At 38.9% G+C, this 144179-nt stretch overlaps 1 protein-coding gene and 1 long non-coding RNA gene across 5 annotated transcripts; one reads left to right on the top strand and one right to left on the bottom strand.

Annotated features, from left to right (window-relative positions):
* The first annotated feature begins 94768 nt into the window (after positions 1 to 94768).
* On the top strand, positions 94769 to 143662 carry SLC5A7 (solute carrier family 5 member 7). 4 transcript variants are annotated; one of them, XM_053971802.1, is made up of 10 exons: positions 94781 to 94848; positions 117031 to 117120; positions 119583 to 119802; positions 127002 to 127115; positions 130399 to 130554; positions 133194 to 133342; positions 135129 to 135272; positions 137090 to 137243; positions 138403 to 138620; positions 139305 to 143662. In XM_053971802.1, the coding sequence occupies exons 3-10, from the start codon at positions 119628 to 119630 to the stop codon at positions 139926 to 139928; spliced, it is 1734 nt and encodes a 577-aa protein (XP_053827777.1). In that variant the 5' UTR covers positions 94781 to 94848; positions 117031 to 117120; positions 119583 to 119627; the 3' UTR covers positions 139929 to 143662. The 4 variants fall into 4 exon arrangements, with proteins under 4 accessions (XP_053827779.1, XP_053827777.1, XP_053827778.1 ...); XM_053971803.1 differs by having other exon boundaries at positions 94784 to 94848; positions 117044 to 117120; XM_053971804.1 differs by lacking the exon at positions 117031 to 117120 and having other exon boundaries at positions 94769 to 94848.
* LOC128804217 (uncharacterized) lies at positions 127203 to 128577 on the bottom strand. The gene is made up of 3 exons (XR_008435974.1): positions 128445 to 128577; positions 127901 to 128126; positions 127203 to 127248 (listed from the first exon to the last, which is right to left on the bottom strand). It is a non-coding gene; the product is annotated as an uncharacterized LOC128804217 (long non-coding RNA).
* Positions 143663 to 144179: the final 517 nt, after the last annotated feature.

Genomic DNA, 144179 nt, shown 5'->3' with positions numbered 1-144179 from the left:
TTAAAAAACCGCAAACAACTAGGATCTTCCAAGTTATTTCATTTGTTGAGAAAAATTTAAATGTGACAATGTCATCTCTGAGACTTCTCTTATTCTATGGAGACAGCACTTTCCATCTCATTCAGTTAATACCATCATATGCTTTATATTCATCAAAGTATTCCAGTGGGCTGGAAACATGTAGTGGATGGCTTGGTAAACCTTGTGTCCTTCACCCCATGCTTGTTGGGATGTTAAATCTCCTTCATATCCCCAGTGCATCAACCATTAGTTTGGAGGTATATTTTAAAGCTTTATTCACAGAGGCTTAAATACTGATCAAAAATTGTCTGAAATCATCAAGGTCTCTGCTGGTTCCTCAGTCACTTCAGAAGATATTCTTGTCAGCATGGTCTGACTCATCAGTCTATTCTCAGTGATGGTTTATTAGAAGAAAATAATGAAAGACCCCATGGATCTGGCAAGTCAAGATTTTATAGCCAGTGTGTGTTCTGCATGTACCACTCACTCACAGAAACTGGGCAGAAAATACCTTCCTTTTTTCTAGGCAAAATTAATTTCTCTGTCATAATTCTGCTTCTTTTTTCAGTCTCCAGGCTGGCATCTGGTGGCTTAGATTACCAGAAGGACCTTGAGGCAGAAGGTCAGCCAGGGGCACTGCTGGAGACTTCAGCAGCACAACACAGCTGCAAAATCCCCTTTGCTGGCAAACCATCAGCTGGCTAGAGCTGCGCAAAGAATGAGCTGTGTGCCAAGGGGCGGCGGTGAAAGGATGGACAGGAGTCGTGCTGGTTATTCGCTTAGCACATCTTTTATGATGAGCTTAGAAGGGTCTTGTGCTTCACTAAGTCACCCTATCCTATACAGTCTAACAGAAGCTGCTGAGAGCTGAGTGAACCTTACCTACCCTTTCATCTCCACAAGCAGCCTCCAGTGAGTAGCATTTGGAGTCATGCCCTGGATGAGGCCAGACTCATTTCTCAAAAAATTGTGTTTATCTTACAGTTTGATCAATTTTCCAGTTAGGTAAAATCCACCCAATATAGAGTGTTATAACATTAAAATAAGTAAAGTAAAAGTAGTAAAAGAAGTAAAAGAAATTAAATCACCTTATAAAATTATTAATTTCTTGGACTGAGCACATTAATAACAAATATGTAGCCAGCATTGCTCTGTACCAGACCTTGGTTGTCAGAGGGGGTTAGCACAATCAGCTTTAACAGAAGGACCCGCAGTGCAGAGGTGAAATTAGCATCCCAGTGTTGAGAGAGGGATCCAAGAGCAGGAGGGGCAAAGTAGAACAAGATCCCACAATCCAGACTTGGGATAACTACAGTTGCAACATGTAAGAAAAGGTGGTGAGATCTGACTGAACAACTTTGCTATTATCTAGTTTCTAACATATGTCAATTTCTTTTCCTAAAACAGAAAAACATTCACCAGTAATGGTAAACAGAGATTTTTGAAATAGAAATAGAAAACAAATAGATTTTTTAGAGACCAGATTTTTTTCCTCAAATTTCTTATACAGAGTTTTGTGGATTACAAACAATAAACAAGGCCCTTTGCCTTCATACCAGTCAAGCCCTGGAAAGAAAAAGGTAAGCCATTACAGAATCATCTATCAAAAATGAAAGCACATAGTAAAGATGTGTTTTCCTGAGAAAAGTGTGTACTTTTAAATGAAAATGCGCTTTTGAAAGGGCAATTTATCAATAAAAAAACCACTCTAAACTACCTTTGTGCTTTTATGCAGAAGAAAGACCATAAGCACTTTGTAAAGCCTGGGTGAGGTACTTGTGGATACAATGAAGTATACAGTGGAGATGCTGTTGTTTTCTTGCTAATTTTCTGAATCTCAGGCAATGTTCCCTGCTTATGACAGGATGTTTTTTGTATTTTTTATTCATTATGTTTCCCAGAGAAGAGGTACCACTTTGTATGAGATTCTCTATATCATTCTGCTGTTGATAACAAATTTGGTATGACTTGTGTAGGTTTTTGTATATTGCAGCACATATGATCCAAATTTGATTGTAAAGGAATTTTTTTCTTTTCAGATATCTGCTGCCAAACCTTACAGATTTCTGCATGCACTCTTCCACTGTTAGCAGCCATTACAACAAAGGAGTGACACAAAATATCCAGACACATTGTCATACTGTATGTGAGGACAAGGCATATCAGTGCATATTCTGACAACAGTTATGGGCTAGAAATATATTCTAGGAAAATATTAAACAGCCCTATTACTCTATGTCTCTTGGCTGATGTGAAATCAGACATGGGCTATGGATCTTTCTATTACACCAGCTGTTTATGTCAAGCTTGGGGCGGTCACAGCAATTAGCGTGAGTAATATGCATCATCTTCCCAACTCACCATCGACTCTGGCAAGCTCTCACACAAACGACATGAAAGACACAGTCTGCCTGGTCTTCGAGGCTATAAAAGCCTGGTCTTCCTGTTTAACTCAAATGAATCATAAGTTCCCAGGAAATTCCTTCAATTCTATTCTATGGAAAGCAGTTTTGCTATCATAGAATAGCCTTTGGAAGGGACATTTAAAGGTCATCTAGTCCAACTACCCTGCCATGGACATCTTCAATTTAATCAGGTCAGAGCCTCATCCAAACTGACCTTGAATGTTTTCAGGGTTGGGACATCTGTCATCTCTCTGGGCAACTTGTTACCTGTTTGTAAATTTTTTTTCTTTTATATAGTGTGAATAGATCGTTCTTCAGTTTAAAACAACTACCCCTTGTCCTATCACAACAGACCATTCTAAACTGCCCATGTCTTTCTTATAAGACCCCTTTAAGTACTAAAAGGCCACAGAGAGAACTTTTTAGTGGGTTATCCAGGCTGAATAATCCTATCTCTCTGTCTTTTCTCATAGGAAAAGTTCCTTCTGATCATTGGACCGACTCCCCTGGATCCACTCCAACAGTCTGTGTCATTCTTGTGTTGAGGACCCCAGAGATGGATGCAGCACCACAGGTGGGGTCTCCTGAGGGTGGGTAGAGGAAGAGAATCACTTCCCTTGCCCTGCTGCCCACGCTGCTTTGGATGAAGCCCAGGATACCTTTGCCTTTCTGGGCTGCAAGTGCACACTGTTGGCTCATGTCCAGACTCTCATTCACCAGTACCCCCAAGTCCTGCTTGACAGGGCTGCTCTTGCTCTGTTCATTCCCCAGCCTGTATTGACACAAAGGGTGCCCCAACCCAGGCACAGAGGACCTTGCAGTTGGCCTTGCAGGACATCATGTGGTTCACATGGACCCACTTGATACAAGAGAAACAAGGCAAAGATGGGTAGAGAAACAATAAAAGAAGATCTAATCAGAGAATGGTTTAATATCAAAGGTAAAACAACAAGTAAAAAAATTTTAGAAGCATAGGCTGGTCACGTGTCTAACTATTCTCCTGAGGTCAAGGTCATTTTTTCTGGAGCCATCACAGTAAATCTGGGATTTGTTTTTGGCAAGGCAGAATTCTTTTGCAGGAAGAATTGGAAACACAAAGATAAGTGTTAAGTACAGTAAGTGATCTAAGGCTAAGAAAGTAATGGACCCCCTTAATGAATCAGGAAGTTTTTATTTCTTTGTTTAAAGAAAATTTCAATTCACCCATATTCTGTATGTCAAGGAATATTCTGCCTGACATACACAGAGCTGAAGAGATCCTGTGTACTGCTATAAATGGAAAGATAAACATCATCTTCTCAAAGGCACAGTGAACAGCTGTGTATTGAGAATATCCATTAAATAGATATCTAAAACAGAATTAATTTTTGTTCATTATAAATTCATAATAGGCAAGTCTGTGCATTTCATGCTGACTCTAGTTTTATGCTGTAAGAGCTTTTTAAATATGCTACATTGCCTCAGCACTTCATTTTACTGCCAACTGATTGTGTTTCTCGGATGGTTCTATAATTCCTCAAAAAATCTTCCCATGACAACAAAACAAATAGGTTTTATGGAGTTATTTTTTCCCCAAAGTAAGTTTAAAAAAATCTTTTGAAGGAAGCTAGCTTTTGAAAGATTTTGTATGTGTGTTTGTTCCCCACTGGTTCATTCTACCTTTCCAGGGAGGAAAAAAATCCATCAAAAATTTTCTTCTCAGCATAGACCAATCAGCCAAAAGGTTTTGTCCTTAAAGTACATAACTATTCACATAACATGGTTTTAATGCACAAAGTCTTGCATTTGTGAAGATATCCATGTATCACTTTAGAAAGCTCCAATAGCATTATTTTAATACTGGTTTGTTTTGAGTTTTAGAGTCCCTGTTGACTGCCTACATTTCCTGTGGAGGACCTTCAGGGATATTCCTGTTCACACATTAGGATGAACATTTCAGCCTTGAAATGTCCTCTGGGGTGATTCAACAAACATGTTTAAGAGTAACCCATGCTTGAAAAATGTTGCAGAAGCCATTAAATAGCCCAAACTGCAGTACATTCTATCCCTAGCACGTTGCTCCTTTCCCAGTTCTTGTTCACTCATGTTTGCCACATCTCTTCCATAAGTTCTCTGTTTATCTGGGATATCTCACAATATAAGTGTACCAGTGATCTTGTCTGCTGTCTATCCTGGGCAACAGCCACTATTTCTGATCCTCACTGGGAAACAATTCTCTATCTACGGTGTCACCTTGTCTCCTGCTGTACCCCAGGGAAGGACATTAGCTCCTGAACTCACACCACCTGTATGAGGTGAGGGATCCTAATTCCCCCTTCATTATTTTCTTCCCCTGCTTGTAAATAGTTCTCTTGGACCCTCTGGCATGACCAAACCCTGGAAGGGTTCTCAATGGGAAATTGAGGGCATTCCAGTGGTCTGGGGCCCATCAGGCAGACCAAGTCCATGTGAGTGGGTCCAGATTTCCCAGCCCTTGCTTTAGCTGCCAAGAAGACACAGACAAGTCTAGTGGGGACTGTGGAAAATTCTGGTGAGCCAGGGTGTGGTTTTGGTCCAAGTAATTATTTTTATTCCGTAAACCCACACATTCCGTTTGATGCAATGCATTGCCTTACACAAAGCTGCAGGGTGGTCATCAGAGGATGTGGGTTACACAGCTGTCAGGCTGGAAGGAAAACACCTGCAGCTGCTCCAGGCACATCTAAGGATGCCATGCCACAGGTACACCCCCATGCCCAGCAGCAGCAGGGGCCTCACCACAGCAGGGTCTCTGTTACTGCAGGATTCACAGAGTCAGTCTTTGGGGAACCTTAGGCTTGTGTGGACACAGGCCCTTGGATTCTGCTCAACATGCCCTGCAATAAGGAGAAGACTGCAATTATGTTTCCAGGACCAGAGAAAGTGGCACAGTGTTTATGGCACAGGTCCTAGTGAAAGGTATGCAGCACCTCCCTGCACTGAGACACCTGCCAGTGTTCACACCCTCCTGGGAGCACAGCACGTAAGACCTTACAGATCTGTTCAGTTCCGGTGTCCAGATCCCTGGTCCCAAGCCCAGCTGCAGCTAGGATGTAGAGTTAGAAGATTCAGTAAAGGGGGTTAGAGCTGTAAGGTCAAACCCCAACTCAGTGGGAACAATTTTATAGTTCAGTCACTCAGTCAGCTCTTCCTATGTTTTTTTCTTTTTTTTTTTTTTTTTCCTTGCATGCTCATTGCAGGTATGAGTCTAAAGTCTTCTATAGAAAAATTCAGTTTGGAAATAGGTGCAGGAAGATTTAGGCAGGCATAAATACACACAGCCTAGCTAACAATTTTTCTTCTGAGCCTCATTGCGGGAAACAAAAGATAATTAAAGGTAGTTAGAGGCTGAAAAATACTGCTTCAGAAAGCAATGTGTAATGCCGGCTCAGACGGTTCAGTGATTGAACTGCCTTTGTAAAGATACAGTTTGCCCTCAGGCCTCAATCTTCTGGGCTGAACATATTTGTCAACAGCCTACCAGCACTTTCGAGGTGGCATTTGGCACTACTCAGAATTGGGTATTAGAGCCATGTTTGTGGCAATGATATATTGTATTTATGAAGTTAAATTACTCTTCCAGTGAACTTACAATGGTATTGTACTGGGCAAACTCTGCCACATACATAGTTCCCTGACTTCAGCATATTAGCAATCCTCTGTGTACATTGGATTGGTACAAGCTGGATAGGCTTGTCTGACCACAGAAATTAATTTTCAAAGGTATTTTAGTTTACATGTGGGAAACAGAATCTGGATTCACAAACTCTAAAATTCCATGCATTTAGAAATAAAAGAGAGGGAGAGAGGACTGTATTTCTGAATGTTTTCTGCTGTCTAGACCATGAATGAAAGACACCAAAATGCTTTGGGAAGTGCTTTATTTTCAACCTTCTGACCTATTTTATTGCCCAGGTAACCTTCCACCGAACTAATAAGCTGGACTTGAGAATTTTGTGGAAGATGTCTTAGTTAATTTGTTTAGATTCAATCTATCCCCAAAATAGTCTAAGCATTTTTCATGAGATTCCTATAATCCTCCATATTTTAATAACCATTAATAATCATTAATCATTTTAATTATCCCCTTTGACAGTGGGGAAAGTTGCCATGATGCTTGGATATGTCTGTATAATCAGATCTTTATAATCTTTCAGCAAGGAGATTTTTTCAGTCTTGCAGAAGGTGTGTGTGGTGAAACAAATAAGTCTGTCTCCAGAATATACAAGACAGTTCCCCATGAAAGATGAGTAGCAGGAAAACATGAAGGAGGCAATGGAGATCCATAAAGCACTTCCTAGAATAATTACTAGTAATTCTTGATTACACTGCCAGGAAGTTCAAGGTGAAGTGAAGGGTCTCTGTTGCAAAACTGAAGAAGCAAGGGAGAGCAAGCAGATTTATGCACTTTCAGTCAGCTAAATTAATTAAAGGAATTAAATGCAAATGTGGATATTTTTTCTCTCCCTTTATTTTTAGTATTGAATAGAAATCAAACTGGCAGTTACATCTTGTTATTCTGCTTCTTTCTTTTTGTCTGCTGCATGTTTTGTAAATGATATTGAACAAGGTGAATAAATATGGTGACCACCAAGTCAGCATCACTCCCTTGTTTCCACCTTATGTTCTCTTTGAATGAGTTTTTCCTCCAGACCACTGTCTTTTCATCTTAAAGTGAGAGCACATACATGAGTAAGAGCAAGGAATATAAAAAAGGCACCTTAATGTGGCCAATGATCAGTATTCGACTATCAAACATGGCCTCCAAAAATGTCAGTGAGGTGTAAACACATCAATAAAAGAGAAAGTTCCCATCTGCCTGTCCTCCAGTCCCCTGACTCTGCAAAAGGAGGAAGGTGGTTACTGCAGCTGTGAGGATTTCACAAAGAGATTATTCCTTCCCATCTGACTTTATATGTTTGTTTATTTAAGTCAGACTTCTTTCAAATGTTCCACAGCATCAGGGAAGAGAGGTAAGGTGGACAATAAATTAAACCTTCATCTTAAGCAAGTTTGAATGGTATCTGTGTAGTTTAAAGAAGGGAAATCAGGGTGAGAATGCACTGCACAATTAAACTTCTCCAGGAGTTATCATCTGAAGTGACTCACCTGTTTATTCCACTTCTATACACAGATGCAATAAGCTGTAAAATGCACTCCGTTGTGTCAGGAAAATATTGTCAGATTCCTGATTTAAATGTATGTGGCTTCTGCATAGCTCTGAGAAAGATCCATTCCCCTCTCTATATGTAGCAGATAAAAGAGGGTGAAAATTACATGCTAGCATGGTATTGGGAGGACATATAAAAGGAAAATAATCTAATGGAAAGTGAATAATACAGACTCTTAATTTAGAGTACACTTTATTAAATTCACTGGTGAGAGACCAAACTCCCCTCTCTCTCTGGTTTATGATTTATTGCACTCTTATTCCTGATCCAATAATATCTATCAGCCTGGATCAGATTCTGACTTCAGCAATTCAGGTGAAAATTTAAAGCTGTCTGAAGCACTTCTGCAAATAGTAATGGATTTCTTGTGGATGTATAGGGGTGTAAATTGAATACAGTTCTGGTCAATATCTATACCAGACATCCACCTGTTCTAGGATCTCAAACTACAAGTTCTGGTCTAGAAGCCATCCTATTTCATTATTAGCATTGTTTAAACTGTATTAGGACCCAAAATATTCTTGGTATTTTTCAGACCAGCAGAAGATATAGTGCTTCTCCTGCAGAATGTACAGTGTAAAGTAAAAATGACAAAGGGTGATGGAGACATAACACATAATCCAAGGGATGCCTGTAGTAAGGAGAGTTTTATCAGAAATGTATTGTCCTATTTCAATTATAATTTTAAAGCTTGTTTTCCTAAGGAACTGGAGCAAGGTGATTATTCATTAACATAGTGGTCAGTTTTGCAGAAAAATTGTTGAGAGTTCTTTTGTCTTAATTCTTACCTTGCTCTCCATGAGGGACTCCAGTTAGGCAGTGTACCCTCTGTAGTTTCACTAGCATCTTTAAGGGTTGAGTTCATGTTGCAACCTTTATATTATTTAATTAAAAAGTCAATCAACCATGAGACATACACTCACTGAAGAACAGGCTTCATTAATTCTGACACTGATATTTATAAACCTTGAATGACAGGGCTCCTTATCAACCAAATCAGATGTGCCTTTTTTTCCCAGATATATATGCAATAGGAAAATCAGGTGGGGAAGACCTGTCCCAGGAACTAGAATGTGGCTGAAAGTGAAGCAGACAGCAGTGAATGTCATCCAGATATGTACAAACATGAACAAAGCACAGGAGAGCAATGAGTCATTCTGGAGCAGTAGCAGAAACAGAATATTAGTTAAGCATTTGGGGTGGACTTTGTCCTCGGCACCTTATATTGAATTCTCCTTTTGTATACAAGTGGTAACTGTTACCTTAAGAAGACTTGAATGAAATATTAACCAATTAAAAACTGTGTTCTACAGAGAGATGCAGTTTATGGATGGCTTTCATTCCAAGAAAATTTTAACATTGGAAAATGATCTGATAGATTGGGAGTGGAACACAGATATGCAAAGTGCTTCTTGAGAAATGATCAAAAACACTATTCAACTTTAATCTAGCCTGGTGCATATTCTGGCCAAAAATCCCCTCAAACCTTAGTACCTTAATGGCTGAGATCTGGAAATACATGTTCTCAGAGCATGAAGGGATATATGCTGGAACTTCTACCAGAAGTATTTGCTCAGCATCAGAACAGAATTATTCAAATGTACTTTATGTTTACTGTGTGGAGACTCCTTGAGCGCTTTCCTCCTCAGGGATGCAAAAATCTGTCTATGTTGCAGTGAAATACATGATGGATGGTTTTGTAAACACCCAAGCTGGCTTTACCAAATGCAGTCAAATATTGATATTAGCTTTCCAAATACTTTCCTTCAGTCCCAAGCTGACTTACAGCCCACACTAATCCACAAATTGCAGAAGTCCTCACTGCACTGCCAACTTTTCTATTATGAGCTAGACATTAATATGCTTAAGTTATGCTGAGGTCACATCTTTGGCTGCAGCAAAACTTGCTGTAAAACAGTAATGACATATAATCAAGAAAGCCCCTTTCTTTGACACAGAACTGTCCAGCTTGGTGGACCCTGCCAGTTCTCAGGATGTTTGGAATGAAGTCCAGCAATTTCATGTCCTGATCTTTAAGGCCTGACTATCACAAGGAAATTTGTACAAGGAAAGCTATTTATAATGCTACGACAAGGCAAAACTTTCATTCTGCAAAATGAGAGAGCAAACTGCCTCAGTGCATGTCTGTTCTGCACAAAAAGCAGTCAGGATTGGAAGGGGGAGCTGTTGAGACAGGGTTTTTCATCACAGTGCTTAAACCCATAGTTTTGATTTTGGCTAATCAGATACAAAAGTGTTTTTGAAATTAAGGCTCCAATCTGTTAGATTCAGGAGCGGGGATGTAAAGCTGATTTACCCTGCTCCAGAATAACTCATTGCTCTCCCATGCTTTGTTCATGTTTGTATATGTCTGGGTGGCATTCACTGCTTCACTTTCAGCCACATAATAGTTCCTGGGACAGGTCTTCCCCATCTGATTTTCCTATTGCATATATATCAGGGAAACAAAGGCACGTCTGATTTGGTTGGTAAGAGCCCTGTCATTCAAAGTTTTTCCTCATGCTCCTTGGAACCTGGCTATTTCTAGCCATGTTGAGTGGAATGCAGGGATCAAGTCACCTGGAAATAACGAGAAGGGAATAAAGTTATCACAATACTGTAGAAGGCAAAGTTGCAGCAATTGGGAGTATAGCCTTTCTTCTTGGTTTCTCTAAGGAAACCACCTTGCTTTCTCCTGGCATTTCAAGCACTAGAATACACTACAGAGATGGAAGGGGAACCCTGAATCCTTGAGCTAATGTCTGAACAGTGCTCTTAAGGTAGCTTTCTTCCTCACACTGCCTTACATGCATAATTAAGGTTCAGAGCAGAGCAAGAGTTTGCACTGGTCCACTTTGCAAGTACAGGAGTTGAGAGAGAGGTGCGGAGGCATGGACTAAAGCAAGGTTACACCAGCTCTAGCAGAGCTTTATTTGTTCTCAAGACCTACTGAGCAATTCCTTAGGAAAGATTAGTTGAGGCCCTCCAGATAAGAGGTTTTAATAAAAAGAAGAATAGGTGGAATGAATATTTTGTAAGAAGGAACAGATTTATTTTTGGCTGTCCTGTATTTGTGGGCTGTTTGAATAATATGGGAATGTGCAGGAGGGGGCTGGTATGATGAGCAAAGGGTGCTAGCATAGGAGAATTCAGGTATTTTCAGAAGACCATCTGTACCCAAGAACCACTCTAAAAATTGTAAACATTAATAATTACTTTCTACACTTCAAAGAACTGTGGTAAGTTAAAGATAGCTGAATTACAGTTGCCTCTCTAGCCATTTTCCCACTCACACTTCTCACAAGACAGAGGTAGAAAATACAATAAAAAAGCAAAAAAAAAAACATGGGTTGAGGTAAGGACAAGGATATCACTCACCAATTGCCATCATGAGAAAACAGACTTGATTTGGGGAAATTACTTTAATTTATTGCTAACAGGGTAGGACAGAGAGAGATAAAGCAAAACCAAAACTAGGCACGCTTTTCTCACCCCGCCAATTCTTCCGACCCTCAAATTCACTGCTGAGTCTTTTCTCTCATCCCCTTAGCAGACCACAGGAATCAGTAACTGTGGTTACGGTCAGTTCAGAACACTTTGTGTCTGCCAGTCTTTCCTTCTCACACTCTTCCCTTGCTCCCACATGGAGTCCCTCCCACAGGATACCTCTTCCCACAGGATCCCAGCATTCTCCTCTGTGGGTCCTTCCCACAGGATGCAGTTCTCAAAGAACTGCTCCAGCATGGGTCCTTTTCAACAGGGGGGGTCCTTCAGTAAGTGGCCCTGAATCCCCATGTGTCACAGGTCCTGTCTGAAAACCTGCTCCTACACAGAGTTCTCTCCGTGGGCTGCAGCTCCAGCATGGCCTCTCTGCAGGCTTCAGCTTTCTTCAAGGCATCTCCACCTCCTCTGCCATGAGGTCCTGCACAGTCACTGATGAGCTCTGCTTTGGGCAGTGTCTGTCTCAGAGCTGTCTGGAACTGATGCTGAGTGACATGGAGCAGTTCCTGGTGTCATTTCACTGAAACCACCTCTGCAGGCCACCCACCACCAAAACCTTTTCAATGCAAAAGGACAGCACATCTTGTCCCTCTGAAACAATTTAATGGGTTTAAGCTCTAATTGTGATGGTGCAAATGTTTTCAGCAGCTAAAGAAAGAGGATTCTGCTGCACTGTCCTTACAAGTGGGCAAGTCAAAGAGGAAAAGCTCAGCCTGCAGCAGTTGAGAAGAGGTAGAGAGGGTCTTTGACCTTGACTCAAAAAGATGCTTCCGTGATGGGATTGGAGTGTTGGCTGACAGGCAGCTTGAAGAGGGCTAGTGTCCATGCTGAAAGGGACTCCATCTGTCATGGGAGACAAAGCAGCAAACCCCTTTCACCTTTGGTACCTGAGAGAAAATCTCTGAGTGATCTGTCAGGAGCCTGGAGGTGGTCCCAGTCAATGCTGCCATGTGTGCATCCTCCTGACCAGAGTGGGGGTGCAGTGTGTTTTAAACATACATACACACCAATATGATATATATCCATACACTTGTGCATGCTTTTATATAAATACACACACATATATATATATATATATATATATATATATATGTGTATACCCTTGCATCCTGAGACAGAAATATTTATACCCTCTTATGCCAATCCATGTCCCAAAACACCTGTGCTGGCAAACTGGCACCTTTCCTGTTGCTGAAGGTAACTGGATTACTGCTCATTGGAAAGGCTGATATAAAAGGTAGTGAGAAGAGATGAATAGGAGAAAATATTTGTTTTCTGCCCTCAACAGCAATGTGGATGACACCTGTAATGTCATCCATTGTCTCATAAAAACAGACAGCATCAAAGAACACCTGATATATATAGCCAGACTTGTTGGGCTCACCTCTGAACATTCAGTGCAACTTAAGAAAAAAATTAGAAGCTGAAGTCTCAACAATAGGACCCACTGATTTGCAGGATGAGTCACTCAGCAGAAAGCAGTTACCAGCTGATTTTAAGTGGGTGTTTGCTGCTTCTTTGAATGACCAAATATATGAAAGCATTTTATACAAGAGTGCAATCCACACATAAAGAAATACTTTGATTTCTCTTTTGTTTGTTTCATAGCAGCAGAGAATACTAAATATCTCTACCCTATCAACAGTAGCAAATACAGAAAGAATTGTGTCTTAGTGAAGCAGTAGTGTTATAAAGAAATAACAGAAAACTCATATCTCACTGTTTGCACTATATAACTTTTATATTTCAGAAACTGAACTTTACTGAATAAAATGAAATTAAATAGATTGCTTTGAACGGTACAACTCTCTTAAAGTGAAGTTTTTGAAGTTAAAATATATGGGGGTTCTTAAATTTTTGTTAGTTAAAATGCATGGGTGCATGTAACATGTCAGCACATCATTAAAGCCACAATGAGATCCATGAAAGAGAAAGTTTGGAAACGCAAATTGCCCTCTTGGTTTCAGGTGGAAAAATGCCTTCCATGGCCTAAGGTACTGCACAAGCAGAATTCCTGGTTTCAAGAAAAGTCCTGTATACCCAACGATTTTATTTAAATCCATCTATAAAATATTGTAGCTGTCACTCAAAGGAAACAACCAATCAAAATGGTCCAGTGACTACACTTTAAAGGCATCTATTTCCTCATGCAAGTGGAGTGAATGCATTCAACTCAATACTTTCCACTGATAGCAATGGCAGATTGAAAGATAAAGATATTTTATCAGGAAAGGGCCAATTTTAATTAAAATCTCACTGACAAATTAAGGGACAAGGTTTGTATTTATGTTAAGAGTGTATGGATAAACAGCATTCAAGGAATGGCTAGTATCTGTGGAGTGGCAACAAATGTTTTTGAAAAAATCAGAGGATGGAAAAGAATACAGGCAACTGACTGAAGAGCCAATTTTTCTGTATGTAGTCTGAAGCAATGAATGGGGTTTAGACTTGGTACACTGATATATGGTGCTTATTAGTTCTCTCCATTCCAAGTTCCAGACTTCAGTCTCATGGTTACCTGGATAATTTGTTTGATGGACTGAGTTGCTAAAATATCTACCTGCAACAGATTTCTTTAAATGTTACAGGGAAGGAGGAGAAAATTGATATTAAATCTGTTACTTTTGTTAAGGTTAAGTCTTGACTGTAAAATCTCCTTAGAGAAAGCTATAATTTTTTTCAGTCTTTTCATAAACGATGAGTTTTAAAATGTGATTATGTCAAATTTTGCTATCTGTTTTGTACCAAAGGAATTAATTTACTGAATACTGAATCTCTCAGGGTTCTATGAATGTCTCTTTTCAAAATATCTTTGTATATGCATAGATCTGTTCAAGTCATAAAATTAAATATTTGTAATAAAAAGGTTTTGCAAAGCATATTCTATGAATTATTTCAGGCCTAAGATTCAGTAAAATAAATGCAAAATCCCAAGGAAATAATTTTTTCTCTATTCCATCTTAGGGTATTCCAACCTGACTGCTGGGGATAGGTGGTGGGAAGATAAGTTATAAAAGAAAATCAGTTTCAAGGCCAAGTCACCATCAGAATATATGCCTTAATTCTCCAAAATATGAAAGAGGGCACGATTTACAGGTTTAATGTTATTTCATATCTAGAAAATATTCAGAGGCATGAAATACAAACAAGCAGTAAACTTACATCTCTCTAGAGGCTCTGGTCTCATAGTTCCAGCTATGCATTAAAAAAACTCAACTTGACCAGTACAGAAAACACTGGTTTTCTGCCAAACCAAACTGGCAGCCCACCTTCCACTGCCTGCTGCCCATTCGCTCTGGCTGACTTCGAGAATGTCACTCAATAAAATCCTGGTAATGTGATATAACAGAGCCAATACTAACATCCATTTTTAATAAATGTATAACTCCTTGTCATAGTAGAAAAGTGGCATTTCTTCTCCTGTGCTCCTCCTTCCAATGGACAATGAAAATACACCTATGCTTCATAATTAGCCAGCACATCAACTCTTTAACGTTTGAAAAACTTTGCTTTTAGCAGCAAGTAGAAGTGGGAATAAGTTGTTTTACCTTGGTGTGTAGGTTATACCAACTGCTGCATTTCAGCTTGCATTTATATTTTTCTCAAATCCCAGTGAAATCCCTTTGGTGTTGTGTTGCTTCATTTAATATCATCCATAACTGACTCTACAAGGGCTTTTTTTTTTTTTTTTTCAATAAAATAACTCGTTCTACTCTTCTCAATCACTTCTAACATAGGACTTGCTCTGGGTAGCTGAAGCTGCTACATTGAGACTGTTTAAAGACTTCTTAGCAGTATGGTAGGACTTCCCTTTGGGAAGGGGCTTTAATGATCCAATCTTTTGTGGACCCTTCCGAGTCTATCTGCTATTACACAGAGAATACTTTATGCCACTATAGCATGAGGAAAGCAAAGGCACTTGGATTTATATTTCATATTTTAAAAGTATTGGTGTATCTGAAAACTTCTGTCTTTTATCTAACTATATCAAGTTGTCAAAAAACAAAGACATTACTCCCTTTCTTCATAATGATAAAGCCTGAGTTTTATCAGAGTACCAAAAAACCCAGCTTTTTCTTGCAGGAATATTATTTTTTTTTGGCTGTGATTTCACATAAGCAGGTCTGAAGGTCAAATACCACCAGAAGAACATTTCTGACTGTTGAGAACGACCTTCTGCTGTCCTTGGACAACATCTGATTTCCTATTTAAAACACAAAGTAGCTGGTCACTACATGCTTTCCTGAAATTCTCACTACCGATGATATAGGTAAAGCTAAAGCATGGTGGCTGTTGTGGCTTAGGAATGGTGTCCTCCAATTTGGCACTCCCACCAGAGTGTGGGAAACCACAAGCTGCTACCCTCCCTCACTCTAGTGGGAGACAAAATAAACTGGTCTTAATAGACTTTGTAAATAAATTTACACCACAGAATTGAAAGAATCTGTGGAATAGCCATATAGAAATTGTGGCATTTTCCACCATGGAAAGCCTCGATATTTGGAGTCTTTTTGGATGTTTAGAAGCATTTTCCTAAGATAAAACTGTAAAGAGGGATATAGAAATTGCTTTCAAATTTATGAAAATGAATTAATAATATAGGGTTCCTTTCAGGTTTCGTACACAATCACAGCAAGAATATGGTTATGTATTCCAAAGGATGGGTTAAATCTTTAAAAAGCATGACTCTAATAAATGTCTTAGGACTCTAGACAATGAGTAGAATGGATTGCACTTAGCAGAAAATTTTATTGTTGGAAGACTCATACTTGTGCTAAACTTTCAGGAGGGTGTCAGGCGTACTAAGCCTATTGATTGAGCAAATATACATATGCTACGCATCAACACCAACAGGAAAGTAGAGATGGATTCCCAGAGAAGTCATTCGGTTGTTTTCAAAAGCTATTGTAGCTCAGAGCAAGTAGTAGCCTCAGGTTTGTTGTCTGTTGGCTACAAGAGATTAGTGCAGAAGATACATTACTGCCTACCCCACAGAGGTGCTACGCAATAACACTGTGAATGTATTCAGTTATGCTACGACTTTACCCCTAAAAATGCAATCCTCGTTTCACAGGTTAGCTTCCAACACGTGCAATACTTTGTTTCATACTCTTCAGTGGGGAAAAATTGAACCTTTCTTTTTTTGTGACTGGCTAAAACAGAAACCTGTGTTGACAATAACAAGGGATGTTCAGATGCACTACCCCACTTTAATTCAGTTTAAAATACATGGGAGATGACTGAAATAAACAGATTTACACTATATATATATTTCATATAGGTGAGTACCTGCTGTAATAGGAGAAAGTAAATGCCACTATTAATATCTTGGTGACGATTTGAGCTGAGAGTTCATTACAAGGCTCTAGTATGAAAGCAAATTTTTCTAGCTTTTCTGCAGAAGGGACTTTGGGATATCTACCTCATGCATAATTCATTGGAAAGCAACTAAAGTCACATGTATGAAGGAACATGGTCACTATTGCTGTCTTATGCAATAAAGGATCATCCAGTGAAGAGCCATCACTTATGACAATATTATTCAGATTTTTATTGCTACTGACATCTCTTTAGCTAACCCATTAGCCCCTCTAGCATAGGCTACAGCAATAGATAAAAGGAATTATTTTAATTACACAAGTGTACTTATCAAATGTTTATGTAAGTGGGCTACTTCAATCCCATGCTCCATGACAAACATCTGATTTAGACTATTACTCTTCTTCTCTTTTCCTAGGTTTTCTTCAATTCACCATGCCCATGGATCTGGTCCAGGAAGCCATAGAGTAGTGGGGACTGTGAGAAAAGCCTGAAAATTCTCCTGCCTTCTGACTCTTTGGAAGCAAACTTGTGAAGACCAATGCAAGTAACATCAAAGAATTAACTTGCCACAGCAAGGCAAATTTGATTTGAAGCATATCACCATTTTTCACACCTCATGAGAAAGGAAGCACTATTCTAACTCTAATAATCTTTAAAGTATATAGCCAAATGGAATGGAAATCTGTGGAAACTCCTTGGGGTGCCAGTTGACTCTTGTATCATCATTGAGCACTTCCCAGTCTTGAGCTAGAACTATTCTTGGCACTATCCTTGCTGTTGTGCAGCACAGGCCAGGTCAAAGTAGGACTAATTCTAAATTGAACTGTTTCCTTTGGAGGAATATCATCCAAGATGAGCCTACAAGAAACTGCACATGAAGAAATAAAGCTTACAGGAAATTCTGCATGACCTTTCTTTCTCTCCCTAGTTGATTTCCTTATGGACTCATTCACAGTCCAGCCAAGACTCATCTGCAAATTATCTAGACCATATATTTTTCTTAGCCCTATATCATTTTGGAAGGCTCCTTTGGAAATTTTCTGCCTTGATGTCTAAAAGTCTTTTAATCTCCAGCCTCTGCATATTCGTGGTCAATTCATGTCTATCTTTTCCTGAGTCTTTCAATGCCAAATGTTCAGGTGCTGTGCTTCAGTTTGTAGTACTTTCTCCCTAGTTTCAACAATATCTACTACCACAATCTCTGCTGACTTTAGTCAGCTTCCTAAGACAGTGTCTCCCCTCAGGATAAGCACTTCTGCAGCAAAGTGGGAGTAACCTCCTTCAACCTTTGCCTTGGAAGTGCCATGATAGGGCATTTTAAGACAGCGCAGGCAGTCAGCTGGGGTTCAAAAGAGGTGGTGCTTTCACTGCACCTCTTCTCAACGCCCCTACTTTGTTATGGACTGAGTGAAAGCATTAGACAACCCTGCCTTAGGTTCATATTTTTGCAGCATCTTAAATTCAGGTGACCCGCACCTAAATCACCCTTGCTCACAAGTTCTAAAAAATGGTAAATCAGGTCTAATATAAAATGAGTTATTTATTGGATAGACAGAAGATTAACAAACAAAAGGCCTTAAACAGAGTTACTTACTACACAGGTTAAAAAAAAAAAGAACTACTAGTAGATTTACATCTACTAGTAGATTTACATAAAACAGTGCACAACATAAAGGTACCTACATTATAGCTAGCAAAGACACAGTATAGATTAGCAGTCAATGTATCTTACCACCAAATTGATGATGGGGTACAGAGATTCCTTTCACTCAGCCCCTGGGAGAGAAACTCAAAGGCCAGCATCCCAAACCTTGAGAAGAGATCCCCTCACACATTTCCAGGGAATGTGCAGAAGACTTCTGCTTTGTAAAAGTTTTGTGTATCTTTAACAGTTTGTCAAGTGAAGTGTCTGTCAGTCAGAAATTCAAGGCTTATCTCCCTTCAATCTGTTCTCAAGGCAAGGTGTTTATTGTCAGCTGGGAATGCAACCTCCATGGCACCAGAGGTAACTCCCTACTGGACAGATGTCCAGCTTGGGTTATCTCACCAATTAGCAGATTCATGGGAGGGGGACGATGTCCTGAGCTATCACACCAGCTGATAGACAGAACAGATAAGCCTTCCTGTAGCAGGGAACATCCTGCTATATGCTTCCCTCTACAGAAGATGACTTTGCTGATCTGAAAGCATGGTTAGACTACTTATAAGCCAAGCTGATACATCTGTTCAAAAATATTTGTGCTACTGTTGTCAGTGTAGTCTAGGCATTGTTTCATAATGGCTTCCATTTTCCTGTCCTCATTCTGGCTGCCCCATCTCCCAAATTCATTGGCCTTGCAGCTCTGCTTGCCACTGTGGCATGTGCTATCTAGGGTAAACCAAGAACAGTCCTAACTTTTTTCCATGTATGTGTATTGCATTATTGTCCATTTCTTTTCTGTCTCCCTATCTGACACTTGAATAATTTCATGTTTCTTGCTTTAAGATTAAAAGTTAAACCTGGCTTGTCTCCACCATGGCAAATTGTTACTGTATCAATATATTACCTGATTTCAGCTTTCTTTGGCCATGTTCAGACTGACCTGAAGTTTGTTCAGGGATGCTGGTCCTGCAGTGACTCAGATGCAGTATTTCCTAAAACTTGCCTTGTCATAGTAATCAGAGTGCATTTGGAAGAAGAAGGGATGGGGTTTGGGATACATCAGAAGCATATACACAGACAAAGGAACTTGGAAGTGCTCCCAGTCAAGTAATGCAGTCATAGCCTGAGCTGATCTAGCCCTTTTCACTCCTTCCAAGCTCTCAGCTTCTTTCTAATACCTCTCTTGGGAAGGAGGGAGAGATTACTAAAGCAAGGAAGTCTGCAACTTGCTTGTCATGCACATTGCTGACTGGCTGTTGTAACTTTGATCCAAATAAATCCCAAATAACTTCTATTCTAGCATTCTAGTCCCTGGTTTCTGAGGTCATTTGAATTTCCTAATCAGTATTCCCAGTTTACTGAAGTTTGCTCTCTTTAGAAGAAACATTGTCTCTTAATCCAAGATTATCCTCCACGACTCTCTATGACATTTTCACAACTCTTGAAAACCACATCTAACGTAACATTATCTCAACATTTCCAGCAACTGTTTGGTGAATAAACATATCAGATGTTGTATTCAGGAATGTATAGCATTTGGTCACATGTACACACCTGTCTGGGACACAAAGGTCTTTTGTGCCACTTCTAGTTCCAGTATGGACCAGAGATGCAAAGGCTCTGTCTTTGCTTCCCTTGCAAAATGCCAGTGCTGGTGTTCAGGAGTTCTGCTATTCTAAGTGAATGTTCTAGGTGAATTCTAGATGATGCTGCAGCAGCCTCAGCTGACTCTGATGATGGCTATGACTAATATGAGTTGGCCTAACTAATCAAGGATAGCTTGTCTGGCAATCAGTTATGTGTGTGAACACAGAAGCCAAGCCAGTCCTCACAAGAATGAATTTTATTCAAAGATTGAGTAAAATAAAGAAATAATCTCAGAAATCTCCTATGAAACAAAGGTAGGCATCTATTTAAAAAGAAAGGACAAGCTAAATCAAATCTTTTTCTGAGATTTTTTCTTCTTCCAGTGGGCCAGCTAGTGTGTCCTAGCTGTTACTTGTGGCCTGACTGATTGATGTACCCTTCTGCAAATTAGCTTCCATCTGAAAAAATAGTAGCTTTCTCATACTTCGTATTATCACCATGCTTGCATTGGACCAAAATTGAGTAGATTATATTCCACTATTAGACCAGTTCCTTGATGAGAATACTGTCCCTGTTGCCCTGAAAACTGAAGCAAACAAAAAGATTCACCTGTTTTCAGGAGTTCTGGCTGTCTGAGGATGACCCCATGACAGGTCAGGGTTGAGTTCCCGTGAGGTCTGGATGGCATCAGGTCTCTTTCCACAGCCCTCTGGTGAGTTTACTGTTTGGGAAGGACAGAAATTGATGGTTCTTAGCATGGAATAAGAGTTTGCTTTCTTCACTAGGATAATGTTTCTTACAAAAGAAGTTACTTTATGCTGAAGGAAGAGATTAAGGGCTACTATAGTAAACACATTAGATTGGGCATTTTGCTGTTGGTCTCAGGATGATAAAGAGAGGAATTTGCTCTCTGCAAGCCTAAGGGAGGCAAGACAAATTAAGGAAAGGATGGAGAGATTGTGGACAAGGCAGAAACTCCATGCTGTTTGCAGAACATGTATTGCATTGCACTTAACTGTTCTTTCCTTTCCCAGTGGGTGCTGTCACTTATTCAATCCCCCAAGTTTGCCTAAGGCTAGGTGGGATCCAGTGGAGCACCTGGTCTACCTTCAGCCACATGACTCACTAGCAGCATGTGGAATGTGCAGCAGGCCATGGTTATGATGCTGCTCTTCACTCTGCCAACAAGCTGATCTCACAGACAGTGACTTGAGCTACCCAAACACAGCGCTGATGAACTCCTGGCAAGGATCCCTGGATCAGACACCATCTGTTACTGCACACAATTTTGCCTCTGAGTTTAGTGTCATCACACCCCCCACATCAATCTTATGTACAAGAATAAGGTGATATGTTGTAATAAGATGAAGATTCCAGATTTCTAGAATAAATTTGCCACAACTTTTGGCAAGGCTTTGGCCCTTCACAATTGCAACAATTGTGGCCTTCTACTCCCCTTCCTCGTCCCTGAGAGGAGAGTCAGACTATCTCTCCTACAAACAACCTAAGAGACCAGAGCAGGATGCTCTTCCTAAATTATATCGAGTGTTGTGGAACACATTCAGCGAGGCACAGCACATGATGTTGGGCACTTCATAGGCACTGCAACACAGTGGACTCAACAGAGTTTAACCAGTAGGCACAGTGGTCTGGCCAGCCTCTTGAGAATCTTGTTTACCCAGTACTGGACCAGGTAAGGACCCTGGGATGCTCCACAGTCAATGTTAACTCACTGCAGTGGCCTTATTCGTTCAGAGCCTCACAGGAGAACAGCATGGCTCAGGATGGAGTTGCTAGGTGACTCAGCAGGACTTCCCCAATCATCCATAACCTTGTGACATTTCCACTATCCTGCAAAAGATATTAATTTAAGGGCTGTGGCAAGTGGGATGAGGTAGTTAGTCATCCAGTCTTTTGCTCCTTCTTCTTGCTTATGGTTCTGAGACTTTCCGTTTCTCTCTTGCCAAATGTATGTCAAACAAATTGTATGATCCTGCCATGGTGAAATGAGGCTGCTCTCCTTAAGTGTTTAAAAGGTGAACAGGAGCTTCTGGGATGCACATTGTTAACAGCTTGTTGTATCCAAGTTACAGAATAGCTTGCTTGAATTCTCACTAATCTGTTATGCTTAAAGTCTTTTTATGGGCAAAATGAACACATTATACAGACAAAGACAATAGTTCATTGTTATTCTAATTAGTTTTAATAGTCCAGTTAAAAAATTATTAGTACCGTTATGATGATACTGACACAAATACTTCAAAGTGCATAGCATTAAATGATATATACAAAAACTTTTAAATAGCAAAATTTCTTTGGTACCCATCACTGCCCCAAAGTCCTGAGATTGCTTGCTGCTGGGAATTTCTGAACAAGTCCTTCTCCAGTTGGACTGCAACCCTGATCACTTCTTCCCATCCTTGGAAAATTTGGGGTAATTTTTGCATGTTTGCCAAGAAACTTCAATCCCTTCTCTTTCTTCACTGATCTGCAAGTCCATGTTATGAGTAAATCTCTCAATACCACAATTTACAATGTCAGATAGAAGTAATTTCTAAAACAATTTCACCCAGCTCTCAGGGTTGCACTCCTCTGGTGACTAGTAAGTACTAGTGAGTACTGATGAGCTACTTATAGCCCTGGGAACACATTCTTTGCCTAGGTTTTCAAGGTTGTCTTCTAATTTCCCAAGACTATAATCCTCCAAGCTGTATTTCTTTCTGGGCTTAAAAACCATTCTGCATGAAAGAACTATTTGTTATCACTATTAATAGATGATATTATAAGTATACATATAGCATAAAGTATTATATCAAAGCTAAGCAAAAGCCAAATCAAGGTACGTGTCTTAAGAATTGCTGGCGTTAGCTGAAATAAGTTTCCAGGAAAGCCAAACAAAGTCCAGACAAAGCATGAGAAGTGATAGGACCATTGTTATTAGTTAACAGGAAGCCTGCACTCTGTTCCAGGCAGCAGATTGCTATATTTTCTGGGTTAATTTACTTTGATAGACCTTCCCAGCATATCTCCAGAGCAGTCAGCTGTAGAGGATGGTCCTACAACACAGATGAGAAATGCGTGCGTCACTGTGGGAGAGTTGCCTAACAAAATCTGTGCAGGCTTCTAGTTTGAAGGACTAAGCACTAACACACAGCTTAAGATATAGTTTAATTCCCACCTCAGTCACGACTTCTTACGAATGTTCTCAAATAGTGCTTAATATGGGCATTGTCTCAGTCTCTTGGTGATAAATAGAGAGTAGGGTTTGTCTCAATCACTAACAGTGAGAAACTAAGGGCGCAGGCAGAAGGATATGAATTCTTACTGAGCTAAATACATTCATATGCCCTTTTTAAACCTCACAGCCTACATAGGAATTAAATATTTCTGTCCTCACCTGAAAATTCTATTTTTAATTTTTGTTTTTCTTTCTGAGCTAGCAGTTGGACTAATTTTTTTCCACTGTCAACTGCCTCTGACTGGAGCAAAAGTGGTATTTTGATAAGGATATGTACGCATCATTTGGACAGGGATTCTTACTGATGTAGTGTTTTTTTCCATCTCCATCCTCATGCATACTAAAGACAGGGATGCACAGAAACAAGAAGATCCAGCACAGTAGTCCTATTCTCTGCCATATGGTCAGAGGGACAGGGTTGGGTGCCAAGCTCCACTCTGGATGAGCAAACATCCTAAAGATGGCAGAGATGTCACCTCTCTTGCTGAAGATGAGAAAATGGTGTCCTGGGAACATAATCTGTGTGTTTTTAACACAAAAAGATGGCTCTAATTTATATTGAGCATCCACTAAATTAGCAGCCTGTAATTAAAAAAAATCCCAGCCTGTATTCCTAGAGAGAGTCCTCACTATTAAGTATTAAATGAATGCCTTGAACTACAGAGTATTTTCAATTTACATGTCTATACTAGTTTTTAATACTATTGTGGTGAGAGAGGAAATGAAGGCTTCATAATTAATGGGCACACCACTCTTTAGCTTGCTCTTATGTGTGTGAATTACCTTCGGGCTTCAGGGTCTCATTCTGCTTCTGCTTGGTGAATTTTGCAATTGACCTCAAAACAAGAAGTCTTCAGTCCTTATTTCATCTGCTATGTTAAAATACATTCCAAAGACACAGTTTGCTCCAGTACAAATAAATTGTTATCTTGAGTAAGAGGGGAAAAATGATGGATAAATATGGATGGCTGTATTGGTAGTCTCAGTGGAAAGAGGTTAAGGAGTGAGAAGCTGGATGTCACTCCTTGCACAGGAAAAACATCAGTGCAGGCAATTGGAGAGTAGAAGTGTGTCTCAGCAGGAGGTAAGAACGCATAAGCTTTCTTTGCAGAGAAAGAAAATAAAAAAACATGAAGTACCATCTACACATAAGCCATCTTCTGGACCTTCTCAAAAGAAGCTGAAATAAAAAGCCCATCTCACTGATACTGATCTAGCTCCTGTCATAACAGCCTTGAAGGAGATCCATGTGAGAAGAACACCAGTCCCCTGCAGAGATGTGTTGCTGGGATGAGGGACAGAGATGGAGCCAATGATGAAGGTGGAGCACTGCTTTGCAGTGTCCTCTTCAGTGAATTCCTAGCTCAGCAGTATATCTGTGGGAACACACACCTTCTGTGATCCATTGCCTGCACAGTAAGTGCTCCTTTACTGTACTGCAAAGCATTTTAGAAGAGTGCACCTTAATTCTATTGTTGGTTTCAAGCTGAAGTGACTCTTCTGATCTAACCCATCATAATTCAAATGGAAATTTCAGTGTGGAGAGGAAATTTCTGTCTTCTTTTACATATGTGTTTCCCACATAGGGAAATCTTGAAAGGAATTTCCATCTTCTTTCACTTGTGTGTTTCCTGTGTAAGGAAGTCAGAACAGCCTTCAGAAATAAATCCATTCCCTCAGTCTCAGAAGTCAAATGAGCTCATACTTGGGCCCTCTCCTCTTCTTTCCATCTCTTCCCAATAGGTTAAGGTTTTTTACAAAATGTATAACACTTTAGGCTCTTTAAACAAGTAGGATATTTACCAGTTCCTCCAGCAAGACCATTAGGGCAATAATTAAACACCTCTGAAAATGTCACTGGTACTTTCTTATTTACTATCCTGATAATTGCCTTTCCCCATCATGATCACCTCCTCCAAAATTTCTACTGATAATTACACTAATTTCTGATTTCCCTGATGTACCCATAAGCAGGAGATATGTCATGAGATATCAAAACTAATGTTCATGTTCATTAACAGGAAACTGAGAATTGGTGAAATCTGTAACAGCCACCCACCTACCAGTCATGGTGACTGAGTCTCAATTACTCTGTAGCCTGCAGAAAGAGCTATGCAGCATGATACTGGGGAGCTGATGGGAATGCCATTTTGGTAGTTCTTCTGCATTTATTATCGTAGTCTTATTTTCCTCAAAATCTGGAGCTGTCAAAAATCCATTTTCAAAACATTTCCTGATAATAATTTTGGAAAAGTTACTGTGTAAAAATTAAAAAAGAAAATGTCTTGACATTTTTATTTTGGAAAGTTTACAGATTACAAAATTCCAAATGTTAATGTTATCACATTGAGCTATTTTGACTTGTACATTTTTATATAATTTTCTGGTGTCCTTGATTTTGCATTTTTCATGCATTTTACAGTTCACATTTCAAACTCTGACCTGGAAAACATTGTAGCTAAAAAAAAGCTGCCAAAACATTGTTTTAATCTTTGAGAGCAACAGTTATTTAGGAATAGTCTGACACCCTACATGGGATTAATTTCAGGTGTTATATGGCTAAGTTATATGAAAAATCCCCTCAAAGTCAAGTTAGAGCACTGTTGAAGAGTATTTTGTCTACTTTGTTTTAGACCTGAAACTTAGGACAAGAAGAAAAGCACTCCATCAGGGCCTCATTCAGTAAATGATATTGGTATTCTTAGTCATCTGAGAGATACAAGGGTATCTAAGACATCCTTAGGGAGATCTGTTTCCACCTGGGCAGGTGGGACAGCCTGATCATCTCAGATAGTGTGGGGCTACAGAGTGAATCCAAGTCTGATACTTTTTTCTTTTTTTTTTTCCTTTTTTTTTTAAATAGAAAATAAGATTTGAAAAAATTATTCAGTTATCATAGATATCCAGAGTGGATATCTATCATAGAGTGGATTCAGCTGACTAAATCTAGATGTCTACTGCCATGTGGGACATTTTAGGGATCCCACTTGACTTTCGGTAGTCTTTCCACTGTGGCCTGAACTACCTGTGTGTCTTTTGTTACGTCTGCTTGGCATGAAGTGCCTAAATCTAAGCACCAAGATCCTGCCCTTTAGGTGGCATTCATTTCCAGATAAATGCACATCAATTTTAGTTTCTGTCTGTGCACCAAACATCCAAGATTCCAAAGGCTTCAATGCTGGCAACAGACCCTGGAGAGACATCCTACTGTCTAAATTTAACAGTTATGGTCACTTGGGATCATAGTGTCATAGAATCAGTAAGGCTGGAAAAGACCTTCAGGATCATCAAGTCCTCTGGAACCTCCCAGCTACAGACACGGCTACTTCACAACAGCCCAGCTTGGCCCTGGGTATTGTGTCCTCACAGCCTGATCTGTGCAGATGGTTCAGGCACACCAGGGGCTTCAGATGGCACCAGACATCCCAGGGAGGAGTGTCTGCAGTTCTGCAGGGTGCACACTGACATTGCTGACATACATGTAGGTATTCAAATGTGGTGCTGATGCCCATCCCTACAGTAGGTGAAATGAAAAACAGACCTATGTCAAGCTACTCACTACTAACCAGATAAGATCTTTAGATCTAGGGAAAAAAAAAAAAAGCAAACAAACAAAACCAAGGGATGTTAATTACAGATCTCTTCAACAGTAATTAAAAAAAAATTAAATTCAGCAATTTAGATAATGTAGAAACAGTAGAAAAAAGACCTTGAATTAAGGGAAACCAGAACAATTTTAAAATGTTATTTTTACTGTGAGAGAAACCTTGAAAATGGTTTCATTTTTGAAATGAGAAATGCAAAAACACGCATGCAGCTCAGCAACTGAAAAGTCTGTGGATTTCAGGCTGGTCTGCTCTGGGGGACCTGCCTTTTACCTTCACAACTGCACACCCCTTCTGAAAGCCACAGCACAGTGATGTCATTCTTAACCTGTTTTCACTGGAGACACCTTCATAAAAATCTGCACTATTCAAGTCTGAAAAAAGACTTCTCAACTATTTTAACTCAGCCAGAGGCATCAGATCTTGCTTAGATTTTGCTGAATCTAGCAGACTCTGGGCTGATACACTGTAATTTTGGAGACACTCATCTTTCAAACCATTTTTTTCAAAGGCTGCAATCTTGATTTTTTTTTTTTTTTTTTTTTTTTTTTTTTTTTTTTTTTTTTTATGCTACAGCTTCTAATAAATAAGCTGGCTGATTTTCTCTATAATGTTTTTGGGGCTATGGTTTGCTAGAAAAATGTGTGTGTGAAATTTTGGATAGATTGCTTGAGTTTGGAGAAAACTAGAAGAGGAGAAAATTGATCTTAGTTCCACCAACGTTACTAGGAAGGAACTCCTGTCTCTGCACCAAGCACAAGAAATGGTGATTTTGAGATGCTGAAAAAACTGCTGAAGGGGAAGCTAACAAAATGTGGGATTTGGAACATTTACTCATTCTAAACCTGCTGGAAAGAAAAAGTAAGGAAAGGACCTGCTTTATATGCAACCGGTTGGAAACAACACTCCCCAGTAAGGGAAGAGCTTATGGATCAGGCAATGTATATTCAGAGAATTGTCGTTACCCAGAAAAAATACAAGCAGCTTTTTAATTTTATATATCTCGTAACTGGACCTCTTAGGAAGCTTTGGTACAGAATGAGAACAACTGCAGGAAAAATTAATGGAAAAATGAAGAATTGTTAGTTCCCATTAACCTGCTCACTGCCAGTATGTGGTTCATACTAAAGACTTGATGATTGATGACTTTGGCCTCCAGGAAAATAACAAGTCAAAGAACTTTGATTATCTTCAGATTATTTCAGAAGGTAAAAAAAATAAAAGAAAAAGAAGCTCATTTACCATTTTACATTCCTAATGTCTAATCTATTTTTTACATTTCTTAGCCCTGTTTACCTTCTTTAGGCTTCTACTTCTTTCACACAGTTGCCACTTATTACCTTTCTTTCCTTCTCTTCCTTGGTTTTTCATTGCTTCATTAAATGAGATGCCTCAAATGTTCCTACATCCTTCAGTCTCATAACCTGTGTTTCTGCTTCCTAAAACGTGCTGGCATCCTTCTCCTCTTAAAATGCATGAGTTGAAGATCCTGGCTTAAAGACACTGTTTGAGAATATAGAGCCAGACATATCATGTGCAGTGTACCAAGCACCAAGCATACACAGCATCAATTTGCACAAGTACTTTCAGCTGCCATCACACATTTCAAATTCATGCAGGCTGTTTTGTCATCTTTCTGTACCTTTCAGCATTGTTGCCTCTCATTTTTTTCTTCTTTTCATCCTGAACATATGTTAGATTAGTAAGGGTATTGAATAAATTGAATCTAGCTTTTAAATCTCTCTAAATCCCTTTTATTCGCTCTCTATATTTATGGTACTAAGCTGGTGCTTGATTGGGCTACTGTAATATAAATATATGTGCAATATGACCTGCAGGCTTTCAATAATGTGCTGTTTGCTTTCTCATTAATGAGGTGCCCAGGTTAAGAGAAAAATCTCCAATCTCAGTAATGTACAAATAAAGTGCTCCTGAAACTTATTCTGGCATTCAAAACTCTTTTGCAGGCTGTTGATACAGAAGGTATCTTCTGTCCAGGGTAATCTTAGCATTTTTTCCAGATAAGACCTTGTGAAATGGGATGGTTAGTGCTTAAGTAAATCTACAAATATCTGTTGAATTGCTTAATTTTAGCACTTCTAGAAAAGTAAATCTTCTGGCCAGTAGAAATTTGTGTATTGTCTAGCATGGGGGTAACTGGAGCCTTATTTTGATTATTCACTGACTTCTCAAAATATTTTATTCCACAATTTGCTGAAAGAAAAGCAAGAAAAGTGACTAAAAAAGGAGGATCCATTCATGAAATAATAGTGGAAAAATCCAGGCCTGTGAGCTGGGTTTTTTACATGATTATTATTTTCCCTGTCCTTTATTCTTAGAAGTTTTATTGGTTTTTTTTTTTTTTTTTCAAAGAGCATTTCCAAAGGTCATTCCTTCCTAGTCTGAAGGCTGCAGTAGTAATTTTTTTAAATTAACTTCTCAAGTAATTTACTTTTATCTTAGTTTTACCCCAGCTGTTTATATCTCTCAGCTTATAGTTTACTTGAGACAAAATTATGAATCTACCTAAGCCAAAGTGAAATACACCATTCTTTAACTGGAAAAGAGGTCCTTGCCTTTTAGCTTCAGTTTCTGTAAATTTGTTTTATGTTGTTAGTGAAAGTAATAGACATTACTTAGAGGGGAGCACATAGAGCCAGTCCCCACAGCTCAGCTGGCACAAAGTAACTTGCCTACCTGCAGTAATTCAATCATGTTCAATTATGGGGCCACATCATCAATTTTATTGCTGTAACTTTCAAGAGTAGGCGAAGCCTACAGCTTATATAACTCTGGGAGGTGATCGCCCTAAGATATGATCAAGACCAGCTGGATTGTATGCATTCAGATTTCCAAATGTATTTGAGTAAGTTTTCTCTGTACCTAATATTTCAACCTTTTTTGATGTATATTTTTACTGATGACAGGCTTGGTACCACTGTAAGTTATCTCAGTCACTTCTGAAACATTATTAATTTCATATTTTCCTTATTTATGACTAGACCTAGTTTCTTCCCTCTGGTAAGCTTCCAAAAGCCATTATACTGCTTTCATATCTCTGGCACATATTGACTCATTTTGCTGCTTTGCTCCCAAATATCAGTTTTCACTGCAAACCTACAAAGTTTAGCAGCAATCCACTGGAAAGTTGATAATATTTTCAGGAGAAGTAAGAGCCTGTTTTCAGTGGTTCAGCTCCCACAAGGTGTCATATTATCAAAACATAAACAATAGTTACAATTAGTAGTACAAATCTAGATTCTTCCCTGGGGTCAGGAGCATTGTGAGTGTGGTCTGCTAAGCTCTGATGAAACTTTTCATTTCCTGATTTCTATGCAAAAGTAAGCAACGGTGTTGATTTTTTTCATGGATTGATACAATATCTCAAGTTGACCCATAAGGATCGTTGTGTCCAACTTCACGTTCATCACAGGACTAAGTTTTTATATTTTAGGAGTGTTCAATTACCAGTCTTCAAAGAAAGCCTCTAAGGGCACGTCTACATGAAGAACAGGGCAAAACTACTTCTCTCATACCTGAAATAGTTGTTCCTGCAAAACTATTCATTTTTATAAGGGTTATAGGTTCTCAGTCACATTCTTTTACATGTGTTGGTGATGACCATCGACTTATGTGACACAGTGCAGATGTTGAAGGGTTTCAATTCATGCTGGCTATCCAGAAGCAGTGGAAAGACTTTAAAATTTCTTTTAAACTTCCTCTGAATATACTATGGAGTTTCTCTCCCACAGATACACATAATTTGGATACTTCTAACTTTCTCTTGATCCAATGATATATGTGCCTGTCCTATACCACTTTTCTTCACCAACAGGGAGGGTCATCAACTCTGACATTTTTACAGATATCAGGAAGGATCTGGAAGCTTCAGAAATGACAGGAATGGGAACAGGTGTTATTATTTTCCAAAACCCACTTAGGGGAGCTCAAGACTGCAGCCAGACTCCCCTGTAGGCCTAGTCTTCAGCTTATGGTTGCAGAAAACATCCAGTAATTTCTTCCACCCATGTCTTTTGCCATGCAGCCTGTATCCCATTAGTTTGAGCAGTCAAGCAGTGATAAATGGTTTGGAGCTGATCTTCCATCTTGATGCTCCCTGTCAGTACAAGCCCATCGATACCAAGGCACAAAAGAACAGATTTCATCCTATGCCTGCAGTCTGTTTTGTGAGGGTTTGTTTTTTGATTTTTTTTCTGTTTGTTTGGGTTTTTTTGTTTGTTTGTTTGTTTGTCTGGGGTTGATTTTTTGTTTGGGGTTTTTGGTTGTTTGGATTTGGGTTTGGTTGGTTTGCGGTTTTTGTTGTTGGTTTTGCCTTTTGTGGGAGAATGAAAACTTTTATTTCTATTTCCTTTCCCTGTAGATTACAATTAGGGGAATCAATGTGTTTAAAAAAAAAGAAAAAAAAAAAAACAGGAGCTAACTGCATTATCATTCTTTGAGTTTCCATTCATTTGAAAATATGTCTTGAAGAGTATTGTAGTATAATTACAGTGGGGTTTGAGTCTCAAGAGGGCCTTATAAGTACCTTTTCAAATGAAAATTGATCAAGGCTAACAACAGAAATAAAAACTCCAACTATGAAAAGTTTTTAGAGTGTTTTAGGTTACTGAGGTTTGATGTATATTGCCTCTGTTAATTCACTGAGTGCTCAAACCCTTGCTGTCTTCTGGGGTGAAATCTGCTTTAGCTGAGAATCTAAAAAAAGAACCCTGACTGGATTAATTTTTTTTAATATATAATTTCAGTTAATAATGGTGTGATTGCACTTTTTTCTTTTAATTCAAACAGACAAAAAATTCTTGCTAGTAGTTAAGCAATTTTACATTAACTGCTTCACTTATAGGAAAAAGACAGACAATTTTATTAGCTAAGTATTTCAATTAAAAAAAAAAGGCAGAGTGGGGAGATAATGTCCCTAATGACTTTACATACAATGCCCTGTTGTATGTACTTTAGGATGAAATATTTTCCTGTTTCTGTTGTTGCCCATCATTTGATGTTTGGCCCAGAGGCATGTCAAGCTGCGTGTCTCTCTTTGACCCCTGTGGAGAGATGACTGTTGTATCACACTGCTGAAACTGAGTACACACTCTTCCCAAAAAAATGAGTTTTTACCCCTCCCAGCCCTCTGTGGAAGCCAGATGGTCCTGAGAAATACCGAGGCATGATGAGATTTCTTTCTTTGTCCGGTTATGCCTTTTCCTCTCAGCCAGGTTCATCTTACCCCAGTGATTCTCAAGCTGCATTACCAACAGGATTGACTGAACCATGGTGGTTGCCTGAGGTAGTATTTGGATACACAGAGAAGCTTAACCAAAAGGCATCCTGCTTCTGTCAGCAGAGCCACTTGTGGGGAAAACTCCTTTGCTGGGGGAACTTAGACTTCCCCAAGTCTTTCGGAATTTCAAGGGACTTGAAATTACATCATATACATATCTGCTAAAGCCACTTCTTGCTGGCTTTTAGCGCTGTCTTGCCATGCTTTCCACTTTTTGTTCTTAATTATTTCCACTGCTATCCATCTTGCCTTCCATTTCCTCCACAGTTATAGTAGTGAAATCATGGTGAAATAAGGCTCAGAGCTTAATTAAAGTTCACAGTTGTCTTCAGTATGGAAGACAGTGTGGTCTTAGCTTTGGGTATGGTAGGACCCCAAAACCACTTGTCAAGAGAGAATAGGCTGAAGTAGATCAAAGCATCATCAGCCCATCATTAGTAAATAATAGTTTGCTTCTCAAATTACATATATATAACATCTGCCAGTCCCTCTGTCTTTCAGTCCTCCAGAGAGGGAAGGTTATAATTTTGGTGTAAAAGAATCAATTCAGGTACATCATGAAACTAGAAAGGGTTGGAGTTTTTTTACCTCAAAGGAGGACAGTACTGGGAAACATGGCAAAACATCAAAAGGGAAGGTTTCTAATGTGATTTCTTTCCCATTCGACTATTTCTTTGCTCTTGATCTCCTTGACCGTTCAGCATCCTTCCTGGAAGTCTCCTTTGTATACATATCCTCAGATATACAGAGCCTTAGGACTCTGTGAGGAGTCTTCATTTTCTCATACAGATTATTGCAGACATTTTGTCCTTCCTTTCCAAGTTAGAATGAAAGCAAATATCTGAACACCTGAGTGCTCCAAAGCCTTTTTCTGCTTAATTCTAGTATTGACGGTTTGAGAGTGACTAATAAATTGTTTGAGCTTTTCACAGAAAATGACACACATAGCAGCATATGGATGAGCCTGTACTACCATCAACTCCCTTTACAGTTAATAAAGAGAAATAGGCACTTTTGGCTTATGATTCATCTGATCTTTTCCAGCAATCCACTTAGGAGAAGATGGCTTGTGTCCTGTAAGCATTTATTCCTCTCTGCTGAGAAGGCACAAAATCTAGGCATGTCTCAGACTTTAATGCATTTATTGTAGGCATCCATGGAGAAGAGTGGTGAATGCCAAAGGATTAGGACTCTGATAAATTTCTGGAAGAAATCTTCTTGTGGACAGCATGTCTGCCCTGGGAAATGTAAAAAAAAACTGGTATAAAACTGCTTTTTACTTTTCAACAAGCCCTTACATAATGAACCTGTTCCAAATGAAGTAGACTGACTTCTGTGTGTTTGCTTTTTCTAATCAGTTTCTTACATACGTATTTGTTGGAGGAAAATTTCCACCTATTTTCTGAGACTTGACATTATTCTTGGCTCATTACACCTGAAGCATGCCCTTCTCTTGAACTTGGATCCTATTGTCCTGGTTCCAGCTGATATAGAGTTCATTTTCTTGTTAGTAGATGGTACAGTTCTCTGGTTTGGATTCAGTATAGAATAAAGTTGACAGCACACTGATGTTTTGTTTGTTGTCAAATAGTGCTTAACCTGGGTCAAGGAATTTTCATTTTCCCATGCTCTGTCAGTGAGGAGCTGCACAAGTTGCCTTGAGGACATCTGGAACACCTGGCCCAAACTGGCCAAAGGGATACTCCATACCATAGAATGCCAAGCTCAGTACACAAACTGGAGGAAGTTGATCTGGAGGGGACAATCACCAGAGGATTGCTAGAAATGGGGTGAGCATTGCTTATTGGGTGTTGAACACCTGTATCGTGAATTGCTTGGGTTTTCTCTTGGGTTTTATTTCTCCTGCTGTCTCTCCTCATTTCTTAATTGTTGTTTGTATAACTTTATATCATTTAAATTACTTAACTGTTCTGTCACAAGCAATGAATTTTGGTGTGTTTTTTTACTCTTATCTGATTCTTCTTCCCATGCCACCATGGGGGATAGTTTGAGAAAGTTGCTGAGTGATATTTAATTGTGGGCTGAGTTAAACCAAGATACCTATATACCACAACTCAGAAAAATCCCCAGGCACACTCATGCAACTGAAAGGATTATATCCTTGCTTTCTCATTACCTCTGTCAAATTTATAAACAAAAAATAAAGGCCTTGCTTATCTTTCCTACTGGCAACCTCAGTAACCTCAAACTGTTCTCCTCTCAGTTATCCTTTGCTACACTTTTCCTCATGTTGTCCCTTTCAGCTAAGCTCTGAACCACCACACTATTGCAAATAACCCCTGGGCATATGTTTGATCTCTTACAAAGACATCTTTTATCCATCTCATTTATAAATATGCAGTTTCCTAGTCTGATGCCTGTCTTTTCACCTAGATTTTTGGCCATGTCTGAGATAGAGAGAAATTATGTGCCTGACCATTGTGAGTCTGATTAACCCAAGAAATATTATTTCCTTTAGCCAGACTATCCCTGAAAGGGTACATGATTTTAGGGTAACAAGTGCCACACATGTTTCAGTAGATATAGTGGGATTTGGAGGCTTGGTCAACATTCTTATCAGCACAGGATGAGGCACACCTCATTTAAAAAACACTTAAGGTAGCTGACTCAGTTTTTATTCATTTTTCTTATTTCCTCCTTTTTTTCTTGTCAGTTTACCCAAGACTGAAGACATCCATTTCTGTCTTTCTACTTCTTAAAGTTACTGCTTTCCGCTGCCACCATCCCCCACCCCCAATGTATTTCAGTTTGAAAAGGCAACATATTCTCTCTTTGACATGGAAATTGTTCTCAAAATTATTTTTATTGATTAACTGAATAGAAAAGAACATGAAGCACATATGCCCAGTGTCTGACAATCTGTTACTTTCAGTTGCAGAAAACAGTAACAATCTTCGATATAATGACACCAATTACCTTCTGTCCCTTAAGTTTCATAAGAAAAAGTCTTCTCATAGAATAACTAAAGTAGGTCTGGAAAGAGTTAATTCTTCCCTGTTAGGCACTGTGAACTACTGTGAAGGGCAATGTGCAATATGTGACTCATACTCCACTGCTGCAATGAAAGTTTTGCATAACTGAAGTAACTCATGCATTACTTTCAACAAATGTGTAACCTCACATGGATCCTACATGGATTTTTCATGCCTCATGTAGATATTTGTATGAGCATGCTGGGAATAGAGGGGTATCCCAAGCCACTGTTCCCAGAAAGTGTTTTCACATTTCTGTGTTGAGAAGGAACCTTATGAATGTCTATAAGGATCTGAAAGAAGGTGTCAAGAGGTTGGAGGGAGTCAGGTTCTGTTTGGTAGTGCCAAGCAACAAAACAAGTGGCAATAGGCAGAAACTGATGCACAGGAAGTTCCACCTGATCATGGAGAAGAACTTCCTTACTGTTCAGGTGACCCTGTGGTCCTTTCCAAACATACCCATTCTGTCATTATGTGATTCTCTGTAAATTTTAGTGGCCCAAGCACCAGAAGCACACTGAGAAGAGGAACTGAGATTCCCCCCACTACCCTGTATTTTCCTCAGGCCATCAGGCCCTGTCTGTGGTTCAGTCCCCGTTTTGTGATGACTGAGACATTTAGAAGATAGTACCTATCTTCTTAGACTTGGAATGGGGGATGTTCCGTGTCCTAGGCATGTGCTGTACACCACTGAACAAAAGGTGGCAGCTAAACTAACCCTGATAAAACCGCATCATCCACAAGTAAAATATTTTTGGAGGATGTGTTTAAAGCTGACCACAGTATGAACATCAGGACAAGCCAAGGTAGCAACTGGACTAACATGTAGGTACAGACTGATATGAGACTCTTCAGTAGCATGTAAGAGCCATCTCTCCAAGGGGAGATCCCTGACAGTTTGCTCAGGCTTAGAGACACAGAACATTAAAGTTTTACATTTTAAGTGAGATTTAGCCCAGCTGAACACACCACCTCTAAAGCTTGAAGTAATTTCCTGTGCACTGTGGCCGTTATATTGCGCCCTGTTTCCCTTATATTCTGTCCAAAAAGTAAATAACACATTGTATAGAAAGCTACTCTCTTACTTGAAGAATAAATTCCAGTGTCTGGTTAGGACTTTGTTTCAGTTCTCACATACCTTTGCTTTCACTAAATAAAGTCAATAACAATGTGAATTATCAGCCTTTTATTCCCATCACTGATTCTTGCTAAGTCACTTCTCAGCTATACAAAAGACTCCTTTGATATTTTCTCCCCATGAGGTACTCATATACTGTAATCAAATCACCTCTCAGGGTTTTTTTTTTGATAGCTAAACACATTGAGCTCTCCAAGCCCTTTATGTCAACAGAAAAACTATACTCTTCTGAGCACCTGTCACTCCCATGTGGCACTCTCACACATAAAAGGACATGCATAAAGCTGAGAAAGCTGCATCTTCAGAATGCTTTGGGCAGTCATTCGATTTTCTTTCTCTGTCTTCTCTTTAAAATAGATGGATAAATAAGTAGATATGCTAAATTAAAAGGTATTTTAAAATCTCTGTGTCTTCTGGTAGGCAGCAGAAAAGCTACGGCTTTGGACGTGAGTGTTTTTTAAATTGTCTTACAGCTTTAACAGTCATTTCTACTTGAATGAAACAAAAGTAAACTATTTCAAATTCTGATTTTCTTCCATGCTGCAATAATTTCCAACATGCTGCTGATGCAATTTTAAAAAATTAGACTTTTCATTTACTCTGCCATATTCATTTTAGCATACATTGCAAAAATTTGACAGGCTGAATCCTGAAACCAGGATTAAAAAATCTTAAATTAGAGCCAGGATTAGGTCACTTATGAGTTTCTCCCATTTCAGGATGTTTTCCAGGTCTTCCTAAATGGCATGTATATGTTTCTGTATTAGGTTTGCATGGCCAAGCTTTGGTAGCAAGGGGGGCTACAAGGGTGGCTTCAGTGAGAAGCTGCCAAAAGCAGCTCTGTGCCTGGCAGAACCAATCCTTGGTTAACTCCAAAGGGGGATGTGCTGCTGATCAAGGGTGGGCCAATTAGAAATGGTGGTAAGACCTCTGTGGTAACCTATTTAAGAAGAAAGAAAAAAAGTTATAGCACAGTTGTAATTGGATCTAGAGAAGAGGGGGGTGAGAACGTGAGAAGAACAGCTCTGCAGCCACCAAGGTCAGTGAAGAAGGAGGAGGAGGAGCTGAGATTTCCCTGCAGCCTGTCGTGCAGACCATGGTGAAGCAGCTGTCCCCCTGCAGCCCATGGAGGTCCAGGGGAATGCAGAGATCCATCTGCAGCCCATGGAGGAGAGGAGGCTGTGATCCCATGGGAGGCCCATGGAGAGAGGAGCCCCTGCTAGAGCAGCCTGCCCTAGAAGGACTGCACCCCATGGAACAGTGACTCAGTTGCAGGAGTTTGGGGAGGACTGTTGCCTGTGGGATGCACTCACACTACAGCAGTTGGTGGAGAACTGTTACCTGTGAGATGGACTCACGTCCAAGAAGTTAATGGAAAACTGTCTCCCATGGGATGGACCCTATGGTGCCGCAGGGGAATGACTCCTCTCCCTGAGCAGTGGGGCAAACCACAGGTGATGAACTGACCATAATCCTCATTCCTTGGGGGTGGAGGGACAGTTTTTTTTTTAATGTCTTATTTTACTTCTCATTATTCTGTTCTGATTTTGTTAGCAATAAATTCAATTAATATCTATATTTCTGTTCTGTTTTGCCCATGACAATATTTGGCGAGTGATGCCTCCAAGTCCTTATCTCAACCCATGAACCCTTCATTATATTTTCTCTCCCCTGTCCAGCTGCAGAGTGCAGTGATAGAGCAGCTTTGGTGGATGCTCAGCACCCAGCCAGCATCAATCCACTACAGTTTCATATTTGGGGTTTTGTTTTGGTTTGATTTTTTTTATCCTTCCTTTAGTATATTGGTCAGCACATTTTGGGGGTTAAGGCTCCTTTTACTTTATCCCTACACTTCCAACATCTGTTTTGGGTTGGTCACAAAATCTTCTGTTCTGTATCTTTCAGTTCTTTATCTCAGAGCATAATGAGTTGTGGTTTACCCTTTTCCCTTAATAATACAGCAAGATCTCTACTAATGATAAATGATAGTGATACCTTCTGTAAAGCTCCAACACCAGTTAAAAGAGGAGTTAATTTAAAAGTATTGAAGTCTACTGTAGGTGTGATTTTGCAGCCACCTTCATTTCTATTTCTACTTCAAACTTTCTGACAGACCATTAGTTTCAGTAATATTTAGTCTAAGAATTTCAAGAAAAATCTGATCTCCTGAGACACTGAAAGAGTGAAAAAAGTTACATCAGGAGTCAAAAAGGTGAAACAAAATGATTCTCGCTAAAATGCATCTGACTATAAAAGACAGCCTGAAGTATAAATCTACCACATGGTAAGTTGAAGCGGTAAGTTGGATTTGTATGCCCTGTCCACATGGTTAAATACTCTAACCTGACCTAGAATTCCCTCTAGCCCAGTTTCCTAGTCACCAAAAGTTCCCAGAAACTGAAAATATTGCCAATACAGTAAAAATACAACATATTCTCTCATTCTTGTACTATGAGGGTAACAAGAGTTGGTCTGTTTTATATTTTTTCCATCAGTGACAATAAAAAACTTTTATTGTTTTTCAGCTCATTCTGGACATAAAGCGCCCCATTGGGGAGCCAAATAAAATCCTTCCATTCCTGCTTAGGGGCTCCATTGGAAATGGCTGGGCAAGGTTCCCTGCATGTAGTTTAATATTAGACAGCTGTAGATGACCACCCTAAAAGGAAAGAAGTTTAGAATACCAGTCACATTGTCCATAGAAAGATGTCATTCACTATCCTGTTTGACTCTATCCTGCAGAGTTTATATGTTTCTGTAGATTACAGGAAAAGAAATTGCTTCTATCTGGTTTATTAAAATGGTTGTGTGTTCACTGGGGTTTTTTACATCTGGGATAGCCATCTGAACTCCCCCTCTGTGATTCATGGGAGTCATACGATATCTCTGAGGGCTGACTGGTGGCAGTAATTTTTATGGTGCCAGTAGCGTATCACTGCAGAATTTTCAAATTAGCAAAATTTCTGATTCAATATAGATGCAAATATACTGTATCCTTTCCTGTGCTCTAGATGTAAAAGAACCACTTAAGTGAGCTAATTAGGATAATTGTATCCCTAGGCCTTAAGAGTGCCCTCAGTTCAGTTCCTTGGGAAACTGCAAGATAATTGAAATGGGTTAACATGGTCACCATTTAGCATAGTGCTGTGGAGAAGTAAGGGTGGAAAAACTTCTCAGGACAGCATCTCACACGAATTTGTCTGGAATGATTTCAAAAACTCCCTGTAATATTTAAGCGATGTTGATTTGCACTCATGTTTTCTTCTTGTTGCTTGCAAACTAGTATCTTTTCTATTACTGGTTTGGTTTGATTTCGGTCATATGTTTTATTGTATGATCATTTCTCCTTTAATAAACCTTATCTGCTTGAAGGACAGAAGCCACCTTTTAAAAGATGAGTGGTTACTAGGCAAATAAAAGTTGCAGCAAAATATCCCTGAACTCTAGCAAGACATTTGACACTACTTTGCTCTGAGCTTTGGCAAATGACTTGACTTTCTCCTCTTCTCCCTACTTTAATGCATGCTGCTTAGAGCCCTTAGTTTCCTGGACTATGTTACTCCATGCAGCTCTTGTGAATGAGATGGAGTTTGTAGAAAAAGGAACCACAGGCAGATCCACAATCACATTACTTCAGCAGCACAGCTTGATGTACTCAGCAAATAAAATATAGTCTTCACTGGTGGTAGAAGACAAAATTTAGCTTCCACAAGAATGCCCTAATTTACCCTAATGTTCTTTCGTCTCAGTCTTCCTTGTGATCAGTAGACTTTCTGCCAAGGATCCATGCTGTGCTGAAAAGAAGCATACAGAGTTCAAAGCACTTCAGCCTTAATGCAAAGCCCTCATTAAGAAACATAAAATGCATTATTTGATATTATAAATTTATGGGCTATGAGAAAAGTGAATGCAATAGCTACAAAAATCAGCACAGATAAAAATGCCTTGTCCTTCCAACAGTCCAAATTTATGCTCTACTTTGGTGTCTCCAAGAAAGATCCCAAATACTATGAAAAAGGTATACTGGGCTGGTACTTCTTAGGTACAAAAGGCAGAAGGGCCAGGATGGATCTTTCTTAAGGTGATATTTTGTCATGTTCATATGGATAGGTTTGCATCATAGTCTCTATTCAGTCTTGCAGATTTTGTAGGAAAAATTTCAGGAGTGCAAGGTAACTGGCAGAAGAGAAATAGGGTTTATTGGCAAGCTCTGATGAAAATCACAAAGCAAAGAATCCATTTGTGACACTTGTATGAGAGATGGTATATGGTTTTCATTTTGCCTTTTTGTCTTTTGCCTGCTGGAAAATTCAACAGAAGTTTGAAGGTGCTGCAATTTGTTTCATTTCAGTATCATATTTCATCTCTTGTTAAAGTATTTATGCTAATTAAATTAAGCATAGAAAGGACAGGCAATGATAAACATGAACCTGATTCAAAGGGTCTTGTGCGTGAATTTCCCCCAAAATGTTGATCATTAATAATTGCTCTTAGTTATCCTTCTGGTAACAGTACCTTTAAGTTAGATTAGCTATTGTGGTAAATGACAAACATTTAGCTTCATTTAATATTCCTGGATGAAATACTTTTTAATTTAACTGACTGAAGAATCACTCCAAAGATCTTAATCATCCCCAGAATCTGCACATAAGCCAAATGGCTCCATATAACTTCAATGGCAAAATTAGAAAATGTGTTCCCAGGACTGTGCCATGACCTACATCTGACTGCTTCCTCAGATGTAAATTTTTTTAAGCTTAGGGATATTTTTCATTAAAACAAAATACAAAACCACAAAAACAAACAAATAAAAGGAAACAAACAAAAAAAAAACACAACCAAACCAAAAAAACAAAAAAAAACAAAAAACAAAAAAAAAAAAAAAAAAAAAAAAAAAAAAAACAAAAAAAAACCAAAAAAACAAAAAAAAAAACAACAACAACAACAACAAAAAAAACAGAACAAAAGGAAAAAAAATATAGAAAAAAAACGAAACACAAAACCAACACAACAAAAGCATGGGACTATGGACAGATTGTTTCCAGGGTTTTTTTCCTTTTATTTTGCAAATCTACAGATCCACAGGTCTCTCTCATTAAATAGAATTGGCACACATGTACAGAAAGGGCACAGAATGAGTTAAGGATGGGTTTTTACATCACTTCTCCAGATACAAAAACATTTAATTCAGCTTCAATGAAACATTATTAAACCTCAGGTCATTTGAATGTTGAAGTAAAATATTCCCTTTAGAAATTTCACAGCTATTAGTCTTGAGTTACCAGTGATGAATGTTTCTGCAGCTGTGAAACTTCTTCAGGCCCAAGAGCACATTTTAACCTAGTTTATAGTGGTCTTTCTGTCTCCTTGAAGGGGCACGATCAGTCCTGATTAGCTGTGCTAATGTAGTGCAGTGTAATAGCTACATATACCAGTGTGCACTTTGCTCAGATCTGAACTTGAAAAACATTGTTCTTTCACAATGTTGGATCCTGAATGGATATAAAACTTCAGAAATTAAACCCTGATGACAACAGGCTTTCAAAAGTGTATACAAGCTGTCCTCCTTGATTCTGCTTTAGCATTCAACGTGTTCATGATATATATGAACATAGTGTGTGGATGGGTATATTTCTTTCTTGATTGCACAATGCAAATTATTTTTGTGTTACAGGGATTATACTAAACTTTCTAGTTGGGTTTACACAGTAGATTAATTCCTTTACACATTGTCATAAACATTATTAAGTGACTGGAGAAAGGTTCTAATTCCCTTGCACTTTGTCATAGTCATTATTAACTGGCTAGAGAAAGGTCCTTTTTCCTCTTATAAATATGGTCTGGTTTGGGTGGAGGATTCATATATTTCTCTTGCTATTTTATTAAGATATTTATGTTTTCAGGACTCACAGGGCTCTAACATGCTTGATCTGTCCCACCTTCTATGTCCTCATTCTACATGGCTATTTAGACAATTTTCAACTCAAGATGTTTTCTCCTTTACATCCTTTAGCATATCATTTCCCAGCCTCTTAGGTAAAAATCATACCAAATTCTCCTCCTCACAAGCATGTCAGCCACACTCTTTCTTTGCAAAACTTAACTTCTGGGAGCCCTTTATTCCTGTTTTTCAAGTGAATATACTGAGTGATGAAATGGCTGCTCTGCCATACCTCACCTAGCTTCTAATTCCCAATAGCTTTACATATAGCTCATCAACCATCTCTGCTGTTCCACTGGAGTAATGGGATACCCAAGTCTCTTACTCAGCACTCTCAATCATAATGAAAAACAAAGTATTAATAGAAAAAGAAGTTTTCCACTGGTAACTGATTTCCATTGCAATACTTACATGATCAAAACACAGGATAAGGTGCAAGCTTACCTGAAAATTATGACAAAGACAGAACAGTGGAAATGAGCACAGATCACCAAATGCCACTGCTGACAACTCTGCTTCTCTTGAAATTAACTAACATGTCTTAGTGGAAGATAAGACCATAGCTCTCCATATTTGGTAGCTGGTGTTTTCATGTCCATGTAGGCATACATTACATGGACACTGACAATAGGAAGGTGCTAGATACTTTTTTTTGTTTTCAGTGGAAAGGTAAATCTAGGCAGGTTGTCTGACCTATTTTTTTTTCTGTTGTTAAACAGCAGCAGCATTATGGATGTTAATGTGGCCTCACTCAGATGCGGAGAATAAATGATCATGAAGAAACTATTGCAGATCTCATATGGCAAACAGAAATAAAAGTTTAATACATTATTCAATAGCAAGCAGTGGAATCACAGAGCTAGAAGATGTAAAAGATTCATTATATGAGATCCTTAGCTCTTGGATACGTGCTCTTGAAGCCCACTTGTACACTATCATATTAGTATGCAAAAATGGTGATGAAAATCTAAACAAAACTGCAGTCAAAATAAACTTTATTTGGGATTATACCTTTCCATGGAGATTTTATTTGTTTGTTAGTTTTAGAAGTACTAAAATGCTTTAGATAAATTTAATTTAGATTTATTAAGATATTTAATTAATATAAAATAAGTTCTTTATAAATGAGAACATATTTCTTCAATAAAAATAAAACAGAAAAAAACTAAAACAAAATATAGTCTGCTAGAGTGAAAAATTGCACAAATTGAATTATTTTGTTATAGAGATTAAGATATATTTGTTAAATCACAGGGTGATATGCTTTCACATGCAGACTTTAAATGTGCTTATGGATCCATGCATAGCCAAAAACTGTGTGGTCAAATTTGCACCACAGAATGTTTAGTTAGCCCTCTGATTAGCCAGTTTCTACAGACAAGCATGCAGCTTGTTCTAATCCACTATTACTGTAATTATTCCCTTGAAAATTTGGCCAAGTAGCCATCAAATCATATTTGTCAGGCCTTAATAACTCATATTTACCAACTGTTATCTCATTAACAATTAACAAACATTTACAAATGCAAATTGTATTGTAAATTGGATTATGGATTTTGAAGAAGTAGTTTAATTTTGATGGTTGGTCAGGTTTGCTGCCTAACAAGCAGCCAGAGACTGCAGAGGCATTTCAGAGAGGAGCTTCATCTGCCCAAGTCACCTGGAGCAGCTTCTGACTGGCCAGTTGCAGCTCCAAAGAGTCACCCCAATGGGTGACTCTGCTCCCTGTGGGCACACAACCACTGAGCCCTGTGATTTCATGTCAGTAATTTAAAAAAGCAACTCCATGGGTTCCCATGGATCTAGGCAGGGTCTTTTGCTTTCCAGGCTGAGCCCTGTCACTCAGCACCATGTAGAGCTGTCACTGGCCCAGAGATTGATCCAAATGGACTATCCTGTTTAGTGGAAAGTAACCCTTTCCATGCCAGATAGGGGTTGGAAACAGATATTGTTAAGGTCCATTCCAACCCAAACCATTCTGTGATTCTATTTCTTCTGAACTTCATTTGTTCCTTGGGTTTTCTCCTATTCCCAGGTGGTCACCTGTCAGGGGGATTGCCTGTAAACCCCAGGATGAGGCACCAATTCACATCCTCATGCTGGTCTGAGATAGGATGGAGGAGGAAATAGACAAAAGAATCACTGGAAAGTATTTACAGGAGCTTTGTAGTCTACTGAAGAAGGCACACCACTGTCAGAGGGCAAACGTCTCTGCTTTTCAGAGTTATTGTCAGGTTTATTGAATGTTCTGTCTAATACACAGGACAAAACAACACTGAGAGCCAGAACCAGACAGAGGAAGAACAGATATTCAAATAATTTCTTGGTCATTTCTCAAGTTGACATTGTCATTCATGTGGATGAAGGCAATGATCACTGGCCTGTGAGCTCTCCTTCTCCAGCTTTGGCTTCTCTTGACAAGCTTGACAAGCCTGTCTCCAGTCTGCATCTTCTCTCTATCCTGTAAGACCATCTTTTATCTTCACCACTCTTACACACACCATTGGCAGACCAAGGGCCTAGTTGAGAGACTGTTAATTTTGCATCTCTTCCTAAATAAATGCTGAGAAATTGTTCTCTGTTTGTCTTTTCCTCTAAAATCTACATCTTTTCTTTTATACTGGAAAAAATGCTTCACTCAAAGTCTAGTGTCATTTTCCCAAAAATATTTAGCTGGCCTAATGACAGACATTGCATCATATTAAAAAAAACTTACCCTGTCTTTCTCTGGCTTTGTACCACCATAGTAAAATACTACTGTATCTAAACCAATAGCTGTGGCTTCCCTTTATGGGCATAGAATTTAGGATACGATTCAGATGACCTAATTTACACAAGGATGTTTTGAACTGCCATCTAGTAAGAGTAATTCTCTCCACTAGCTATGAAGGAAGTCTACAGTGACTAGCTCTGATGTAGAAGACCTACACTTGATCAAATGAATCCTAAAACTATTCTATGGATGTGTTGCATCTAAAAATAAATTATACAAAAATAACTGTACTATAACTTCAGCAACTCTTTTTTAGCAGTAAGTGAAATGGAAAGTCACATTCTCTTTTGCACATCTTTGGTTAAGTTTGTTACTCTTAATTTTCAGCTACCTGCTACTATTTAATTTAGTGCAACTCCACAGAGGGTTCTTTCTAGTATCATAAAAGAGTCATTTAGTATCATGTGAGACAGCAGATGAGTACTGAAGAATCTGAGAAGCAAATGTCCAGGAGGATGTGACAAATGAAAGGGAAATATTTTTATAAATGGAAAGCTGGTAATTTGAGATAATTTTGAACAAAAGAAGCATACAACAACACAACAACACAGAAGATAAGCATATTTAAAAGTGATCATCCTTACAGTAACATGAGCATACTGGAACCTCATCTTGATGTTGCTAGCCCTAAGGTCGCCAAGGGTTTTGAAGTGCCAGGTTTTACTTCATCTTCAATCCACAGATGAAGGTACACACAAGGAGAGTTGACTCTTGTGCCACTACTGCCCAACACCCCTCTGAGACATTTCAGCAAATTAAGTGGACTTTTTTAGGTGATTTTCTGCTGGATTAACATGTGTGAAATGCTCTGTAATGGAATAGACATGACCAGAAACAACAGTGCAACTGGAGAAATTGTAAAGTTAATAGTTAACTACATAAGGGTCACACAACAATCTAAGCCAAACTCTCAGCTTCCACTCAAAAATATGTTTCTACACTATCCTATTTCCAGTCACAAATTTCCAGCACTTCACCTATATGAGCATGAGTTATATGCTGCAGGACTAAAGCCTAATCCAAAAACAGCAGCTAACAATTGATTTTCAGCCAACTCTGCATTCTGGTGGACTTCTAATTAGACTAATGGTCTAGTTAGTCTATTAGTCTATTAGACTTCAAATAGTCTTCCAATTGGCTTGGAATAAATTGAAATGCTTGCAATATTTTTCCACCTACTCTTAGTGTTAAATGCTAAGAAGGTGACAAGGTGAGGCTTACATAGGTCTAAAATTCAGATCCACAGTGATGAGAGCAACCCTGTCAGCAGGAACACAGATTTAGACCCCAACCATAAAAAAAAAAAAATGAAACCCAACATTAGGGTGATAAATTCCAGAGATCAAGCATAGAACTGTACTCATTGAAATTAACAGTTAAACGAGGTCAAGGCCCTGGCCCAGACAGAGAAGCAGTTTGAACCCCAGTGAGCTGCAAGACAAGGTTTTCAGATTGTGCTGTCAATTTATGCGCAGTGAAGTTAAGAGTGTACAAGATTCACCCATTAGAAATAACCCTCCAAAAGTGATTTTGGTCTTAATCTACAATAACCTGCCTGCCACAGTATCAATCAACAGAACAGATATTTTTCAGTTTGGTCATTTGTTCCATTTTTCAGTTTTAACCTAACAACCTTCATGTTCTTGTACATCATCCTCTGACTTGAAGCTGCAGGGAGGCAAACCACCCACAAGTGTCACCTGGATGCTAAAAGTTAATTTCCATGTAAAATCAGATATTACTACACTTATTTTCATCCCATATTGGGACATGAAGTCATAATATACTTATGAAGTAAAGAAAAATAAACAAAACAAAACTTCACTTTGAAAATACTAAAATGATTATTTGTTTCAAGTTAAATGTGTCTGAGTTGCTGCATCAAATGCTCTCTTTCAGCTTGGTCAAGCCATCTAGAAATGAGTCATGACTTCCAATAAAAATCTGAACTTGAGGTAGTTTAGCTTGCAAAAAGGAGCCTGAGCGAGGATGTGACAACAGTTTTCAAGGATGGAAAATGTTACTGAAAGGGTGAAGAACAAATTCTCCATGACTATACTAGGCATACAAGAAGTAATGGACTAAACATCAAAAAACCTGATGTAATGTCATAGGAACACATGTCCTTCCTAGGAACAGGTTAAAAATGAATGGTCCTGTTTGGGCAAGCTTGAGGTTCTTTAAGGACATAGGAGATGAACATATGCCAGTATCAGTGATCCTTCCCACTGAGGGATGGATTTGGATGGGCAGCAACGAGACGTATTCCTAAGTGGAATAATTCAATGAAATTACTGTCTCCATTCAAAACCAAACAACACACTTGGATGGTGAGTTCTCATGCAGTTTAGTCTATGTCATATGTCACTTTGGAAATTTATTTTTTCAGCCTAAAGTGCTTTTTTTTTTCTGTTGCAGTGTCCAAGGTTAAACCATTTACATTCTAATTTGCCAGTATTTCACAATGGTGTCAATGAATGCTGAGAGAGGTGTTTGTTCTAGCAAAAAGGTGGTTAACAACCAGAGCCTCCTACAGTGCAAGGACACAAACTCTGCTACACATGCTGGTCCTCATTCAGTTTCTGAGAGTCATTGAGAGATTGTTTTAGGAGGTGAATGGGAGTGCAGTCTTGTTTTAAAAAGTCTTTCCAATGGAGAGATTATGTCATTCTTGTGAAAGATGGTGTGTTGCTGTGACAACATGTACTCTCAGGAATGAGCTGAGAATCAGCAAAAGAGAGCTCATCATAGCCTCTTATCTCCACAGAGGTGTCTGCAGTTCAAGCACAGTTTGAGTAGCTTGGTTTCTCCTGCTGTTCCCAAGGGAAGGGTGCAGAGTTACAAGAGTACATTAAAGAACAGAAAACAACACTGAGACTTTACTCTCTTCAGGGAGAAGAGCTTTTCAAATTTGTTACCCAGAAGATCAACTGGTGTGTTGATTTAACTGATACAACACAGCAATTGAAATTGCAATGAGCATTGGCGTGCCAGTGTGATCAGGCTGGGGCCTGTGCTGCCTTTGGGTTTCCCTGGGAGAGAGGCGTGAAAGCTTTTTGCAGCTGGGAATGCTGTGGGCAGTGGAAAGATGAAAAAGAAAACAAAAGCCATTTCTCTACACTTGTTATTTCCATGGCTGAGGCTGGGGTAGAGATAGGTCCTTCTGTTTTCCATCACTAAGTTTAACTAGCTAATATGAATTAAATTATTTCCACCATTTTCTGCACTTCTTGCACTTGGAATAGGCCCTTGACTAATTCTTACCTACACATTCATCATCTTTGAAGGAATATGCTTTCCTGTGAAAGAAGATGCATTTCTTTGCTGCAGTTTGAGGTAAGAAGGTCAAGTAGTAGAGCAAGACTGTCATTCTTTCAGCTGAAGGGCTCCTGAGAAATGCCCTTGAACTGACAGGGAGGAATATTCTTTTCTTCTTCAGATGTATGTATGAAGTTTATGTTGTTCTTTTTGCAGCATAGTTTTCTAAATTTTTTATACACCTCCCTTTCCTTGAGTAACAGTAACATTGTGTGTTTAATTGTGGTGATGCATGACCTCTCAGCTAATATTAGGGGAAATATATGTCTTTATTATCTTGCTTCACTTTCTCTGGCTCAGTAGGCATGCTCCATTCTTCCTCCAGCATTCTCTATGTCTATAAAAAGATTTTTCTCTTTCAGAATACAGGAGGGATGAAAGTAATTGAGAGTTACAGGTGGTTTGTTCAATGACTAATTCCTAAAAGCCTAGTAGCAGTAAAAGTGGCCCTCATTACACTAACATGAGTGTTGCAGGTAGGAAAATCTATTTCCGTTTGGGAAAGATAGGTCTAAGTCCAAATCCTCTTGGAAACTTTCCAAAGTTTATAATGAAAAGTTGTTTGCAAAGACAAAAAGGAAATTGATGCCTTAGCTGAAAGTATCCAGGAAGTATGCCAACCTTTGTTGCTTTATTTGTTGACACTGTCAGAAAATCTGCTTATCTAGGAGGCTGATTTTCTGTCCTGAAGCAGTGCTGCTTTTGAGCAGACTGACTTTTTGTCAAGGTGGTATTCTCTGTCCTAGAATCCCCAGGAATACCCTCAGAAATATTTCAAAGTATGCAAGCCCCTTATGTGGTAACTAGATTTAATGAGGTGTCATGTTTGTGAGAATAGGTAAGCAGATCAAACTTCTTTCCCTTTTTTTCTGTTTTGTGACTTTTTTCAATAGCACAATCAATACAGATACATAAAACCAAAGATATTATAGTTATAAGTTTTTCAAAAAACACGTTAAAACCAAACTATTCAAATGATCTTATATATTGTTCCAAACATCTTTCACCATTTTTATGTCAAAATATTAATTCTATTTGCCTATTTCTGAAAGCCCATGATCTACATATAGAGGAATGAAAATATATGCAGATAAAATAGGCTCCACTTACAGATTGAGTGCATTATTTCATTTTGGACAGAATTGTAAATTAAGGTGGTGCTTAAGAAAACGAAATATTATCAGTGCTAGCTCAAGCCAGGCATAGTGCCAGGAAGTTGTGGAAGCTATAGGGGAAAGCTTGCTTAAGTACCTAATAGCCTGATTTCCAAAACCCTTTCTACTTCAGTCTCAGCCCACTCTTGTTCAAATAGTGCCTAGTTAATGAATTATGATGACATTTATGGTGATCTGGTAATAAAAATGAATGAGGATAAGTATGAGGCCACCAAAATCAGACCCAGATATCAGAAGGGCTTTTAATTATTCTCAAATTCCTGTCAAACTTAAAAAAAATATTAGGAAATTAAACACTTAAGGTGTCACCAATCTTAACAAATGAATACCATTAGAGTGTCTTCTTTCTTTCCTCAGCTGGAAATCACATGACACTGACTGAAAGCTGTGAAAAATGCTCTTCCTATCACAGCATCTGGCTTCTTGGCAGCCTTGACTGGCTTGTTTTATTGGCTATTTCTGCATTCCCTGAAAATTTCTCACACTGTTGTTTGGCTATTAGGTTTATTTTGTGCCCTTAGAAAATGTTTTATTTAATTCCTTTTGGCTATTAGGTTTACTTTGTGCTCTTAGAAAATGTTTTATTTAATTCCTTTTGAATTTAGAGAATTTCAGGACTGTATTGAAAAATCATGCAGTGCGTGAATCACTCATCTTTGACTGCCAAGCTTCCTTAAGAGTGGAAGAGAAAGAGTGTTAAAAGTGTTAAATGTGATGTGTTTCAAGGCAGAATTTAAGGAGTACAGTGGATAGATTAAGATGATAAAAGAAACCTGCCCTTCTTCATCATATGATGCGATGTTGTGCCACGCAGTCCTGCCCCGCTCAGAAGGGGAGTGATAAAGCGGCTTTTGTGGGCATCTGGCATCCAGCCATGGTCAATCCACTACATTTTCCAACCTTCTGATACAATCTAAGGCTTTTGACATGTTCTGTAGTGAATAATAATCAAATTAAAACAAAATGGTTGATCACAGGCATCAAACTCTCGTGTACAGACACCTAAAGCTGGAATGACTTAAAGATTCTGAACTTACATCACTGATAACAGGGAGACCAATATCTGCAGTAAAGAAGTCAGTTAAGTAAATACATACAGAATACTTTTTTAGGCATTATGGTGCAAAAGACTGACCTTATTTCTCATTTGCTTTGAAATGCTGCTATTGGAATTTTTCAGATTTAAGCATTCAAAGAATGCGTCTCTTTACTTCAATCCTCACACTTCAGAGCAACTAACATGAGTGAGTGCACATATAAATATAGAATTGCTCAACAAAAACTAACATCCATATATCTAGCATTGCATTTCCAAACAAATATTGCGTTTCCAAACAAAGTCATATTGTATTTCCAAATATGAAACCATATCCCCATAATCCAATAGATGCTGAGAAGCCTGGAGAGTTTTTGGTGGCTTTTGGTGTCACTGTTGAGTGGCAAGAAGCTGTGAAACTTAGAGGAGCTCCATTTCTTTCAGTCCAAGGATGAAAATCCATTTCAGATTGTCCCAGGATAAAGTCTGCTTTGCATTATCCCTACCAAAGCACCAGGCTGTGGTGCCAGCTGACTGCCTGGATTGTCTGAGGGGAAGTTCCTAACCCCTGCACGTGTAGTATATGTAATTCATTATGCTTGGAAGTCTCTGCCTCAAAGAGTGAGGCTGGAGGAGCCAAGCAGCCTAGAATGTCTCAGATATTGCCAAGCTCTAGCTTAGTTTGGAAGCTGTTGTCCTTGAGTGACAGAATCCAATGAGGCTTTCATTTCATTTTAATTTGTGTCCTGCAAGCCCACAGCCCCATCACCACAAGAACATTCCTCTTGTCCTGCCTGCCACATCTCCAGTCTCCATCAGAACCCTTCATGTCTCCACCTTCCCACAGCTCCACCTTTTCTTCCTGATTCCCCTTCATTTACAACAAAAATAGCAGGAGTTTTAGCCAATTTGATGCTGCCTGAAAAAGTGTACAAAAGGAGCTCACCACATTCATAGTCATGGTGGAATATTTATTTCTGTGATACATTATTTTGTACTCTTGCACCTTCATACAACTACTTTCCCTGAAGTGTGTCAGATTTGAGTATCTTTGAGACATCATAGTGAAAGGTAATTGAAATTATATCAACATATTTGGAGGATATTAGGAGAGGATAAGCAGATGGATAGAAAAAATTATTAATTAAACTCTCTTTTTCAGTAAGTCAGGCTAAAACAAGGCTATTTTCTCTAATTTAGCAGAAGAAAGTTATTCTTGTATCAATAACTACTTTAGAAAAATCTGGCAAAGCCTGAAATGTCCATGTAGACTTATCTTCATGTGACAGTGTTTGGAGTCGTGACTACTGTCTATGTAGGGATTTATCTCACCATGTGTAAAAGTTGTCATGGCAACAGCTCTCAGCAAATAATTATATAAATAATAAATGAAAGATTTTATGAGCATACATTAGAGCTGTAGCTCTCATACAGCTGCCTTTTGCTGCACAGAAAGGGGTCACTGAAAAGAAAAACACAGAATTTTTCTTGGTGTGCATATTTATTTGCCTCACTCAAGGATGTAAAACATTTGCTTTAGGAGGTGAACACTAAAAATTATAAATCCAGAAAGTAAACATCAGCCAAACCCCTGCTGAGTTGAAGCCAGAGGTGAGAAGCACAGGTTCTGAATCTCTCCTAAAACAGTGAAGCAAATTAAAAGCTGCCTTAATAAGACTCCTGGGACTCCACCCATAGAGACACATTCCCAGCAGGTGCAGAATCACCAGAGGGCTGCTTTAATGTACTTTATACCCCAGACAGCGACTGTGACCATGGAAAAGTTGCATAAGTAATGGATCTGCCCACTTTGTACCTCTGGCTCTCTCAATCCAGCATGTGCTGGTTAAAGCTACTATAAATGAACCTGCCCCCTAGCCTTTTCTGATCTTTCTGCAAGTACTCATCTTTGCTCTTACAAGAGGAATCTGAGTAATCATCCATATACATTCCACATGTTCTCAGGGCCATGTCCTGCAAAGATCCTCCACACAGTTCTGTTTGAACACATACAGGGTTGCCTACAAAAAGCATTGAGGAACCAGGTGTTGTATATTTTCATCAGAAGGTACTTAAGTCTCCTCATTCCAGCTCTAGGGGGTTTTATGTGTAGGAGTGCTCTTTAAAACTGAGAAATTGAATTAGTTCTTTGGTAGGAAGGTCAGGTGGAGAACTATTGTTCATAATTTAAAACCAGTCAGGAAGATGATGTGCATGCATTTATTAGTTGGGTTCACTGGTGATGACTGTTATTTTCAGCAGTCTTGGTGATTCACAAGGCATTATTTTCATGTGCAGCCTGATTGGCTCACGTTATTCTGTATTATGCCTAGTATTTTGGGTTAATAAAGAGATAAACACAATGCTTGGCTCATCAGTTTGACATTTCAGGCAATTTTTAACCATGCTTTCCCTAACTGTTTCTTTAGGTCTATTTATAATTTTGATAAAGCCTGTTATATTAAATAGGCAGATCATATTTGCATGCACATATATGTATATTTATACACCTATTTATATTTTATAGTTCTGTCATGTCTATTTATAAAGTATGTAAAATGCACAGTTAATAGAAACAAAGAAAGATTGATCCAGCCAGACTCAGTTACAAACTTCAAGTCATATTGATGCAAGTATCTCCCATTAACATTTTGAGATTTTTTTAGGTTCTTCTGAGTAAAAATAACGGTCTGCTTTTTATCAGGGTTTTAAGGTATAAAAAACTGGGGTATTTTACTAAAGCTGAAAGTGAATTCTAAGCCAGGATTTTCATAAGCCCTGTCCTGAAACCAGCTCCCTCTTTTTAAGCCAGGAGAACAACAGCCTAAATATCTCCATAAAGCAAAGTTGGCTGTCTGTCAGATAAGCAAATCTCAAATTGACGGAAGACTGGATTCAGCAATGTGTGTAGTTTTAACACATGAGCAATCTCACTGACCTTATACTCTTAGTCTAAACAAATATATGACAATCCTTTCAAAAATAAGCAGACCAGTCCAGAATGTTAAGCATTGCTGCAGTAACCCTACTGAGAAAATGGTAGATCAATTGCTTTTCTAGTTCAGACCTCTGAATTAAGGAGTGTAGGTGATAAACCAAGATATACAATCATAGCTGACACTAGTAAAGTCTGTATTTTAAACAAAGATGTGTATCTGGTTAAATATAGCCTCTGAAGCCATGTCCTTTGAGGTGAACAGCATCCAAGAGTGAACCCTCTTAAGTTCATCACCTCCAAATTTCTTGTGGATGATTCTCAAAATGCTCCACCGATGGTGGGTCTAATTCTGTTTGCTAAGTTTGCTTTGCTGTGTCATATAACAATAAGACATCACCTGAATCAATATGATCCAGATGTCCCCAAACCAAATTTCATGAATCCCTGAAATCCCTGATCCCATGTAATTCTTCATCCCTTTAGAACAATGACTAGAATTTTACAAAATTTCTGCCTGCAGGATGAGAGGATTTCCAATTGAGAAGTATTATGACAATTTTGGGGCAAAAATGACCATATGATCCTAGGAAGTGGACCACAATACAAAAGGGAAAAAAACACAAGTCAGCAGTCCCTGATGGTATAATGGGGGAAAAAAATCCTCCCTGTGTCCCATAATACATTTTTTTTTTTTAGTCCTGAATGCATAAGCAAGATACCACTGACCAAAAGACAATTTGCTAGCACTATAGATGCCAATGAAAAGTTCTTTTGCTAGCTGTGGCTAGTTTTCAGTCTTCCAAAGGAAGGAAAAACCCAAAGTCCTCCCCACTCTTCATCAAAGCCAAGTTGTATATCTGGAGTGAAAAAAATCAAACCAAAACCATAAATTTCATCCTGTGCCCTGCATGCGGTCAAAACCACTAAAACATAGTTTCAGTTTAAGGCACTAGCAATATATGGAATAAAAATACAGGAACAAATCTCTTCAATCTCTTCAAACCTATCAATCCCTTCAACTTCTATCAGTAAAGGAAGCATTGGAAACCTTAATCACATGCTTGAATTACAGGCTCCGGGATTACTCTCACCTTATAATAGAACTACTATCAGCCATTTCAGATTTTGACCCCATTCTCCTCTAATTGGAAGCCTCTCCCACAAGCATGCTCCTTCAATGTTTATAAACTTCCTTCATCTTTTTTTATCCTTTATTCGCAAGGACCTACTAGATCCACAGAAAATACCTATATGGTAATCAATGTGCAGCAAAGCACAAAGCAAATGCAGTTAAGTCTTGACTGAATGATTTGTGTATTTCTGTATTTTGTCTGGCTCTTTGCAGTGTTACTGAAGCAGATGAAACTGCAGTATATTTTCTCCCCAGCTAAATCTGCTGGTCTGGCCTAAGTGGCAATGGAGACTAAAATATATATTAAAAAAAAAATTGCAGATTCTATCATTACATTCCCTAAAAGTATCACATTGAGGGCAAAAATATGTAAACTTCATAATGAAAACCATGGAGATTATTGTAGCATAAAAATTGTCTCCAGATACTTTGCTGCTTTCCAGATTCCAGCAGCTCTAACCTCTGCTAAAATATTGTTGTGTGAGCAGAGGTCATACCCTCTGTTAATTGACAGCTCACTTGTCCTCTGGAGGAAGGAAAACCGTGCATGCTCCCTGTAAGAAGAAAAACATAACCTGAGTAGCTTGAATTTCATCTAATCCACCAGGAAGTAAGCTTAAATGCAATACTGAGGAGTTGACCAAAGTCTCTTGTGCTCCTTCTGCCTTTTTCTTAAACTGATCAAACGTCTTTACTTTTGACAGTTTACTCTGTCTGGCACTTTTCCTCATCTATTGCTTGTTCATGTACCTTCAGGTCCCCAATGCAAATAAAAATCCTTATACTCTGCTTTAGGGTAGAATGATTTAGATTCCATTTCCCAAAGAAGGCGTTTCAAAGAGAATCCAGCACAATGAATGGCAGCACTAAATTATTTATTCCTTGAGATTTTCTTCTTTTTATTTGTGATGGTCCAACTTGGTGCCTGTATCATAAAATTGATTACAACAGCAGATGGTTAACAGTACCCATGAAACCTACACAGATCAGATAAATTTGTACAGGTCTAGATCAAACAGTAGCAGAATGTCAAACAGCACAAAAAAAAAAAAAAAAAAAAAAAAAAAAAAGCACATTGCATAGACAATGGACTTTTTTTCCCTAGAATGACAGATTCAGATTTCATATGTATGCTGCGGCCCAACAAAAAACCACATTTACGCAATTTCAGTTTACTGAAGTAGCACATTTGATAAAATTGTTTTCAAACATCGTTCTGTTTGCTCCCTCACACATTAGTTTTCCAACAATTTGTGTTTTTCTGGTTTCCCATGTAGCTGGATATGGCACTGGGACTGTGGTCATTAAGCACAGTTGTTGCCCTGATGTCTCAAACAACAATAAGATGGTGGTATTGTATATTTGAATTACAGTGGCAAACACATCTCAAATACAGACATTTTTTGTGCTATCATGGATGCTGCACATTTTTAATGTATTTAAAAAGAAATATTACTTTCTGAAGTCAGGTTTATTTTAAGTCCTTTCAGTATTTATAGGTTTGGATTAAAATTTTGTGACCATATCCAATAGAGAGTGTACATATTTTGAAGATACTTCTGCCAGATCATCTATTTGGGCAGGAGCAGCCAGTTTTGAAGGGCATTTGCCAAAAAAGGGATTCTTCCACAAAACATATAGTGTTAGTCCTCATTTGGTTATTTATTATACTGTGTTTATATATGTTCATAACCCCTGTGACAATACCCTGCATTTTCCTATGAGGACCTTGCTAAGACTGGCCCCCTTTCAAGGCAGGCCAGCCACATTGCATTAGTGCCACGCTCCTGCTGCCTGTTAAAGTAAGTCACACATCTGATTCCACCACGGCACTTCAGAGAGTTTGCAAGCACCTTGTGCAGGAGAGGAAGGCCCAGAAACTTGGTCTTCTAAAAGCATAACTAGCATTTGCTTCAGAAGAGATTTGTGCACATACAGATGATGCCGATGAAGTCCTTTGGGGAATCACCTGACCCCTTGTGAACTCCTCCTCCAGCTCCATGTGGATGCTATCAGAACTTGTCAGAGGCAGCATGCACACAGCCCATACTCAGCAAGTCCATTAATTCTCTCCTAATCTGTCTAACCATTCTTTCTTTGAGGAAAACTACTGTATAGTATGGGAGTTTCCCAAAAGTGTTTGTGTTTTCCAAAAGTGCTTCCCAAAAGAATTTGTGTCTGCACAACACAGTATTTATGGAACATCTGGATTCTACGCTGTATCATATCTGAAATGCAGATGTTGAGTAGACAGGTGACAGGCATTCAGCTTATAAGAGATACCAGATTTTGGGAAAATCTGTGCTAAATACAGAATCCTTGAAATGCTCTAGGACCATGAATAGGCTTAAGAGGAGATGCCATATAAAAATGTGAAATGTTGATGTTTCCCTGAAAAGTCTTAAATTCTTTTCAAACGGAGACTTTGGAGAAATTCTGCTTAAGAAGCAGAGATCCATAACATGCTTTACAGAGATCAATTAATAGAAAATCTCATAGGTGCTCCAGAGGTAGTGGGAGTCATTGTTCACTTGAACACTTGCAGGTATCCTGACTGTAGGCAGAAACTTGTTCTCTTCAGCGAAACTCCAAGATTCTTTCTGTAGTTGTGAGTTTGTCACACAGTTGCTGTCCTGAACTTTTCAGTGCTAGGGAAGGTTTGCCAGAGGAACTGAAGAAGTCTGAGAAATTAAAACAGACTTACATCTGAAAACTTCAGGGGCTTCGGAGGATGTTTTGCTTTAAAATTCTTTTTAGAGCAGAGTCTCAATTTTTAAATATCCCAGTCCAAAGATCCTCTGACAGGTAAGTGAAAAATATTTTGATAAACCCTTAGACTTTTTGATTAAACCTGTGAATGCTGTGAAAGAAGATAGAGGTTCAGAAACAAGTATCTCAAATAGGTGTTCTTATATGACTATTATGTTAACTAAGAGATGACTGAGTTTTTAGGAATTACTTCATGTAAAGAGATTGGTGATATTCTAACATGCTTTTTCTACACATTTTGAATTATCTATCAGCTTCTCCCATAGTGTCCTCATTGATCTTAGAAATTTGCCAGGGTCTTCTGCTTCATTACTTGTCTTACTATGATTCCTCAATACAAAATGGCATAATTTTTAAACCATAGAAAATTTATGAGAATTTTTGGGCAGAAGTAGTTATTCAACCTGAATTCACTCCTTCCCCATGAAAGTACAAATCTCTACTCTCAGAATAAAAAAAAAAAAAAAAAAAAAAAAAAAAAAAAGACTGGGAAACAATTCCAAAACTTACAAAGCAAGATTGCAGTCTTATCCCAAAACACAACACAAATCTGCAGAGCAGGATTTGGGGGCAGTAATAATCATTGTGATACCAGTGAAACTGTTGACCTGACTGACAGTCTTTAGAACTGCAAATAAATAATGTGAAAAGACAAAAGAGCCTTAAAGGCACATTTCTTCCCTATGTACTTGGGAAGTCCTGAATCAAGGAATACATATTTTTTTCCTTGAGCTAGTGGTGACAGATAAAAAACCTGTTCATGAAAACACAGACACAAAGATGAAATCCCAGTGGAAAAAATACTTAAAAAGAGGGAAAAGGAAAAGGAAAAGGAAAAGGAAAAGGAAAAGGAAAAGGAAAAGGAAAAGGAAAAGGAAAAGGAAAAGGAAAAGGAAAAGGAAAAGGAAAAGGAAAAGGATTTTCCCAAATTGTATGATATTCTAGACTGAGTTCTGTCCTTGTAACATTAGATTTCAGAATAGATAAAATTCAAAGGTAGAGAAAGCACATTCTTTATAATAATTTCTACCCCCTTCTGTGGGTATCTAAATGTGTCTTTTTCTGCACCTTCAGACCACTATATATTATTTTCAATTTTAATGCTACTGGCTTTGAGAAGGGAAATATAGAATAGTGAATTTGTCAAGTGTAAAAGATGGAAAAGGATCCTTCAGCTGTGTAGTTTTTATTTTATATTTTTTGGAACAACAAACACTGAGAAAATTACCACCTTTAGGACTCACACACCATGCAATAGGAATATCAATAGGCTTTCCTAAATGCAGCAGATCACCCTGGAAGTCGACAAACTACTCCAGAGTGGAAGTCACTGAAAAAATCTTGTTTGTGAACTCCTACTGGGGTCAAGCAGGACTGGAAGCATCCCTCCATCAGATCTCCAGGTGGCATGGCACCTCCAATCCTGTGCAGGGATGGTGAAATGCCACTCTCTTTCTGCAATGATGGTACCCAAACAAATTAGCTTTGGGATTGCTCTTGCAGCTGGTGTTCGTGTCCTGGCTGAGGACAAAATCTCAGCCATGTTGGTTTGGATTTGTTATAAATTATTTGTAAAGCTCCTTTTTACAAACATCTCTTTTTCTTCTCTCTACTACTCTGTCTTTGAGGCTTATAGAGAATTGAAGGGATATATATTTGAAAGATGCTACTTTGTCTTCTCAAAACAGCCCCTGCAATCATGAGCTGATTAAACAGCTGAAAATATACTCAGTGTCAAGAGCAATTCATTTGCATGGGCTGTACTAGGTAGATAACCATGGCAGTCCTGATTGGACTCTGTGCAACCAGAACACACTTTCCAAAATCATGAGTATTCTGAAAACCAGCTGAAGAGCCAGGGATGAGCTTCATTCTGAAAAGCAGGCTTTATTTAAACTTCCATCCTGCATTTAGCACCAGTTTCTGATCTACATCTTGTCTCTACACCAAAATGATAGTGCATGTAACCTACAGATATAGACTCTGAATTAGCTCCTGACATAGCACAGGAGGTGGTTTATTTGAAATGAGTCAGCAAGCATTTGAAAGTCTGCAGTGCACACTGAGCCCACATCTTCTATTCCTTTGACTTCCATGGGCTGTTTAGTCTGTGCCAAGAAGGAAGCATGTGACTGACTTGAATAATACAAAGATAACCAACACATCTCTAGGTTAAAGACCTGCCTGGAGAAATTCTCATCGGTGCACTTAAAAACTGTCTCTAAGCAGAGTCACAGCACACATGGGCAGCAGCACTGCGAAGGGCGGTGCAGTGCCAGTGGGAATTCACAGACACCTCACAGTCAGAGACCAAAGGCTTCCCCAGAGGTCTCACTTATGTTGCTGTTGTTCCATGCTTACCACTCCTGTCCTGCAAGGGGCTGCAGATTATATGGAAAACCCTCAATTAAGGCTCCCTATCCTTCCTTTCCTGCTGTCAGGCTGCACAGTAAATAAAGGTGCTAAGGCTGCTATTAGGCTGGAGATGCCCTTTGTTCCTTCCTACCTCTCTGAAGGGGATGGAAGGGGAAGAGGACTCCCCTCTTTGTGTGCTGCTGAGTACTCACAGTGGGGTGCTTGCTCAAGTGCAGACAATGACTTGCCTCCAGGCAGCTCAAGAAAGCTGAGACAATCTGTACCAGCATAGGCTCTGACCCTATATTTACAACTGATGCAATTCCAAGCATTCATGAAATATTAGTTCTGTGAGTTATGCCAAGAACAGCAAAGAAGTTGAATAACTTGCAATTGAAAATATAAATAAGCAAATTTGTACCCAAAAGCTTCAGAACAATCCAAGTGTGCTTGTCCATTACAATTAAATGAGACCTGGAACTCTTTATTATTTAGTGGAGGGGGTGGGGGGCAGGGGAGGGGAAGGAGATTTTCTGTGCAGCCTTGGATTTTATTTTCTCTATTGTCCAGAGTGGCAGCTATTAGCAGTGTTTGGATGCTGGTGAAGGAGAGGGGAACAGAGTTTCAGACCCTTACTTTCCTGCCAATGGAAACATCTCTTCAAGATGTACTGGCACTACCTGTCCTGAGCCATAACTCAAATGCAAGAACCAATGTTATTGTTAAAAATACAACTCCTGTCTCCAGCAGATATCCTTGAGCAAACACATGTTGTTGATCAGAGTGGTTGTTGCTCTTTGCCCAGGACTGATCATCCAAATTTTCCTGCCCTGCTGATGCAGATCAAATAAGGAAAAGAAAATCTTAATTCTCTTGACAGTGGATAGGGACTTCTCCTGAATATTTCCTGACTGATCCTCTGCCAGCTCATCCTGATAGTTGGGGCCCAGCTCTGCAGCAGGAAGCCTGGCAACCTGAAAGCCTGGGAATAAAATCAAGACAGGTAAAGGCTGCCAGATGCTAAACTTCTTAGTAGCTCTGAAGCCAGACAGCTGTAAAACCTAGGCAGATGAGGGAATCTTGTCAATTATGGTTAGGATTTTTTGACAGAGCACAGCACTTTTATATATGGAAACAAATTATGAATCTTTTCCTATGGAATATGAAATTCCATTTTACTGGATGCTGCTCTGATGTAAAATTGTTTGGGGCAAGGGGGCAGGACAATCTGGATCACAGGGATTCTGGTCTTTGGTTTCCTTTAGCAGGTAAGAACCCAAAGTCTGCTGTCTTAGACAAATTTCAGCTTCCTGAAAATGGTGCTAGGTGTTTAACACTTGGTTCCTTCAGCCTGGAGAAGAGGAGATTGAGGGGACACCTCATTGTTGTCTTCAACATCCTCACAAGGGGAGGCAGAGAGGCAGGCACTGATCTCTTCAATCTCATGACCAGTGACAAGACTCAAGGAAGCAGCATGAAACTGAGTGAGTAAAGGTTTAGGTGGGATATCAGGAAAAGATTTTTCTCCCAGAGGGTGGTTATTGCATGGAAACAGGATCCCTAGAAAAGTGATCACAGCATCAAGCCTGTCTGAGTTCAAGAAGCATTTGGACAATACTCTCAGGCGCAGGGTGTGATTCTTGGAGTTTCCTGTGCAGTGCCAGGATTTGGACTCAGTGATCCTGATGGGTCCTTTCCAACTCAGCATATTCTATGATTTTGTGATTCTATGTTTTCATGAACAAGTCTTTGAGTACTAAAACATATTAATACTCTAGTTCTAGGGACCAAAATTATTTTTCTTCAATTCTTCAATTAATTCAAAATTAATTTTCTTCAAATCCAATGGAAAATATGCTTTTAAAAGTTTCAGACTAAATTCCTATACCTACGCTCTTCTCAGTGCAATACTCTACTGTTGAAATGAATCCATTTTTGCTCTCCTTGAAAACACATAGCCCCATGCTAACTTGCATATTGTTTAGACAAGCCTAACACTCTGCCCTTTGTCAGGTCTATTTAAAGAAAATCAATTTGCATTCCTCTGATGAACTTCATAGGCACTGGTGTTAAGACACTTGCTTAGACTTGCCTGCTTAATGGAACACATTCTTATTCCAAGCACCATTTCTTAAAGTAATAATGAGACAACCAAGAGTTTACCAAAAAGAGGTCAGAGGTGAATGATAATTATTGGGCAGGAGCAAAATCCTTCTTAGACAGTCAGTGATTGCAGAGAGGAATTCCTTTCAAGGCTGAGCAATTGTCTTAAACACCTACACTTGCATACATACAGGATAAGCTATGCATCAGACAAAGAAAAGGAAACAGATGCTGACAAAAATCAAGGAAAAGAGAAGGAAGGCAGGCAAAAAAAGCTGTCAAGACAATGAACATCACTCTGATATGTTTGGGAAAAGATTGGGTTAAAAGCAATTCCTTAATTCACCTTTTGAATTTGTGCTGAACTTCATGTCTTCTGGCTTCCCCTCCCTAGCTTTTTGTCCATCTGTCCATCCTTTGATTGTAACTCCTGTGGGTGAGGAATCTACCTTCTTACCTGTCTGGAAACTGCCTGGATTTAATTTAATCTTTAAAACCAGTCAAGTCTGGACAAAGTAAATGTATGCCAATAATTTGAGGTCTTGGACCTTTTGGATGAAGAAATCATCTTGTAAATTGGCTCATTGGGACCAAAGAGAAAAGTGGCTGCATGCCTCTGTATGATTATTGTTTAGGAGTATTTACAGCACGGAATGTGCTGTATGTGATACTGTCTATGCATCTCCACATTACTTTAACACTATCTCGTAATTGCACAGATTTTAAAAAAAAAATTCTGCTTTGAAGGCAGAAGGAATTAATTTTGCCTACATCTCTCCTTTCCTTCTGCTTGTTTTCAACTGGAAAAGAAAAACAACAAAAAACAAAAAACAACCAAGCCCTCAAGAAAAAATAGCCTGTAGGCAAACCCACTCCTAATGACATCAAAAGGATGAAATTGGTTAATATTTGTAATAAGGTTTCTGCTTAGTAGTGCACTCTCCATTTCTGGTGGTCTTTTACAACCTTCTCATTATTCCAGCCAGATTCATATTTGTTACTTGTGCCAGAGCCCACAGGGGAAAGAAATTGGTGACAGCATTCAAGCAGTGGTGCACTCAGAACCATCACACTCACAAGAGCAGCAGAGTGGCAGCAGAGCCAGTGCTCACTGCTTCCAGCACAGCTCAGCTGCAGCCATGGATTGGGACTGATCTCGCCGTAACACTGAGGCTGAAGGTAAACGTATCTTCAGAGGTGGAGTCATACAGCTTTCTTAGTATGATGACTGGAGTCTGTTCCTCTCACAGATCCATGGCCACTGTATTCACTCACACTGTGAAAGAGAGTTGATAACACATCAGTGAGGGGCTTGTCATCTCCAACACTGTTTCCTATGCACTGCAACTTACTGCAGCCATGGCATGAGCTAAGCCATCAGTAAAAGAGGAGGCTGTTGTCTCAAGTCTCTCTCTTCTACTGGATCTTCATAGGCTTTGCCTTTGGGGAGGAAATGACAATAAAATTATGATTTTGCTTCCAAGCTGAATGTCAAGGAAATTAAATTAATATAAAGGGAGCTGCTGTTTGAAAAAGACTACATATTTGTGAAATTTTATTGGGCCACTAAGTGGCAGTTCATGAAAAGACAACAGAATTTGTCATCATCAGCTGAGTCACCTTTTAAACACCAGGAAGCGGTGAATGTAGTGATCATCTAAGTAGTTTTTGCATGCTTTCTGTGGGGATGATGCTGGATGAGGATCCACTTGATCCACATGAACTGAAAACAGAAGGGTCATAATGCCCTAATTTTCTTTAAGAGAAGGAGTTGAATGTTGCATGTAGATAAAGCCTTACAAAATAAGGACCTTGTCACCCTTGCAAAATCATGGCTCAGGCCTGCTACCTTGACTAAGCAAAAAAGGACTGTGGGAAAGAACTTAGCTGAATTGGAGGTAAAAAAAACAAGTTATATAATCATTACATGCTCACATCATGGTTTATGGTGGTTGGGTGAATTATATTCATTATACTAAAATGGAATGTAGCTGATAATGGGCTCACTGCTTTAAAAGGCCTGGTTTTTGCAATAAAGGGACTCTCCTTTGCACCTGCCTAGGGACTCTGTGCTGCTTTGCTTCATACAGTTGAACAGTGAGAGAAAGTCATCCTGACCACGTGTTCCTGACATCTAGCTGCTTGGACATGTTTACTTAGTTGTGCCTGCATGTATATCAAAGATGGCCCAAAAAAAAAAAAAAAAAAAAAAAAAAAGAGGAAAAATAAACTGCTCTGTGTTGACTGGATTAATTTCCTTTTCAGCATTCACAGGATGCACATACCAGTGTCTCAAAACGGCAAAATAATTATGTCAAGCAATGATGGACTTTTCTAAAATCAATCTATTGATCTATTTATCCAACTACAGCAAAGATCTTAGTATCTTTTATTCAGTGCTCTGAGTCAAGCTTGCTCGGTGTTACCAAATCATTAGGAAGGAGGCTTTCACCATGCAGAATGGGCTGCCTGGCTTGGATGCATGGTGTGGTGGTTTGACACTGGCCCAATGCCAGGCACCCACGAGAGCTGCTCACTCAAACTCTCCTGCCACACCTGGGCAAAGGAGAGAAAAAAAAAATCAGTGAAGGGTTCAAATGTTGAGATAAGGATCAGGAGAAAACATTTCAAGGGCAAAACAGGCTCCACTTAAGTTGCACAGTGAATTTACTACTAACAGAATCAGAGGAGGATAATGAGAAGTAAAATAAGCCCTTAAAAACACCTTTTTCCTCCCAGCCCCTCCCTCCTTCCCACCGACAGCACACAGAGACAGGGCAGGAGGGTTTGGTCAGTTCATCACCGAGATTTTCTTCTGTTGCTCTGGGATAGGACTCCATCCCCTGTGACACCGAGGGGTCCCTCCTACAGGAGACAGTTCTCCATGAACTGCCCCAGAGTGGGTCCACTCTCACAAGCAGCCAAACCACACCTGCTGCAGCGTGAACTCCCCCCACAGGCAAACAGTCCTCCCAAAACTGTTGCAGTGTGGGTCTCTCTTCCATGGGGTGCAGTCCTTCAAGGAAGGACAGGCTGTTCCAGCCTGGAAGCAAAGGTCCCTTATCTCCACTAGGTCTCCCAGTGAATCACAGCCTCCTCCAGGCATCCACCTGCACCTACGTGGGCACCTCCCCCACGGGCTGCGGGTGCATCTCTGCACCCCCCATGGATCCCCATGGGCTGCAGGGGCACAGCTGCTTCACCGTGGTCTCACCACGGCCTGCAGAGGAACCTCAGCTCCAGCGCCTGGAGCACCTCCTCCCCTCCTTCTACACTGACCTTGGTGCCACCATGTTGTTTTCCCTCACATGTCCTCACTTCCTCCTCCTCTCCTCTGACTAGAAGCAAGACTCCATGTCCTTTGTTTTGATTTTCTTCTTAAATATGTCATCACAGAGGCATTACCAACCTCTCTCATTGGCCCAGTTTTGGCCAGCAGCACATCCATCTTCAAAGCCATCAGAGATTAGCTCTGCTGGACATGGTGGAAGCTTCCAGCAGCTCCTCAGGAAACATCTTTTTGGCCCCCCTGCTACCAAACACCAGGCTGTGCAAAACCAATGCACATGGGAACCAGTCTAGAATAGACTGAGTGATCTTCAGATGGGTCCAGTGTCTCAAAACCAGAGCATCTTAGCACAGAGACCAAAGCATGGGCTGCTTTGATCAGAAGTCAGTCCCAGCCCCTGTTTGAAGGCCACATCCACCTACAAGGTAATGCAGTTTAACTCCTTGGAAGTGTTCAAGACCAGGTTGGATGGGGCTTTGAGCAACCTGGTCTAGTGGCAGATGTCCCTACCTGTAGCAGGGAGGCTGGAACTAGATGGTCTTTACGGTACCTTTCAACACAACCATTTTATGATTCTGTGACTCGGACAAACACACAGCATGAGAAGGTCGCAGGGACAAGAACTGCAGAGAGAGGTCCAACTACTGGAGTGAGACTGGGACAAATGGGTTAAAGGCAGAAGTGTAGAAGAAATAGAAAGTAGAAAAAGTAGGGATATGAAATGAAAACTGTCAGAGGAGTAAAAGGTGAACAAAGTGCATGCAAGGAAAAAGGGCAAGAAATCTCTGTGAACAGATCCTGCCCTCAGCTACCAGTCATTACTGATCAGTATCCTGTGCCTGCCAGCAGCTGAGGGCAAGGGTTTAAGCAAAGGTGAAAGCCACCTGTAATGAGCTATTGCATTGTGATACAGCTAAAGGGAATTCCTTTTTCACTTCAGGGAGCTGTTTGCCTACAAATGTTTATTTTTCCTTATAAATTTGATTTTAACAAGTGTAACCGAATTATATTTATCTTGATCACCTGTGTCTAATCCTTTTTAATCTTCTGCAAAGCATTTCTCTTGAGTGATATTTGTCTTGGGGTTACACAACTGAATTATGTACTCTGATTTTAAATGTTAATTTTTAAATGTTTCCTTTTCAAATTGATTTTTTAAAATTTTATCTCCAGCATCCAACACATATCTTTCCATTCATTTAAGATGACAGTTTAATATCACCTTATACATTTCCTCTCTAGACTAGTCATAACAGTAGCTAGCCAGAAAAAAAAAATCATAAGGAGTATCTGTTAAAATATTCCCTTTTTTGAACAAAAGTATTGGAAATATTGGGTTTTAGCTTTCTTCCTAGTATCAGACAGAAACCTTTCATGTCAGTAATCACTTCATTACTCCATCTGGATTATAGTTTTACCTTTTAGTGACAGGAATGACCAAAACTGCATAAGATATAAAATGTGGAGACAGCACTGACTCACAGACTGTTTTCAAGCCCTGATACATGCAGTACCTTCTAATTATCTGTTTTTATATTGCCTCTCCTCATGGGGCCAATGTTTTCCTCATCTCTCAAAACATACTTTTTCCTCTCTATTTAGACAGCAAATTAAAAAAAAAAAAAAATCTGGATGAAAAGTGTTACCATTTCCTTTCAATATGAGTTCCCTTCTATTGCCGCTTACATTTGTCACTATCCCAGCTACTGATCTAACTCCAGTAGATCCCTCAAACTTTCATCTGAAACTTCTGCCTTGGTCATTAATAGCATTGATAACACTGTCATACAAGGGTTAATTAAAATCAAGAAAAGAAGATAACAGCTGGCTTAGCAGACTGACTATAAAATAGCATTGTTTATTTTAATTAAAAAGGGAGCAGCAAGACTATATCTTTTTCAAAAGAACGGAGATGTATTCTGAAGAAAAAGATTAATTTGGTGGAATCTGAAAGTTGGATTAGCTAGGAAAGCAAAATTATCCTATCAGGAAGTACTTTTCTCTGTGGTGCATGCAATCTGAGAGAGAAAAAATGCAGAAACAAAATCTCTAAGCAGGTAGACCTAGGAATGTCTACAGCAAACCAAGGAGCAAAGAGGTGAGAAAAAACCCCTTGGTTTAAACTGAGTAAGCAAGTTCTTTTCTTTCATTTCTTGACCTATGTCTTCTATAAACATTGGCAGCCGTGTTGTCAATTTTGCTTAAATAAATCCACCCTTTCCACACTCTCTCCCACCATTCTACCTTAATTTGGCTTAAATTAAGAGCAATTTTGGCTGACAGCAAGGCATTCCTTCCCTAAGGATTTGCAGGAATTTACAAACCAGAGTAGTGGAACACCTTAACTAGATACCTCAACCTCTGCATCCCCAGCCCATTTCTCAGCCTTCCCAGTGGGTCAAGGACCCTCTAGACTGTACATCAGTACATGACCTGCTCCATGGGGTCAGGAGAGACACTAACAGGGGCAGGTCAAAAGGCCTTTCCAGCATGTATCAAGATATTAAAGAATACGTCAAAACAAAGTCAGGCCAGTGTAAACCACTGCAACCCAGAAGCAGAACATCCAGTGTCACTGGCAGTTCCTTAAATTCACATTTAAACTCTTGAAAGGAAATACTTCAATGCCACAGCATGCAAATTCAGAACAGAGCACTCTCTATCTGTTTCTTTTTGGGAAATTATCCAGGATCTGATCCCAGATATACACAAAGGCCATTTTACCATTTCTTCTTACCAAAGGCACCCACAAATATTTCATGGAAGGACACAGCGCTATAAGGAAGTAGCTCTTTTTAGACCAAAAATATATAAGTAGTTTATTAGGCAGAGTCTTAGACACACTTGTGTTTCATATCTGTGGAAAGGATTGTGCCCAAAATGTATTTGTATTGCCCAGCATAATTCACTGATCTAATCGAAGTTATTACATCTCCCTATAGCCCTCACTCACACATATCCTGAGACCATTTCAGCTATTCAAACACAGTAATTCTTACCTGCCTACAGACAGACAGAGCAGGAATTTTTATGTTTACACTTGAGCTGGGAATAACTTCATTTTTAGGAAGAATTGCATGTTTTGGTTTTATTCCCATTTGAATTAATTTTTTTACAGTTTAAAGATTAAAAAAAAATCTGTGAGAGGAAAGTACTGTACCCCATGTAGCTTTGGGAACAGCAGCTCATTTGGCTGGCCTCCTCTGAGTCCTTCCAAGGCCATGGGCACTGGCATCTAGGGCTGCTCCATGTCTCCCCTTCCCTCTGACACACTTCTGGCTAACCAACCAGGGGGTGGATAAATCACTATCAAAATTGGACAGACTTCCACTTGTAGGTTTCAACAATCTTCCATTTTATTTAAAGAGAAAATGTTTCATTTTTTGTTTTGTCTGACCAGGTTGTATCATATAGACTGGATAAAGATAAATCTTTGCAATATGTCAGTTTGAATAATGCTCTGAAGCCAAACATCTGGAAATATATATTTTATCAGTGTAGCCTGTGTCAGACAAGTTAATGTTGATACTTTAGGTGTTCCTATCCTTATTTCCAAGACCTGGATCATGTTATGGGAATTGCAGTGCTCATGGCAAAATGACTGATATGAAACTACAGGAATTTTAAGCCCTTGGGGGTAATGGTATGCTTTAGTAATCTGATGCAGAGCTGAACTTCATGCTGATTAAGCAGAGTGGCCATCTTAAATTGATTTCCAGAAAACATTTAGCTTCTAAAATGCTTTTTATTACAAGAAATTTGTAGAGGGAGCACAGATTCTGCTTCTGGCATGAATTAATAAAGAACTGGTTAGTATGTTAACAAAGGCACCCTCACCCTCTTTGTCCCTCCCTTTGGGCATCCCTAATACAAATGCATCACTAGCTAGACTGTCCTTTCTGCCTTTTAAACACAAAAAGGTTCTAAGTTGAGATTATTTTGCTTTTCAGTGTTACCCTGCTTTCTCTCCTGTTTTTAAGTGAAGACAACTTATCACTGATACTATAGCTTGACACACAGAAAGATGTTTTTACTGTTTCTTTTCAAGTGAGACAACTGGATCTTCCACAGGGGAGGTGGGGAACCAGACCCCTCTCTTGATGACAGCCTATTCAGGTGTCCTGAACAAGGCTCCTACACCACCATACCTGCAAATATGTCCTGCACTTCAGTGAACACAGACATGGGTAAGAATTTCAGTAAGCCCCACAGGTAGCAAGTTAAATGACCCAAGCAAAACCTACCAGCCTTGCAGATAGGAAGATCTACTTTCTCCTATAATGAAAGTACCACTAATATCTCCACTAAGCAGAATATGATTTTCTGCTAGTAATCTGATGGCCCATTCCAGGAGAACATTTTATGACTATATATTTTAAATCTTGATCAGTGGGAAAGCCCAAGTCTTGGCACAAATATAAACAGTGACAATAAATTAGATTACAAGCAGGGTGTAACTTCTCAAGATCCCAGGCTCTGTCTAAATTTACAAGCTGTTTGCTGAGCCTTTGTGACTAATGGTATCATAAAATATTTTAGTCAACTGGCAAAGTGAGAACTCAGAATGATTGAGAAGTTCTTAACTGGGTGCTCTGATTAAGAGTGGGTAAAATACTATCAATGCTAGTAATAAATGCCATTAGCAGTAATTCACTGAAAACCCCTCCATAGGCTCCAATCACATCAAAGTTCAGCTAAAAACAACTGACCGGTCTTGGCAAGTTCCAAGCTTTATTTGCTTCCCGATGGCTGCTTGAAGATGTGGCAGGATGCAGTGGGCAATGCACATTTGTGCCTTGAAAAGGATTGGAATGGCTTTCTTATCAAGTATTACTCTTTCCTTCAGCTGGAATAACACCTGAAACGTATTCATGTTTGAAAGCAAGCAATGCTTCTCTGCTGCCTCCAGTGAAGTCAGTTGTGGCAGGACCTGGGGCCCAGCACTACAGCAAAATCCAGTGCTCTGCTGTGAATTTCAACCTTCAGTAGAAGCCAGCATGGAATATAGTGGAACTTTTTGATCTCTAAAGGGGTTACCCTCTCCTGCTCCCTGCCTGCCCTCCCTCCTCCCTGCCTTCTGCCTGCTTTGGAACACCTTCTTTGCATTTGCCCCAGAGTAACAGTATACAGTCGTGTCACTCTCTACCAATTAACACAGCAAACTCTGGCAGTGAACAGATCCATCCTATGATTCCTGACTAATATGTCCTTATGTGAAGCACAAAGGCAATGGTATTATGTATTATTGTAATGAGGAGAGTCATTATTCCATAAGTTACAGTGAGAGAGTATGCAGTAAATTTGCCCTTTTATAATATTTATAAATATTATATTTAACAATCTATAGTGACATAAGCTATTACCGAGGTCACTACACAGCTTCTTTACTGGGACCTCAAGAATTTGTTTCAAATAATTCTATCATACTCTCTCACAGCAACATGACAAAAAGCTATTGCCTTTTCATATGCATACAAATTTGTGATGAATTTCATAATATTGTGTTGCTTCAGCTCAGTATGTCTGGTACTGAACTTGAATTACAGAACACAAGCCTCACTGCTTTCCTAGTCTTGGGCATTTCTAGCACATATTTTGCCATGTGATTTTATATGGTTCTGGTTTTTGGTGTTTTGAGATGCATGTGGGCCAAATACACTGTACTTGACACCCTGAGTTATCCAGAATCATTGAGAAGGGAACATGGCAATAGGTACACCAAGGTTATGTGACCTTTTCCTCAGGGAACAAAGCTGTGCCCAAGACAAGGATTTGGCCAAATGCAACTTCCCCACAAGAAATGAGGTGATCATTTGCTTAATCAACCTAATGAGCCACTGGCTGTTCATAGCCACACACAGATAGACATTTCTGCTGCCGTGGCTTTAGTGAAGCAGCACACAAAACATCAGACATTTGAGATGATGTTGATGCCATTCCATTTCTGGAACTGGCAGAATAAGAATATTAGTCTTTCAGAATATTCAGATATTGAATAGCAGTGATCTGTCAGCTAAAGCTTCAGGATAACAGTAACAAGAAGTCAGCCTGGGCAAGGAAGATTTGTTTCACAGACATGAGATGGGAGGATACTGTCAGCACTCCACATAAATGGTGAAACGAGCAGGGGGAATACTTAAAGAAGCACATGCAACACTGAAAAAATAACACAGTAATTATTTTAACCTATTAGGTGTGCATTCCAACAAAAGTAAATTGGCTTTTTATTCCCATTCTGGTAGTAATGTATTCATCCATGCTCATTGTATTTTCTATTTTCATTAGAGAGGAACCAGTGTGCATGCAAGTAATTACAAAAAAAAACTTCAGGCTCCTAAAATATGCTTATCTCACAAGAAGCTGCTGTTAAATAGCTTAATCTAAGTATGCTATATATAAGATAGATACAATACATTCTTAATTTTATAGTTTGCCATGTGAAACATTTTTAATAAGACATTTTCATTAAATTTTCCTGTTTTTGCTATCTGGAATAAGTGTTCAGATATAACACATCTAATCTGCTCCTCAGAGCTTAGTGACAAAAAAAGACTTAGGGTTTTTTTTAAAGGTCTTGAAATGGTATTTTTAAAAGATATCTGATACTCCAGCTTTCTCCTCTCCCAAAATCTCATTCTTTAGAGGAACATCCATATCTCTGTCATATTTACACATCCTTTTTCCTGTCTCATTTATCAGCCCCGAAGCCTTTAATGAACTTTCCTCCTCCTCATAGCAAGTCTGCCCCACATTGCTTCACATCTTTCCTTCCACAAAGGCTTTTTGTGTGAGTAGTCAAATTTCTTAGTCCCTGTCCCCAAACAATTTGGGAAGCACATTTGGATTCACTGGGGTTCAGTCATAGTGTCAGATGATTTCATGAAAAAAGAGCTGCACTTTCATGGTGTGTAAGTCTACCTCAGCATTTACACAAGTTACTATTGTATTTCAATTAGGAGTTGTAGCTAAGAAATGGCAGCAAACTTGCAGCTCAGCTTGCTCATTTTTTGGTTGTAAAAGCTGCAGAGTGGCTGTTTGTGTTTGCTGGTTTGATTTTGAGGGGGGGGGTTATGTTGTTTAAAATATCCTTTTGTTTACTTTAAAGCTATGGTGAAGCATAAAATAAAAAAATAGCTAAAAATTATAGTTCTGAAGAGAAACATGCTCTTACAACAGAGGTTTTACTGGAATAAGACTTTCCCATAAGGGTTTTTTTCTAGGTCTCTGACATCCTCTGCAAATGTGAAGTGAAATTGTCATACAGTGTCAGTGCAGCTGTCACAGAACTACATGACCAAATGAAGATCTTATGGCCCAATCAGTGTTTTGTCATGGGAGGTCATTAAGTAGACATGCAGAGGGAGGTTAGAGAAGGCTGGAGCCTTGCCTGCTTTTGCTATGGAGAGCTGTAAGCCCAAGAGCAACATTAATTTGGGTTGTTTCAGTTGTCATTTAGATCCTCTTTTTTATAGGCTGCCTCTCTTCTCCAGGACATGAAATAAGAGTTTGTGTTTAGAGCAGTAACTGGATTTAGTTTGGGTTCCTTCAATATATAGGTTACAAAAATATGCCATTGCTATAAGATAGATTTCTGGGGCATTTCTAAAAATTAGGGCCATGGCTGCTTTCAAGAACATATTATGTTGGAACTTACTTAAAAGGTTTTCTGTGGTATTTCTTGATCCCTCTATAAATGCAGTTTAATGGGAAGAAAAAGAGAGAACAGCTGAATGGAATGCATAAAGTTTACAGTTCCCACTTAGATCCAATGCCATTTGGGAGAATGCTAATGTGGTTATTAGAATAAGTTCCTATATTGGGTCAATAAAATTTTCAAATGCTTCATTTAAGTTTCTCCTTTTTCTGGGATTTTTCTCGAGATAAAAAAAAAATGGAAGAGGAAGAAGGCATTTGATAGCATGACTCTTGGATGTTAGAACATTTAAGAATCAGCCTCTTCAATTTTAAGTTCTTCTCGGTAATTATAATCAATGAGTTTTGAAGTTCAAGACTTGAGGTGTCTGTATTTAAAATTCAAGGAAAAATAGATTTTTTTTTACTTATGCATTCCTATGCTACTCTGTTCTGCTAATGTATGAGAGCAAAGTTAATTGCATAGGCTGGGAAATTGATTGCTTGGATCTAAAGTACTAGTTGAATGAAGTTAAAATTAGGACTTTCATTCTTCATTGTCCTGAGTATTGCATGTTTAGTTACTCTTAAATCAAGTGGGTGTAAAATGTCACTGCTGCCATTGTGTATTCTGATTAGGTACACAAAATGTAAATTAATTCGGGGTAGTTGCAAGGACCAAAGGATGCTTTATGCTCACGCCCTATTAACATATATATGTATGTTTATTTGTTGTGTATTACATAAAATATTACTATTCCCTCTTGTGTGAAATACTTTCAAGAAATGGACTGAGTTGAGGAGGTAACAAGAACTTGGGTATAGGTATTTCCAAAATCAAAAGATAAAACTGTTGTAAGTAAGGCAATGTCCTGCAAAGCTTCACATTTTCTCTCTTAAAACTATCTACTTTGAAAAGAGGTTCTTGCTAGGCTGTTTGCCTAAAAAGCAAAGCTAAGAAAGAAATTAGCAGAAGTAACCCTTTAACATGCTTCTCTTGCCGTGCCTAAAAATGCAGGTGACAATCTCACCCCTCAGACAGCGTCCATAGTAATGTAAATACAAAACCAACCCCAAAAGGAGAGCTGAAGCATGAATATGTGAATGCTCCTACTTATCTCTCATGTACAGCCACCATGGTCTTTTATTTCATGCTCAGCTAATACAAATCTGCATATCAAAGAAAGTAATAAAACTTCATAAACCACAGAAGTTGCTTTATTTAAAATTAACACAGTTGCTTTTTTAATATATTTTCAAGTTAATCTATTAAAAACACATAGAATGACCTCATACAAAAAGAGCAATTACTTGAAAGAGTAACTTGCCATGACAATACACAGCTGTACACATTTCGGAGAAGTGTCACTTTTCAGGCAGAAAGCATTTATCATATCAAAATAGCTATTATCAAATAATATTCACTGGACCTCTTAACATGGAAAAGGAGGGAGAAAACTTCCCACATGCTTTTTCACAGCATCTGTGCCGGAACCTTCCCCCAGATTGGGGTGACTCCGGGTGGTGGTAAAGTCTCTCCTCCAACCCGTGCCTTCAAAGAAAGACTCAGTAGTCTTCAGTCATCTGGTCTCAAGGCAGTTTATTGCATGTTATCTCAAGGCACACAGACTCCCTGACATTGTCCCTGACTCCTTCTCCCTCTGCGTCTCTCTCCGTCTCCCTCCGTCTTCCTTCGTCTTCTTCTCTGTCTCTGTCTCTGTCTCTCGAGGGGCTGGTGCCATCTTTTATATCACACATTACGTATTAGATGTTTATAGTTTTTCCCCAATGCCTATTACCTATGTTGAACAGTGACTTTCTACTCTAAACCAATCTGTGAGTGCCAACATCACCAAGAACATGGGGAATAGGAAGAAGAAAGAAGGAGGACAGGGCACGCCCAAATCCCTCCATCTTAGAACTTCTGACCCCCATGTACAAAACTCAGACCCCTCTGTACAAGGCCTAAAACCCCCCTGTACAGCACTCAAAAATCCTACCTTTCACTTTGTGACTACTTCTATTATAATATCTAAACTTTTGTGATTTCTTGTTCTTCCTGCAAGGTTGGTAAATTGTTCCATGGGTCAAACTCAAGACCACAGGGGTTCCTGGCTGCCTGCCAGGGTCTCAGAGGCTTCTGCCCTGGACCCGGAACATCCAAGAGTGTCTGAGGGACACCTTGGGTTCCGACACATCTGGTTTGCAGGGTTTGGATAGAGTGTGGCCTCCCATCCCCTACTGTGATTACTCTTTTCTTTTGCAGAAATCTGCCCAGACCATCTACAGCCTTTGGCAATCTCATCAGCAAAAATGATATTTAGATGAAAAAGGTGCCATATTTGCATCATGTGAATTCTTTTTTTTCAAAATCTAAGCCTTTAACCTGTTCATGTAATATCTTAGGAGGCAGAGTGATATGGAGAGAAATAAACAAGCAACTCCACTTGACACTGAAGTCCAGCTCTCATGTTCCTTGATTCCTCACCCTGTTTTTCACAAGCTCAGTGTAGTAATCTGCAAGCCTCCTAAGTGGGAGTGAAATACTACTAAATTAAATTTCCCTATTCATTTTCCCTACTTGCTGTTTCTACATCTCCTTTACAAATGTAGAATTCACTGCACAGGAGATACTTCATACCAACATGTCACTGGTGATTTCTGAGCTGTCTGGGACTTTCCTGAGTTGCTATATTTGCCTGCTGGACCTTGTTCTGTTGCCCCCTCCAGAAAAGGAGGCTCTCAGTGAAGGTGTTTGACTGTCCCTGTTCACTTCACATTGCTTCAGAGGTTTTGCATTTTTCTCTCTGTTGAAAGGGACATAACTCTTTCAAAGGCCATGTGGGATGGACTTGGTGGCTTCTCTGAGTTTTGCTTTGAAGAACTAAGAATAAGCCCCATAAGCATTATATGGTACTTGATTAACTGTCAGGCACATTTTCCACTCCGTGTTTCTGTATGTACACTGCACTCTCTGGATGGTAGTTCTCGGGGACATCGGTGCTCCTCCCTGAATGAGAAAGAAGCACTGCTGTTCAGGGAGGTGTTAAACATTCATCTGGAAGCTGCTGATGGCCAACTCCTTACTCAGATAACTAGGCAGGAAAATAGGACTTCTTCCAGGACAACAGCAAATGGGAGATATCAGTAACATGTTCAGGGGCATCCTAAGAGGCGATCCACCAGGACTGAGGTCTTGGGCTGCCCTTATTCCAAGACAACACTGAGATCTTTGGCTGCAACAGGATTGCTGTGTGAGGTCACAGCTGACAGGAATGGGACACAAAGGAAGGAACAACAAATATGCAGTGAGACCAGACACAGTCCATGTTTATGCATTGTGCCAAGAGCCTCCCTGTGTCACCCCTGCCACTGCTTGAAGGGGACCTGTACACTCTGATATGTCATGCTGTCCAATCAAATGTGGATATACAAGCATTTTTTTGCTAAAGGAAGAAAACAGTGGGAACATACCTTACTCCTCTTGAATTCCTATTTCAGTCCATGCACATGTGTATAATAATAAATGAAAAAAATCTGAGACGCTTTGCCTGTAATATCACACCCATTTTTGTCATCTCCTTTAGAGCTGAATGACTAACTGCTGGACTCCTGAATATGCATAGGTGATTGTTGGATTTTTGGCAAAGGTTGGAGTTTCCTGGGTTTCCAATTAGTCATGTAAATGTTCTTAAGTTTATTTCAGTTTGATACACTGTGATAGAGAAGGTGTTAAATTTCCCATATGACCAATGACAGAATTGATGTTATTGAATCTGCTCTGCTCTCTGCAAAGACTTTAACACCTTGTGCTGTCAATATGCTGACAACAATAAAGCCTATTTGCATTTATTAGGTGAAAGACTGAAGCCAAAAAGCAGCACATACCAGACCAGTCGTGATGCAGTCAGGATCAGGTCCATCTACCATCTGACTACCCTTTGCTGCTTTGGTTCCACCTGATTAATGCTGAGCCACCCAAAGCAGCAAAGCTTTCAAACATGTTCATCAATTGTTTGTTCAAATATCCCTGTTCATCCAGGAGAACAAGTTTATCTAAAATACCAAGGATTGCTATACCAGAAATTATTTTGTGCAGTTAGGTATCAGATGACATCTCTTCTAAGCTTTTTTACAAGTTCCATGAGCAGCCAGTCTCTGGGAGGTGCAGTGTCTGAGCCAAACCTGGGCTCCAGGTGCTCATTCAGGACACTGCACTTCCCAGAGTCTCTGCAGGCTTGGCTGCTTCCTCAGCTCTGCTATCTCATATACATCCTTCTGCTGAGGTGGAGGAAAAGCTCACAGACTGTCCTCTCTGCTGCTCTCTGCTGCTTCAGCAAAACACCCTGTGTGCTCTTGTCCATCCAGAAACTACTTTAGCTTCTGTTTGCTTGGAGAAACTACCTCTGTGCAATATTTTATTAGAGATTACTTTTTTTAGTTAAGTTATAAAATGCACTAGATTTCTTTTCAAACTGTGGCAAGCTGGAAATTCAAGATTTCTGGTGCAGAAAACATCTCAGCATTAGCTTCTTTAGCCACTAGATCAATTTTCCATTTAATGTGGAATAACTTATGTCACTTGATGGCCTTTAGGGACCTTTTCATAATAAACCACTTGACAAGTGAGGCAAGTGAGCTTTGCGAGATTTATAATTGATCACTGGTGCTATTGTAGACATGATGGAAATAGCATATATAACACAAATATTTTTTAGCACAAAAATATTATTGCTTCATAATCAGGTGTAGGTGTTAGCCTCTGATTTGGCATTACTTTGGCATAATGAGCCCCTGGTTCTGCATCTACAGAATATAAAAATAATGATGTTTTCATAAGGGTTCCAGACATCTTGCCTGTATATGAAATGTAAATACCATGTTCAATCTTTAGCCCTTGAAATTGGGTGTGAAGGAGGGATTCTGTTTGGGCCTAAATACAGGCAAAGCTTTATTTGTGGGCTATATTCCTATGGAAGTGCAGCTGTTCAAATGCTCTCAATATCCAACAAAGACAGCATTGTTCTGTGGAAACACGCTTGCAGAGTTGGTGGGGCTCTGGCCAGCTGTAGGTGGGACGACTGCAACAGCAAGAAGCTGTCACTCAGCAGCGCAGCCAGCGATGCCTGGTGGCTTCTGACAGCGACAACAGCCGTGTCTGGCCAGGGGTGTGAGCAGCAGGGCAAGACACACCTCGCTCAGACACAGCGTGTGGTGTGGGCAAGCATTTGCACTCACAGGCAGCAAAGGAAGGCTCACAATGATTCCAGCCAAGGTGTGTGACTGGTGTGGCCTCTGAGCCTTCATCAGCATCACTTTAGTAGTCATGCTATTACACTAATTATTGGTTCAAGGCAATGAACCACATTTTTTAGCAACTGGGCTTAGGTGCCCCTACAAGAGTACTGATACTCACACATTCAGACCCTCATTCAGACACTATTTTCTCAGATGCTTCTGACATGCTCTTCACCTGGTCAAAAAATGGCAAAATTTGGGGATTTAGCAAGAAGAAAACTCAGTGACTTGCTGCAGCCAAGGGTAGAATGGGTATTTTGCCTTTTGGCTGCTGCTATCTCAGTATCACATCCAGAGCCTAGGCCACACGACTCAGCTCCCTCCCCCACATTTTTATTTCTCTCTTTTCCATCATCCTTTCATTACAGGAAATTAATAGAGTACGCTGTAAGGTTAGTCATCTCTTTTGACATTTGTCGCAACACCTATGGGGAAGGAAATACAGAATAAAGTCTGGAGTTTATGTTTTCTGTGTCTCCTATTAGTTTCAGTCAAGATCAGCCAAAACACCTTTAATGATGTCAAGGCACAAAGTTGAAATTACAAGCTGATGTTTTAAATGTGATGTATTTTACTAGTTCGGACTGCCTGCGGTTTTGCAAATTTCCTTAGTCCTTTTGGTTGATGTATCTGTAGATCAACCAAGTAGTCTAAAACTGTCCTCTGCTAGGAATGCCTCATGTTTCAAGAGAAACAATGTGATCAAAACTATGAAACTCACAACCTATATAACTTTTTTTCTTAGCCGAAATTAGATTTAGTGGCTTCATATTTGTGAGCTTGGAACAATATAATTATTATAAAATAAAATTAAAGACATGGGAAATACGTTTACTTACACACACACACACATAAATTGATAGGACTGGAGTTTCAATGGGGTTATGAATAGAAGTTGTTCCCTGTATTTCTTTAAGTTTCATCACAGCAGTTATTTTCTTTAGCATTAAGACCACCTCAGTTCACCTGGTTCATACCCTAAATTTATTTCATTTTGAGACAAATCACCCTCTCTTTAGTATTTTTATTCTATTCCCAAGTGACATCTGGCCCCTGTTGCAGTAAGTGGACTTTTGCTTTTATTTCTAGAAGCCTCAATTTTCATTCCCTTTGTATACCAAAGGTGTCCTTTTGAGTTGATGTGAGCAGGGAAACAATTTGCTTGAAAGAGGCACCTCTGTGAAACTACAGTAAAGGTCCCTGCATAGTCACACAGCTGAGGCATGCTTAGCCAAGATGGAGAAACAAGTGACTTCTGAATGCTCCCTGGTGCCTCGGTGTGCTGAGACCAACCAGGGAACATGCTATGCCCAGGAGCTCCTTCAGCCAGTACCAGCCAGCTCAGCAACCAAAGGGAGCCCCTTCCCATCTCCCTGCTCTCTGCCCTCACCCTCTCTCACTCTCTCTCGCCCTTCAGCAAGAACAAGGACAGAGCACCAGACTAAGGACCTGCTCTGGGCGCAGTGAATTTTAATCCAGAGCTGGCTGTCTGCTCAGATGTGCTTTTTAGCCAACACAACCACACCAGCTAGGGACACAAGTGAGGAGAAGTATTTTCATATGGACCTGGAAGACTGTGGAGCAAGACAAATGTGTGTGGAAGGGAGTATTGCTCCTTCCTGCACCACATCCCTCATGCCACCTGAAAACATGCAATGACAGTGGGAAGAACTCCCTGCTGCTTCGTGCCCGAAAGTGACACACATGCAAATGAGACAAACTAATTCCCATCTTTTATTATTTTACTTATTGGAGAGTGTTTTACTTATTAAGGAAATGTATAATTTTAAAACTAAAAAAAAATCTTGCTACTGCATGTTCATGCAATGCAACAACAATTAGTTTGTGTCAACCTTGAGGTTTTGTTCTTCAGACTTCCTTGATAATATAAGTTAATCATCAGGTGAAGATTTAGACATTTGTCATTCAGGATTGTACCATGAGGAAAATGGGACTACAGCATAGCTATATTGCCATGACCCCAGTTCTGCAATCACACACCAGTGTGGTACCATGCAAGACCTTTACCCAAGGGGAACTGATTGCAGACCTAAGACCTAAATTTACCTAGGAGAATTGGTAGCAGTGGTGAGGTCCTGATGAGAATATTTAAGCAAAAACCTCTGTTTCTCTGAATTTTCTGACTAAAGAATGATTTCTATTTTGATTGATTATACAATTTATCACAAAAATAATTTTCCTCTCATTAAAAGTCAAGGTTCTATTCATGATGTACATGTATACTTGGTCTTGCTTTTTTGGGTTTTTTGGTCTTGTTACCAGTTGGTTCTTTCATGTTTTCAAGGGCTTTTATTTTCACAAATAGAATCCCTAAAGCTCTGGAGAGTGCTAGTTTGTCACCTGCAGATGAGCAGGGAAATGCACATTAGACTCGTAGAGAGACTGATGTTCTCTCACCAGCTCATGTATGCACCAGGTCTTATGTGGGTGTCTCCTATCTGATGGGTACTTTGGCCTAACTGCTATTAGTTTTTAAGAATTTGAATAAAAATATGTCTTTGATAAAGAGAAGGGCACATCCAGGACCTGGAGCAAATGTGCCTGGGATCAGAAGTCCTTGTGCTGTGTGGCTAAAGAGTAGAGTGGGTAACCTAAAGGGAGATGGGGGCAGGGTAGTCTCCTCTCCAGTGGATAAGGATGAAGTTTCAGGCTGCCCTGTTACGTCCTACATGTGTTGGATAAAATAAGGGGATTTTTATTTGATACATGGACAATATTGTTGATTATCATTGGCTTTCCAGATTTGATCCCATGTCCCCTTCCATTCTCCATCTTCAATAATGTTTTCTTTGTTCCATAGATGTGTTGCTGTTATAGACTAAACTTGGTGTATGCTAGGAGGAAGTATTTAATTTCCCAGGGACCTGGTTGAAAAATCAATCCAACATTCTTTGTTACTTATACAAGAAAGAATCCCTAGAAAATTAAATAGGCTTTTTTTCTTGCCAGAAATACCTGAAAAAAAAATTACAAAAGGGTTCTTCTCATTCATTTTTCAATGGAAAGATACTTTATTATTGCTTTTGTTAGCATCATTATCATATGAAATCTGAATAATTATAATAATATACTTCAAAAAACTGAAAATGCTGAAAGGAATGAAATGTGAAAAACCCTAGAGTCTTTTTTTCTTTGCATAATGTGAAAGTCATATAAACCACATATATTTACTTTTCCAAACCAACTTCTATTAGTATACTAAAGACACTGGATAAGTTGCTTCCCAAGTAACCTTCTCAGCCAATATCTAATGGGAAAGCAAACCCTTATTCACCCAAGTGTCATAAAATAAGCAAATCATAAAATGACAAGTCTGCATCAAGTTTGTTATCTGATCCACTGACTTTTTCACAACAATCAGCTTATTTATAATCTGGTGATGCATATCAGCTGCCAAGAGTAGCATACAGTAGTATTAAACTACTTTTACAGAAAAAAACCCACCATTTGTATAACATTAGTGAGATTCCATTTGTGTGTTCCTGACAAATGGCTCCCCTGCAGTTGTCTAAGCATTAAGTTTCCAGACAAGACTCATTTATTGCTTCATTTATTGATATGCAAGTTATAGAATAAGTATCATATCAGTGAATCTAAAGCAGTAATTTGCACTGTTCTTAGAGACATAATGTCTGGAGAGTCTAAAACTAAACTAACTCCAGGAGATGTTTATGAGTATTGTGAATGAGGGATAAAAACCCACCCAAGAGCGATAACTTGATGATGGGATTTTAATTTAATTTGAAGTAATGCAACCAAACTGCATGAGAGGAAGGAATGGAGGGAACAATCAAGTCTCTTAACCAACACTATTTTATCCTGCCATTAAATTGTTATAATTGCCTAGTATTTGACCAGATGGCAAGTCATTTCTAAAGTCAGACCAGGTGTTCAAGATGCAGAGATAATCACAAAGCTGATGACTGTGGTGAAACTAATTAAAAAGTGTGTTGCAGTGGCACAGCGGTGCTGTGGAGTGAGAGAATGACCAAAAATAACATGATAGAAAAATTCTCAAGTACTACTACAAAAATTGTTTGGAAAACAGTAAGCAAAACCAAACAGAATTTAAGTAATTTGAATGATCAAGTTCAGAGAAACACTCTAATAAACCATTAGGTAATATAATCTACTGGGGGGGTTCTGGGATTTTGTTTCTGTTTTCTAACACAAATAGGAGGACAGAAGTGAAAGGCAGAACTAATAAAGATGAAAACTGTCAACCCAATCAGAAGGGCAAAATACAGGCACAGATGCACATCAAAATGAAATATGGGCACAGAAACTCCTTTTCATGCAGATGAACGCTGATTACATGGCCACAGCTGGAAATTACAGAGAGCTTTATTCATTAAAGACTGACTATCTTCAATTAGGCTTTTCTTTCATGACAAAACAACAGAGTAGCAAAGAAATGAATTGCCATGCTGTGCCTGCAGTTCCCCAGAACACACTGCCCTGCAGCCAGCACACTTCTGCTTAATAGACCTCTTCACCTTTCTGGGACCAAAAATCAATTCAGACATGAAGGAAAATGCATTTAACAGGAAGGCAGGGGGGAAAGCAAACTTTCAACACACGTAAACACCCCACAATACAAAAAGAAATCAAACTGTCTTATTGCCAGCTTGGTGCACACAGGTCTATCCTGCCAGCTCTGTACTTGGTGATCTCCTCTGGCTGCCTTATCTAAAATGTAAGTGTGAATGCTCACGCTGTGCCCATGGCCCTGAGGAGATCACTAACAGGCCCTGTGCTATGTCCATACATGAAGCCTGATGCTAAGGGGTTCTGGGCACAAGTAAAAGCTGAGATCTATTAAAGACAGCTCTTCGTGAGGTTTTCTACTCAAGAAAGGGGGACGTTCACTGCTGCCCAGCTGGTCAGCCTTGGCAGAAGGGCTGCTCCTCTCTGTCCTCTTCCAACCTGCTCCAAAGTCTGCGGATGCCCATGAGGGAGGAGGGTTCAAACATCAACAGGCTGATGTTTGGCAGGACTTAAAGTCCTTGTCTTCAGTAAGCATTTTTGCCATTTGCCAAAAATGATGAAAATTATATGCACCCCTTCACTGTGCGGCTGTCACATTGTGCTGATGATGTATTTTGGCACAGCTGCATGAGGATCTTTTGCTAGCAATAGCAATTAGATTTCAGAGTCACTCTGCTGCTTGGCTTTTATGTCTGGGGGAACTTTCAGATGTGTGAGCTGACCTTTGGGCAAGGATACTCAGAGCATTTTCACTCTCATCAAGCCCTCCATCATTACAGAGAGTTTCTTCTTGTTGCATTTGTCTTTGCCTGCAGAAAGGTGGAAATGTCCTTTGGTGCAGAGGTGCTATGATTTGAAATAGGAATAGGTAGCAAATGGAGTTGATAAATCTGTTGGTAGTCAGATTAATTCTGCCAGTAAGAATTTTGCACTCACATTAATTCTAGCAATAACATATTGCTAGCCTCTCTTGATTAAGACTACAGACTGCAGGAGCCCTGCTGCTGCAATCAAATGTTTCTTCATACCTTCTCCAGAAACCAAAAAGGATCAGTAAGTCTGTTAATGGCTGTGAAAAATTTATATCGGTTATATCTTACCTAGTCATTGATGTCCAGATTGCTAAAGCATTATCTCACTATTGTTTTCATCAGTTCTCCAGCTGACTCAAAACCAGAAGATTAATTTTTAATCTATTCTTTTTTTTTTTTTCCTTTTTTTTTTTTTTTATCCCATATTTTGGAACTTTTCAGTCAACTCTTGTTGTGACATTGACATTGGGAAGACATTTCCCTCACCACTGGAATGAGAAAAATAAAGACCCATAATTGGAAACAGGAGTGTAGACCCCAGATAATGGTGCAAGTCTATGGAACACTACCCAGCTGAAAATACAGCTGCATTCATTCCAGCAGTGGTTCCTTAATACAGAACATACACTGCAGGGCATGAGGCTTTCCAAGTATTTTTAACCTCTTAGAAAACTGGTATTCTAGCACAAATGTCTCAAGGAATTTCATATTCGGTGCTTTGCAGTTTCTAATGAATATTTTTCTAGGGACAATTGTGAATAAGTAGACCAAGGACCACGGCTCCTGTGAAAGCTGGTGCAGGCACAGTGTCTTTTACTATTATGGTTATTATTAACAAGTGCATAATTTCCTGCACCAGCTGTTGTTTCTATGCTGTCTCATTGCTGCCATACTTGCCCTGTGTTTAAACTAGCAGGGGGATTGCTATTTTTCAGAGTAAGGCAAATAAAGATAGGTTAAAGGAACTTGGAAATAAAAGCTCATACATGAATTCAGTAAGGACACCACAGGATTGAGGTAAGCACACTGCTAGGGAAGAAGAAACTTTGCTGTTAATCTCCAGATTTTTAATTACACGAATTTGGCCCTCTGACCTAAGGTTCAAGTTTATACTGACCTACATGCAGAGGTCTTTAAGAACCATGCAATCAATTTTAAGTGTTCAATATGCCTTGCCACCTGCTCACATTTGCACACAGAATTGATGGAAAGGCCCCTTTTCCCCATCTCTGTGATACAATGTCCTCTGCTGGCAGGTGACACTGCAGAATGGAGGAAGACTGGGTTAAAATCTGCTGCCCTCCTTGCCCAGGAGAAAGCTGGTGTAAATGTATGTTCCCCCAAATTAGGCAAGTGCCTTGGCTGTTAAGCATAAAAAAGAAAGAAGCTAAAGAGAAGAAATAAAGGGAGAGAAAAAGAAGGTCAGCTAAGTGTTTCTTCTTTCATTAATGATAACTCACCATTTCCTTGTATTAGTAATATGCAAAAATAAAAATCTCTGACTGTAACCTGATACATTACATGCTTGTAGGAGCCCTTTTTGTTGCCTTTCACAGCCATGTTCAGCCTCAGATGGGCTTTGGCTTTCCAAACCTCAACCCAAGGACACTTGGAATATTCCACCTCCTCAGCATTTGGGCTCATGGCCAGCTCAGAGATGATATAACCAGGGAAAGCCCCCATCCCATTCAGGCAGTGGTTCTACATCTCTCCTGGGTTTTTTCATCCCTGCTTCTACTTTCTGTACATTTTGGGTTTATGTCCAAGTTCCATCAGGATCTCCTTGTTCATCTGGCAGACCTCTTGCCACCATTACTTGACCTCTTTTCTGTCGGGATGGAACATGCTTGGAAATTGAGGAAGTGATTCTTGAAAAGCAATCAGCTCTCCTGGATCTCTCTTCTCTCCAGGGCCATATCCCATGGTACTTTTTGAAACAAAATTTTGGCATCATTTTAAGATAACACTTCAGTGATGACTTTGCATCATTTGCCTCACGATTTGCTTTGGATTGCCCCATTCAAAACAACAAATTAAACAAAATTCATATTTTGAACAATACAATAAGCTTTTTTTTTTCCCCCATCAGGAAACCTAGAAGCTCTGTGCTTTGTAGCTTTTGTAAAAATTCAAGACCACTAGCTTTGTGAATGACTTTAGTCCTGCAAACCTGTTTAGCTGTGGCAATTCTGGGCAAATTAAAATTTAATGCATGCTCAAAAACCTCAAAAATCTGTCTCCACGAGAGTAAGATCAGTCCAAGTGGATGTCATCTACAGTAATATGTTAATGAGAATAAAGATGAGCATTTCAGTAATAACCACACTAAAGCTAATAAAACCAAGATGCTTAGAGAGGCAATTGTTCCATGACCTTGCTGCTTTCCAGTGAATGACCTTGTAAGATTGGAGAGTGAAGGTGGCTGAAAATGCTCTGATACAATGTTTTTCTATTGGAGAATGATACCAAAACTGGGACATTGCAGAAGGACATATATATTGTCCCGAAGAATTTGACATAGAATTATTTACCATGTTTGTTGGAATAATTTGAAACTTCATGTGATCTCAAATCTCTGTTTGAACTAGTGCATCAGTATTTGAAAGGCGTAAGGTACAATATAAAGTTCAAATCAAGAAACTAAATATGAAGACTTTCAATAAACTCATGTCAATGTTTCTCACCCTTTTTAATTTGCTCTTTGAAAATCTTCATATCTCACTCTCAACATGAAGAAGGAATGAAAGGATACAGTGATTTTCATTTTTTAACTACCAGTACTTAAAGGAGTGTATTAAGGCAAAATGCAGTCCAGCACCTCTTAGATAGAAAAAAATGGTGTCAGGTTTATTGTTTGGGACTTCTTTTTAATTTATATAATTAAGACATTGAGATAATAGCAGTGTTCTCATGGTTTGGGAAGAAATACCTGCACTCTACAGAGAAAACAGATGTTTTATCAAACTCTGAAGATAATCAGCATATTTACATACACACTTTTATGTTTAACTGCCAATTTCTGTTTCCCAGTTAAAGTGGTTTATTTGACTGTTATCTTTAGCTAATTAGTACTTATTTTAGGGAGTGAATACAGAGTAGATTTCATGGGAAAGTAAACTCATTGGCTTCAAGTAGGGAGAATAGCTTGATGGCTGAAAGAGCCATTGCCCCAGATAATGAATTCCTGCGTGTTTTGTAATGTAACCTAATGCCTCATGCAGCTACTAAACTCCCAGATGGCCCAGCAGAGGCGCATACTCATCAGGTGACATATTAGCCAATTTAAAAGATAATTAGTAAGCACCCTTCTTTCTGTATTCTTTAAGCTAGGAAGATTCACATTCCACTCTTTTATGTACTGGCCTCCAATTCAAAACATATGGAAAATTCCTTTTTTTTTTTCTTTTTCCTAGAGGTGCTGCTCTCCTGCTGCTCCCATTGACTTCAGCACACACTTATTTCCTAAAGATGCTGCTGTGCATCTTGGCTCGTGCACCTTTGATTTTCTAGACATCTTCACTGTCAGGATATCTGCTATTGCAGATGCCTCTTCCAGATTTCACAGCAGGGGCAATTTATTTTTATCTTTCTTATCCCAACAGACCCGATGCTTAACTTCACCAAGAGGGGCATGGTTCAATTACTGGCATTTTAAGTGCTGGCATTGCGACAGGCCGAAAGTTTGGTAAAATTATTAAAAAAAAACAGGAGGCAGATAAAGGATGTGCAGGAGATGGGTGTAGAGTGTGGCTTAATTCTGAACCATTGTATGGACCTGGCTCCATCTCTTCAGACATGCATTTTAAAACTGAGCCCCAGTAAACTGAAGGTATAAATATATAAATGTAGCTGAGTATAGCTCTTCCTAAGGATTTAGGCTGAGCAGGCTCTGAACCAAAGGGTACAGCTATTTCTGTTCTGGTATTAAGTAGATCACTAGATTCCTCTCCCCATAACATTCCAGCTTGATTTCCTTCCCAAGAAGCAAACAATGAAAGGTGTGAAATCTTGAGCCAACACTGTGGGAGGCATGTGCTGGGACCTGACTCTTCAACATCTGGATTTCAGATTATTTAGCCTGGATCTTTTTTTCATACCCCAGATTCCCAACCTACATTTAATTTTTCCACAGAATACTCACATCCATTCTAGCAAGTGTTAATAACGTGAAGGGATTTGAAGCATACATGCATATACTTAAGCATACAAGTTAACATACATAGAATAGTTGCATATACTGGACTCAGTTTTCTGTCTAGAAATCTGTTTAGATCTTTTGATCACAGCTGTTCTCTTCTTCATTTTTTCTTTACCCAATTGCTTTTCAGTCATTAATTTAACTTTTTTCAAATTTGCTCATATTTTGAGTCTCAATTTTCTACCACTAAAATCCTCAGATAGGACAATTTGTATATGTATTATAAATAGGGAATTTTGTTTTAATAGATTGTTATGCACCTATTTCATATAAGTGCTTACGCAGCAGTGGCAAGTAACGAAGTCCTGAACGTACATCTAGATCTGTAATTATTTTATGTTAATCCTTTATATATAATATATATATATATATATATATATATATATATATATATATATATATATATATATATATATATATATATATATATATATATATATTTATACATATATATATAATATGGGCAGATCCTCAAACCTCTCCACCCACTTGCTCTGTAGCATGTGGTTCCTGCCAAGTTCAGTGACGTACAGGAAGAGCAGATGGTGATCCCACTCTTCTCCCCAAATTCAGGATCTGGGGCTCTTGCAAGACACTTCTATTTCTGGATGGTTAGGCCTCCACTCCAGGCAAAACACAGGGTGACTCCATAGGGTGCTATTTTTTCAGACTGTGGCACAGATGGCACCTGGCTGATCAGCCTGGGTATTTCCATGCTTTGCCACTGCTTCTCTTCTTTGTTATATTTACATATTTTGATATTCAGCAATTTCTCCTCAGCCCTCAAGGCTGCTCCTCTCCAACAGCCAGTAACTGTCATGGAGCTGTCCATAGCCATGCACCCTCCACATACAGCCTGTGCCCTGACTTTTAAGTCCTTAGCTGTTATTCCACACTCAAACCCCACATCAGACACAAGGACTCCTGCTATCAGGCTCTGTTTCACACAGCAGACTCTCGCAGCCAGATGGTGACAAGCCTGGCAGGACAGGGCAGGGGTCTGGCAGGGTAAGGCAGAGTTAGCAAAAGGCCTGTGGCTGCTCTTACTGGGCTTGCTACCACTTATAAATGCTTAAGGAGAGTAAGGAGAATTATCTGTCACAGTGATGTACCAATTACATATATTCCCAGCCATCACAGGAAGAGATGCCCATTGCAAACTCTTTGTCCTGTGTCTCATTACTGCACATGCTGCTGGTGTGCAGCAGCTTTTTCACAGTTGGGAAGGAAGGAAAAATGGTAAAAGTTTCCCTTCCCCATCTTCAGAAGTACCAAACCTGTTCTGTCCTAGTAAATTGCAATGTGCTGGCAGGGAGCAACCACTTGGAATTTCTGTCTCTGCGTCTTCTCCTGGAATACCTCCCAATTGAAATCACCAAGGTGCCTGCTGTGGATTTCAGGAATATGGGTAAATATCTAGATTCCATAAGTTGGTTCTTCTACACTCCTTCAAATTAAGGACAACCATATAGACTTCTGTGAAACAATGATGGGAAAAAAGGCTCTGAGACTTAGAGGTGAAATTTTTCAAGGCTGTGAATGTATACACAGCCAGGTGTTAAAACCTTGAAAAAGAGAATAAATGTATAAATGAGAGGCATTTCAAAGAGACAGCAACAGAAGTCTGCACAGCAGCAATTAGGAATACTATGTAAAAGGTGTTATATTGAAAGAAAGAATGTTTATGTCTCTGTGAATGGGACAAAATTTAAACCATAATTAGTCTTGTTGGCAGACTAGCAATTTTGCCTATTGAAAGTTAATTGTTTATAAAAACTGGTATAAGGGTATTATGTTTACAAACTCTAATGATCACAGAGTCAATGGCTCAAATTTTGGAAAAAAAAGGTTTAACTGTTAGAGGCCACATAACAATTATTTGACAATTACAACAAAATTATTAAACAGGTTTGTTCTTAGGTAGCTGTGACATTCAGTGTGAAGAGCCTCAAAGTAAATTTTGCTGTCCTTAATATCTTCAGGGATCTGTCAGCAAAATTTACTTTGAAGAGCAAAACTGTCTCTCCCTGAATTCAACAGTCACCCACCCTAACTTCAGAGAGAGCCACATCAGGCACTGGTGACCAGCTCTAAAATTCAAAGTCATTTCAACAAGTTTCAGTGAAAGGAGGGGTGTTCAGCAGGACACAGCTCAGGTCTTCAGAGTAAATGCATTTACATCTGAATAAGTCTATTATATATATATTTGCACTACAATATTTATGAATATGTGTGGAAGGAGCCTATACAGCATGTAGCAGTACAGTACCCAGAAGAGTGAGGTAGTTTTCAAGAAAATAAATAAAATAAGTTGATAGATGTTCAGGGAGGTTTTGGGGCAATACTCTGAACAATCTGTACAAATTACTCTTTCAATATGGCAAATATGATGCATAACTTTTAATGAGTCATAGAATCATAGAATGGTTTGGGTTGGAAAGGACCTTGAAGGTCATTCAGCTCAAACTCCCCTGCCTAGGGCAGGGACAGTTTTCACTATACCACATTGCTCAGAGCTCCATCCAGCTTGGCCTTGAGCACTTCCAGGGATGGAGCATCCACAGCTTCTCTGGGCAACCTTTTCCAGCGTTGCACCACCCTCACAGTAAAGAATTTCTTCTTGATATCTAATTTAAACCTGCCCTCTTTCGGTTTATAATAATTTCCCTTTATCCTATCATTAGACATGCTTGTAAAAAGTCCCTCTCCAGCTTTCTTTTTTCAACTCAGGACAGCCCAACAGCATTATTAGTTTTGGTTTTGAGCAAATGTATGGAAAAGTGTTTTAATTTCAAATCTGGAATGAAGCCAAGGCTGGGCTTGATGCTGTTGTTTAGTAATAAAACACACATTTCTTCATGTCCTTCTGATGTTCCTTCATAGCTGCAACTAATGATGGATGTCACGTATGATTAGTTGAGTTTCAACACAAGACTGTGCTGAACTGGGTTTGAGAAGGCGATCCTTAGGCAAAATTTTCTGCATTTTGCAGGAGCATGGCCCTCCATGTTCTAGAGCTGACTTTTAATTATAACTGTAGGTCCAGATTCAAGTCAAATGATTCAATATGAAGTACTTAAATTTTGAAGAGATTATATGTTGAGGTTCCATTACCCAGTCCTGCTTCCCTTTCCACATTCTCCTACACAAGAGTGCTTTGCAACTTTTTATTATTATTTTCCATTGTAAGTAGTGCTTTTCTGGTTTCCTTTCCCTTTTTCCTCTCATAATTCCTGAATGTATTGCTTTGTTCAGACATTAAAAAGCTGCAAATATTATAAAAAATTGCTTAAAGTCATTGGAAAGAAGCACTGGAGCACAGGACTTTGCATTTCAGATCGTAAAACCAACACAAATAATTTAGTTCAGATTGGGAGGACTGTAACTCACTGTTCACCAGAGGGGCCTGCTGCTGATCTATATTTTATGGAACGTACATTTTTAATGAAAAAGGAATGGTTTTCCATTTTGAAATAAAATGAAGTACTGATTGTTCCGTAATTTAAAAAGAAGTAAAAAAAAAAAAATCTCTTGCTGCTCCTGGTTGCAGTAACCCACCTGATTGCTTTTTTTCCTTGTAAGTCTGTTCTTACACCTCATTTCCCTCCTCCCTCAAAGAGAACTCTGCACCCTCCCGTTTTTCCCTCCTCCTCCCTTATTTCCCCCTCTCCTGACCCCTAGGACTATTGCTCCTTCCCTTGAAATGCCCAGACTTGCCCACAGTACTCTCCAGAGGGATGTTGCTTCCATGTCCATGCACGGTGGAATAGATTTTCCATCTCAACACCCAAAGGAGCCAACTGTGTCCTCAGGTGTATCAGGCACAGCTTCACCAGCAGGTTGAGGGAAGTGACTGTCCCTCTCTGCCCTACACTGGGGTGGCCTCACCTCGAGTCCTGTGTGCAGTTTTGGGTGCCACAATTCAAGAAAGATATGAAGCCATTAGAGAGCACCCAAAGGAAGCACACAAAGACAATGAAGGCCCTTGAGGGGAAGTCATACGTGTAGCCCCTGAGGTCACTTGGCTTGTTCAGCCTGGAGATGAGGACTGAGGAGAGACCTCATTGCAGTTACACTTTCCTCACAAGGGGAAGAGAGGGGCAGGCACCAATCTCTCCTCTGTGGTGACCAATGACAAGAGCCAAGGGAATGACACAAAATTGTGTCAGGAGAGGTTGGATATTAGGAAAAGGTTCTTCAGGCAGAGTATGTTTGGGCACTGGAACAGCCTTCCTAGGGAAGTGGTCACAGCACCAAGCCTGACAGAGTTCAAGATTTGGACAATGCTCTCTGGTACATGATGGGACTCTTGGAGTGTCCAACACAGGGCCAGAAGTTGTATTCGATAATCCTTGTGGGTTTCTTCCTGTTCAGCATATTCTTTGCTCAGCAAATTCTATGCCTTGTCTTGGCCATCTGTGCTGGACACTTCCATGAGTTCATGCTCTGAACAGGGGTTTTATTCAGAAACCAGGACCCCCTTCCACAAATCCATGTGTCCTTCTTTGCCTGGGCCACTTCGGACAGGGCAGTCTAAAGAGTTTATTGCTACCCTGGGGCTGGAACAAGTGGGGTCTGTGCTGTAAGCTTGATCTGTCATTGTGGATTTATTTTGATTTAAGGTAGCTACTCCACTATTCTCAGATTGCCTCTCACTCTTTTCAAGGGGGGTGTAGATTGATGGCATTGGCAAAACAACACAAAGAAAGGCAAACTGCAGATGCCAGCTCCCTGCCTGGCCTGAAGAGAAACTTTCTCCTTTCACAACCACAGTACAAATGCCCAGTCATCCATTCCCTAGCAGGAATAAGGGAGAAATTATCCTAGAATATGGCCTGATGCCAGCATATTACAAAGATCCATATACTCTATGTAGTGGCACTGCACTTTGTATATTTTGAATCTCAAACATTTCTGCAAGAACCTCTGCTGGGTCTCTTTTATCAGCCATGGGTGCTCAGGAAAGAGAAGGGAAGGATTTAGAAGGCAAATTAACAAGAAGCCTTCTCACAGAAAAAACTTTCCAGGGGCTAAAAACAGATGAAACAAAACTCTAAGCTGCTGCTCTATCTCCCTCTAGTGAAGCAGCAGCGCCTGGGAAGGGCAGCTTCTGCTGCCTCATCTTTCATTTTGCTGCATCTTCAGGCATTCATCCACCAACCACAGCTGGTTTTCTTTTCTTCTTTAGCCTTATTGCACACACTGCCATACTCTTCCTCCGAAAACAAACAAACTAAAAACCAAAAACAAACAAACAAACAAACAAAAACCAACAAAAAAATCCAAACTAAAACCACGCAGAAGATCTGCACAGCACACAAAATTTTATATATAGATTTTGCTCTGTTGCTCTTCTCATATTCTTTTCTTTCAGCTCACAGGAGTGGTGACTAAACCTTTCCTGATGATTGCAAAACTCCAGTTGTTTGAAAAAGAAAAATCACTGCATGTTTATTTCTACTAACAATATGTAAGCAAGATGAATGAATTAATAAATTTTAATGACAGCATCTAGGCAGCCACTGTTATTCCTATGTATCTGACTAGTAACTGGGATATGATTATTGGGGAGTAGTTGCAAGTATTTTTGAGGAGTGAGTGATGCTCCACTGTAAAGAGCATATTGGAGGATGTTTGGATCTGGTCTATCTGTCAGCTGCACTACAATTAATTTTGTGCTATAGAAAGTATCAGTATGGAGACCAGCAGCCAATGTAATTAGTTACATCCTCCTGTCATGACCTTATAGTGCAACAGCATGTCAAAAATAGTGATTCACCTTATGTGTCATATGCCTTCTCTTTGGAATGCAGACATGGCCATGCAGCATCCTAAAACAGATTAGTGTGGTCCTACTGGTTTAAAGCCAAGATTACCTTAAAATTGCAGCATCCTAAAACAGATTAGTGTGGTCCTACTAGTTTAAAGCCAAGATTACCTTAAAATTAATTTAAAGCTTCATATCGGACCAGTACGTAAAGCACATGAGATGCTGCACTCATTATAATCTTGAGGTTCATAATTTTTGTGACAAAAGACAAAAGCAGAATCTGAAACTTCTCGCATTTGGTGAACTGTTCCTGCAGAAGTAGGAAAGTAAGAAGCCAACTTGCAAACTCCCCATCTGCTACGAGGTCCAGATCTCCATTTTGAACTGGTCCTTCCTTCACACACTGAGTTGCCGTTTGGTCACTCTAAGGAGCATGCTTGTCAGTCACATTTCAACAGGCCTACACAGAGGAAATCTGTCTCTATCTTTACATCCTACAGAAGGGCAGTATTTTTCTAAGACTGTAAGGGCAGTATTTTTCTAAATTATTTTTCTAATAATTTGAAATCAAGAGGGAATGCTTAACCAGTTCCACAAGGTGGTATCTCTCTCTCCCATCAAATATGTGAGTAACATATAGCAGGAGAGAAAGTGAGTCCCAAGAGGGTAATGAGAGAAGACTAATGCTACCTTTACATCATGGTTAACCTGTAAGAAGAATCCATTTAATCCTGGCAATTAGTTGAGCCTTTTCAACTGTACATTTATTCAGCTACAGATTGATTTTCAAATATGTTATCTGGTTCTTTCAAGGACGAGTGGTGCTCCTAATCAGTTCCCCCACAAAATTAGATACTGTTTACACACTCTAACTGCAAACATTCTTGACTTTGGGAGATTTGCATTCCACACATCTGTTGTTTTTTTCTTCTGGTACTGTTATGGAATTATAGAAGCAGAACACTCAACTGTCTACATTAGTGAAGTTTTTCTTTTTTTCTTTTACTGTCTGTCTCTGCTTTATATATTCCTGACATGGACTAGATTTTTTAATAAACATGCTCAATAATTTGTGTTACTGGTTTTCTCTGCTGCAGGGTGTACTGTAAGAATGTACATTTTAGAGAGAAAAAGGAAATCAATTGCTTTCTAGCAGGCTGTACAGTTTTCAGATGTATTCTACCTTACATCCTATTCAATATCCCGCAGGAGACAAAAAAATGGGTGGAAATCAGTGGAAATAATGCTACTAACTGAACTGCTCTACTACATATTACATATATTATGTTCACATAATACATATATTAAGTTTTTGATAGGTAAGTCCTCAGCTCTTCTTTCTTCCAGAAGCCCAGCATGGTGGCAAATTCCTGCAGGTGGTTTTGCCACTGTTGAAGTAGGGCTCGAAGGAACTCAAAACAGCACCCGTCCCAGGCTGTCTAAAGACAACTTGAAATAAAAATCAAAAAAGATGCAAAATGTTGCTCCTTGGATTTCCAAAATGTGTCAATTGACAAGGTCATGAATCAAGTCAGGGGGGATCTGCAGAAAATTCAACCTGCTGTATTGGTACTTTGGATAGTGCTTGAAAGAGAATAGAAAATCAGTAATTGAAACACAGAAACCTGTGTTTCAAATTTCATCTTCTAAAAGTTGTCACAGTTTCAGAGACGGCACAGGACACACCGACCTCACGCAGCACCGCTCGCCTTACTGACCGCTTACCTCCTTATATACCCATGAGGCCCGCGAGGTTTGTCCTCATTGGCTGAGCCAGTTACTTCCTGGTCAGCCAGCCAATAGGAGCCTTAGTCCCCAGCGGCCTGGGCCTGCTCTTACCGGTCGAATTATATAAGTAAGGTAATTATGTAATTGATCACATATTTCCCTTATAAATTTGTAATTATTTATGCTTTGAGGCCTACAGCTGGCCACAGAAGTGACAAGTTTCCAGGGTTTGTGACACTTGACTAATAAACACTGTCTCATTTCTCCATTCTAGGGCATCAGGTTAGCTCTGACTCACAAGAAAAATCCTCCTTTAGGTAATAAACATGACCTGCAGCTCTCAGCCCCTATTAGTCACAAGGAAGATGACTTCTTAAGAGCTATATTATTTATTTCAGCAACCCCCAGTAGAATAGACAGGGCAGTGGGGCTTGCACGTAAATAGACCTAAGCTGATTGCTTTTAGGTTTGTAGCTAATCAGGAAATTTGGGAACCTCTGATACTAATCTATTCAACCTTAAGAGAAAATCATTGCAGGAGAAAACATTACAGTAGAGAAAATCATTGCAAGGAAACCATTACAGTAATGAAATCCGCTTTGCATGCAGCTCTGTTTGCTGATGGGTATGGACAGCACAACAGTCAGACCTGTGCTGCTGGTTTCCCTCTGCCTCGCACGGACAAACACAGACAGAATCGCAGATGGAAACATTCCCCCTTTCCAGAAGCAATTGGCTTAAGCGTCTGGCCGGCAGGTGGAACCCTCCTACTTCTTTTTCTCTTAAGACCATGACTCGAAATGAAGTGAAAGGCAGCCCCGTCCTTTAGCCGGCTCGGCTTTGCGGCTGGGGCAGCCCTGCTCGCTCTCATCTCGGATCCCACTGCCACTGTCCCCAGGAGGTGCATACGACTTTTCCAAAATAGGGGAGATAAAGCCGTTTCCTGGGGGCTATATTTCATTGTCTGACCACAAATGCAACTCTGAAATACTGTGAAAATAGAACATGCCATTAAGGTTTTCTGACAAATATGTGTTAGTTTTCCCCCCTAAAGGGGTTTACAAGAAATCTGGAGAGGTACTTTTTACAGGGAAAGGGGTATTGGCTTTAAACTTAAGTGGGTAGGTTTAAATTAGCTATAAGGAAGAGATTCAAAGCAGTATCTGGTCAAAGAGTTCTAGGACAATGTCCTGGCGTGACTTTATGATGCTTATATCCCCATTCGTCTGTTTAGCCCAAAAATAAGTTTTGCACCTTAAAGACTGGTTCTTTAGCTTTTAAAGCCTGAGCATTCAATGCATTTCACACAAAGATTCTTATTTAAGCAGAGCTTTAAACAACTGCTTTAGCAATACAGTTTTTTTCTTATTGCTTTGTTTTCTCTTTATCCATGTCCTACACAGGGATTTACTTCTCTCTCTTCAAAAACATCACATTACTAGAGTATTTATTCTGCTAATCACTAGAAAAATATCTGATTGGATAATACAAAATAATAATCAGCTCTTTGCTGATTTCACCTGTCAATTAATTGCTAGTTGATACTTCCATTGAGTTCTGTCTTTAGTAAAAGTGAATTAATTTTCATATTTTAAAACATTTACAACACATCAGTCCCACTTACCTATGGAGTAATTCTAACCATGTGTAACCAGCAAGGCCTGGAGCAGTAGGGTCATGTGCAAAGAATGCTGCTGATTCTTAGCAGCTGATCTATGTCCTCACATTCCCCCTCTCCCCTCCACCCAGCTGCGTGCTCTAGTAGCCTTTTCTTTCTAAGTGATATTGCATTGCAAATGCATCCACATCCTCTTTGCTTTTAGCACTACTTGTTCAGAGATTTTTCCTTCCCATTTCATAAATGTGTGTTTTTTTATCTCCAGAAGGATTAGCTTCATGTTTCCAAGCTCAGCATCACTCACTCCTCAAAAATACTTGCAACTACTACCCAGTCTCCTTTGTGTGAAGATCTATCTCTCCTAAGGGTTTCACTGTTTAACACTCTTACTCCTGTTTTTATGTTTAAATTTCTTCAAGACAGATCTCTTATTTCCTAACCTGCCTCAAAAGAGTACATAATGAAAAGGACGGGAGACATAAGTTTTAAGTTCTGTTGGAATTTTTTCCTTCATTATTCACTGTTCTTTGTGAACAGTCTATTCTCATATATTAAAAGAGATATTGGCTCCACAACTACATTAAACACACATCATATAGAAATATTCTTTACCTAGTCTTATATCAAAATTCTCATTTTCCTCTTAAATGATTAGTTCACTACATTTTTTCTTCTACTTTGTTGCTGCAAATTACTTCATGTTTTATTGCAGTAGGCTGTTTATAACTTGCTATAAGGTACTTAGATTTTCTCCTGAAACAAATAGGATAGGCAGCACAGCTAACTTCATACTGCTCTGAAAAATCTTCCTTGTTTTTATTTCCCCCCCCCTTTTTTTTTTTTTTTTTTTTACTTTGAAAACTGAAAGAATTTCATTCCTCATTTGGTAATGAAGGGGTTGCAGCTTTTCTTCCAATGTCTAATGTCTTCTGACTGACCAATGGCTGCACTTAAATTCCTACTTTTTTTTTTCTTTTGGCAGTTCTGTGAGTTATCAACTTTTAGGATATCTCTAACTGGCAACATCAGGAATGGAACATCTGTATTTGTTCACTTAACAAGCCTAGCACAAGTAGAAGCATCACTGCTGCTCTGATGCTGGCTCTGCTACAGAAAGAACAGATCCAGAGTCCCCCCTTTTTATGGCAATATATTAATCATCTAAACTCCAGAGGGAGATGCACCATGTAAACACACAAAAAGCAAAGCTCATTATTACAAAAGAAAATATATATCCTTAGAATATGTCATTAAATAATGGTGTCTTTGCTGAAGGTGAAGTCCCTTGTCAGGGAAAAGGGAAGCCACACATGACACATGGCAGGAACATAATTTTGGTTAGAAGCACAAGAAAAATACAGTACTGCATAAAGTAATACACTGATTTGTAAAGTCAGGTGAGTTGTGGTAACTCTTTGTGTTTACCACAAGATAATTGAGAGGCAGCTTATCCCTAAATGAAACTAAGTTGTTGGTCATCTACAAACGAAGCAGCATGTGTCAATGAGTAATAGCAGCAGAATAGCTAATAGCAAATCCACTCCTCCTGAATGTAGTGTCCATGCCTGTAGAGATGTCCTGAGGTATACACAAAGTCCTTGATGAACTGGAAGCAAGTGCCCATCGTTAATAGCCAGGTCTGGATGTAGTTTTGCTCTGAGGTCAGTGAAGATTTAAACTAAGAGCCTCAGCTTATCCATAGCAGTCACACAATGCTTACAATATGATTGTACTTTCTGCCTTTATTAGGACTGAAGTGTAAATTGGAAGAAAAATAACTTTTTCCATGTTGTCCCTTGTTTTTTTAGAAGCTTATTTTGCTGTAAATAGTTGTTTTCTCAGATAAGGTTTGGAGGTAGGGGACAAAATAAATAGTGTTTTTCTGTCCTTTTTCCTTTTCCACCTGTGAATATATTTGGTGGCATCCAAAACCATTACTCATGGAGGCAGCAAAAAGCTAGGTTTGCAATGAGTAAATCTAGAGGCACTGGTGCACAACAACCAAGAGGTCTGAGTACCTTTACAACAACTGCAGTTGCTGTGAGCAAACAGTGCTGATGATTTCTGCTCAGACTGGGAGGAAGCTGATCAATTTCTGTGCTGTGTTTGCAGACATATTAATTACCAAATGAAGATTTTGCTCCATGTGCTAGAGAAAAATTCCTCAGAAAAAGACTTCATTCCTATTGTGGCCTTTCTAGAGAACACCCATTCCCTGAAGTGGATACCTGAGCAGACCCAGACCTGCAGCAGCTTGAAGGATTCTTGAGAATAGCTGGGCTGCAGCTCCATAAGATACCGGTGCTTTCAAGCTTGGAAGCACATTTAATACAATGAGGACTAGAGAAGGAAATACAGGTCTGAGGGAGGTGGTAACCTCTTCAGTTTGTAAACTTTGAAGTGTGGACGGTCTGGCTGTGCTCTTACTGGATCTTGCTGCCATGACTCCTGCCCAGTGCCTGACACTGAGTAAACAAAAGAATTGTGGTCATGACCTTAAGGGATTGACCTGTTGAAGTCATCACACTCACCAGACATTTCTGTTATTTTCAATGCAGATTAATAGAAGGATGATTGTAATCTAGTGTATATTAGCTTCCCTTCACTAACTTGGTTGCATGCACTACCCAGAATGCTAACCATGTTCTAAGCTCTGTAACACTGTACAGAAGACCATCAAATATTTGCACACTCTCTATTTAAAAATGACCACAGTAAAAGTCCAACAAGAGTTGCCTATGAGAAAAAAAACTACAAACTTTATATATGGCAATCTTGATATTTCCAAGAGTTTTCTCTGTTTTTCCCTCAAGAAAGATAAAAAACAGTATATAAAATCTTGTTATCCCAAGACCAGATGGGATAAAGACCGTAAAAACCTGGTTCTATTTTTCACAGTCTACCTCTAAATAAAAGGCCTGAGGAAGAAGTGAAAATAATATTTCTCTGCTCTTTGCTCTTCTTGAATGATCCACGGGGTAGAAGCCATGTCAATGTATCTCTGATGTCTGGTAAGAGCTAAAGAGTGAATTTACCATCCTTGCCCTTTCACCCACCTGGGGAAAGGAAGCCTTGTTTCCACCAGATGTTGAGGAGAGCAGGCAAGAGTTTTGTTCCCCCACTGGCTCTGTTGGGGGTCATCACTGCATGGCACTGCAGGAACCTTCCCTTAGCTGTGGGTGCTGCTTGCTGAGTAATTATCTTCTCTAATTCCAGGCTTTTCACACTCCAGCAGATATTATACTCTTGGCTGTAATCTTTACCAGTCTCAAGTGGCTCTTCTCACATGAAAGCTCTGGAATCACAGTACCTTTAAACTTCTTTCTTTTTCTACTCCTAGAGGAGTTTGAGATGCAGGTGGATTCAGCTTTGCTTTGTGTTCCTCAGCAAGGGATTCACCTTGACCCCAGGCTCAACGCTGTTGATGCACAGATGACACTTCCAAATAATAGAACATACAAAACCCCCTGCAACTCATCAGATTCACACAACTCTTCTTTGGGCCCAGAATGCAAGCAAGAAGCAGGATGAAAGGATCCATGATACCATATCCTGTTGCATTTACTTACTTACAGTGTCTCTAGCACCTCATTGCTGCATCATGCAGGGACTTACCTGCAAGTGTTTGTGGCAAATCCAAAGGAATAATCTCAGAGATTGCATGGAAATACAGTATTTCACAACCACAGTGTAACTTCCCAAAAGTATGCCTGAAACACAAAAATATTCTTAAATAAAATGGACGGAAATAACAGTAATTATGATAGTACAATCTTTTCACCCCTTCTCTGTTTTAATTAAACTTCAGTACCTCTTAGTACTGTTACTGCAGGAGACTGGTACTTTTAGAACACTAAACCTCAATGCTCTCTCCTAAAAACACAACATCAGGATTCTTGGGCCAAAATCTGGGTCTTTGTCATGGACAGAATACCAGACAGACTGGACATCAGAGTATTTTTTTTTCAGTAGCAAACAAAACATTCTGCAAGGCAAAATGCTATTGAACTGATTAGATAAATAAGGCCAGGTTGGATGGGGCTTAAAGCAACCTGTTTTAGTGAAAGGTATCACTGCCCATGGCAGAGGGGTAATCTTTAGATAGATAATCTTTACAGTCCCTTCCAACCCAAATAATTCTGTGATTCTAAGCTTTTACCTGGAGGAAAAAAACTTTTAAAAAACTTTGTCTTTTTATGCCAAATAAAAGCTGAAGAAATCACCAGATATCTACAAGAAAACTTAATTTTCCAGTAATTTTGGAAATTGTCAAAGTAGCTGAATTATCCTAGTGGAGTGTAGAAGGTACCTACATTTGCTGAGCTGGAAAATAATCACAAGTCTCCTAGCAGCTTCCCACCTCCATTAATATACAACAGATATACAATCAGATCCAGTGTCACACACTATCCACTTGTGCTTCTCACAATCTCCAAGGTCTGAACCTTCATTAGGGATTCATTTTACAATACTGAGACATTAATTTTCACCCATGATAAGCATTGTATGTCCCTGACAGAAAAGCAACAAGGACTTCTGGGGATATGAGATCACACCTATTAATAGACGGGCAGCCCTCAAATGGGGGTGCCAGTAAATAAAGCATCTTGGCAGTCTGCTCAGGGAAATGGGTGGTAGGAAGGAGATGGGGACCTCTTCTGTTTGAGGCAAAGGTGGGTTAAATGAAGCAAAGGCATTTAAGGCAGATTAAATGAAGACAGAGGGAAGTTGTCCTGCCTGGAACTGGAAATTAAAATTGGGAGCATATGGCTATGGGGACACAGGGAAGGAGTGACAGGTGGGCAGGGAAGATTCCCTCCCACCAAACTCTCCTCTGTGCCTTCATTCCTGTGCTGCTGAGCAGAGCTTTTCCTGACAATTCCTATTACCACCTGGTGATTTATAGGCATCTCTCTCTCAGATGAACCAAAACACATCTCTTCTGATGGACTGTGTTCTGCAAAGCATGAGGTTTTACAATACAGCTGCTATGTGTTATCCCACACAGCAAATGTGGGAATATTTATGTAGGTTTTTTAATACAACAAATATATTTCCCCAGATGCTCTTGACTGAACATATTGCTAACGGAGTGTGCTCAGCTTTTCAGAATAAAATGCCTTTAGAAAGGAGAAGATGCTAAAAAGCTCGAGTTCAATGTTATTTTTTTTAAATGTAAAACAAGCTTTCAGCTGCACTTGCTATCCTTTCTTGTCAAAACTGCTCTAAAATCTACACTACAATATTTCTCATTAGCTCCTTCTTCTTAAACATGTCATTACTCAGAGGAGATGGATCATAGTAGAAGAGAGGTGTATATTAGATGTAAGGAGGAAATTCTTTACTCAGAGGGTGGTGAGGTACTGGAACCAGGTACTTTCCAGAGAAGCTGTGGATGCCCCATCCCTGGAAGTGTTCAAAGTGAAGCTGGGTGGGGCATTGTGCAACCTGGTCTAGTGGAAGGTGTCCCTGCCCAGGGCAGGAGGGTTGGAACTGGAGGATCTATATGGTCCCTTCCAACCTAAACTGTTCTATGATTCCATGAATTTTTAAACCTATGGATGCCAGAAACTCAATCTCAAAAGGCACTTTTGAAGATTTCTTACTCAGTACAGTTTCCAGATTGCAGTCAAGGAATTAGGTGATCAGCTGATTTTAATTTCACCAGATTTGTGTATTAAATATACAGTGAACAAAACAAATCTAAGAGGTACATGTGAAGGTTTTGTTGTTGTTTTTGTTGTTGTTAAGAGAAATTCCTTCCAATTCAGAAGCTAAAGGGTAAAGCAGAATGGAATCCAGTCTAAATGACATCTTGGAGTGCGTTCGTGTAAATACCCCTTCATAAATAAGAATACACTATAATTTTTATATGCTTTCTTATGTGCTGGGTACTTGATCCTGATATCTTCACATGCTGCAGGACAGTTTGCATTTCCCAGGCTGTGTTCATAGCTTGAACAGAAATAGATTTTCAACTCCATACTTTATTTTCATATCTTCACCACCACTACAAAGAGCCCAAACTTCAGGTAATGCACATCAACAAAATACCACTAATGTCTTGGAAGCATGGCAATTTAGAGCAGTGGGAGATCTAGTCTTAAATTGTAATTGAATGAGAAAAAAGAGGTCTGATCAGATTTACAAATCTGACACAGACCAAAAAGATTATTGATTTTGTTCAGTATTTTGATATTTTATTAGCATGAATTAAAGTCCTTCTATAAGCAAACCTATTTGTTAAGAATTACGTTGTGATTAATATCTCCCCTACAAATTTATTTGTGCCTCAGATTTTGAGAATGACGATCATTTGTGATACTGCCACAGCCTCTGTTTGCTCAATTGATTGCCTTGTTATTGTTTTTCTGTCTGCTCATCTATACAAGTGAAATGATCTTGTCCTTTCCCCTTTTCTGCCTTTCTCAGATCATTTAACAAGACACACTTTCCATGTAGTCCTTTGTGATGAAAAAGGGGGAAAACTGTGGGGAGAGGGACAGAGAACTGAAGTCAGTGTCTGATCCATACAAAGTAATTTACTTGCTGACAGTGATTTTGCTTTCCAAAAGTCTTTTCCAAAAAGTGTTGTGTTCATGGTTAGATCCATTTCTTTTCTTTTCCCATGGGGTCATACTTCAGTGGTTCAGTACCACAATCTAGCTTTATTTGAATCTCAAAATGCTAAGATTGTGTTTGTCTTTGGTATAAAAAAAATAAATAAAAAGTAAATAAAAATAAAGCAAAACCATATTTTGATTGTAGTTACCATTAAACACACAGAAAATAACAAAAAGTATAAAAAAATAATTCAACTCCCACTTCTTTGACACTTTAAAAATATTATTTACAATTGTATTGCCACTTTATTCCTGAAAACCCAAATTTCTTTACAACACTTTACTGAGTATTCTCTTGAGGTCTGAGGGTGTGTGCTGGACTGCAGCCCAGACCACGTGCCTGCTCAGGCAGCACTCATGGTTTGGTGTCACCTCCGTACACCACAGGTTGGGATGCTGGGGGCAGTGGTTACTGTTCACTACTGACCGAGAAAATGGGTAAGGGATTGGCACATATCTGACACTAATGATCCAGGCATGTTATGTCTGCTTTTTCTCTAGCCTAACAGCACATGGGAGCAAAGCCAGAACCAAAGTGGAAGCATGCCTGTGTGAGGAGGGATTCCTTCCCTTCTCTGTGCCCCACCATGGCAATGTGCATCTGCCCTGACACAAGGAAACTGGCAGGCTCACAACATGTGAGTCCCACAGGCTTAAGCAGATATAAATATCCAGTTCCCTGAGTGGTAACATGTTAGTCTGCAAATTATCTCTGGCACTAAATTGAAAAGGATAACTGAACAGTACAGTGTGCTGTGGGTAGTAGTTAGGAAAACCATAAACAATTGAATTTTATTTTTCTTCATGTATCTGTCACTGATCTAGCATACTGGTATAGGACATTACAATACCATTTTACTGCATATAATCAGCTTCTAGTGGTACAAGCCATGACACATAAAATAATCTTTCTGTGATCTTTGACTCTTACCCCTGTGCAAGTGAACTAGCAATAAACAGAGTGAGGAACAAGGCAGAAGGGGGAATGGCCCCTCAGCATAGGCTGGCTATTGAAGAGTGTGATGCAGTCTAGACACAAAATGTGATTGTCATAAACTATTTCACCTGAAGCAGTATAGAAGCAGAGAACCAAAATATGTTGCAAGTGAACTAGCAATAAACAGAGTGAGGAACAAGGCAGAAGGGGGAATGGCCCCTCAGCATAGGCTGGCTATTGAAGAGTGTGATGCAGTCTAGACACAAAATGTGATTGTCATAAACTATTTCACCTGAAGCAGTATAGAAGCAGAGAACCAAAATATGTCTGTTGATTTTTCTTATTTGTTATTATTATACATACTCTGAAATATATTAATATACATACTCTGAAATGAGAGGAAATAATGTTGCTAGGAGGAGAGGAGAGGAGAGGAGAGGAGAGGAGAGGAGAGGAGAGGAGAGGAGAGGAGAGGAGAGGAGAGGAGAGGAGAGGAGAGGAGAGGAGAGGAGAGGAGAGGAGAGGAGAGGAGAGGAGAGGAGAGGAGAGGAGAGGAGAGGAGAGGAGAGGAGAGGAGAGGAGAGGAGAGGAGAGGAGAGGAGAGGAGAGGAGAGGAGAGGAGAGGAGAGGAGAGGAGAGGAGAGGAGCTGATACATTATGCCCACAAGTGGGTCTAAATTCTGTTGCAAGGATTGTGGAGCTGCTCTGGGAGACTGGAAATGCCACAACAATTTCCTTATAATGAAGAAGCAATACTTTTTAGTATGAAATGTGAGATTTGTGAATAGATAATTGGAACAGTTGGGTTCTTCATTCTGAAAAAAAAAAAAAGGGGGGGGGGAAATAAAAGTTAAAAATCAATGTTTCTTGTACTCTATGTTATTATCCACAGTTTTCCAGTTTCCTGCATACCATAGATATAACTAAATTATCTACTCTTCGGGCACTATAAATGAGAATAGCTGAAAGCTGTAGCAATTGTATGGCTTCCCTTCTGGCATACAAGGAGTTCAGAGAATGGCTTTGAATTCTTGGATAAACGTCTCATTGTAATCTATTGGGATAATTTTTCATTCACTAATGTGGATGGAGAGGTGCAGAGAGAGGCTGACAAGGAGACCATACCATATAACTCTGGCAGTAAGTGAAAGTGCCTATAGAAAGAGCTTAATAATACAAAATTTCCCAGCAGAGGGAGGGAGACAGAGAAATCTCAGTATGTACTCCATCCATGTCCAGAAGAAAACATCCCTCTTCCTTGGCTGTGTAATCAAGGGAAAACTCAGCTTTTGGCTCAGGTAGATCTATCAAATGCCTAAAACTGGGTAATACAATTTCAGCCTTTACCACCAGTCTTTATCAGTCATCCACCTCTTTGGATGAGTTTAGAGCATCCTTCCTATTTCCTGAAGCAGAACTGTTGCTTCAGCTATCTGCAGACTCAAGAGGACAATACAGCATTAATTTCTTCTTCATCTGATTTTCATTGGTCTGATAGGAAGAAGAGGTTTCATTCAAAGCAGACCCCAAGTACAAAAGAGGGAGTTCTATATACTTTTCTTTTAATCACCTGATCCTGTAATGTAAACTTTATCTCCACCTTTCACTTTATTTCAATATTATATTCACTCTGTATCAGTATTATATACCTAGGGGGAAAAAGGCATTTGAATTAAAACATATTTCAGCTTTTGGCATCTCTGAGTAATTTCACTTTTTTTTTTTTTTTTTTTTTTTTTTTTTTTTTTTTTTTTTTTTTTTTGTTGTTGTTGTTGTTGTTGTTGTTGTTGTTGTTGTTGTTGTTGAACTGTTTAATGGAAGGGATGCTGAAAAATTGAATAAACTAAAGAAATATAACCAGCATCCAAGTCAGTGAGGAGAATGCAAAGCTAAATCAGTTATGGTCTCATTTGTAATACTCTTGGCAGAGGCTTATATTTGAGATATAAATGCATGCAGAGGAAGTTTAATCTACAGACTTTTGTCATTTGGTTGTATTTCAGTAAGACTGGAAGTATTTGAACAAGTCAGGTACTATCTATCATCTGATGGCATATCCTCCAGGCAAATGACAAGTTGTGTGGAGCTTCCCAGCAGCCTCCCCACTCCTCGATATTTAATCCTCCAAAAGACATTCCTGATGCTTGCCCAGTTGCACACTGCTCAGTGTCAGCATTTCAGGGCTTTGTCTGGATAAAAACAGGCACCTGCAGTGGATAAGTCTACTTCTGAAGCAGTTGCCTCAGTGATCCCTTTAGCCACTAGAAAATAATATGACCACAGCAATAAGACCGCCTTGTCCTTAGCAAATGTCTTCAAAGATTCAGGTGACCTGCATCTTTCACTTCAAGTGAGCACACACTTCACTGACCATGAAGGGAGTCTGGAATGACTAAGTCACATGAAGATGTCTCTGAAGTTAGGTAAGAAGGTTTCATATTTTTTATTAAGATTGCTATGGTTGAACCACAGACACTAACTACTGCTATCACAGTACCTGAGTTTGATACAGGTTTTCAACTCAATGGATAATTTAATTATTCTCTAAGTCATTCTTGACTTAGATCAGAATAGGGAGAAATTAAAATCTTTGACAGGATTTTGGTGGATTTTGGGAGGTTTTTTTTAATTAATGCAGTGTCATATACCCCATATGCTTTCACATATCTGTTGTGTGGAAGTCCCACTGCCCAGTGAGAATGCCCACTCTCCATTTTCTCCACTGGAAGGGAGGAGGAGAACAAAATGGTCTGTATATTTCACTAGAAGCTATCTAGTCCATAATAATTTAATGATTGCTACTCAACAAGTAGGGGCATCATAATTAATATCACTTAAACCATTATTTTTAAAGATGGGTGCCTTATGTTTTAAGAGTATCTGCAATATGCTTGACACTATTAAAAACAAACAATCAAAACCCACAAAACACCCAAAATAAAGAAACAAACAAACAAACAAAAAGAAAAATACAGTCCTTACATGAAAGAGGTAACAGTGTCAAAGTAGTTTGTTTAGCTGGCAAAGCTGATTTATTCCATTTTTCATTGCAGTGTTTTCTAAGGTCTTGGAACTTATGAGACCTTCACACAACATAATCTTTCCCTCCTTGCTCCCAACACACGGGTTATTTGGGTGATTGAAACTGATCTATGACACCTCTGACAGGCTCTGCTGCAGGCTAAGAGGTTTTTCAGGCAATCAGACTCAGTTCTCTGGGAGGGTTTAGGCATTCCTGTGCGCTCGGGGCTCGGGTGCCGGCTGAGCGCCGCCCGTCACCGCGGCTTCTGTCCATGGTGCTGATGCCCCCGGGAGCCTGCCTGGGTCAGACTTCCCTAAACTGCAAGAGGGAGTGGTGGGGAAGAGCAAAACAAAAGTAAAAATAATAGTTTCACTGGAAAGCCAGTGAAATTTTGGTGTAAATTTTAGTGAGAGAATTTTATTTTAAATTAATTTAATTGATCTATAGTAATTCTTATGCACATAAGAATTTAAAATAACCAACCACTTAGTAATTATTCTGTTATTAAAATACTAACATAATTCTTCGTGCTAGTTTATATTTCTTCGGATAAAAGCACAAAGCCAGTCTGCAAATTACAAAAAACATGTTCAAAAAAAAAAAAAAAAAAAGAGAAAAGCAAAACAAAGCAAAAAAAGGAAAAGCAAAGCAGAAGAACAAAAGGGAAAGGGAAAGGGAAAGGGAAAGGGAAAGGGAAAGGGAAAGGGAAAGGGAAAGGGAAAGGGAAAGGGAAAGGGAAAGGGAAAGGGAAAGGGAAAGGGAAAGGGAAAGGGAAAGGGAAAGGGAAAGGGAAAGGGAAAGGGAAAGGGAAAGGGAAAGGGAAAGGGAAAGGGAAAGGGAAAGGGAAAGGGAAAGGAAAGGGAAAGGGAAAGGGAAAGGGAAAGGGAAAGGGAAAGGGAAGGGAAGGGAAGGGAAGGGAAGGGAAGGAAGGGAAGGGAAGGAAAGGAAAGGAAAGGAAAGGAAAGGAAAGGAAAAGGAAAGGAAAGGAAAGGAAAGGAAAGGAAAGGAAAGGAAAGGAAAGGAAAGGAAAGGAAAGGAAAGGAAAGGAAAGGAAAGGAAAGGAAAGGAAAGGAAAGGAAAGGAAAGGAAAGGAAAGGAGAGGAGAGGAGAGGAGAGGAGAGGAGAGGAGAGGAGAGGAGAGGAGAGGAGAGGAGAGGAGAGGAGAGGAATTAGTTCTAAAGAGAAGTATGTATATTTGGCTTTTTTTTTCCTCCCATGTGTTGATAGTTTTTATTACTTTAAGAAAAGAGGTAGAGACCAGTTAAACCAGTACATAACCATAAATACTGGTTAAGCCAGTACATAAACACAAACCACTCTATTGTAGCACTAAGTTAGAGTCAAGAGGCAAGCAGGAAGTGTTGCTGAGTTTCAGAAGAGCCTCTCATTCATTGATATAAGTTTCAGTTTTGTAGGTAAATCTCTTCCTTTTATATTGTTTGAAAGTTACTCCTGCTAAAGCCCACAGGGTCTTTTTCTTGTTGCCATTACTTTTAACAGCTGGATGGATAGCCTGTATAGCACAGAGTGTGTAATAAATAATTAGTCACTTTGAAACATTGCTTTCATGAAAAGTCACATACAAATATGATGTTTACTTGTAATTCATTTAAGCTATAAAAACACTAGCTGAAAGGGTGACTTCCCAATAAATCTGCTAGAGTACTGGGTAATGGAGGCTAGCTTCTTTCCTTTTATTTTTTAATTTTTCACCTCAGTTAATTTATGGGCCCTTTCAAAAATTGTACTCTAAGGCACATTTTTTAGCAAATTCCCCATGTGAAATGCATCTATGGAATTGTCACAAGTTCCTCCAAATTTTAATATCAGTTTTTCCCAGTTTCAAGTCAATGAGCAACAAATAATAGAAAAATACCAGCTTTCATTATATTTACATTTGCTTCCCACATGTATCAAAGCATTAATACCTTAAGGATCAGTTAGTGATCTCCATTATTTCTTTCTCTTTTTTTCTTCATAAATAAAACAACAGAAGTAATTATTCTTATTTAAAATGGAATTAATCAAAACTGCTAAAGAATGTTGTACTGAAAATGTCAGTTTCATCAGAGCTTTAATAACATTCATGTATTTTAAACCAGATACTTAAGCCTTTTACAGATTAACAGACTGGTTTAGCTATGCAAGTTTCCTTTTTTCTTGACCTGCTCTGACCCAGGTCTGCAGGAACCACAGATCTTGAAAGGTCACATTCTCCATTTCTTGAGCACATCAAGATTAGCAATTGGCCACAATTATGATGATGAAGTGTGGAGTTTGACACACAGAGAACTTTGAATGCCTTGCCAACATCACCAAGAGCCCAAGAATTAGTGGTAGCTACAAGGTTTTCTGGTCAACATTGGCTATTCTAAACCTAAACTCTACTTTCAAAATGTTTCTTTCTATGATCAAATTCTTTTTTATCAAGTATTCAAGTATATAATATGGAATATTTTGGTCATTTACACTCTGTTTTGCAGACCAAGAGTCCTGGAACAAATCTATGGTATTTAGGGACTCCATTTAGTTTCTATGATTCACCATTTTTTTAAAACTGAGACAGTTACAGTAATTCTGTCAAGTCCTGAAGCAGGGTCTTTGAATTGGGATGATCTACTTACTGATACATAGAAGATACAAGATATTATTTGTAATTTTATCAAAATAGATTTGTGTGCCAAAAGCTTTCTTACTGCATTTTAAATACATACTCAGATCAGAGAAACACAGAAACAAAAAGGTGGAGTTTGGATGAAATCATTCTTAAAGGAAAGAGGAGATTTTTGTCCACAGTCAAGAACTTTTCAGTGAAAGCATTTTTCAGCTTTGACTGATCTGTTTCAATATATCTGTAGGTACTGAGATTCAGAGTTAAAGAAGTTTGTAAATCTGTTAGTGGAACCACTGAAATCCACAGGATTATCATGATGAGAGATTAGTTATCTGTAGGAGAATTTGAATTACTGAAAGTAGAGCCCAAACTGCTACATAGTGATGCAATCACTCAATAGCAATAGCCAATGGACATATACACAGATAACTCCATTTTAAATAGATGTCATTACAGATACTGTAAGCAAGATATTTGTATCTAAGCAGCACTGACTGAAACAAATGACAAAGTGATAAACACAGAAGAACAATGCCTTGCATCAGATACATCTGTGTACAAGGGCTACAAAATGCCCAAATACTTGAATCCCTTGCACTGAGATAAATACATTTATAACGTGTCTTTTAAAAGGTCCAGATTATCCTGCTAATCCAGTTGTCTTCCCTTTCTGTTCCAAAGAATTTGAAACTGCTTCAAAAGAAGAGTTTTTCTTGAAATTGGAGGTACTTTTTTAATTCCATTGATTCAAACTTGTTTTAAAACAAGAAAAAGCCCCAAATTCCAGCCACTTTCAACTAAGTATTACAGTATTATGTTCATTAATGTTTCTGAATGTGCATTAGTAAAATAAAATAAAACACAAAAAAAACAAAAAAAAAACAAAACAAAAAAAAAAAAACAAACAAAAAAAAAAAACAAACAAAAAGACAATCTACTTCTCCCATGAAGTTTGAAACCACTCATAAAATAATAACTTTTGACTAGAAACAACTAGCATCACTAGTGTGCTGGTGAAACTGGACATTATTTCAGCCCAGAAATATTGACTTTGTGAACCTCATCATTAAATGTGTAGGTTTCCCAATTTGACAATTTTACATAAATTCAATAAAAGTTTTATGAGATTTAACAGCCACACAATTTGTACTTAAACATTATCTTTATAAACTCCTGAATACTCATATTCAAATTCCTGGTAGCAGTACATGTGCTTTTCAAATCACCTCCTATCAGCTGACATTGATGAGAGGAATTACTTCAAAGGTGATAAAATCAGAATAATTTTACCATTTGCCTTCAATTTGGCTGCAGATTCTATTTCAAGCTCTCTGACTTAACAGTAGAGAAATAATACATTTTCTATTTTTATTTAGACAGATTATTTAATTTGAAAAAACGAAATTGCATTTCTTGTCGATCACTTATGATTTAAATCTGAAATGTTCCCTGATGGCTGTATGCAGCTTATTGGCTGCTAAAAAGCTGACACTTTTTTAAACATTACTGACTTTTACGGGAAGGATTTCCATTTTTGTTTTTCCTCTGTTCACCCCTGCTCTATATGTGGTTTGTTTGTGTTATTTAAGACATCTGTATGTAGGTACCAACTTTAATTTTCTTGAAGGAATGGAGTAGTGGAGTAAGAGAACTGAGATGAATGGTTGAAGAGACACTGGCCAATTTTAAAGACAGAATTTAAAAGCTCTGTAGAAGGCAGGTATTGTGTTTCCCATAAAAACTTCAGAAGCATGAACAAGCATGGTAATATCATGTATTAGTGGGTTTCTCCCTGTCAATGGCTGACCATCTGTATATGCTTAACTTCATTGTGGAGAAAAAAAAGTTAGTTTAAATTAGATTTTATGTGGCTTTCACAATAAGCTAAGCAGATGTAGACTTTAATTAGGTTTCTGTAAATATTATACAGGAGAGCTAGGAATTGTTCTGACAAGTGTTTTATTAAAAACTTGTTTAAAGCTGATACATTTCTCTTCTTTCTTGAGATTTGCAATTGACTGACACTAGTTTCAACTCTTCTGTTATTACAGACCATGCCCATAGCAACAGACTTAAATGCCCAAATAGGGTCATGTGACTTGTGTGCATATTTCAGCTATACTACTCAAAACCTGGTTCCTCAAAAAAAAAAAAAAAAAATTAAAAGGTTTGAGTTCTCTAATTTTAAAATCCTCACAAAATCTAATCAAATTTTCAAGATTTTTCCTTTGAGAAATCATTTATTCTTTAGCCAAAACATATGGACATGAGTGAAGAGAAGCTGTGTCCAAAGAGTACCAGTTTTTGATAAAGCAATTTACCCAGTGCCACAGAAAAAATGAATTTTTAATGCTTGGGATCAGTTACTAATAGCGATACCTGGAAGGCCAGTTTTTCACATTGTTCTTACTAGATATTTCCAAGGAAATTGCCATGGTTTAATCACCATGAGATTTTCTTCAATTATTTTTGTGAGTTCATACTTGGTCAAAATTATGCACTGAAAATCATGTTTGTCATAAGAACATGAGCACCATACCTACTAAAAATAGTAACATCTAAAGTAAAGATTATATAGTATCTTAGGATCATAGTTAACAAAATTTAGTTTCTGTATGGTTTCGTTTAGTGCTTAGGATTTTTACTATTTGTTTTTCTTTTTGTTTGGTTTTAATTCAATTTGCTTTCTAATTTCTTAGTTGATGGTGGTATCCATGGATCTATAAACATTATATTACTTATCTGAAGTTCATCATGAGAAAGAACCAGTCATCAGAGGCTTTACCAAAATTCTTTAGAGGTTTCCTCTAAAGACAGAAGTCCTATCAGAACAAAGTTCAAAGCAGCATAATGCTGGGTGGTGCAGGTTTTCTGGTGAAGGTACATAAGCACGTTTTCCTAAACTCTTCTGAAACTGCTGTTGTAAAGGTCTCTTACGTGCTGTCACCAAAAAAAAGAATCCTTCCTAAACTAAGTTTGAAAACTTGAAGTTCCTGAAATGCTTTCTCAGTTTCTATTTTTGTTTTCCAATACCACAACAGAAAATTTTCTAGTAAATAATGCACCATTTGAATCCAGACATGTTAACATCAAGCCCTTTTGACTGACACTGCAGGGCCAAGTATCAAAATGTGAAAAACAGCTGAGCATGGATTAAATTAATCCTAGTTTTTTCTTGCATCCTTTTCAGTTCAAACCCAAACTCACTACAAGCTATTTTCACCATGGTTTCAGAATGTTCATATAGTCAGTAATGGCTCCAAAAGTGGTTCAGAAACTTCTCTCCCTCCTTTGGTTTCTCCTTTTGCTCTGGGATCTCTTGGGATATGAGACTTGATTGTCTCCGAGATCTGCAAACAGCCCTGTCTCCCACTTGTGCATCAGTTTGCTCATGACTGTGCGACTTTATTTGCTGGGGTGAAGCAGGGGCAGCCTTCACTCACCACACTTCTCTTTCTGCGTTGGGGTTTACTTGGTTTTTTGTTTCCTGTGTGGATGAAACACCAGTCCACCAGTTCAAAAGCCCTTTGCTATGAGCTTGATAAATGGTGGGTCTCCATGCAGACAGATTTGTTGCTCAGGGACAGATTTCCCCAGAAATCCAGTAAGCATTTCAATCAACTTGATCTCATTTAGTTCATGGTATTCAAAGAAAGGTGGATCTCTGATTTATCTATTCCCCTTTATTGATCCTAACTCACTGTATTGTTTTAAAAAATCAAAATAATGACATGCCTTACTTTTGAATAGCTTGCCAAACAGATATTTAGCATTATGTCTTCTACTAAGAACCCACAGTTTGCATTCTAGTTTTATTTTGTTACAGTTATTTTGCTTATTTCGCATGTTGCTCAGTGATGGTGATCATCAATGCAGGAAAGAATAAGGGAAAATATGCAGCTTCTGCATCATGGTCTTCACTTTACAATACATTTGTTTAGCACTTATTGCAATGGAGCTTTGATGTCACTGGCTTCTGGAAGTAACTGGGAATATCAGTATTCAATAATTATAATACTGCAAAACTTCCTTACTTTCTTCATTTCACTCAGTATCATTCAAATACAGGAGTTCACCATTAACCAGTTTATTTTTGATCTGATTTGCTCTTATTTACAAAGTAAAACAGGAAAAATACAATACAGATAGTGTCAGAGAAAGAAAAAATAGAACATGCTTTTCTCTTTCAATCCCTTAATTTCAGGTTTTTAATGACAGCTTTTTTACAACAGGTATTCAAAATCTAATTCAGTTTAGGTTGCCCAAAATTTGTTACAATAAAAGGCTTATTTTTAATTGCATGCAACTTTGCCAGGAACCAGGCTACAAGCTGAAATTTTTCATGTCAGATGTCTGACTTAGATTGGATATTGATTTTCTTTTCTTCAGATCTTCAGAAAAAAAAAACAAAGCAAAACAAAATATTCGTTGCTTCTGAGATTTGCATAAAGCAGCTACAGAAACTGACTGGACCTATTTCTTAAATATAGAAATCTATACAAATGTGTCACATATTCCCTTAGTGCGCTCTGTAGATAAAATTATCTGTATTTCTGAAGTACTAATTCTTTGTGCCACAGAAACTTGGAGAAAATCACCAGTTTTATTTTCATTGCAAAGTTTGAATGAAGTGTACTTGTAAGGCCACATGGTTAATGAGAAATATAAAAAGAAATAGAGAAGATCAACTCTTATTGGAAGAGACAGGCATCTCCAAGAAAAATTAGTATGTGATTATGCAGTTAAAACCTCAAAAAGTACATAGACAAGAGAACATTAAGATTTCACACACGGTCCTAACTCTGCTTCTCTTATATTTTTAAGTACTAAACTTCAGATTCTTAAAATTCTTTGTTTTGTCTTGCTCGCTTGTTTTATATTAAAAACTGTCTGGAACTATAGCACAGAATTAAAAAATACACCTCGTAGCATTTGTCACAGTACAAAAAAATTCTGTTTCTTTGACACTTTATCCAGTTTACTATCAAAAGAGTCACATCAGTGATCTACACTATCTGGAATCCTAAAAGCTCAAAACTGCAGCTGTATCTTCCCAGCAAGGCAATCAGAGACTGCAAATAACCATCAAATATATCTTCCAAAAGAGTTCTCATCCAGTTGGGGTTTTTATGAGCTGTTGAGCAAATGGATGGATAATTTCTTTGGGAACTCCATTGTTAATCAAGAAACTGCAGAAGGAATCTAAGATGGACACTACACCAAAAAGCACAAGATGGAGAGGCCTTTTTTTTAGAATAATTCTACATGAACCTTTCTGTAAGTGTCAACAAAATTCTAAATACAGGCCTTAAACTAAGCTGTAGTAAAAGCTTTTTCTATTAAGGGAACACACCTCAAAACCCTGGGGTTGGTTAGTTGTTGTTTTTGTTGTTTGTTTTTTCTTAAGAATAATAATGTTTTTAGTAACTCTGCAATTCAAAATCATAAAATGCATAATCACACCATGAAAATTTTAAACATAGAAATCTATGAAAAGTTAAAGTTTTGCCTCAAAAGTTCACATAGCCACATAGATATTTATTGTTAAGATGTCCTACATCATGACTTAAACCTGTGACTTCTTTAATATTGGGAATTACAGCCTTCCACATAAATGTTTACTGGCAGTAGACTTCAGTTTCTGTCCCTCACTTTCCTATTGTTCAATCTCCTCTGAGAGACCAACTAGCAGGAAGCAATAAAAAACAAAACAAAACAAAACTAGGTGACTGTTTAGCCTAACTTTCCCTGAAAAGATGATTTTTTATTTTTATCAGCTCAGTTAGCTGTATCCATGGTGACCTTTTCCCAAGAAAAGTCTTGGTGATGGACATACATTTAAAAATGCATAAATCTGTACTATTTCCAAAATAACCATATGTGGGCTCAATAATTCTTTGTAAATATTGTAACATCTTTGCTTAAAAGACAGGTATTGTATATGAAAGCTAACTTCCATTGTTTCCACAAAACACTCCTTAATAGCTGTATCAAAAAATGTGATTAAAAGCAGGAGTCCATGTCAATTTTCATAAAATCATAGAATGGTTTGTGTTGGAATGGACCTTAGAGATCATTTAAGGAATGGACCTTAAAATCATTCTAATCCCCCTGCCATGAGCAGGAACACCTTTCACTCGAAAGTGTGTCCTTTCTTAAATATAAATAAAACTAAGCTTCAGAATTTCTTTTCAAACAGCATATTTCCAAGCTATATTATTTTTAAAAAGAAAATTATGTTTAGATGCAGTGCAATTGCTTTAGAAGACAAAAACTACCAACGTATTGTCTCTTTTCCTGGAAGAGGTGACCTCAGTTGTAAGTGTTTCGACAGCAGAAGTTATTCTCTTTGGAAACATGGTCAGGTCTCATATGGAATCAGTCTTGTAGTTGCATAAAATATCTCTATCACCAAAGCACACCTTTTCCCAAGGGACATAACATTTGCTGTACTCATTTGTGCACACCCTCAGATATCATGAGAGCTGAGCTCTGTGGGGTGTGGCTGATGGATGCTGTTGGGTGCAGCTGGCAGAATGCACCCAGGGATCCAGCGTAGCACAGTCCTTTCCCAAAAGAAAGCACTAGAAATCTACCTGATATAGTAGTAGTAGATGAGAAAAGAAGTCATAGTAAATCAACTAATATTCCCTAAAATAATTTTCTCAGGCCTTCTCAGCTACATCTATGTGACGGCAATTTCAAAGCCCAAAGCCTTATCAACTAAAGGAACCTAGAGCTTAAATGGAAATCTCATGAGAGGATGTGTCATTTAACTTATTTATAGTTAAGTAACTAGAGGAGTAAAATGTAAGGCAAAACTTGGACAGAGCTGATTCATGGGGTGGACATTTGCTAATCATTCTAGAGCATCCAATAGACAAAACTTTTCACAAGAGCCTACATAAACTAAAAATAATAGGTGTTCAGGATTTGTTCCAGTGAATTTCATTAAAATAGAATTTCTTTTAAATTAAATATTTTCTAGAATAATTATAATGGAAAGTAGTTTTCCCATTCCAGTTCCATAAAAAAGTCTTAATATAACCCACTAAGTATAAAAGAAATTTGTTACAGACTTCATTGAAGATCAGAGTTGGGATTTAATTTCAGAAAGGATTCTTTTTTCCATTGGTTAATAATTTTTTAATTTGCCTAAGATGGGCTTGAGCAATGCATTGCATGGTCATGACTGGTTTTTTTTTGTATTAAACTGAACAAAACCAGACTAAAATATAATTAAAACTTCATGTGAATTTAGTTTAACATTCGTTTTAGCATCCAAATATTTTCTATCATATTTTAATTTGCTAGAACTTGTTTTTATTCGTTCTAACCGAGACACCCTCATTGTTTCTAAGGAGGCATATGATTTCCACCTCCTATTTATATATAAACCATACGTGTGTATATATATATATATATATATATATATATATATATATATATATATATATATAAAATATATTTAAATACCCATTCGTGTTTCCTCCATGGCAGTATTTCTGTTTAGGTGGTGCCTTGATGATCACCTGTGTCTGAGATTTGTCACAGCTGCCTACTACTGGGAGGAGGCTATGCACTCCCAAGGCAAGGATTGCACCAGTATAATCGCTGAAAAACCCAAGAGCCTGGCTGACAAAAATAGTAACATTTCTAACCTTTAATTCTTTGGCCACCTTTATGTGGGTTTCTCAAGTGAGGCCAGACCTGAAAGCAGTCTTAGGCACACAATCAATTTATGAGTGCGCAATCATAATTTATGTGCATGAGGCACATAAATGGCTGGGGCTAATGTGGTGTGATGTGCTCAGCAGTTCGTGAGCAGGCAGACAAAGTTGCTCTGCTAGCCAAGCTGGTCAGGCAGTTGGCAAAAATGCAGGAAAGTGCCAGCCCTTGGGTCTTTTTTTGCAGTAGACTGAACTTTTATGAATTGCCACCTTTCTTCTCTCTGACTTTACATCTTCCCATATTGCAGTTCTCCTCTTGAATTTAGGATGATTTCAGATTTTCTGCTTCAAGTTCTTTTGTCAGTAGCAGTTCTGTACTCCTGTGAGCTTTTTATTTCTACTTTTCAACTTACATGAGCCAATGGCCCATGTTGACTGCCTCTCAAGAGCTGACAGAGAATGTCACAGTTCAGCATGATTTCCCTTTCTCAAAACTGGGGCAAGGGCATATGTGGGTTCTCTTTGCATGTGTACCCTTATTCTCGGCACTTAGAAGTTCACTGTCCAGCATCATTTGGAGACAGAGAGCAAAGGTGCAAGCACAGGAAAGCTGGTATGACTGTAGCTCTGCAGGTGAGGTTTATAAGAGGCACAACAAAAATGGAGTTGCCCAAAGAATTAGCTGTCCCAGATCTGAGAAAGGCCAATGCATGTTCAACAAGGTTTGGAAGGGAGATGTGGCAAAAGATGGTCCTGACCAGCCACACATAGACATACCTTGGCTTGGTGCTTGCTCAGTGTTAGGCCCAGGGGTGGCAAGGAAAGGCTGCCAGGGAGGGTTAAAGTGACCTCCCTCCCCCTACCTCTGCTCCCTCACCTTCCCTCCCCCTACCTCTGCTCTCTTCCCTTTCTCCATCGCTCTTTTCAATATGTCTTTTTAGATCAGCCCTTTCTTCCTCTTTCCCGTTGGTTCAATATGATCCTGTTCCTTTCCTGTTTCCCCTCATTCCCTTTTGTCTTCTCACCTCAATTTTACTTCCTAACCCTGCTTCCCTGCCATGACACGACAATCAGTCTCCCTTGAGTCATCCTTACTTCCCCCCAACGTCCCCTATCACTCTGACGTCTTTCCCCCTTCCTCCCCCCAGCTCTGACGGACGCGGTCCTCTCACCCCACTGAACCCTCCTCCTTTATAAAGAGATTTTCCTCTTTTTAATCCACGAGACCCCGTCGCAGCCTCAGCACTCGGCGCACCGTCGGCACCGCGGGGCGACACGACCCTTCCTTCGCTCCTTCCCTCCCCCCGCCAGCGGGAAAGCCCCGGGCGGGGACAAAGCCCCCGGCGGCTCGGCCCCTACACCGCCCCGCGGGATGGGCGGCCGTGTCCCGCGGGCTGCGGGGCAGCGCGGCGGCGGAGCGCAGGTGGGCGGCGGGCGGCGAGCTCCTCTCCCTGCCCGACGGCGCGGCGGCCGGGCGGGCGCTGCTGCCGCGGGCGCGGGGCGGGGGCGCGGCCGCGCAAGGCGCCTCGGCGGAGCGCGGAGCCCCCGGGAGGTAGGGCTGGCTCGGGCGGCTGGCCCCGCCGGCGGAGCCGCGGAGCCGTCGGGAGCGCGGACGGGTCTGCCCGGCGCGGTTGTGCGAGAGCGAACGCGGAGCGGCGGGGCCGGGATGGGGAGGGGGCTCAGGGAGAGGCTGGGTACGGGGCTGCCGCTGTCTGCGTCGCTCGGGAGTTTTCCCCCGCTGTAGTTCGTATACTTCAACGTTTCTGCCTTCGGACAGCTTTTAAGCTTTTCGTTTGCTTCCCATATTGTGAGAGAACAGATTCATACGTTTCATGCTGGACAATTAAATGTTGCAAAAAAGAAATCGCAGATTTTAAAATATGGGAGATGTTACAAGGGGGACAAGACTTGGCATTCCCATACTAACACTTTAAAGATGTGATTTGCTGTTGTAGCTATTACTTATATGTAGTTCTAGTATTACTTAAGGCAGTTTTGTCTTCAAAATAGAGATTTTTGTAATAGTCCACATGGCCAAGAGCTTCTATCTCTTGTACCAAACTAGTCTGTGACTGAAAAGTTCCCAGACATTGAGGACTTGGTGATACCAAAATAATTCAGTGCTCAATAACTGAGTTCTCTAAGGATAGTTTAGCTTTCACCCACGTCATTCATTCCCCTTTGTGTTCAGAGACTGTAACCACTGGTTGTTGCTCCACAGGCGTTTAAATTGGCATGTGACATTAATCTCAATTGCATCTGAAACTCTCATTTCATAAATTCACTGGAATAGTCTCTTGAAAAAAACATCTGAGGGCTTTTGTACACTAATTCTAAAAAGCAGGCATGCTAAAAGCAGACCTATTATTGCATTCTCTCCAGAGGTCTTAATGAAATAGCGATAAAAGAAACAGTTGGGACTTCAACATGGCTTTCCATGTGGAGGGACTGGTGGCCATAATTGTCTTCTACCTGGCAATCCTGGCAGTAGGGATATGGGCTGCTTGGAAAACCAAGAACACCGGCAACGGAGATCGCAGCGAAGCTATTATAGTCGGTGGAAGAGACATTGGTTTGCTAGTTGGTGGATTTACAATGACAGGTATGTAAAAGAGCACCTTATTGTTTCCTAGTCAGTGCATAACTTGTCAATTTTCCATCTGAATGAATTGCAATCTGCATGTTGAGTAATGCAAAGTGGGGAAAATATATATACTTTTTATCCAGTTTTTTAATGAACAGCCAAATGTTGCATCTGTATAAAAACAACATTTTTATTGTATGTATTGTATTGTATGTATTGTATTTGTAAATCTTACAAGAAGAATGTATTTTAACTAGTTTTCATATATTTTCATTCCATATTCATCTGTAGATCTGATATTTTTGGGACATAAGTATGGAATTACTATAGATTAATTAGAAAGCCTTAAAATAACTGTTATTGTTTTTAAACCCATCCAAATTTGTGTGTTATTCTTGGGTTTCTTTAATCTGAGTGTAGGGAAAAAGATTGGTGGGAAGGGGAGGGTGTACAACATAAATTAACTTTCTAAAAGAAAATTGGCATAACTGCAGACTTGTAACTGTACAGATTTCAGCAAACTTATTTTGTGGATTCTTTTAGCTTCTTTTTCAGCAGTTGGACAAAATAATTCTTTACTCTCAATAGTAGTATCAGAAAGAAAAGGCTGGGTGAAGGAAGAGTTCTTCACTGATTCTGTAAATGGTGCTCTCTGACTCCCAGAGCCAGCCAAACCAGCTGTCTTACCTGGGTAAATAAGATCTGCAAATACTATCCAAAATCTCAAAACTTCTATTATGGTATTGGAACAAAAATAGGAAGAGTGAATTTGCCCACCATTATATTAAGGCAAATTAATGTTTAGGCATGTTTTTTTTTTTTTTTTTTTTTTTATTCTTAATTTAATCTAAATCCTATTCAGGCAAAGCCCTTTCAGTTGTCAAATTGAATTTATCTGACTATATTTATGTTTTGCTGTTTTGCCCTGTTCTGCTTTCACAATGATCTAATAAGGAAGAGCCAGGTAAAACTTGAGCAAAAACTCTGCGTTCTTTATTTGAGATAAATTCACATTCTTTTGCAGGGGCGTTTTGCTCACTCAAAGACTGAATGTTTAGATATTGAGTAAAGAATGTTTGTAAAAGTCAATAAAGTTTGAATACAGTCAGATGTTCTACTTTTTGCACTATGCTGTAATTTACTGTATCACGCATCCATCAGCTACTGGTGCATAAGATATGATGAGAGTCTGCTCATAGTGAGAGCTGGTTAGACTGCTTTCTGCTGAATGAAATGTTTTCAAGGGCACTGAAACCAGAATATTTTGCAGAAATATTGGTTGCTACAAAACAATAAACATTAAATCAGGGGAGTCAAGATTAAAAAAGGCATTTCCCATAGAAGTGGCTATGACTAACAGCTTTGCATATACAAGGTACAAATTCTGGTCTCCTTAATCCTATTTTGCAGGAATATTTTGTGTAGCAGCTGAAGCACAGATGAGACCTGAACTGCAATTTCCTATATCTCAGGCATGTTCTGTAGCCACCACAATGCACACCCGCACACGTTCATTGTGTATTGTGCAAGCTCTAGAGATGGCACAGTATCTCACCTTTGCAGCAGAATATCAGACTGATCCCAAAGCCTTTGGGTAGCTAAAACTATCATGGATTTTATACTGTCAAGGCTGACACTTTCTCCCCTATGCCTTCCTTAAATCTGGCAATTAAAGCTTGATATGGCAACTAACCTACCTTTCAGTTGTTTTGAACCACGCCTGACGCATAAAGCAAGATCTGGGCACAAATCTGCTGAGCCAGGGGTTAGTCCGAGTTTTGTCTTGGTGAGGGTGCTTGGGGCACTTGATTTCTAAAGTCGTAACAAAACAATTATGAAAGTAAACTGATGAAAATCCACAATAATTTTTACAGGTTGATAATTGTTACAAAATGGACACATTATTCAAGGGCATACTCGCTTTTTAAAAAATGGTCGATGCTTTTTTTGCACCTCGCAACCATGACTATTTGCAATACATGACTATTCCAACATCATCTTTATGTTTTTCAGGTTTAATTGTCTAAATATAAATTAGAAAGCAAAGCCTACCCTGCAACAAGAAAACAAGAATTGTTTTAAAGATCTTCAGAAAGGATATTGTTTTTATGTACATGAAGCACTTTGGGTTATAAGATAAGGCCTAATTCTCTCTTTTATGCCTGCGACGAACACTACAATGTTCCACGGGTATTGGCCATAGAAGTGGTAGAAGTTTCTAGGATTACTTAGTTGAGAGAATGACAGCACTTAGCCTATAAATCTGAAATAAAATTCAGAACGTAAGCATCAAAGTCAAAATTCCAGAGTAATTATAGCTGATTTTCTAAACAACATTGTAAAATCTTAAAGTACTACCTATGAATAACAGCTGTGGATATTTTTGGATATTCTATGATCCTGAAGAAGAAAAAGCTGTATCAACCAGCTACTGAAATGCTGAACACAAAGCCTGTTGAAGGTTGAGTGTGTCTGCAAATAAGAAAACAGAAAGAGTGAAAAGGTTGAATTGTGGATGAATCACAGCAGCTTATATTAAAATGAAATAACATTGTACCATAGTAGACACATTAAATCTGTGTGTAATTTTTATATAATTATAGATAAAATGTTGCATTAAATACTAGCATTCCTTATTTTTGTGAATGATTTTTAAGTGATATTTGCAACAAAATTGAATTTAATTTGATTTTAGTGATTGAGTTTAAACCTCAAAGGAAATAGTTGAGATTACATAACGAAATGCTCAAAAACATGACCCAAAAGTTAATAATCTATTGATGTAATTTTTGCATTTTAGTTGGTTAGAGCTACATAACCCTTTCACATGAAAAAAAAATTACACAATTCTATTTTATTCTAATCCTTGGATCAGAATTTTCATTTTACAGAACTTGATGAGTTTATTAAATAATTTGAGTGCTCAGACAAGGAATTCTTCCTGAAGAAGTGCCAAAAAATTTGGTTTCCTAGTATATGTCACTATATATCAGGAACTCAGAGATCAACTTCTGTGTGTCTCACAGGAACTAGAAGAAAAATTGCACTCCTTACCCTCAGTATTTGTCTGATCATTTTTTACAGTGCATGTTTTAAATGGATGTTGCTGCATTTTTTTGTTCTTCAGACAGCAGGCAAAGAGAAGATTAAAATAGATTACCACATGAATGCTTCCATAGATTATTAAATATTGTATTCCTTTTGGCTGATTTAGGTAAAAACAAAAAGAATTTCACCAAAAATAATGGTATTAAACTAACTTTAAATTGTGGCTTAGCAAATGAGGATCAGAAAATTAATATCTAAGGTTGAAATCCCATCCTATCTTATCCCTTTATTTCATTTCTAATGTATTTACCTGTGTCAGTGTACGTGCTGACTATCCATTCACTCCCTCAGAAAAAGACATAAAACACCTCCTAGAGCTCTGTGGTCCTTGACAGGTGTTCCAGGACAGTCATGTGCACAGAAAAATTGGTTAGCAGCAATTTTTCAAACGCCAATCCAGAAATCAAGAAATAAAATTAAAAATAAGGGCTAAATCCTTCATGCCACCTTACACAGCAATATCTGTCTGCAGGGCAGACAGTGGAAGGTAATGACCCCTATAACATCACACAGAAGGGAATTGACTTGATCTCCCCCAGAAGAAAATAAGTGAGCTAGGCATGGCATCCAAGTGCCCCTTGGGGAACACCTGACACCTCTGTAGCAACCCTTGGCAAGTCAGTGCTGGAGCTGGAAGCCTCCTTCACCACAGCTGTAGCAATGCTGGAAATTTGCCCTTGACTATGGGATATTATTCCCACCTGTAACCAAGTGCATAGTTAACGTAGAATTCATGCTTATGCATTTTCTGGGGAAAGAGACAAATAAGCTTCCCTTCCTAAATATTTACTTTTTGATATTGTATACAGGTTCTTATTCCATAAGATTATGCTGCTTGAGGCACAATAGGCAACACACATCCCAGGTAGTCACGGATTTTTCCGTAGAGAGTGATGTCCCTCAGGGGTCCACGTCAGGACCAGTACTATTCAACAGCTTTATCGGGGCCGTGGACAATGGGATTGAGGGCACCCTCAAGCGAGGTTGCAGATGACACCAAGATGAGTGCTGTGGTTGATACTCTAGAGGGAAGGGATCCCATTCAAAGGTACCTGGGCCAGTGAAAGAGGCCAAGTGTAAGATCCTACACCTGGATCTGGGCAAGCCCGAACATGGATACAGGGTAGGTGAAAAGTGGATTAAGAGCAGCCCTGTTGAGAAAAATTTAGAATCACAGAATTGTAGAATCATCAGGATTGGAAGAGACCTTCAGGATCATCGAGTCCAACTGTCAAGACAGCACTACCACTGGTAGCCCCTAAACCACTAAACCACATCGCCCAGTGCCAGACCCAGACACCTCGTAAACATGTCCAGGCGTGGTAACTCCATCACCTCCTTGGGAAAGATATTCCAATGCCTGACCACCCTAACAGTCAAAATTGCTTTTCTAACATCTAATCTGAATCTCACCTGTCTCAGCTTAAGACCATTTCCTCTTGTCCTTTTACTGCAGGCATGGTAGAAGAGACTGACCCCACATCACTACATCCTTCTATCAGGCGGTTGTAGAGAGTGATGAGGTCCTACACTTCTCAAGACTAAGTATACCCAGCTGCCTCAGTTGTTCCTCATCAGACATCTTTTCTAGACCTTTCATGACCCTTGTCACCCTTTGCTGGACATACTTCAGCAGCAATGTCCTTTTTAAAGTGAGGGGCCCAGAACGGGGCACAGCACTAGAGATGCCAAGTACAAGGGGATGATGTCTTTCCTGGTCCTGCTGGCTGCACTATTGAAGATGCAAGCCAGGCTACCACTGGCCTTCTTGGCCACCTGGGCACATATCTGCTCATGTTCATCTGCTGTTGACCAGCACCCCCAGGTCCTTTTGTGTTGGACTGTTTTCCAGACACTCTGTCCCCAGCCTGTAGCACTGCCTGGGGTTGTTGTGACCAAAGCCTAAGACTCAGCACTTGGTCTTGTGGAACCTCATGCAGTTGGCCTCAGCCCATCTCTCCAGCCTGTCCATATCTTACACTCCTGCCGATCAACACTCTGACCCAACTTCGTGTTACCTGCAAATTTGTTAATGTGCCAATGATTACCCTCATCCAGGTAATCAGTAAAGATATTAAACAGGACTGGGCCCAACACTGATCTCTGGGACAGGCTGAGAGAGTTGGGGTTGTTGAGCCTGGAGAGGAGAAAGATCTGTGTAGACCTGATAGCAGCCTTACAGTACTTGAAGGGGGTTTATAGAAAAGATGGGGATCAGGGCATGTAGTGATGAGACATAGAGGTAGGGAATTGAAGGGTAGGTTTAGATTATATATTAGGAAGAAATTCTTTACTGTGACGATGGTGATGCACTGGAACAGGTTGCCCAGAGATGTTGCGGTTGCCCCATCCCTGGAAATGTTTAAGGACAGGTTTGACAGGGCTTTGAGCAATCTGGTCTAGTAGGTGGCATCCCTGCCCATCACAGAGGGGTTATAAATAGAAGATTTTAAGGTCCCTTTCAATCCAAACAATTCCATAATTCTAGAACTCTGGTAAACAAAGTATCACACTCCCTTCTATCTTAATTCACACTGTAAAGAGTCACAAAATCCCAAATGTTTGACATCTTTTTATGTAGATTACGTATCCTTGCTCTTCTCATTAAGAATCAGCCTTAATCCATCTTCCCCATGTGGCCTCATATCGGCATCACTCACCCCTTATCTCTGAAGTACACAATAGCTCTTGATAACCAAAAGTCTACTTGTAACAGGTCTCCTTGGGTCATTTCTTTTGTTGCAGTCTTTCTCTGCATGGACACACCTCATAAAAGTCCATTATACCATTTCCAGCAACAAAATGGTTCATTCCTGTGCTTCAAATTGCTGAAAGGGGGACAATTGTAATTCTCTAGTTGCTGGAGATCTTTGATTCTAAAGCCATAAGGTAATTCAGCAAAATACCCTCTAGTAGTACTTGAGAGATATCACAGTCAAGCGGAAAATAGTAGTTATTTAGCTCTTAATGAAATTTCTTAAGGAATTTTATTAAATTTTCTTAATTTGTTTTTCTCTCCAATTGTTTGTCTTAAACACAAAATTGAGTTTGCTTGTACGACGGTGGGTGATGAGAAAATTCTGAGGAATGTTTAAGGAAAATACATTTCAAACTATTGTGACTTTTTACACAGAAACCCTAACCACTCTTACATGAAAAAGTAAAGGCTTCTGACATAAATCAAAACATCATTACAAAAATCTAGGACTTCTAATGGTATGTCTGCCCTTGTTCAAACTGCAAACTTGGATTTCTAAAACTTGCTCATTATACATTAGAGATAATAAAAAAAAATTTTGCATGGAATCTGCAAACAGGAAGGGATGAACTTTATTACTTGATTTGTTATGAAATATTTTTGCAGATGTAATCACAACACATTTCTCTGTTGGAGTTTTTCTCTCATATATACTGTTGATCGCAAATTCTCAAATGTAGAAACTTTTCTTAAAGGCAGAGAATCAACTCATTAAGCATCAGAGATTGGTATATTAAAAATACTGCTTTTTGGAGAGAGAGATAAAATCAGAAATATTGGAGATAGCACATATCCTTTATTGAATATGGCTCAAGGAAGCATAAAATAAATGAATTAAATTTTAGAACTTATATGGCAACAAAAAAAGCATCACAACTCTATATAGAAATATTTTGAGAACTTAGAGTTTATTAGTATGCTTTATGTAGCAACAATTTAAAATTTAAAAGGCTTTTTTTTCATGAAGGTCCTGGTAAATAATGTGTTCATTAAACTTTTGCCTAATTTAAATGTTTTTCTTCAGACTCCCTCTTATACCTCTCCTTCATTGGTACTAACACAAACAAAATAGTAATCATAAATTAGTGGGGGACTGAACCTTCACATCTTCACTGATTATAAAGAGACTTAGACACTTTGATGATTGCCTCAGGCCATTTGACTTCTTTTTTCATATGCTTAGGCTGTAAATTCAAATTAGGGCTGCCTTTAATAAAAGGATGCCATGTTTGGCACTTGTATTGTTCAGAAAATAAAAAATAACCATATCATAATGACTATTTTATTATACAGTGTGCAAGCTTTTCTTTCTTTGTGGATATTAAAGACTTTTCCATCTCTTCCTTTTCAGCCACATGGGTTGGAGGAGGTTACATCAATGGGACAGCAGAAGCTGTGTATGTCCCAGACTATGGTCTAGCTTGGGCTCAGGCTCCTATTGGATATTCCCTTAGCCTGGTTTTAGGTAAGCAAATGCTAAAACTAATAATCCCTCATTTTAAAGAGTTCTGATGTCAGGTTTATTCTTTGAAATAAAGAAGTAGGGGCTGATAAAAGGTTGCTGAGGTAAACTGGATCCCTTCTTCTGGTACATTTGGCTATTGAAAAAACAAAACAAAAAAAAAAATCTCTATAAATAGTTTGATTTCTCAAGTCTCCTAAATTGCTTGCCAAGACCGATCTGATTATTACCACCATATTATTTTGGGGGGGGGGGGCAGACGTAGGGGGGGGGCGATGTGTTTAAATTGTCAATACCAAGTTTTATATATTAAGTTCTCTTTAATTGCCTATATGATCTGGAACATGACCCAGGTGCCCAGGTATCAGTACACCTATAAATCTTAGAATTTGACAAATACCCTTTTGGGTTAGGAAAGTGCTTGTACTTTATAGATCTCCACCAAGAATCTAGGTAACTTCTGATTTTGTGTAGGAAGTACGTAGCACGTATTTCCTCAGACTGGAAATTATTTCCTTCAAACCGAAACATGCAACCTCTTAAATGTAGTACAAAACTCTAAATCACATGTCAGAATGCAAATGCAGAATCCTGATATATGCAGGGTCAGAGTGTAAAATACAGACAGCATTACAAGTTTTAATGCTGCAATAATGATGCAATTGTTTAAAAAGCATGTTGTAACGGGAAAAAAAGATACTGTGTTTTTCATATTTCCTTAAAGGGCCGGATATACTCACTTTTCTAATATTACTTGACCTCTCAGTCTATTCTGAGGGTCCTCCTACCTAATCTGTCCCTTTGTTTCTTTGGTTGCTTATCCAGATCCTCTTTCACATTTTATTTCTTCCTATACAACATGTTTTCCTTCCTCTTTCTTTTTTCTCCTTGAAAATGCTTTCCAATCGCCTGTCCTAGTTATCCTCACTTCCCAGGCAGAAGCTTCCTCCACTGTAGATGCAGGCCAGGTCCAGTTCTGGCAGTGGTTGCCATCCCTGAGAACAGCTGTATCTGCTGTAAGGAAAACAGTAATTGTGGATTATCGGTGCTGGGATTCCCAACGCGGGAAGAATGATGCACAGAACTCCATGATATCAGAAGGCTAATTAATTACTTTATTATACTATATTATACTAAAACTATATTACACTATATAACACTAATTAATTACTTTATTATACTATATTATACTAAAACTATATTACACTATATAACTACTAACTAACTAGCTAGAAAACCTGTGACTCTCTCTGCCGAGAGTCCTGACACAGCTGTGACCTAATTGGTCAATCAATCCAAAACTCCATGACCAGTATCCAATTAAGAAATCACCTTGGGTAAACAATCTCTAGAACACATTCCACATGTGCACAAACACAGCAGCAGCAAGTGAGATAAGAATTGTTTTGATTCTCTTTTCTCTGCTTCTCTCACAGTTTCTCTCAGGAGAAATCCTGAGAAAGCTAAGTCTCTCTCTGTTCAGAGGACATGTGAATACCACAGTGGATGTCTGCCTGGAGATGAGTTGGTGTCACTATGAGGTCATTAGGGTCACAATCCATCGGTGTCATTAATGGGCTGTTAGGATTGGAGCCACAAGCATCCTCCTGGCTCTCAGCCTCTGCAGAATTGACACAAATTAACAATAGTCCAGAAGAGTTAGCCTCTCTGCTTGTTTTCAGCTGTTTATAGATACTCAGACTTGTTTTCCTGAAAATTATGATGACCACTGCAGAGAAAAGCAGTCCATATGTGTAACCGTATATCTCTCTGTGGAGCACGGAGAGATATATGGAGAGAGGAATTTCTCTAGGCATGATCTGCACATGAAGGCTTGAGGGGAGGAATTCTTTATCCTTCTTAAAAAAATACATGATCAAAATTATAAATACAAGGCTGTGAGAAATATTACTGCTTCAGACAGGAAGTATTTAAGACTGATGTAATCTTCCTGTTTGTTCTCCATACAATTTTATTCTCCTTATTTTTTGAAGCAATTTAGTTTTAAAACTTTCAATACCTCCTATTTCCTTTGACAGGTGTTTGAGCATCCTAATAGATTATGTTTTTCCTTCTTCAGTTTTCTTTTGCAATGATGGCATAACAAGTAGAATAGGAAAAGGATCCAGTACCAAACCAAGAATCACAAAAAAAAAAAAAAAAAGAAAAAAAAGCTGAAGGGTTTCTGCATCTACCTGCCTAAACAGAGGATTCACATAAGCACTATAAATTGGGATGACAGTGTGTTACCCAGTGCCTTCTGTTCAGGGAATTTGATGAAATGAAGAAATATGAGCTATAAAAGGCAATACATAGAAATTTGGAAAATCTTCTGCACAATACAATGAATAAATGACCCATCTTATCATGAGGAACCTAATTAAAGTTTGCCAAATGCCATACAGTATATGTTATTGGGAACTGACAGGGTTTCCACTCTGTTATTATATCTTATACAGCAGTTTTACCATGGTGACTTGGTTATAGTCATGTGCAGATCTCAGCTACATAGGTTTCCATACAAGGCCCTCTAAGTTTCCTCAGAAAGGTCCCTTTTTTCCCCCAAGACAGAAAGAATTTGAGGAGGGGAGGCCTTTGCACATTTATGTACATATCCAGCCCATATACCAGCCAGGCAGAGTGGAATAGTGATATATCAAAAATCCTGAACATACATAAGTGAAATAACCATATGACAAATATTCATGGAATCTGACACCAGCAGAACTCAGAATGACCCCCACAACCCCCTCTGACCTGTCCTGCAGGTGTACTAAAGTTGTTTCAAACATACATAATAAATCTGAATTGTCCTGAAATAATCAGATTTGCTGTGTGTGCACTAAACCACATGTGAAATTCTATTTCCAATTCAGGAATCTCAGATGGTTTTACTTTTAGAGTAGGACTGTGTGAAACTTTATGGTGGATTCTGGTCTAAGAATCCTCAGGATCAGGTAGAAAAGCCATTCTCTTAGGCTGATCCAAAATTAGACATAACTCTGACAGTATCCATAATGGGAGATTACATAAACTGAGCCAGAAAAAATAAGAAAAAGCCTTATTTTAAATCATAAGACTATAGATACTAATGGAGTGTGTGTGTTTAAGTAATTCTGTAGACATATGTAAGAGTTTCCAGAGGATATTTTACTTACAAACAAACAAACCGACAAATAGTACTGGTGACATTTTTGTACCCTTAACTGTCAATGAATGTTTTATCCCTTAATGGTAATGCATTTCTAAACTGCAGCTGGTGTCTTACGCAGCTTTTTCTTTGTAGGTGGCCTTTTTTTTGCAAAACCCATGCGATCCAAAGGCTATGTGACAATGCTGGACCCCTTTCAGCAGCTCTATGGAAAAAGGATGGGAGGACTACTGTTTATTCCAGCTTTAATGGGAGAAATGTTTTGGGCTGCTGCCATCTTCTCTGCCTTAGGTAAGGAATAAGCAGTATAAATATTAATTTATTACAGGTAGAAATTATTAAGAATATCAGAAATGCATTAAAATTCTGGCTTCAAAATGTGGCTGTTTAAACCAAGTGATTCGGACTGTGACATTTCTAAGACCCATGCTAACTAGCAAATAAGTCTGGTAATGCTAACCCTTTATTATTTTGATAAGGGAAAGACGTGCAAACTATCTATTTGTAGGAGAGAACGCCGCATCTATTCATTTTCACATACCTTTAAGTTATCTTAAAGATAACTTCAAAGAGCATGAAAGGATTTAGGAACAAATTTCTGTTAATAGTGAGGGTAACATAAGTGATTGCAAGTAACCCTTTTGTGTCAAATCTGAACCAGCTTTTCTTTTAGATTCTGAGATGAGAGAAGCCAGTCAAAATTTCCCTTAATGACGTGTAACAGCATTTACAATGCATCCAAATAAAATAATCCTTTGCATATAGGAGATCTACATATACAGACCATTCCACAACACAAACAGTAGAAGTAAACCAGACACTGATCAATAAATTGAAAAATTCTTCAATTCTAAATGGCTTTCTTCTTGACAAAATGAAGAAAATACTCAAGAAAGTATTTGGAGAATTAGGGAAACTATGACTCAATAGAAAATCACTCAACTACTCATCCAGTCCTGAAAAAAATCAGCTTCCAGGGTTTTTAATTATATTTCAGGCCTGAATTTAGCAACCCCTTTAAGAATAGAGAAAGCCCTTGAATTGAAGCACCAGTAATTGACTTTTGCCAACTAATCATACTAATAATGCACCCACATGTGGTAAAATGCCTTCTAGCATAAGCTATTTTAAACAAAAATAAACTTTGAAGGTACTCTCCAACTGCGCTATGATGAACTGCAAAGCAATGGGGAGCTTGTTTACCACAATTTCATCACAAAATCCTTAAAAGACTAAGAAAAAACTGCATGCTGAGGTGATAGGAGTTGAATAACTTGAAGAACACTCAGAGTATTTGCAATATTTTTGATTAAGGACAAGCCATTCTCTTTTATTTCAACACAAGTGGTGTGAATACCCTTCTAGATTTATAGAACAGCCAACAGTTAAAGACTGTCAATGATTATAAAGGTCATTGAAGATTTTGATTTTAACTATTCTGTGAGTAATCTAGTTCCTTTTTTACACCTATTCTCACTGATGAATGTTTAATCCCAGTATTCTTCACTACTTGCTCTTCATCAATACTCCTTGCTTGGAAGGGTTGTAAATGAGAAACACTGGTCTTTAAGCTGTGGAAGAGATCTGAGCTTGTAATTCTTAAGCATATGCATTTTGAAGCCTCATTGTACAGCAAAAGCCACATCTGTCAGCTCCCAGAAGCTCTTATATATCACATATCATGTTGTCTTCTAAGGCAAAAACTCTTCCAAATATGTGCTGCAGAATATCCATCTACAATAACTGCAAGCACTAAAAGCAGTTGCAAGATGCTTCATTGAAATCATCATAATTAGAAGGAGAGGGATTTTTTAAACATGGTCTTAAAACATTGCAATCGCTTGAAGGGATTGCAATCTAAGAGAAGTGTATAACCATTCTGATAGCACCAGATGGGCAGTGCAGGAGGACACAAGGTATTCAAGATGTTTCTTGAGTGCACTGGCAAGAACTTCTTGACACAAATGATCAGGGAGCTGTTGTAGGGAGGTGCTCTGTTGAACCCGTTACTTACACACAAGGAACAACAAGTCAGGGGTATAAAGGTCAAAGGCAAATTTGGCTGCAATATGCATGAGATGGTGGAGCTCATGGTCCTGAGAAGGGGGAACAAGGCAAATATCACAACTGCAACCACAGACTTCAGAAGAGTAGAGCTGGGCTTCTCCAACATTCTGCTTGGAAGAATTCCATGCGAGACTGGAGTCCAGGAGTCCAGAAGAGCTGGTTGATATTCAGGGATCACCTCCTCCATGCTCAAGAGTAGTTCATTCTAACAAAAGAGAAAATGTGGACTGCTTTTGAATGGAATGGGGCACCTGGTGGTAAAAGATGTGGAAAAAGCTGAGGTATTCAGTGCCTTTTCTGCTTAATTATTTGCTGGTAAGATCAGTTTTTAGGAATCCCAGGACCCTGAGAAGCCTGGGAATGTCCAGTGCAAGGAAGACTAGCTGGAAGAGAACCAAGTGAGGAAACTTTAAAATACACTGGAGAGATACAGTTTCATGGGACTTCAGGGCATGCATGCTGCAAGTGCTGTGGCAGCTGGCTGGTAGCATTGCAGGAGCATTCTCAGTATCCTTCTGAAGACTGTGGCAATCAGGGATGGGCATAGTTGGTTTTCACAGACAGAACATGAGAGTTCAGTCCTTACAGGCCTTGAGCAATGTAAGGAAATGCTGTTGGGACACTTCTCTCCTCCATTTCCTAAGAACCTGCAAAATGACACATGCTAAACTTAGACCAGCAGGAGCAATTCTTTTCCCTTCAAAGGTGCAGAAAGGGTGTGCAGAATATAGAGGGGAGGAATTATTAGTGCTGTTACTAAGTGTCAGACCAAAACCGATATATGCAGCTTAACAGAGGTGGGATTCTCATCAGACATGCTGTGATACACACACTAACACACAGTGCTTTGGTTTTCCCCTTAGGTGCAACTATAAGTGTGATCATTGACATTAATGTCAATATTTCAGTCATTATTTCTGCCCTGATTGCCACTATGTACACACTTGTGGGTGGAGTTTATTCTGTGGCCTACACTGACGTAGTTCAGCTCTTCTGCATCTTCCTGGGACTGGTAAGTTTGGCTTTTTTCACCCTATTTTGTAAAGGATTTTGTCCTGAACAGCTAGAAGGGCCAAGCGTGTCCTGGGGTGTACCAGGCACAGCATTGCTAACCGGTCAGACTCACAGAGTACTGACTTTAAAAGAGTCTGCATTTGCATCAATGTACAGCCTGTACTTTGGAAATAGTGCTGTCCAAGAGGTCTGATGCTTTGGCTTTTTTCCAACCAGTCTGGCAGTCGAACTACTCTACTACAATTTTCCTCTTGAGTATACTTCTAACTCAGAATAGGACTGGTGCTGACTCCTTCTCTATCTGTCTGTAGGACTGTGACTCAGGCACTGGAAGGAGGCATCAGACATAGGAAGCTGCTGGTAAAGAAATTCTGTCACTGGACCTGCAGAATTGATACTCTACTGCTTCTCTTTTCTGTGGTTGTCACCTACACAGCTTAGTTAACCTCCTGTTAACTTAGTTAACCTTCTTGGTTTTTCCCTCATTTCCCTCCACCACCCTTGGAGACCGTAATACAGGAAGTCTTGCCAGATGTCTTGGCTGTTTCAGTGTAGAAGTGTGACTATCCCTCATCAGCTATCAATATGCTAGTGGGTAGCCTTTTATTTTCTGCTGTTCTTTAAGCCCCCTATTGAAAAACATCAGTGTGACAGAGTCCAGATCACAAGGGTGCAATCAAAGAAGCTGCTGGCTTTGTTTGCCAATGGCAGTAATAGACAGTCACAGGCGTGCAGAGAACTGTAATATGCTAAAATAAATGGAGTGGCTCAAGATGAAGGAATCAAAGGGCATCTTGGGGGCCTAGTGCTCTTTCTCTGCTTTCAACAGAGTTCTTGTGCAGCTCTAGGGAAAAGCCAGTGCTTACACAGGTGGTCACTAACCAGCTCTCTGTGTGTGCTTACTCTGTGGCTTCTTACTGTGAGGACTATGGCCTTTAAGTGATTTAATGGAAAAGGTACTAAATAGCCTGAAAAAGCAAATCCAAGTTCCAACTGGCCACCTCAAATGAAAAGTTATTCCAGACTTTCTGCCCTCATATCTTTGTTCTTCATCTGAACAGTGGGGAAAATACTGTCTCTTGGGCTTGGAAGCAAATGAAGGTTGTACAGAAGTTTTCTAAATTATTAGATCTATAGCTTTATAGTGTTTTGTTTAATTCAGATTGGGCTCTTTTTGTAATTTCCCATTTGAAATAAACAGCAATAATGTAATGCCGAAGAACTCATATTCATGAACTCAAGAGCGTCATCACTGAGGCTGAAGAGTCAGTATCTAAATGGTCATGCTCTAGGGAGGCAGGTTTAGATCAGATGGGACACTCTTACAGTAGATGTCACAGCAGAGGAGACCACAGATTCAATTATCCCAGCTCCTCCTCCAGACTCTGGAACAGTTTTTACTCCCAGTGTCACCAAGTTTTTCTGCTCCTTCCTCTAATGTCTGGTGGTCCAGGAAAGACTGTAAACAATATATGAGGAGGTTAGGTAAACTAGAACAAAGTGGTATAACTGTGTCTTTGCTTCTGCTTTTGCAGTTTCCATTTATTAATTCTTTGCTCACACTCTCCAGGATACATGTGATCTATCCACTACCAAGCCCTCTGGATTTCAGAGATGTTCCACCTGCACATAATCTGATTTTTTGCAAATCATCTTGATAATTTGGTATTCAATCTTATTCAAACAAGCAAGAATAAGAAAACTAGATGAGTGTTAATATTTAAATTTCACAGATTTAGAATATCTTCTTTAGACCTGAGCACATTGTTTCTCTTTGGTTACAGTGGATCAGTGTCCCCTTTGCCATGTCCCATCCTGCAGTAACAGACATTGGGCTCACAGCTGTGCACCAGGTGTACCAAGCACCTTGGCTTGGAACTATCAACTCGCTTGACATTTACACATGGTTGGACAATTTCTTTTTACTGGTAAGTGGTGATTTGTATGAAGGAGTGAAGCATTTAAGCACTTACACCATGTTACTGTGACAGCTGTAAGTGATAGAGTCTAGTTAAGAGCTTCTATCAAACTGAAAACTTTTACCCTCTTGACTCCTGCTTGATATTTCTACACATTTGAATGATTTCAGTGACATATCAGCCAGCTTTGCCAGGAATGCAATTTAAATATCATCAGGCTGAAAGAGCTGACATGTTAAAATTAAATAAAAGTGTGCAGCTAATGCTTAACTGATGTCATTGTTGGCAGAGGAATTCATATATTGCAGAAGGCAATAAAGACATTATACAAATGATTAAATATGCCTTAGGTATAAGGGAAGAAAAACTGTGCAGAGATGGATGGCAGGATGGATAAATTCATGCATGCACATATGCCAGAATGAAAGGTCTTTCATTATTTAATACCTGTATTACACATGGGATCAGTGGTTATTAAATACTTTCCATTAGAGGATCTAGAAACACATGCTAACGTTTTCCATTCTCAGTGTCCCTATGCAAATTTACACTGGTTTTATTATCATGTTTTACTTTGGGATTACATTTTCTGGCTTTTTAAAAAATCCTCTCAGCCAAAAATCTTCAGGGTTTTTTTATAATTGGTCTATTAAAAGATGTTATTTTATTCAGCATTCTCTCAGAGACCTAAAGTATGACATTAGCTCAAGTGGCTGTATTCTCTCCTGTAAGCCCAAAGGTTTCATTTCTGCTGTTGACCAAAGGAAAGTTCTGACATTGCCAAATTATGACACATTTTCTTTTCATCTTGTCTATTTCATTATAGCTCAAGAAATTTACACATTCTTGGAAAGCTTTGATAAAAGAACGTTATTATCAAGGCAGCAAAGAAAAACAGTCATAAATAGCAAGTTGAAACCAGACTTGTCTGTGAAACATTAATTTAGTCTCTATGTGTGCATGAAGCTATAGGAAACACCTGTATACACACTTTCTGGTCCAAATGCCTTCTGCCTCATTTAGTCTATAGAACTAAGTTATGAAATTTGCTTGGCTTTCTTTCCATGCTGTTTAGAGACAGACATATGGTTACTTAGTGGAAAGTATTCAAATCCTGCTCTCAAGACAGGATTGTTACCACTCAAGTTTTCAACTTTTGGGAATACTCTTTTGTGTCATATTTTGAAGAAATAATTTTAAGTCAAATCAGGATCCTCAGTTACATATCCAAATAAAAGAGAATGGTTTTCACCATAAATCAAAACTTCTCCTTTTTTTGCCTGTGTCTTCTACCAATTTCTATTGGTATTGTATTTGCTTAAGGCAGTGGGAGAATAATTTTTCAGATTCCTGAGTTCAATGTATACAGAATGTCTCACCTTCTGTAAATGACTACACGCATTCACAAAGGAAGATAAAATCTTGCTCTGATATCATGTCAGAGTCTAATCTAATTTTAGTGGAAGAGGAGTACTGGAGGGCAAATTCTTCAAATATGAAATATGAAAATACTACTTTCCATAAAGTTTTATCAAGTCAAAAGACTTGGGGATTACAGATACTATTAAAGTGCAAAGTGTTGATGCTAATTTTATAAAAAAATAACTTGTCTAAAAGAATGGGGTTTAAGCAACTTACACAGATTTAACATTGCTTGTGAGAATGAAAGTTGCAGTTATTACTGGCTGGCTGATACTCAATAAATAAATTAAAAAGTAGCAATATGGCTTTCAGCATTCAAGAGATCCTTGTACATGTTCTCTATATGGTGATAGTAAAATGATTCAGCTACTCCCCCCAGTCACAGCATGCTGTTGTGTTTGCAGACATTAGGAGGAATTCCATGGCAAGCATATTTCCAGAGAGTTCTTTCCTCGTCTTCTGCCACATATGCTCAAGTTCTGTCATTCCTGGCTGCTTTTGGCTGTATTGTGATGGCTATTCCTGCAGTACTGATTGGTGCAATTGGAGCATCTACAGGTAAATGATTAAAAATAAGCAGTACAATAAATGTAAAATGAATTGTGCAACAAGTGTGTGAAAATAAATCTTGTGTTAGATATAGGTGACATATAGGTTAGATAACCAGGTGGCATCATTTTTCAATTCATGACTCCTTCAACAGAAGACTACACAGAAAAATAATGTTATAGAATGTTTCTCCCAAAGGAAATTGCCCCTACCACAGTGGATGAAATTAAATAATTTTGTACATTCTAGGTACTTACAGACACAATACTTCTATTCAATGTTTGTGTTAGATTTTGGTACTTTTATTTGGTTGTTACAGTAATAATAATGGGGAATGGCTGCAGGAGCTGTGGTTATTTAGCCTGGAGAAAAAGAGATTGAGGGAAGACATTTTGCTCTCTACAACTACCTGAAAGGAGGCTGTAGCAAGGTGCATCTCCCACATAACAAGCAACAGGACAAGAAGAAATGGCCTCAAGTTGCAGCGGGGGAGGTTTAGAATGGATATTAGGAAAACCATGTTCATCAAAAGCTTTGTAAAGAACTGGAACAGGCTACCCAGGGAAGTGGTAGGTTCTCCATCCTTGGAGCTGTTTAAAATATGTGTAGATGTGGCTCTTGGGGTTGTGGTTTATTGATGGGCTTGGCAGTGCTGGGCTAATGGTTCAACACAATGGTTGTGAAGGTGTTTTCCAACCTAAATGATTCTTTGATTTATCAGAAATTTCTTACCTTGACCAATATATCCTTGCCAAGGTTTTTTTGGTCATAGTGAAAGTGATCCCCATCACAATGATTGTGTAGTTAAACTGCTAAAAATATTCTGTTAGAAATGTTTACATTGCTTTTAGCCCCGTTTGTAATCCAAAAGAGTAAACATGTCACAAAAAAACTTGGATCCCAGACTTATTTTATTGAATAAAACTATATTTATGAACAATTTAACTTTTATTTTAGAGATAAGGAAAAATGCCGAGCAGAACCAAATCTGCCTAACAGAAACTAGGGTGACACTGCCTCTCTGAAATGCCATCAGTCTGGCCCTAGTAACAGTTTTTTCATTGAATGTGCATTAAAATGTGGTAATATGAATAGCTTGCTACACATGAAGTCAAGAGGTGCTGTGACTGCTAATGTTACTGATAACGTACTGGTGTCCATATTGCAGCTTGGAACCAGACTGAATACGGTGTCCCTGACCCCAAGAGCAAAAAAGAAGCAGATATGATTTTACCTATCGTGCTGCAGTACCTTTGCCCGGTCTACATCTCGTTCTTTGGCCTCGGTGCCGTATCTGCTGCTGTGATGTCCTCAGCTGACTCCTCAATTTTATCAGCAAGTTCTATGTTTGCTCGGAACATTTACCAGCTTGCCTTCCGCCAAAATGTGAGACAATGTTTTTGTTTTTACTTTTAGAGAAAATTTTAGCTGAGACCTTCACTAGGTGATACATAGACTATAATTTCATAATGAAACACCTCTTTCATGTTCCTGCCTATAGCTAGAAAAAGAATTTAATTGCTAACAGTATGTTGAACAAACTGAAAATCATAAAAATAATTATGGTTGTGACTGATGACAAAATTGAAAAAGCTGGCTTGGGGAGGGCAGCTGTCAAAAGTTCTCATGGAACTGCAATTTATCTAAACAGCTAAATAGTGTTGCTACAAGTGTAAGTTCCACTTAAATTCTTTACAAAATGAGACATTTTTCTAATCTTTCATTTATTGTGAAATCATTTGGATGTCATTAGAATGGTCTAATGACTTGGAGTTTTTCTTAGGAAACAGAGAAGAAGAAATTCTGATGCTGACAGGTTTTTTTCCTTTGACTCATCATCAAGCTTTTTGCTATGTTCAAAGAGTAATGGCTTTGGGAATGGCAACCATAATCCCTAGGGTTTTTTTCTCTGAGCTTGAGATTTAGATAGAGTTATTAGTTTGTAATTATTATTGAATGAATCATGCAAAGATTTTTTTTGCAATTCAGTATTTTATATTGACTGTATATGAGTGTAGGCATACAGGTGCACACATGAAAAAACCACCTAACACTGCCTTTTTTTTGCAGGCTTCAGACAGGGAAATTGTGTGGGTCATAAGAATCACTGTTCTTCTGTTTGGAGCATCAGCAACAGCAATGGCACTGGTGGCTTCATCAGTGTACGGCCTCTGGTACCTGAGCTCTGACCTCATTTATATCATCATATTCCCCCAGCTCTTGTGTGTGTTATTTATTAAAGGAACCAACACCTATGGTGCCATTGCAGGATACCTGTTTGGCCTTGTCCTCAGAATAACCGGAGGAGAACCGTACCTCTACCTTCAGCCCTTGATCTTCTACCCTGGCTGGTATCAAGATGATAACAATCTCTATATCCAGCGATTCCCATTTAAAACACTCGCTATGCTCACCTCCTTCTTTACTAATGTCATAGTCTCCTACTTAGCCAAATACTTATTTGAAAGTGGGACTTTGCCACCGAAGCTGGACTTTCTTGATGCTGTTGTTGCCAGATACAGTAGAGAACACATGGACAAAGCGACTCTTGTAAAAAGTGACAATATTGTATTAAATGAACTTGCACCTGTGAATCCACGACACAGTCTAACTTTGAGCTCAACTTTCACAAACAAGGAAGCCTTCAACTACGTTGATTCAAGTCCAGAACTATCCAACACTGAAGATAATTAAAAAATCTTGTAGCCACAGGCAAAACAATGAGAAGCAGGATATTCTACAAAGAATAGTAAGAAGCATTTTATCAGAAGAAAAGCAAGAATTGGGAATAAAATGCCGCTGCACATTCTTTAAGTTGTTTCTAGGAGCAGGAGCATCCCATGGGAGGAACTCTTTTCTGCTATTATCTAATATGTTGGATTAGATCACAGAGTGTTTACTAAAGTATATGCTCAATCCCATTCTTTCCATCCAGAGCTATATACTGTACCATTAAAAAAATATTTAAAATATACGTAGAAGAAAATGTGCAACAGTTCTTAGCTAGGATATCATATGACGAGATTATAATACAGTAAGTCTGAAGTATTATCACTTAGCATTTTATTGGCATTAAGTGAAAATATATTGCCACAGCTATAAGTGATTTATTACTAAAGAGCTAGATGCTTGAGCAAAGACAGATAGAGAAATTCCCTGGGGCTTTGGTCTGGTAATTTTTTTTCCTCATAAAGAAATTTAAATACTACAGTCTTGTACCTTATTATTTATATGAGACAGCAAAATGCACAAATAGTAATAAATTCCTTATAGGAGTGCTAAACATGATATATTAATTTTTAAAAGTTAAAATTAAATCACCAATTTAAAATTATGTTATAGCTGATATAAGGCAACCTTAAGCAAAATATGTTAATATGGGTGTTCTCTTTCTGTGGTTAGTGAATGTCACAAAAATTCTTAGAGCAATAACCGGAGTTGAAATTCAGCTTGTGAAAAATGGCTCTTATAGAAAAACTCAAACTAAATAGAATTTTTCAGTGTTGGGTGAAGAAGACTTATCTTGACTTATCATCAAAATGAACACAAGCAAAGCAATCTGACACCAAGCAACTTCACCAATGGAATAAGTATTGAAAAATAAAGAGAATCAATAAGGCTTGAAAAGAGAGATGAGAGGGTTTTCCTTGCAGAAAGTGCTCAATTTTCACTTACAAAAAAAGCTATCCTTAAAGATGCCGAAAAGTCTTTTGGCTTGGTCATGCTGGAATTACTCTGAAAAATCCAGATTTTCCATAGAAAAATCGCATTTCCTCAAAAATTTCTCAAAAAACCAGGCTGGCTGTACAGCTTTCCACATCTCTAAGTGTTTGCCTCTGAAAGCAGCTTGGAGAGGAACTGAAAGGAATGCTGAACCCACAAACATAGTGAGAGGCACAGTGGTGTCTTCCACTAAGTGCCGGACTCCTCCATTGATCCCTGTCCTCCTGGCCATCACAGTGAGCCTGCAGAGCAGCAGCAGAGGCCAGGTGCAGACAAGACGTGGCTCACAAATGGCAATGCTGGCCAGAAGCAGCAGAGTGGGGAGATGAGGCCTCTGCTGACTTTGCCTGGGCCAGCAGGAACGCGCAATGTTGTTTCCACTTGCCCACGGCCAAGATGATTGTGTCTGTCCCCATTGGTATGTGCCTTTCTCAGCGCGAGCTCTAGTAGCTACATTTCTCTACAATTAAGAGTTATGCTCCAATAATTCTTTTTAAAATCTATGTATGACGCAAAATGTGCAGTTGAAATCCATATATCCTCCTGTTGCTGGTCACCAGTGAAATTTCTTTTTTTAACACAGCATGAGGAGTTATACTGGAGGATAGGAGATGTAAGAATAGGTTTTGCTGCTAAAGGAAGAAGCCATCAATTTGTGCATGTAATGTTGACATAAGCTTTCACAAGGTTGAATCCTTAGATATGTTTTGCTCCTTTTGTGGAGTCTTAACAGCAAACATATATGTTTAGCATGTAGAGAAAATTAATTTCAGAGATGTTTGGGTTCTTTTTCTCCTTACACTGCATTTAAAAATAACATTGCAACTCATTTCTGAATATGCACTGTGACCTGCAGTACTACTGTGCTTACCAATATGGAGTGTGCTCTGGGTGGAGGGAACCAAAACCAGGATCTGCACTAAAAACTCAGAGGAGCCAATATAGCAAAGAAATTAAAAATTCCTGCCAGATGAGTTAATGGGCCACCAATGAAATTCAGGGTGCTGAGTATCACAAACCAAGCAGGAGCCTAGCAGTCTTAATTCCCCCATGAACCACAGAAGGGAGATAAGGAATTAGACTTTATAGAGAAAAGAGAGGAAGAACAGAGGCACTGCTGAATTATTCTGCATTTTCAGCACAAATCCACTAGTCTGAATCCCTTCTTATGGGAAAATATCAAGTCAGTTTTACCTGCTTACATAGCCAATGCCTTACACTGCTGTTCCAAATTAAGTTAGAGGATTCCATTTTACAGTCACCTGTAGGCCTTCCTAAAAACTTTTCTCTTACCTCAGTTTTGTCCAGGAATTGCTAGAATTTCACTATGAAATGCTGCATAGTGACCAAATGCTTTGAATACAACAACATTTCGATATTATTTATTTCAAAATGCCCAGCTGTGGGAAAAAAAAAAAAAAAAAAGAAAAGAGAAGAGGATTGAGCTGGAATAATTTAAGAAATTTTGATTGAAAAATAAAAATATTTTTCTTTTGTATTCCATTGTTGCCATAAAAATGTAAATGGTTTTAAAATGCTCAAAAAAAGGTAGGTGAAAAAAAAAGTGTTAGTCCAAAAATTTCAAACCAGATGCTTTCAACATTATCAGAATATTTTGCACTTTCTATCCTATAGAAATTTTTTTAATTGATGTGATTTTATGCAGTATTCCTGCTTAAATGGACTACAAAAGCCAAACCAAACACCCCCATGCAAAGTCTGTTTATAGGTTTTATTGCCTTAGCTCAGCTGGCTCAGCTGTCCTACCATTAAATTTGTACAGAGCTGTTTATATAACCAAAGGCCATATCTGTGATTGATAGCTGTGGGGAAAAAAAACCAAACAAAAACCAAAACAAGCAAACAAAAACTATGTTACTTCCACAAGTAAAATGCCAACAGAATATGATTCTTTAAGCAGATTTTATTTTCAGAGGAATTATCAGTCTTTCTCCCCTTTTGCAATTTGTGGACAGTAGTACTGTGCAGTAAATTGGATTTATAATCAGTGAAGCAAACAGCTCATTTTCAGACACTGAGGTTATTGTTTCTGAGCCTACAATTTTAAAATAAAATATTCATGACACAATCATACATTTTACTTTTATATTCTGAACATTTGTGAATAACATTTATTTGACAGGGTTTTTTTCCCTCCTTTGCATGAGATGTGTTCATAAAATCAAGGTTGATAACATAGCTGACATGTCAAACAAGTTCATCTCTACTTGTCCAAATGGGATGGTATACGTATTATAAACAAACCATACTTTTGTGAACCTGAACTGAATGTAAACATTAAGTGAATCAAATAAAGTCAGATTTAGTCTTTTATTTTCATATAGTACAAGAATTTAGGATTTCAAATAGAAGTATCATAGGAAAAAACTGTTACTCATTTTTCCTTCTGCCCTTCAAGTGTATTGGTCAAGTTCCATGTGCAGTTAGTAAGTTATTGTAAGTCTGCTATTAATCAGGGCAGTATTTGTGGATGTAGTTAAAAAAAAAGTATATTTTTGTCTGTGTCAGAAATGCTATATTAAGACTATACTTAACAAAGCAGATAGGAAGCATAATATAGATATATATGTTTTAACTTCATTTGTATTGTATTCAATGGCATCCATGCATTTCAGGAAAACACTGTCTAGTTTTGGGTCTGTTTTGTCCATCTATTAAAAATAAAGACATTTATTTTATTATCACTCAGCATCACCTGAGGTTCTGTCTCACAAGCACAGCCCCACAGAGATGATGTGGTCCTGGAAAAAGGGATCTGGCGCTCACTCCAGCAATCAGAGTGGTCACAATGGCTACAGCCCTACCCCAAAACCTGGCTTCAATGTTGGAAATAGAGCTCTCATTTCAGTAATCTGCCCCTTGTTCTCGCAGTCACAAAGAAGAGAAGCCCCTGAGCTCCAGGATAATCTACATCCAGCGGGATTCTCTCCTGCAGACCCCTTGCCAAGGACCTTTTACTTGGGAGTGCCACACTGGGACAGGGGCTGTGAGTTTGATAAGGAGCACAAAATGCACCATGAATCAGGAACTCCCACACCTAGGGACTGCAGCTGTGATCCACTTCTGTGTGAACCCACTGGAGAATGGGTCTGATACCTTTTTCCCTTTGTAGAGGGACACGAAGTCATATTGGGCATTGAATATGTTATAAATATAATTATTTAGAAATAAAAAAATGAGTGGATTGAAAACTAAATCTGT

The sequence above is a fragment of the Vidua macroura genome, chromosome 2, assembly GCF_024509145.1.
Source record: "Vidua macroura isolate BioBank_ID:100142 chromosome 2, ASM2450914v1, whole genome shotgun sequence".
Taxonomy (NCBI): Eukaryota; Metazoa; Chordata; class Aves; order Passeriformes; family Viduidae; genus Vidua; species Vidua macroura.
Note: the sequence above shows the minus strand (reverse complement) of the source record. Positions and strands in the feature narration are given on the sequence as shown.

What these genes read in the sequence shown, in the direction of transcription:
- SLC5A7 (XM_053971804.1), top strand. Translation starts at nt 119,628, where the DNA reads ATGGCTTTCCATGTGGAGGGACTGGTGGCCATAATTGTCTTCTACCTG. An exon ending in TGGACAATTTCTTTTTACTG is followed by an intron (nt 135,273 to 137,089) that starts GTAAGTGGTGAT and finishes TTGTGTTTGCAG; the next exon opens with ACATTAGGAGGAATTCCATG. An exon ending in AGCTTGCCTTCCGCCAAAAT is followed by an intron (nt 138,621 to 139,304) that starts GTGAGACAATGT and finishes TTTTTTTTGCAG; the next exon opens with GCTTCAGACAGGGAAATTGT.